The 123,372-nt window shown below is 51.5% G+C and overlaps 1 protein-coding gene across 1 annotated transcript; it reads right to left on the bottom strand.

Moving 5' to 3' along the window:
• Window positions 1–60,999: 60,999 nt before the first annotated feature.
• On the bottom strand, window positions 61,000–122,986 carry IL13RA1 (interleukin 13 receptor subunit alpha 1). The gene is made up of 11 exons (XM_081115035.1): window positions 122,683–122,986; window positions 116,514–116,653; window positions 106,785–106,923; window positions 102,555–102,675; window positions 94,405–94,592; window positions 91,991–92,142; window positions 83,881–83,928; window positions 83,460–83,592; window positions 80,424–80,520; window positions 77,157–77,241; window positions 61,000–62,766 (listed from the first exon to the last, which is right to left on the bottom strand). The coding sequence occupies exons 1-11, from the start codon at window positions 122,759–122,761 to the stop codon at window positions 62,674–62,676; spliced, it is 1,275 nt and encodes a 424-aa protein (XP_080971161.1). The 5' UTR covers window positions 122,762–122,986; the 3' UTR covers window positions 61,000–62,673.
• Between the last annotated feature and the right edge of the window lie 386 nt (window positions 122,987–123,372).

Here is a 123,372-nt window from a genome sequence, read left to right as displayed (position 1 = left end):
GCCTGCTCACCTGCTCCACCATCCCCCCCGTGGTCCCACTCTCGTCGGGGCCCATCGGAGCAGGCAGTGCCTCTACTGCTGCCCACTGCCAGTGCTGCATTGTCACCCCCTGGTGGTCAGTGCCTGTCATAGCGAGCAGTCAAATTCCCAGTAGAACAATTTGCATATTAGGCTTTTATTATATAGGACTAGTAGCCCGGTGACAAAATTCGTGCACTGGGGTGGGGGGGGAGGGGCCTCAGTCTGGCCTTCACCCTCTTCAATCAGAGACCCCTCAGGGAATGTCCAACTGCCTGTTTGTGCCCACACTTTGAACAGATAACAGCTCCATTGTTGTTTCTTTCTTATGCTTAAAACCATTGCAATTAGTAGGTATTCAAAGTGTGTATACATTTTGGGGGGACACCCTGTATATCTCTAGTCAGCAGTGAAAGAAACCAACAGCAGATTTGGAACCCCCAGACAGGGAACCTCGCTCACTCCCCACATGTCTCCCCACTTCACTTTCCACCTTCGTGGCAGCAGGAGAATCAACGTTTTCTCTCATTAATTCGGAAAAGCATGTCCTGTCACCCGCTGCCCGGCAGGAGTGCGCTAGGCCCCAAGCAAGCGAGGCTCAGTCAGGGCAGCCTTCGCTCATGGGTGCTGGCACCCAAAGTGCACATTCCTCCTTTACAGTCGCCCCGACTATCCCACTATTTCACTGAGACGACGGAATTCCTCTCCGCCTCTGGGTTCTTGATCTTGAACACTGACCGAAGGCACCTCAGCGAGGGCTGCCCGTGCCCACCAGGTGTGTCTGTCTGCACCTGCTCCCGCCTCAGCACCTGCATTAACCCCCCAGAGGAGATCACATAGCTGCACTGGCCTCCGTGGGAACAAGGCATCACTACTCCGCCCTCTCACTGTCATCTCACAGGCGCCCACCCTCAGCACCCAGAACACCCAGACACTCTCCAAAGGACGGGAGCGCATCAGCGGGGATGTGTGCACATCCTGTGGGGGTGTTAGGCATGCCGGGTTGATGGAAGTGCGATGGAGAGGCGGGGGGAACTTGTGCACACCTTGGTTTGCAACTGTTGCAGCCACGGGAGGGTGACAGTGTGCTGGGGGATGTTCGTATGCCAGGGGGGGATGTGCACACCAGAGGCATCTGGCTTTGCAGATCCGCAAACCCCCGTGGTGCGGCCAGGAGGATGTCAGTCTGGCCAGCCATGGTGGCTGTCCTTGCGATCTTGCACCTTCTGGGCCAGGAGGCGGATCTTGCGCAGCCACTCCTGGGCTCTGATGGCCTGCAGGCGCTACTTCAGCTCAGCCTGCAGGCTCCACTTGGAGAGCTCACAGCTGTCACCACCGCCATGTGGGGAGTACAGGCCGCCCTCCGCTGGCCTGCCTCCCCTGTCCAGAGGCTCTCAGCGCTGCTCAGCTGCCCAGAGTGACTGGGGCTGGGCAAAGCCAGGCGTCTTCCCCTGCCCAACCCCGGCTGATCCGACCATGTGCGAGCTGTGGACCCGCGGGGCAGGGTCACAGATTCGGGTCCCGAACCGCGGACAGCCTCAAGTGCTGTCCCCCGCCCAGAAGGGTCACATATCCGGGTCCTGGACCGCAGACAGCCTCAACCGCTGCCCCCCGGCCCAGGAGGGTCACTTATCCGGGTCCTGGACCGCAGACAGCCTCAAGCCATGCCCCCCACCCGGCAGGGTCACAGATCCGGGTCCTGGGACAGCAGACAGCCACAAGCGCTGCCCCCCCGCCCGGAAGGGTCACAGATCCGGGTCCCTGGACCGCAGACAGCCTCAAGCGCTGCCCCACACCTGGCAGGGTCACAGATCCGGGTCCCTGGACCGCGGACAGCCTCAAGCGCTGCCGCCCGCCTGGCAGGGTCACAGATCCGGGTCCCTGGACCGCGGACAGCCTCAAGCGCTGCCCCCCGCCTGGCAGGGTCACAGATCCGGGTCCCTGGACCGCGGACAGCCTCAAGCGCTGCCCCCCGCCTGGCAGGGTCAAAGATCCTGGTCCCGGACCATGGACAGCCTCAAGCACTGCCCCCCGCCCGGCAGGGTCACAGATCCTGGTCCAGGGACCACGGACAGCCTCAAGCGCTGCCCCCCGCCCGGCAGGGTCACAGATCCTGGTCCCGGGACCGCGGACAGCCTCAAGCGCTGCCCCCCGCCCGGCAGGGTCACAGATCCTGGTCCCGGGACCGCGGACAGCCTCAAGAACTGCCCCCCGCCCGGAAGGGTCACAGATCCTGGTCCCGGGACCGCGGACAGCCTCAAGCGCTGCCCACAGCCCCGCAAGTTCACAAATCCGGGTCCCGGGACGGCGGACAGCCTCAAGCCCTACCCCCCGCCCGGCAGGGTCACAGATCCGGGTCCCGGACCACGGACACACTCAAACGCTGCACCCCGCCCTGCAGGGTCACAGATCCGGGTCCCGGGACCAAATACACACTCAAACGCTGCCCCCCTCAAGGCAGGGCCACAGATCCGGGTCCCGGGACCTCGGACAGCCTCAAGCGCTGCTCCCCGCCTTGCAGGGACACAGATCCGGGTGCCGGACCGTGGACAGCCTCAAGCACTGCCCCCTCCCGGCAGGGTCACAGATCCCGGTCCCTGGACCGCGGACAGCCTCAAGCGCTGCCCCCCGCCTGGCAGGGTCACAGATCCGGGTCCCGCGACCGCGGACACACTCAAACGCTGCACCCCGCCCTGCAGGGTCACAGATCCGGGTCCCGGGACCGCGGACGGCCTCAAGCATTGCCCCTCGCCAAGCAGGGTCACAGATCCGGGTCCCGGGACCTCAGACAGCCTCAAGCACAGCCCCCCGCCCTGTAGGGTCACAGATCCATGTCCCGAGACCACGGACAGCTTCAAGCGCTGCTCGCCGCCCGGCAGGGTCACAGATCCGGGTCCCAGGAGCTCGGACAGCCTCAAGCGCTGCCCCAGCCCCGCAGGGTCACACATCCGGGTCCCGGGACTGCGGACAGCCACAAGTACTGCCCCATGCCCGGCAGGGTCACAAATCCGGATCCCGGACCGCTGACAGCCTCAAGTACTGCCCCCCGCCTGACAGGGAGACAGATCCTTATCCCGGCTCGTGGACAGCCTCAATCACTTCCCCCGCCCGGCAGGGACACAGATCCGGGTCCCGGGACCTCAGACAGCCTCATGCACAGCCCCCCGCCCTGTAGGGTCACAGATCTGAGTCCCGAGACCAAATACACACTCAAATGCTGCCCCCCGCCAGGCAGGGTCACAGATCCGGGTCCCGGGACCTCGGACAGCCTCAAGCGCTGCCCCCAGCACCGCAAGGTCAGAGATCCAGGTCCCGGACCGCGGACAGGCTCAAGCGCTGCTCCCCGACCTGCAGGGTCACAGATCACGATCCCGGGACCGCGGACAGCCTCAAGCATTGCCCCTCGCCAGGCAGGGTCACAGATCCGGGTCCCGGGACCTCAGACAGCCTCAAGCACAGCCTCCCGCCCTGTAGGGTCACAGATCCAGGTCCCGAGACCACGGACAGCTTCAAGCGCTGCTCGCCGCCCGGCAGGGTCACACATCCGGGTCCCGGGACCGCGGACAGCCTCAAGTACTGCCCCCCGCCTGGCAGGGTCACACATCCGGGTCCAGGGACTGCAGACAGCCTCAAGCCCTGCCCCCCGCCCGGCAGGGTCACAAATCCGGGTCCCGGGACCGTGTACAGCCTCAAGCACTGCCCCCCGCCTGTCAGGAACACAGATCCTGGTCCCGGACCGTGGACAGCCTCAAGCACTGCCCCCTGCCGGGCAGGGTCACAGATCCGGGTCCCGGGAACGCGGACAGCCTCATGCTGTGCCCCCAGCCCCACAGGGTCACAGATCCGGGTCCCGGGACCGCGGACACACTCAAACGCTGCCCCCCGCCCGGCAGGGTCACAGATCCAGGTCCCGGGACCGCGGACAGCCTCATGCTGTGCCCCCAGCCCCACAGGGTCACAGATCCGGGTCCCGGGACCGCGGACACACTCAAACGCTGCCCCCCGCCCGGCAGGGTCACAGATCCGGGTCCCGGGACCGCGGACAGCCTCACGCTGTGCCCCCAGCCCCACAGGGTCACAGATCCGGGTCCCGGGACCGCGGACACACTCAAACGCTGCCCCCCGCCCGGCAGGGTCACAGATCCGGGTCCCGGGACCGCGGACAGCCTCAAGCGGTGCCCCCAGCCCCACAGGGTCACAGATCCGGGTCCTGGGACCGCGAACAGCCTCAAGCACTGCCCCCCCACTCGCACGGTTACAGATTCGGGTCCCGAGAACGCGGACACACTCAAACGCTGCCCCCTGCCCGGCAGGGTCACAGATCCGGGTCCCGGGACCACGGAGAGCCTCAAGCGGTGCCCCCAGCCCCACAGGGTCACAGATCCGGGTCCTGGGACCGCGAACAGCCTCAAGCATTGCCCCCCGCCCGGCAGGGTCACAGATCCGGGTCCCGGGACCACGGACAGCCTCAAGTACTGCCCCCCGCCTGTCAGGGACACAGATCCTGGTCCCGGACCGCGGACAGCCTCAAGTACTGGCCCCCGCCCGGCAGGGTCACAGATCCGGGTCCCCGGACCATGAACAGCCTCAAGCACCGCCCCCCGCCTGGCAGGGTCACAGATCCGGGTCCAGGGACCGCGAACAGCCTCAAGCACTGCCCCCGGTCGGAAGGGTCACAGATCCGGTCCCGGGACCTCAGACAGCCTCATGCACAGCCCCCCGCCCTGTAGGGTCACAGGCCCGGGTCCCGAGACCGCAGGCCTCAAGCGCTGCTCGTTGCCCGGCAGGGTCACAAATCCGGGTCGCGGGACCGCGGACAGCCTCAAGCGCTGCCCCCAGCCCCGCAAGGTCCCGAGACCGCGGACACACTCAAACGCTGCACCCCGCCCTGCAGGGTAACAGATCCGGGTCCCGGGACCAAATACACACTCAAACGCTGCCCCCCGCCAGGCAGGGTCACAGATCCGGGTCCTGGGACCTCGGACAGCCTCAAGTACTGCCCCCCGCCCGGCTGGGTCACAACTGCGGATCCCGGACCGCGGACAGCCTCAAGTACTGCCCCCCGCATGTCAGGGACACAGATCCTGGTCCCGGACCGTGGTCAGCCTCAAGCGCTGCCCCCCGCTTGGCAGGGTCACAGATCTGTGTCCCGCGACCGCGGACACACTCAAACGCTGCACCCCGCCCTGCAGGGTCACAGATCCCGCTCCCGGGACCGCGGACAGCCTCAAGCACTGCCCCCCGCCAGGCAGGGAAACAGATCCGGGTCCCGGACCGTAGACAGCCTCAAGCGCTGCCCCAGCCCCGCAGGGTCACACATCCGGGTCCTGGGACCTCGGACAGCCTCAAGTACTGCCCCCCGCCCGGCAGGGTCACACATCCGGGTCCAGGGACTGCAGACAGCCTCAAGCGCTGCTCGCCGCCCGGCAGGGTCACAGATCCCGGTCCCGGACCGTGGACAGCCTCAAGCACTGCCCCCCGCCTGGCAGGGTCACAGATCTGGGTCCCGCGACCGCGGACACACTCAAACGCTGCACCCCGCCCTGCAGGGTCACAGATCCCGGTCCCGGGACCGCGGACAGCCTCAAGCGCTGCCCCCAGACCCCGCAAGGTCACAATTCCGGGTCCCGGGACCGCGGACAGCCATAAGCGCTGCCCCCAGCCCCGCAAGGTCACAAATCCGGGTCCCGGGACCGCGGACAGCCTCAAGCCCTGACCCCGCCCGGCAGGGTCACAGATCCGGGTCCGGACCGCGGACAGCCTCAAGCGCTGCCCCCCGCCTTACAGGGACACAGATCCGGGTCCCGGGACCTCGGACAGCCTCAAGTGCTGCCCCCAGCCCCGCAGGGTCACAATTCCGGATCCCGGACAGCGGACAGCCTCAAGCACTGCCTCCCGCCCTGTAGGGTCACAGATCCGGTCCCTGGACCGCGGACAGCCTCAAGCGCTGCCCCCCGCCTGGCAGGGTCACAAATCCGGGTCCCGGGACCGCGGACAGCCATAAGCGCTGCCCCCAGCCCCGCAAGGTCACAAATCCGGGTCCCGGGACCGCGGACAGCCTCAAGCCCTGACCCCGCCCGGCAGGGTCACAGATCCGGGTCCGGACCGCGGACAGCCTCAAGCGCTGCCCCCCGCCTTACAGGGACACAGATCCGGGTCCCGGGACCGCGGACAGCCTCAAGCACTGGCCCCCTCCCGGCAGGGTCACAGATCCCGGTCCTGGGAACGCGAACAGCCTCAAGCACTGCCCCCTGCCCGGCAGGGTCACAGATCCGGGTCCCGGGACCGCGAACAGCCTCAAGCACTGCCCCCTGCCAGGCAGGGTCACAAATCAGGGTCCAGGACCGTGGACAGCCTCAAGCACTGCCCCCTGCCCGGCAGGATCACAGATCCGGGTCCCGGTACCGCGGACACACTCAAACGCTGCCCCTCGCCAGGCAGGGTCACAGATCCGGGTCCCGCGACCGCGGACACACTCAAACGGTGCACCCCGCCCTGCAGGGTCACAGATCCGGGTCCCGGGAACGCGGACAGCCTCAAGCGCTGCCCCCAGTCCCCCAGGGTCACAAATCCGGGTCCCGGGACCGCAGACAGCCTCAAGTACTGCCCCCCGCATGTCAGGGACACAGATCCTGGTCCCGGACCGTGGTCAGCCTCAAGCGCTGCCCCCCGCTTGGCAGGGTCACAGATCTGTGTCCCGCGACCGCGGACACACTCAAACGCTGCACCCCGCCCTGCAGGGTCACAGATCCCGCTCCCGGGACCGCGGACAGCCTCAAGCACTGCCCCCCGCCAGGCAGGGAAACAGATCCGGGTCCCGGACCATAGACAGCCTCAAGCGCTGCCCCAGCCCCGCAGGGTCACACATCCGGGTCCTGGGACCTCGGACAGCCTCAAGTACTGCCCCCCGCCCGGCAGGGTCACACATCCGGGTCCAGGGACTGCAGACAGCCTCAAGCGCTGCTCGCCGCCCGGCAGGGTCACAGATCCGGGTCCCGGACCGCGGACAGCCTCAAGCGCTGCCCCCAGGCCCCGCAAGGTCACAAATCCGGGTCCGGGACCGCGGACAGCCTCAAGCCCTGACCCCGCCCGGTAGGGTCACAGATCCGGGTCCGGACCGCGGACAGCCTCAAGCGCTGCCCCCCGCCTTACAGGGACACAGATCCGGGTCCCGGGACCTCGGACAGCCTCAAGCACTGGCCCCCTCCCGGCAGGGTCACAGATCCCGGTCCTGGGAACGCGAACAGCCTCAAGCACTGCCCCCTGCCCGGCAGGGTCACAGATCCGGGTCCCGGGAACGCGGACAGCCTCAAGCGCTGCCCCCAGTCCCCCAGGGTCACAAATCCGGGTCCCGGGACCGCAGACAGCCTCAAGTACTGCCCCCCGCCTTGCAGGGACGCAGATCCTGGTCCCGGACCCTGGACAGTCTCAAGCACGGCCCCCCGCCCAGCAGGGTCACAGAACCGGGTCCCGGGACCTCAGACAGCCTCAAGCACAGCCCCCGCCCTGTAGGGTCACAGATCTGGGTCCCGAGACCAAATACACACTAAAACGCTGCCCCCGCCAGGCAGGGTCACACATCCGGGTCCCGGGACCGCGGACAGCCTCAAGTACTGCCCCCTGCCCGGCAGGGTCACAAATCCGGGTCCCGGGACCGCGGACAGCCTCAATCGCTGCGCCAGCCCCGCAGGGTCACACATCCGGGTGCCGGGACCACGAACAGCCTCAAGCGTTGCCCCCCGCCCGGCAGGGTCACAGATCCGGGTCCCGGACCGCGGACAGCCTCAAGCGCTGCCCCCCAGCCCCGCAGGGTCACTATTCCGGATCCCGGACAGCGGACAGCCTCAAGCACTGCCTCCCGCCCTGTAGGGTCACAGATCCAGGTCCCGAGACCACGGACAGCTTCAAGTGCTGCTCGAAGCCCGGCAGGGTCACAGATCCGGGTCCCGGGAGCTCGGACAGCCTCAAGCGCTGCCCCAGCCCCGCAGGGTACACATCCGGGTCCCGGGACCGCGGACAGCTTCAAGTACTGCCCCCTGCCCGGCAGGGTCACACATCCGGGTCCAGGGACTGCAGACAGCCTCAAGCACTGCCCCCCGCCCGGCAGGGTCACAGATCCGGGTCCCGGACTGCAGAAAGCCTCAAGCGCTGCCCCCCGCCCGGCAGGGTCACAGATCTGGGTCCCGCGAACGCGGACACACTCAAACGCTGCACACCGCCCTGCAGGGTCACAGATCCAGGTCCAGGGACCAAATACACAAACGCTGCCCCCCGCCAGGCAGGGTCACAGATCCGGGTCCCGGGACATCGGACAGCCTCAAGTACTGCCCCCCACCTGTCAGAAATACAGATCCTGGTCCCGGACCGTGGACAGCCTCAAGCACTGCCCCCCGCCCGGCAGGGTCACAGATCCTGGTCCCGGGACCTCAGACAGCCTCATGCACAGCCCCCCGCCCTGTAGGGTCACAGATCCGGGTCCCGGAACATGGACAGCTTCAAGCGCTGCCCCCCGGCAGGGAAGGTCACAGAACCGGGTTCTGGGAGCGCGGACAGCCTCAAGCACTGCCCCCCGCCCTGAAGGATCACAGATCCGGGTCCCGGAACGTGGACAGCTTCAAGTGCTTCCCCGTGCCCGGCAGGGTCACAGATCTGGGTCCTGGAACCGCGAACAGCCTCAAGCACTGCCACCCGCCCTGCAAGGTCACGGATCCGGGTCCCGGGACCAAATACACACTCAAACGCTGCCCCCTGCCCGGCAGGGTCACAGATCCGGGTCCCGGGACCGCGAACAGCCTCAAGCACTGCCCCCTGCCAGGCAGGGTCACAAATCAGGGTCCAGGACCGTGGACAGCCTCAAGCACTGCCCCCTGCCCGGCAGGATCACAGATCCGGGTCCCGGTACCGAGGACACACTCAAACGCTGCCCCTCGCCAGGCAGGGTTACAGATCCGGGTCCCGCGACCGCGGACACAATCAAACGGTGCACCCCGCCCTGCAGGGTCACAGATCCGGGTCCCGGGAACGCGGACAGCCTCAAGCGCTGCCCCCAGTCCCCCAGGGTCACAAATCCGGGTCCCGGGACCGCAGACAGCCTCAAGTACTGCCCCCCGCATGTCAGGGACACAGATCCTGGTCCCGGACCGTGGTCAGCCTCAAGCGCTGCCCCCCGCTTGGCAGGGTCACAGATCTGTGTCCCGCGACCGCGGACACACTCAAACGCTGCACCCCGCCCTGCAGGGTCACAGATCCCGCTCCCGGGACCGCGGACAGCCTCAAGCACTGCCCCCCGCCAGGCAGGGAAACAGATCCGGGTCCCGGACCATAGACAGCCTCAAGCGCTGCCCCAGCCCCGCAGGGTCACACATCCGGGTCCTGGGACCTCGGACAGCCTCAAGTACTGCCCCCCGCCCGGCAGGGTCACACATCCGGGTCCAGGGACTGCAGACAGCCTCAAGCGCTGCTCGCCGCCCGGCAGGGTCACAGATCCGGGTCCCGGACCGCGGACAGCCTCAAGCGCTGCCCCCAGGCCCCGCAAGGTCACAAATCCGGGTCCCGGGACCGCGGACAGCCTCAAGCCCTGACCCCGCCCGGTAGGGTCACAGATCCGGGTCCGGACCGCGGACAGCCTCAAGCGCTGCCCCCCGCCTTACAGGGACACAGATCCGGGTCCCGGGACCGCGGACAGCCTCAAGCACTGGCCCCCTCCCGGCAGGGTCACAGATCCCGGTCCTGGGAACGCGAACAGCCTCAAGCACTGCCCCCTGCCCGGCAGGGTCACAGATCCGGGTCCCGGGAACGCGGACAGCCTCAAGCGCTGCCCCCAGTCCCCCAGGGTCACAAATCCGGGTCCCGGGACCGCAGACAGCCTCAAGTACTGCCCCCCGCCTTGCAGGGACACAGATCCTGGTCCCGGACCCTGGACAGTCTCAAGCATGGCCCCCCGCCCAGCAGGGTCACAGAACCGGGTCCCGGGACCTCAGACAGCCTCAAGCACAGCCCCCGCCCTGTAGGGTCACAGATCTGGGTCCCGAGACCAAATACACACTAAAACGCTGCCCCCGCCAGGCAGGGTCACACATCCGGGTCCCGGGACCGCGGACAGCCTCAAGTACTGCCCCCTGCCCGGCAGGGTCACAAATCCGGGTCCCGGGACCGCGGACAGCCTCAATCGCTGCGCCAGCCCCGCAGGGTCACACATCCGGGTGCCGGGACCACGAACAGCCTCAAGCGTTGCCCCCCGCCCGGCAGGGTCACAGATCCGGGTCCCGGACCGCGGACAGCCTCAAGCGCTGCCCCCCAGCCCCGCAGGGTCACTATTCCGGATCCCGGACAGCGGACAGCCTCAAGCACTGCCTCCCGCCCTGTAGGGTCACAGATCCAGGTCCCGAGACCACGGACAGCTTCAAGTGCTGCTCGAAGCCCGGCAGGGTCACAGATCCGGGTCCCGGGAGCTCGGACAGCCTCAAGCGCTGCCCCAGCCCCGCAGGGTACACATCCGGGTCCCGGGACCGCGGACAGCTTCAAGTACTGCCCCCCGCCCGGCAGGGTCACACATCCGGGTCCAGGGACTGCAGACAGCCTCAAGCACTGCCCCCCGCCCGGCAGGGTCACAGATCCGGGTCCCGGACTGCGGAAAGCCTCAAGCGCTGCCCCCCGCCCGGCAGGGTCACAGATCTGGGTCCCGCGAACGCGGACACACTCAAACGCTGCACACCGCCCTGCAGGGTCACAGATCCAGGTCCAGGGACCAAATACACAAACGCTGCCCCCCGCCAGGCAGGGTCACAGATCCGGGTCCCGGGACCTCGGACAGCCTCAAGTGCTGCCCCCAGCCCCGCAGGGTCACAATTCCGGATCCCGGACAGCGGACAGCCTCAAGCACTGCCTCCCGCCCTGTAGGGTCACAGATCCGGTCCCTGGACCGCGGACAGCCTCAAGCGCTGCCCCCAGCCGCGCAAGGTCACAGATCCGGGTCCCCGAACCGCGGACAGCCTCAAGCGCTGCCCCCCGCCTGGCAGGGTCACAAATCCGGGTCCCGGGACCTCAGACAGCCTCAAGCACAGCCCCCCGCCCTGTAGGGTCACAGATCCAGGTCCCGAGACCACGGACAGCTTCAAGCGCTGCTCGTCGCCCGGCAGGGTCACACATCCGGGTCCCGGGACCGCGGACAGCCTCAAGTGCTGTCCCCCGCCCAGAAGGGTCACATATCCGGGTCCCGGACCATGGACAGCCTCAAGCGCTGCCCCCCCGCCCGGCAGGGTCACAGATCCGGGTCCCGGACTGCAGAAAGCCTCAAGCGCTGCCCCCCGCCCGGCAGGGTCACAGATCTGGGTCCCGCGAACGCGGACACACTCAAACGCTGCACACCGCCCTGCAGGGTCACAGATCCAGGTCCAGGGACCAAATACACAAACGCTGCCCCCCGCCAGGCAGGGTCACAGATCCGGGTCCCGGGACATCGGACAGCCTCAAGTACTGCCCCCCACCTGTCAGAAATACAGATCCTGGTCCCGGACCGTGGACAGCCTCAAGCACTGCCCCCCGCCCGGCAGGGTCACAGATCCTGGTCCCGGGACCTCAGACAGCCTCATGCACAGCCCCCCGCCCTGTAGGGTCACAGATCCGGGTCCCGGAACATGGACAGCTTCAAGCGCTGCCCCCCGGCAGGGAAGGTCACAGAACCGGGTTCTGGGAGCGCGGACAGCCTCAAGCACTGCCCCCCGCCCTGAAGGATCACAGATCCGGGTCCCGGAACGTGGACAGCTTCAAGTGCTTCCCCGTGCCCGGCAGGGTCACAGATCTGGGTCCTGGAACCGCGAACAGCCTCAAGCACTGCCACCCGCCCTGCAAGGTCACGGATCCGGGTCCCGGGACCAAATACACACTCAAACGCTGCCCCCTGCCCGGCAGGGTCACAGATCCGGGTCCCGGGACCGCGAACAGCCTCAAGCACTGCCCCCTGCCAGGCAGGGTCACAAATCAGGGTCCAGGACCGTGGACAGCCTCAAGCACTGCCCCCTGCCCGGCAGGATCACAGATCCGGGTCCCGGTACCGAGGACACACTCAAACGCTGCCCCTCGCCAGGCAGGGTTACAGATCCGGGTCCCGCGACCGCGGACACAATCAAACGGTGCACCCCGCCCTGCAGGGTCACAGATCCGGGTCCCGGGAACGCGGACAGCCTCAAGCGCTGCCCCCAGTCCCCCAGGGTCACAAATCCGGGTCCCGGGACCGCAGACAGCCTCAAGTACTGCCCCCCGCATGTCAGGGACACAGATCCTGGTCCCGGACCGTGGTCAGCCTCAAGCGCTGCCCCCCGCTTGGCAGGGTCACAGATCTGTGTCCCGCGACCGCGGACACACTCAAACGCTGCACCCCGCCCTGCAGGGTCACAGATCCCGCTCCCGGGACCGCGGACAGCCTCAAGCACTGCCCCCCGCCAGGCAGGGAAACAGATCCGGGTCCCGGACCATAGACAGCCTCAAGCGCTGCCCCAGCCCCGCAGGGTCACACATCCGGGTCCTGGGACCTCGGACAGCCTCAAGTACTGCCCCCCGCCCGGCAGGGTCACACATCCGGGTCCAGGGACTGCAGACAGCCTCAAGCGCTGCTCGCCGCCCGGCAGGGTCACAGATCCGGGTCCCGGACCGCGGACAGCCTCAAGCGCTGCCCCCAGGCCCCGCAAGGTCACAAATCCGGGTCCCGGGACCGCGGACAGCCTCAAGCCCTGACCCCGCCCGGTAGGGTCACAGATCCGGGTCCGGACCGCGGACAGCCTCAAGCGCTGCCCCCCGCCTTACAGGGACACAGATCCGGGTCCCGGGACCGCGGACAGCCTCAAGCACTGGCCCCCTCCCGGCAGGGTCACAGATCCCGGTCCTGGGAACGCGAACAGCCTCAAGCACTGCCCCCTGCCCGGCAGGGTCACAGATCCGGGTCCCGGGAACGCGGACAGCCTCAAGCGCTGCCCCCAGTCCCCCAGGGTCACAAATCCGGGTCCCGGGACCGCAGACAGCCTCAAGTACTGCCCCCCGCCTTGCAGGGACACAGATCCTGGTCCCGGACCCTGGACAGTCTCAAGCATGGCCCCCCGCCCAGCAGGGTCACAGAACCGGGTCCCGGGACCTCAGACAGCCTCAAGCACAGCCCCCGCCCTGTAGGGTCACAGATCTGGGTCCCGAGACCAAATACACACTAAAACGCTGCCCCCGCCAGGCAGGGTCACACATCCGGGTCCCGGGACCGCGGACAGCCTCAAGTACTGCCCCCTGCCCGGCAGGGTCACAAATCCGGGTCCCGGGACCGCGGACAGCCTCAATCGCTGCGCCAGCCCCGCAGGGTCACACATCCGGGTGCCGGGACCACGAACAGCCTCAAGCGTTGCCCCCCGCCCGGCAGGGTCACAGATCCGGGTCCCGGACCGCGGACAGCCTCAAGCGCTGCCCCCCAGCCCCGCAGGGTCACTATTCCGGATCCCGGACAGCGGACAGCCTCAAGCACTGCCTCCCGCCCTGTAGGGTCACAGATCCAGGTCCCGAGACCACGGACAGCTTCAAGTGCTGCTCGAAGCCCGGCAGGGTCACAGATCCGGGTCCCGGGAGCTCGGACAGCCTCAAGCGCTGCCCCAGCCCCGCAGGGTACACATCCGGGTCCCGGGACCGCGGACAGCTTCAAGTACTGCCCCCCGCCCGGCAGGGTCACACATCCGGGTCCAGGGACTGCAGACAGCCTCAAGCACTGCCCCCCGCCCGGCAGGGTCACAGATCCGGGTCCCGGACTGCGGAAAGCCTCAAGCGCTGCCCCCCGCCCGGCAGGGTCACAGATCTGGGTCCCGCGAACGCGGACACACTCAAACGCTGCACACCGCCCTGCAGGGTCACAGATCCAGGTCCAGGGACCAAATACACAAACGCTGCCCCCCGCCAGGCAGGGTCACAGATCCGGGTCCCGGGACCTCGGACAGCCTCAAGTGCTGCCCCCAGCCCCGCAGGGTCACAATTCCGGATCCCGGACAGCGGACAGCCTCAAGCACTGCCTCCCGCCCTGTAGGGTCACAGATCCGGTCCCTGGACCGCGGACAGCCTCAAGCGCTGCCCCCAGCCGCGCAAGGTCACAGATCCGGGTCCCCGAACCGCGGACAGCCTCAAGCGCTGCCCCCCGCCTGGCAGGGTCACAAATCCGGGTCCCGGGACCTCAGACAGCCTCAAGCACAGCCCCCCGCCCTGTAGGGTCACAGATCCAGGTCCCGAGACCACGGACAGCTTCAAGCGCTGCTCGTCGCCCGGCAGGGTCACACATCCGGGTCCCGGGACCGCGGACAGCCTCAAGTGCTGTCCCCCGCCCAGAAGGGTCACATATCCGGGTCCCGGACCATGGACAGCCTCAAGCGCTGCCCCCCCGCCAGACAGGGAGACAGATCCGGGTCCCGGACCGCGGAAAGCCTCAACCGCTGCCCCCCGGCCCAGGAGGGTCACTTATCCGGGTCCTGGACCGCAGACAGCCTCAAGCCATGACCCCCGCCCGGCAGGGTCACAGATCCGTGTCCTGGGACAGCAGACAGCCTAAAGCGCTGTCCCCTGCCTGGCAGGGTCACAGATCCGGGTCCCTGGACCGCGGACAGCCTCAAGCGCTGCCCCCCGCCTGGCAGGGTCACAGATCCGGGTCCCTGGAGGACAGCCTCAAGTACTGCCCCCCGCCTGTCAGGGACACAGATCCTGGTCCCGGCCCGTGGACAGCCTCAAGCACTGCCCCCTGCCCGGCAGGGTCACAGATCCGGGTCCCGGGACAGCGGAAACACTCAAACGCTGCCCCCCGCCCGGCAGGGTCACAGATCCGGGTCCCGGGACCGCGGACAGCCTCAAGCGGTGCCCCCAGCCCCACAGGGTCACAGATCCGGGTCCTGGGACCGCGAACAGCCTCAAGCATTGCCCCCCGCCCGGCAGGGTCACAAATCCGGGTCCCGGGACCGCGAACAGCCTCAAGCACTGCCCCGTGCCCGGCAGGGTCAGAGATCCGGGTCCCGGGACCACGGACAGCCTCAAGTACTGCCCCCCGCCTGTCAGGGACACAGATCCTGGTCCCGGACCGTGGACAGCCTCAAGCACTGCCCCCTGCCCGGCAGGGTCACAGATCCGGGTCCCGGGACAGCGGACACACTCAAACGCTGCCCCCCGCCCGGCAGGGTCACAGATCCGGGTCCCGGGACCGCGGACAGCCTCAAGCGGTGCCCACAGCCCCACAGGGTCACAGATCCGGGTCCTGGGACCGCGAACAGCCTCAAGCATTGCCCCCCGCCCGGCAGGGTCACAAATCCGGGTCCCGGGACCGCGAACAGCCTCAAGCACTGCCCCGTGCCCGGCAGGGTCAGAGATCCGGGTCCCGGGACCACGGACAGCCTCAAGTACTGCCCCCCGCCTGTCAGGGACACAGATCCTGGTCCCGGACCGTGGACAGCCTCAAGCACTGCCCCCTGCCCGGCAGGGTCACAGATCCGGGTCCCGGGACAGCGGACACACTCAAACGCTGCCCCCCGCCCGGCAGGGTCACAGATCCGGGTCTCGGGACCTCGGACAGCCTCAAGCGCTGCCCCAGCCCCGCAGGGTCACACATCCGGGTCCCGGGACCGCGAACAGCCTCAAGCGCTGCCCCCCGCACGGCAGGGTCACAGATCCGGGTCCCCGGACCACGAACAGTCTCAAGCACCGCCCCCCTCCTGGCAGGGTCACAGATCCGGGTCCCGAACCGCGGACAGCCTCAAGTGCTGTCCCCCGCCCAGAAGGGTCACATATCCGGGTCCCGGACCATGGACAGCCTCAAGCGCTGCCCCCCCGCCAGACAGGGAGACAGATCCGGGTCCCGGACCGCGGAAAGCCTCAACCGCTGCCCCCCGGCCCAGGAGGGTCACTTATCCGGGTCCTGGACCGCAGACAGCCTCAAGCCATGACCCCCGCCCGGCAGGCTCACAGATCTGGGTCCCGGGACCGCGAACAGCCTCAAGCACTGCCCCCCGCCCATCAGGGTCACAGATCCCGGTCCCGGGAACCGCAGACACACTCAAACGCTGCACCTCGCCAGGCAGGGTCACAGATCCGGGTCCCGGGACCGCGGACAGCCTCAAGTACTGCCCCCCGCCCGGCACGGTCACAAATCCGGATCCCGGACCACGGACAGCCTCAAGTACTGCCCCCCGCCTGTCAGGAACACAGATCCTGGTCCCGGACCGTGTACAGCCTCAAGCACTGCCCCCCGCCCGGCAGGGTCACAGATCCGGGTCCCAGGACCTCAGACAGCCTCATGCACAGCCCCCCGCCCTGTAGGGTCACAGATCCGAGTCCCGAGACCGCGGACAGCCTCAAGCGCCGCTCTCCGCCCGGCAGGGTCACAGATCCGGGTCCCGGGACCACGGACAGCCTCAAGCGGTGCCCCCAGCCCCACAGGGTCACAGATCCGGGTCCTGGGACCGCGAACAGCCTCAAGCATTGCCCCCCGCCCGGCAGGGTCACAGATCCGGTTCCCGGGACCACGGACAGCCTCAAGTACTGCCCCCCGCCTGTCAGGGACACAGATCCTGGTCCCGGACCTTGGACAGCCTCAAGTACTGCCCCCCGCCGGGCAGGGTCACAGATCCGGGTCCCCGGACCATGAACAGCCTCAAGCACCGCCCCCCGCCTGGCAGGGTCACAGATCCGGGTCCAGGGACCGCGAACAGCCTCAAGCACTGCCCCCGGCCGGAAGGGTCACAGATCCGGTCCCGGGACCTCAGAGAGCCTCATGCACAGCCCCCCGCCCTGTAGGGTCACAGGCCCGGGTCCCGAGACCGCAGGCCTCAAGCGCTGCTCGTTGCCCGGCAGGGTCACAAATCCGGGTCGCGGGACCGCAGACAGCCTCAAGCGCTGCCCCCAGCCCCGCAAGGTCCCGAGACCGCGGACACACTCAAACGCTGCACCCCGCCCTGCAGGGTAACAGATCCGGGTCCCGGGACCAAATACACACTCAAACGCTGCACCCCGCCCTGCAGGGTAACAGATCCGGGTCCCGGGACCAAATACACACTCAAACGCTGCCCCCCGCCAGGCAGGGTCACAGATCCGGGTCCTGGGACCTCGGACAGCCTCAAGTACTGCCCCCCGCCCGGCTGGGTCACAACTCCGGATCCCGGACCGCGGACAGCCTCAAGTACTGCCCCCCGCATGTCAGGGACACAGATCCTGGTCCCGGACCATGGTCAGCCTCAAGCGCTGCCCCCCGCTTGGCAGGGTCACAGATCTGTGTCCCGCGACCGCGGACACACTCAAACGCTGCACCCCGCCCTGCAGGGTCACAGATCCCGCTCCCGGGACCGCGGACAGCCTCAAGCACTGCCCCCCGCCAGGCAGGGAAACAGATCCGGGTCCCGGACCATAGACAGCCTCAAGCGCTGCCCCAGCCCCGCAGGGTCACACATCCGGGTCCTGGGACCTCGGACAGCCTCAAGTACTGCCCCCCGCCCGGCAGGGTCACACATCCGGGTCCAGGGACTGCAGACAGCCTCAAGCGCTGCTCGCCGCCCGGCAGGGTCACAGATCCCGGTCCCGGACCGTGGACAGCCTCAAGCACTGCCCCCTGCCTGGCAGGGTCACAGATCTGGGTCCCGCGACCGCGGACACACTCAAACGCTGCACCCCGCCCTGCAGGGTCACAGATCCGGGTCCCGGGACCGCGGACAGCCTCAAGCGCTGCCCCCAGACCCCGCAAGGTCACAATTCCGGGTCCCGGGACCGCGGACAGCCATAAGCGCTGCCCCCAGCCCCGCAAGGTCACAAATCCGGGTCCCGGGACCGCGGACAGCCATAAGCGCTGCCCCCAGGCCCCGCAAGGTCACAAATCCGGGTCCCGGAACAACGGACAGCCTCAAGCCCTGACCCCGCCCGGCAGGGTCACAGATCCGGGTCCGGACCGCGGACAGCCTCAAGCGCTGCCCCCCGCCTTACAGGGACACAGATCCGGGTCCCGGGACCGCGGACAGCCTCAAGCACTGGCCCCCTCCCGGCAGGGTTACAGATCCCGGTCCTGGGAACGCGAACAGCCTCAAGCACTGCCCCCTGCCCGGCAGGTTCACAGATCCGGATCCCGGGACCTCAGACAGCCTCATGCACAGCCCCCCGACCTGTAGGGTCACAGATCCGGGTCCCGGAACATGGACAGCTTCAAGCGCTGCCCCCCGGCAGGGAAGGTCACAGAACCGGGTTCTGGGAGCGCGGACAGCCTCAAGCACTGCCCCCCGCCCTGAAGGATCACAGATCCGGGTCTCGGAACGTGGACAGCTTCAAGTGCTTCCCCGTGCCCGGCAGGGTCACAGATCCGGGTCCGGGGACCGCGAACAGCCTCAAGCACTGCCGCTCGCCCTGCAAGGTCACGGATCCGGGTCCCGGGACCAAATACACACTCAAACGCTGCCCTCCGCCAGGCAGGGTCACAAATCCGGATCCCGGAAAGCGGACAGCCTCAAGCGCTGCCCCCCGCCTTGCTGGGACACAGATCCGGGTCCCGGACCGTGGACAGCCTCAAGCACTGCCCCCCTCCCGGCAGGGTCACAGATCCTGGTCCCGTGACCGCGGACACACTCAAACGCTGCACCCCGCCCTGCAGGGTCACAGATCACGGTCCCGGGACCGCGGACAGCCTCAAGCATTGCCCCTCGCCAGGCAGGGTCACAGATCCGGGTCCCGGGACCTCAGACAGCCTCAAGCACAGCCTCCCGCCCTGTAGGGTCACAGATCCAGGTCCCGAGACCACGGACAGCTTCAAGCGCTGCTCGCCGCCCGGCAGGGTCACACATCCGGGTCCCGGGACCGCGGACAGCCTCAAGTACTGCCCCCCGCCCGGCAGGGTCACAAATCCGGGTCCCGGGACCGTGTACAGCCTCAAGTACTGCCCCCTGCACGGCAGGGTCACACATCCGGGTCCCCCGACCACGAACAGCCTCAAGCACCGCACCCCGCCTGGCAGGGTCACAGATCCCCGTCCCGGGAACCACGGACACACTCAAACGCTGCCCCTCGCCAGGCAGGGTCACAGATCCGGGTCCCGGGACATCGGACAGCCTCAAGTACTGCCCCCCACCTGTCAGAAATACAGATCCTGGTCCCGGACCGTGGACAGCCTCAAGCACTGCCCCCCGCCCGGCAGGGTCACAGATCCTGGTCCCGGGACCTCAGACAGCCTCATGCACAGCCCCCCGCCCTGTAGGGTCACAGATCCGGGTCCCGGAACATGGACAGCTTCAAGCGCTGCCCCCCGGCAGGGAAGGTCACAGAACCGGGTTCTGGGAGCGCGGACAGCCTCAAGCACTGCCCCCCGCCCTGAAGGATCACAGATCCGGGTCCCGGAACGTGGACAGCTTCAAGTGCTTCCCCGTGCCCGGCAGGGTCACAGATCCGGGTCCTGGAACCGCGAACAGCCTCAAGCACTGCCACCCGCCCTGCAAGGTCACGGATCCGGGTCCCGGGACCAAATACACACTCAAACGCTGCCCCCCGCCAGGCAGGGTCACAAATCCGGATCCCGGACAGCGGACAGCCTCAAGCACTGCCCCCTGCCCCGCAGGGTCACAGATCCGGTCCCGGGAACAAATACACACTCAAACGCTGGCCCCCGCCAGGCAGGGTCACAGATCCGGGTCTCGGGACCTCGGACAGCCTCAAGCGCTGCCCCAGCCCCGCAGGGTCACACATCCGGGTCCCGGGACCGCGAACAGCCTCAAGCGCTGCCCCCCGCACGGCAGGGTCACAGATCCGGGTCCCCGGACCACGAACAGTCTCAAGCACCGCCCCCCTCCTGGCAGGGTCACAGATCCGGGTCCCGAACCGCGGACAGCCTCAAGTGCTGTCCCCCGCCCAGAAGGGTCACATATCCGGGTCCCGGACCATGGACAGCCTCAAGCGCTGCCCCCCCGCCAGACAGGGAGACAGATCCGGGTCCCGGACCGCGGAAAGCCTCAACCGCTGCCCCCCGGCCCAGGAGGGTCACTTATCCGGGTCCTGGACCGCAGACAGCCTCAAGCCATGACCCCCGCCCGGCAGGGTCACAGATCCGTGTCCTGGGACAGCAGACAGCCTAAAGCGCTGTCCCCTGCCTGGCAGGGTCACAGATCCGGGTCCCTGGACCGCGGACAGCCTCAAGCGCTGCCCCCCGCCTGGCAGGGTCACAGATCCGGGTCCCTGGAGGACAGCCTCAAGTACTGCCCCCCGCCTGTCAGGGACACAGATCCTGGTCCCGGCCCGTGGACAGCCTCAAGCACTGCCCCCTGCCCGGCAGGGTCACAGATCCGGGTCCCGGGACAGCGGACACACTCAAACGCTGCCCCCGGCCCGGCAGGGTCACAAATCCGGGTCCCGGGACCGCGGACAGCCTCAAGCGGTGCCCCCAGCCCCACAGGGTCACAGATCCGGGTCCTGGGACCGCGAACAGCCTCAAGCATTGCCCCCCGCCAGGCAGGGTCACAAATCCGGGTCCCGGGACCGCGAACAGCCTCAAGCACTGCCCCGTGCCCGGCAGGGTCAGAGATCCGGGTCCCGGGACCACGGACAGCCTCAAGTACTGCCCCCCGCCTGTCAGGGACACAGATCCTGGTCCCGGACCGTGGACAGCCTCAAGCACTGCCCCCTGCCCGGCAGGGTCACAGATCCGGGTCCCGGGACAGCGGACACACTCAAACGCTGCCCCCCGCCCGGCAGGGTCACAGATCCGGGTCCCGGGACCGCGGACAGCCTCAAGCGGTGCCCACAGCCCCACAGGGTCACAGATCCGGGTCCTGGGACCGCGAACAGCCTCAAGCATTGCCCCCCGCCAGGCAGGGTCACAAATCCGGGTCCCGGGACCGCGAACAGCCTCAAGCCCTGACCCCGCCCGGCAGGGTCACAGATCCGGGTCCGGACCGCGGACAGCCTCAAGCGCTGCCCCCCGCCTTACAGGGACACAGATCCGGGTCCCGGGACCTCGGACAGCCTCAAGTGCTGCCCCCAGCCCCGCAGGGTCACAATTCCGGATCCCGGACAGCGGACAGCCTCAAGCACTGCCTCCCGCCCTGTAGGGTCACAGATCCGGTCCCTGGACCGCGGACAGCCTCAAGCGCTGCCCCCCGCCTGGCAGGGTCACAAATCCGGGTCCCGGGACCGCGGACAGCCATAAGCGCTGCCCCCAGCCCCGCAAGGTCACAAATCCGGGTCCCGGGACCGCGGACAGCCTCAAGCCCTGACCCCGCCCGGCAGGGTCACAGATCCGGGTCCGGACCGCGGACAGCCTTAAGCGCTGCCCCCCGCCTTACAGGGACACAGATCCGGGTCCCGGGACCGCGGACAGCCTCAAGCACTGGCCCCCTCCCGGCAGGGTCACAGATCCCGGTCCTGGGAACGCGAACAGCCTCAAGCACTGCCCCCTGCCCGGCAGGGTCACAGATCCGGGTCCCGGGACCGCGAACAGCCTCAAGCACTGCCCCCTGCCAGGCAGGGTCACAAATCAGGGTCCAGGACCGTGGACAGCCTCAAGCACTGCCCCCTGCCCGGCAGGATCACAGATCCGGGTCCCGGTACCGCGGACACACTCAAACGCTGCCCCTCGCCAGGCAGGGTTACAGATCCGGGTCCCGCGACCGCGGACACAATCAAACGGTGCACCCCGCCCTGCAGGGTCACAGATCCGGGTCCCGGGAACGCGGACAGCCTCAAGCGCTGCCCCCAGTCCCCCAGGGTCACAAATCCGGGTCCCGGGACCGCAGACAGCCTCAAGTACTGCCCCCCGCATGTCAGGGACACAGATCCTGGTCCCGGACCGTGGTCAGCCTCAAGCGCTGCCCCCCGCTTGGCAGGGTCACAGATCTGTGTCCCGCGACCGCGGACACACTCAAACGCTGCACCCCGCCCTGCAGGGTCACAGATCCCGCTCCCGGGACCGCGGACAGCCTCAAGCACTGCCCCCCGCCAGGCAGGGAAACAGATCCAGGTCCCGGACCATAGACAGCCTCAAGCGCTGCCCCAGCCCCGCAGGGTCACACATCCGGGTCCTGGGACCTCGGACAGCCTCAAGTACTGCCCCCCGCCCGGCAGGGTCACACATCCGGGTCCAGGGACTGCAGACAGCCTCAAGCGCTGCTCGCCGCCCGGCAGGGTCACAGATCCGGGTCCCGGACCGCGGACAGCCTCAAGCGCTGCCCCCAGGCCCCGCAAGGTCACAAATCCGGGTCCCGGGACCGCGGACAGCCTCAAGCCCTGACCCCGCCCGGTAGGGTCACAGATCCGGGTCCGGACCGCGGACAGCCTCAAGCGCTGCCCCCCGCCTTACAGGGACACAGATCCGGGTCCCGGGACCGCGGACAGCCTCAAGCACTGGCCCCCTCCCGGCAGGGTCACAGATCCCGGTCCTGGGAACGCGAACAGCCTCAAGCACTGCCCCCTGCCCGGCAGGGTCACAGATCCGGGTCCCGGGAACGCGGACAGCCTCAAGCGCTGCCCCCAGTCCCCCAGGGTCACAAATCCGGGTCCCGGGACCGCAGACAGCCTCAAGTACTGCCCCCCGCCTTGCAGGGACACAGATCCTGGTCCCGGACCCTGGACAGTCTCAAGCACGGCCCCCCGCCCAGCAGGGTCACAGAACCCGGTCCCGGGACCTCAGACAGCCTCAAGCACAGCCCCCGCCCTGTAGGGTCACAGATCTGGGTCCCGAGACCAAATACACACTAAAACGCTGCCCCCGCCAGGCAGGGTCACACATCCGGGTCCCGGGACCGCGGACAGCCTCAAGTACTGCCCCCTGCCCGGCAGGGTCACAAATCCGGGTCCCGGGACCGCGGACAGCCTCAATCGCTGCGCCAGCCCCGCAGGGTCACACATCCGGGTGCCGGGACCACGAACAGCCTCAAGCGTTGCCCCCCGCCCGGCAGGGTCACAGATCCGGGTCCCGGACCGCGGACAGCCTCAAGCGCTGCCCCCCAGCCCCGCAGGGTCACTATTCCGGATCCCGGACAGCGGACAGCCTCAAGCACTGCCTCCCGCCCTGTAGGGTCACAGATCCAGGTCCCGAGACCACGGACAGCTTCAAGTGCTGCTCGAAGCCCGGCAGGGTCACAGATCCGGGTCCCGGGAGCTCGGACAGCCTCAAGCGCTGCCCCAGCCCCGCAGGGTACACATCCGGGTCCCGGGACCGCGGACAGCTTCAAGTACTGCCCCCCGCCCGGCAGGGTCACACATCCGGGTCCAGGGACTGCAGACAGCCTCAAGCACTGCCCCCCGCCCGGCAGGGTCACAGATCCGGGTCCCGGACTGCGGAAAGCCTCAAGCGCTGCCCCCCGCCCGGCAGGGTCACAGATCTGGGTCCCGCGAACTCGGACACACTCAAACGCTGCACACCGCCCTGCAGGGTCACAGATCCAGGTCCAGGGACCAAATACACAAACGCTGCCCCCCGCCAGGCAGGGTCACAGATCCGGGTCCCGGGACCTCGGACAGCCTCAAGTGCTGCCCCCAGCCCCGCAGGGTCACAATTCCGGATCCCGGACAGCGGACAGCCTCAAGCACTGCCTCCCGCCCTGTAGGGTCACAGATCCGGTCCCTGGACCGCGGACAGCCTCAAGCGCTGCCCCCAGCCGCGCAAGGTCACAGATCCGGGTCCCCGAACCGCGGACAGCCTCAAGCGCTGCCCCCCGCCTGGCAGGGTCACAAATCCGGGTCCCGGGACCTCAGACAGCCTCAAGCACAGCCCCCCGCCCTGTAGGGTCACAGATCCAGGTCCCGAGACCACGGACAGCTTCAAGCGCTGCTCGTCGCCCGGCAGGGTCACACATCCGGGTCCCGGGACCGCGGACAGCCTCAAGTGCTGTCCCCCGCCCAGAAGGGTCACATATCCGGGTCCCGGACCATGGACAGCCTCAAGCGCTGCCCCCCCGCCAGACAGGGAGACAGATCCGGGTCCCGGACCGCGGAAAGCCTCAACCGCTGCCCCCCGGCCCAGGAGGGTCACTTATCCGGGTCCTGGACCGCAGACAGCCTCAAGCCATGACCCCCGCCCGGCAGGGTCACAGATCCGTGTCCTGGGACAGCAGACAGCCTAAAGCGCTGTCCCCTGCCTGGCAGGGTCACAGATCCGGGTCCCTGGACCGCGGACAGCCTCAAGCGCTGCCCCCCGCCTGGCAGGGTCACAGATCCGGGTCCCTGGAGGACAGCCTCAAGTACTGCCCCCCGCCTGTCAGGGACACAGATCCTGGTCCCGGCCCGTGGACAGCCTCAAGCACTGCCCCCTGCCCGGCAGGGTCACAGATCCGGGTCCCGGGACAGCGGAAACACTCAAACGCTGCCCCCCGCCCGGCAGGGTCACAGATCCGGGTCCCGGGACCGCGGACAGCCTCAAGCGGTGCCCCCAGCCCCACAGGGTCACAGATCCGGGTCCTGGGACCGCGAACAGCCTCAAGCATTGCCCCCCGCCCGGCAGGGTCACAAATCCGGGTCCCGGGACCGCGAACAGCCTCAAGCACTGCCCCGTGCCCGGCAGGGTCAGAGATCCGGGTCCCGGGACCACGGACAGCCTCAAGTACTGCCCCCCGCCTGTCAGGGACACAGATCCTGGTCCCGGACCGTGGACAGCCTCAAGCACTGCCCCCTGCCCGGCAGGGTCACAGATCCGGGTCCCGGGACAGCGGACACACTCAAACGCTGCCCCCCGCCCGGCAGGGTCACAGATCCGGGTCCCGGGACCGCGGACAGCCTCAAGCGGTGCCCACAGCCCCACAGGGTCACAGATCCGGGTCCTGGGACCGCGAACAGCCTCAAGCATTGCCCCCCGCCCGGCAGGGTCACAAATCCGGGTCCCGGGACCGCGAACAGCCTCAAGCACTGCCCCGTGCCCGGCAGGGTCAGAGATCCGGGTCCCGGGACCACGGACAGCCTCAAGTACTGCCCCCCGCCTGTCAGGGACACAGATCCTGGTCCCGGACCGTGGACAGCCTCAAGCACTGCCCCCTGCCCGGCAGGGTCACAGATCCGGGTCCCGGGACAGCGGACACACTCAAACGCTGCCCCCCGCCCGGCAGGGTCACAGATCCGGGTCTCGGGACCTCGGACAGCCTCAAGCGCTGCCCCAGCCCCGCAGGGTCACACATCCGGGTCCCGGGACCGCGAACAGCCTCAAGCGCTGCCCCCCGCACGGCAGGGTCACAGATCCGGGTCCCCGGACCACGAACAGTCTCAAGCACCGCCCCCCTCCTGGCAGGGTCACAGATCCGGGTCCCGAACCGCGGACAGCCTCAAGTGCTGTCCCCCGCCCAGAAGGGTCACATATCCGGGTCCCGGACCATGGACAGCCTCAAGCGCTGCCCCCCCGCCAGACAGGGAGACAGATCCGGGTCCCGGACCGCGGAAAGCCTCAACCGCTGCCCCCCGGCCCAGGAGGGTCACTTATCCGGGTCCTGGACCGCAGACAGCCTCAAGCCATGACCCCCGCCCGGCAGGCTCACAGATCTGGGTCCCGGGACCGCGAACAGCCTCAAGCACTGCCCCCCGCCCATCAGGGTCACAGATCCCGGTCCCGGGAACCGCAGACACACTCAAACGCTGCACCTCGCCAGGCAGGGTCACAGATCCGGGTCCCGGGACCGCGGACAGCCTCAAGTACTGCCCCCCGCCCGGCACGGTCACAAATCCGGATCCCGGACCACGGACAGCCTCAAGTACTGCCCCCCGCCTGTCAGGAACACAGATCCTGGTCCCGGACCGTGTACAGCCTCAAGCACTGCCCCCCGCCCGGCAGGGTCACAGATCCGGGTCCCAGGACCTCAGACAGCCTCATGCACAGCCCCCCGCCCTGTAGGGTCACAGATCCGAGTCCCGAGACCGCGGACAGCCTCAAGCGCCGCTCTCCGCCCGGCAGGGTCACAGATCCGGGTCCCGGGACCACGGACAGCCTCAAGCGGTGCCCCCAGCCCCACAGGGTCACAGATCCGGGTCCTGGGACCGCGAACAGCCTCAAGCATTGCCCCCCGCCCGGCAGGGTCACAGATCCGGTTCCCGGGACCACGGACAGCCTCAAGTACTGCCCCCCGCCTGTCAGGGACACAGATCCTGGTCCCGGACCTTGGACAGCCTCAAGTACTGCCCCCCGCCGGGCAGGGTCACAGATCCGGGTCCCCGGACCATGAACAGCCTCAAGCACCGCCCCCCGCCTGGCAGGGTCACAGATCCGGGTCCAGGGACCGCGAACAGCCTCAAGCACTGCCCCCGGCCGGAAGGGTCACAGATCCGGTCCCGGGACCTCAGAGAGCCTCATGCACAGCCCCCCGCCCTGTAGGGTCACAGGCCCGGGTCCCGAGACCGCAGGCCTCAAGCGCTGCTCGTTGCCCGGCAGGGTCACAAATCCGGGTCGCGGGACCGCAGACAGCCTCAAGCGCTGCCCCCAGCCCCGCAAGGTCCCGAGACCGCGGACACACTCAAACGCTGCACCCCGCCCTGCAGGGTAACAGATCCGGGTCCCGGGACCAAATACACACTCAAACGCTGCACCCCGCCCTGCAGGGTAACAGATCCGGGTCCCGGGACCAAATACACACTCAAACGCTGCCCCCCGCCAGGCAGGGTCACAGATCCGGGTCCTGGGACCTCGGACAGCCTCAAGTACTGCCCCCCGCCCGGCTGGGTCACAACTCCGGATCCCGGACCGCGGACAGCCTCAAGTACTGCCCCCCGCATGTCAGGGACACAGATCCTGGTCCCGGACCATGGTCAGCCTCAAGCGCTGCCCCCCGCTTGGCAGGGTCACAGATCTGTGTCCCGCGACCGCGGACACACTCAAACGCTGCACCCCGCCCTGCAGGGTCACAGATCCCGCTCCCGGGACCGCGGACAGCCTCAAGCACTGCCCCCCGCCAGGCAGGGAAACAGATCCGGGTCCCGGACCATAGACAGCCTCAAGCGCTGCCCCAGCCCCGCAGGGTCACACATCCGGGTCCTGGGACCTCGGACAGCCTCAAGTACTGCCCCCCGCCCGGCAGGGTCACACATCCGGGTCCAGGGACTGCAGACAGCCTCAAGCGCTGCTCGCCGCCCGGCAGGGTCACAGATCCCGGTCCCGGACCGTGGACAGCCTCAAGCACTGCCCCCTGCCTGGCAGGGTCACAGATCTGGGTCCCGCGACCGCGGACACACTCAAACGCTGCACCCCGCCCTGCAGGGTCACAGATCCGGGTCCCGGGACCGCGGACAGCCTCAAGCGCTGCCCCCAGACCCCGCAAGGTCACAATTCCGGGTCCCGGGACCGCGGACAGCCATAAGCGCTGCCCCCAGCCCCGCAAGGTCACAAATCCGGGTCCCGGGACCGCGGACAGCCATAAGCGCTGCCCCCAGGCCCCGCAAGGTCACAAATCCGGGTCCCGGAACAACGGACAGCCTCAAGCCCTGACCCCGCCCGGCAGGGTCACAGATCCGGGTCCGGACCGCGGACAGCCTCAAGCGCTGCCCCCCGCCTTACAGGGACACAGATCCGGGTCCCGGGACCGCGGACAGCCTCAAGCACTGGCCCCCTCCCGGCAGGGTTACAGATCCCGGTCCTGGGAACGCGAACAGCCTCAAGCACTGCCCCCTGCCCGGCAGGTTCACAGATCCGGATCCCGGGACCTCAGACAGCCTCATGCACAGCCCCCCGACCTGTAGGGTCACAGATCCGGGTCCCGGAACATGGACAGCTTCAAGCGCTGCCCCCCGGCAGGGAAGGTCACAGAACCGGGTTCTGGGAGCGCGGACAGCCTCAAGCACTGCCCCCCGCCCTGAAGGATCACAGATCCGGGTCTCGGAACGTGGACAGCTTCAAGTGCTTCCCCGTGCCCGGCAGGGTCACAGATCCGGGTCCGGGGACCGCGAACAGCCTCAAGCACTGCCGCTCGCCCTGCAAGGTCACGGATCCGGGTCCCGGGACCAAATACACACTCAAACGCTGCCCTCCGCCAGGCAGGGTCACAAATCCGGATCCCGGAAAGCGGACAGCCTCAAGCGCTGCCCCCCGCCTTGCTGGGACACAGATCCGGGTCCCGGACCGTGGACAGCCTCAAGCACTGCCCCCCTCCCGGCAGGGTCACAGATCCTGGTCCCGTGACCGCGGACACACTCAAACGCTGCACCCCGCCCTGCAGGGTCACAGATCACGGTCCCGGGACCGCGGACAGCCTCAAGCATTGCCCCTCGCCAGGCAGGGTCACAGATCCGGGTCCCGGGACCTCAGACAGCCTCAAGCACAGCCTCCCGCCCTGTAGGGTCACAGATCCAGGTCCCGAGACCACGGACAGCTTCAAGCGCTGCTCGCCGCCCGGCAGGGTCACACATCCGGGTCCCGGGACCGCGGACAGCCTCAAGTACTGCCCCCCGCCCGGCAGGGTCACAAATCCGGGTCCCGGGACCGTGTACAGCCTCAAGTACTGCCCCCTGCACGGCAGGGTCACACATCCGGGTCCCCCGACCACGAACAGCCTCAAGCACCGCACCCCGCCTGGCAGGGTCACAGATCCCCGTCCCGGGAACCACGGACACACTCAAACGCTGCCCCTCGCCAGGCAGGGTCACAGATCCGGGTCCCGGGACATCGGACAGCCTCAAGTACTGCCCCCCACCTGTCAGAAATACAGATCCTGGTCCCGGACCGTGGACAGCCTCAAGCACTGCCCCCCGCCCGGCAGGGTCACAGATCCTGGTCCCGGGACCTCAGACAGCCTCATGCACAGCCCCCCGCCCTGTAGGGTCACAGATCCGGGTCCCGGAACATGGACAGCTTCAAGCGCTGCCCCCCGGCAGGGAAGGTCACAGAACCGGGTTCTGGGAGCGCGGACAGCCTCAAGCACTGCCCCCCGCCCTGAAGGATCACAGATCCGGGTCCCGGAACGTGGACAGCTTCAAGTGCTTCCCCGTGCCCGGCAGGGTCACAGATCCGGGTCCTGGAACCGCGAACAGCCTCAAGCACTGCCACCCGCCCTGCAAGGTCACGGATCCGGGTCCCGGGACCAAATACACACTCAAACGCTGCCCCCCGCCAGGCAGGGTCACAAATCCGGATCCCGGACAGCGGACAGCCTCAAGCACTGCCCCCCGCCTTGCTGGGACACAGATCCGGGTCCCGGACCGTGGACAGCCTCAAGCACTGCCCCCTGCCCCGCAGGGTCACAGATCCGGTCCCGGGAACAAATACACACTCAAACGCTGGCCCCCGCCAGGCAGGGTCACAGATCCGGGTCTCGGGACCTCGGACAGCCTCAAGCGCTGCCCCAGCCCCGCAGGGTCACACATCCGGGTCCCGGGACCGCGAACAGCCTCAAGCGCTGCCCCCCGCACGGCAGGGTCACAGATCCGGGTCCCCGGACCACGAACAGTCTCAAGCACCGCCCCCCTCCTGGCAGGGTCACAGATCCGGGTCCCGAACCGCGGACAGCCTCAAGTGCTGTCCCCCGCCCAGAAGGGTCACATATCCGGGTCCCGGACCATGGACAGCCTCAAGCGCTGCCCCCCCGCCAGACAGGGAGACAGATCCGGGTCCCGGACCGCGGAAAGCCTCAACCGCTGCCCCCCGGCCCAGGAGGGTCACTTATCCGGGTCCTGGACCGCAGACAGCCTCAAGCCATGACCCCCGCCCGGCAGGGTCACAGATCCGTGTCCTGGGACAGCAGACAGCCTAAAGCGCTGTCCCCTGCCTGGCAGGGTCACAGATCCGGGTCCCTGGACCGCGGACAGCCTCAAGCGCTGCCCCCCGCCTGGCAGGGTCACAGATCCAGGTCCCTGGAGGACAGCCTCAAGTACTGCCCCCCGCCTGTCAGGGACACAGATCCTGGTCCCGGCCCGTGGACAGCCTCAAGCACTGCCCCCTGCCCGGCAGGGTCACAGATCCGGGTCCCGGGACAGCGGACACACTCAAACGCTGCCCCCGGCCCGGCAGGGTCACAAATCCGGGTCCCGGGACCGCGGACAGCCTCAAGCGGTGCCCCCAGCCCCACAGGGTCACAGATCCGGGTCCTGGGACCGCGAACAGCCTCAAGCATTGCCCCCCGCCAGGCAGGGTCACAAATCCGGGTCCCGGGACCGCGAACAGCCTCAAGCACTGCCCCGTGCCCGGCAGGGTCAGAGATCCGGGTCCCGGGACCACGGACAGCCTCAAGTACTGCCCCCCGCCTGTCAGGGACACAGATCCTGGTCCCGGACCGTGGACAGCCTCAAGTGCTGCCCCCAGCCCCGCAGGGTCACAATTCCGGATCCCGGACAGCGGACAGCCTCAAGCACTGCCTCCCGCCCTGTAGGGTCACAGATCCGGTCCCTGGACCGCGGACAGCCTCAAGCGCTGCCCCCCGCCTGGCAGGGTCACAAATCCGGGTCCCGGGACCGCGGACAGCCATAAGCGCTGCCCCCAGCCCCGCAAGGTCACAAATCCGGGTCCCGGGACCGCGGACAGCCTCAAGCCCTGACCCCGCCCGGCAGGGTCACAGATCCGGGTCCGGACCGCGGACAGCCTTAAGCGCTGCCCCCCGCCTTACAGGGACACAGATCCGGGTCCCGGGACCGCGGACAGCCTCAAGCACTGGCCCCCTCCCGGCAGGGTCACAGATCCCGGTCCTGGGAACGCGAACAGCCTCAAGCACTGCCCCCTGCCCGGCAGGGTCACAGATCCGGGTCCCGGGACCGCGAACAGCCTCAAGCACTGCCCCCTGCCAGGCAGGGTCACAAATCAGGGTCCAGGACCGTGGACAGCCTCAAGCACTGCCCCCTGCCCGGCAGGATCACAGATCCGGGTCCCGGTACCGCGGACACACTCAAACGCTGCCCCTCGCCAGGCAGGGTTACAGATCCGGGTCCCGCGACCGCGGACACAATCAAACGGTGCACCCCGCCCTGCAGGGTCACAGATCCGGGTCCCGGGAACGCGGACAGCCTCAAGCGCTGCCCCCAGTCCCCCAGGGTCACAAATCCGGGTCCCGGGACCGCAGACAGCCTCAAGTACTGCCCCCCGCATGTCAGGGACACAGATCCTGGTCCCGGACCGTGGTCAGCCTCAAGCGCTGCCCCCCGCTTGGCAGGGTCACAGATCTGTGTCCCGCGACCGCGGACACACTCAAACGCTGCACCCCGCCCTGCAGGGTCACAGATCCCGCTCCCGGGACCGCGGACAGCCTCAAGCACTGCCCCCCGCCAGGCAGGGAAACAGATCCAGGTCCCGGACCATAGACAGCCTCAAGCGCTGCCCCAGCCCCGCAGGGTCACACATCCGGGTCCTGGGACCTCGGACAGCCTCAAGTACTGCCCCCCGCCCGGCAGGGTCACACATCCGGGTCCAGGGACTGCAGACAGCCTCAAGCGCTGCTCGCCGCCCGGCAGGGTCACAGATCCGGGTCCCGGACCGCGGACAGCCTCAAGCGCTGCCCCCAGGCCCCGCAAGGTCACAAATCCGGGTCCCGGGACCGCGGACAGCCTCAAGCCCTGACCCCGCCCGGTAGGGTCACAGATCCGGGTCCGGACCGCGGACAGCCTCAAGCGCTGCCCCCCGCCTTACAGGGACACAGATCCGGGTCCCGGGACCGCGGACAGCCTCAAGCACTGGCCCCCTCCCGGCAGGGTCACAGATCCCGGTCCTGGGAACGCGAACAGCCTCAAGCACTGCCCCCTGCCCGGCAGGGTCACAGATCCGGGTCCCGGGAACGCGGACAGCCTCAAGCGCTGCCCCCAGTCCCCCAGGGTCACAAATCCGGGTCCCGGGACCGCAGACAGCCTCAAGTACTGCCCCCCGCCTTGCAGGGACACAGATCCTGGTCCCGGACCCTGGACAGTCTCAAGCACGGCCCCCCGCCCAGCAGGGTCACAGAACCCGGTCCCGGGACCTCAGACAGCCTCAAGCACAGCCCCCGCCCTGTAGGGTCACAGATCTGGGTCCCGAGACCAAATACACACTAAAACGCTGCCCCCGCCAGGCAGGGTCACACATCCGGGTCCCGGGACCGCGGACAGCCTCAAGTACTGCCCCCTGCCCGGCAGGGTCACAAATCCGGGTCCCGGGACCGCGGACAGCCTCAATCGCTGCGCCAGCCCCGCAGGGTCACACATCCGGGTGCCGGGACCACGAACAGCCTCAAGCGTTGCCCCCCGCCCGGCAGGGTCACAGATCCGGGTCCCGGACCGCGGACAGCCTCAAGCGCTGCCCCCCAGCCCCGCAGGGTCACTATTCCGGATCCCGGACAGCGGACAGCCTCAAGCACTGCCTCCCGCCCTGTAGGGTCACAGATCCAGGTCCCGAGACCACGGACAGCTTCAAGTGCTGCTCGAAGCCCGGCAGGGTCACAGATCCGGGTCCCGGGAGCTCGGACAGCCTCAAGCGCTGCCCCAGCCCCGCAGGGTACACATCCGGGTCCCGGGACCGCGGACAGCTTCAAGTACTGCCCCCCGCCCGGCAGGGTCACACATCCGGGTCCAGGGACTGCAGACAGCCTCAAGCACTGCCCCCCGCCCGGCAGGGTCACAGATCCGGGTCCCGGACTGCGGAAAGCCTCAAGCGCTGCCCCCCGCCCGGCAGGGTCACAGATCTGGGTCCCGCGAACGCGGACACACTCAAACGCTGCACACCGCCCTGCAGGGTCACAGATCCAGGTCCAGGGACCAAATACACAAACGCTGCCCCCCGCCAGGCAGGGTCACAGATCCGGGTCCCGGGACCTCGGACAGCCTCAAGTGCTGCCCCCAGCCCCGCAGGGTCACAATTCCGGATCCCGGACAGCGGACAGCCTCAAGCACTGCCTCCCGCCCTGTAGGGTCACAGATCCGGTCCCTGGACCGCGGACAGCCTCAAGCGCTGCCCCCAGCCGCGCAAGGTCACAGATCCGGGTCCCCGAACCGCGGACAGCCTCAAGCGCTGCCCCCCGCCTGGCAGGGTCACAAATCCGGGTCCCGGGACCTCAGACAGCCTCAAGCACAGCCCCCCGCCCTGTAGGGTCACAGATCCAGGTCCCGAGACCACGGACAGCTTCAAGCGCTGCTCGTCGCCCGGCAGGGTCACACATCCGGGTCCCGGGACCGCGGACAGCCTCAAGTGCTGTCCCCCGCCCAGAAGGGTCACATATCCGGGTCCCGGACCATGGACAGCCTCAAGCGCTGCCCCCCCGCCAGACAGGGAGACAGATCCGGGTCCCGGACCGCGGAAAGCCTCAACCGCTGCCCCCCGGCCCAGGAGGGTCACTTATCCGGGTCCTGGACCGCAGACAGCCTCAAGCCATGACCCCCGCCCGGCAGGGTCACAGATCCGTGTCCTGGGACAGCAGACAGCCTAAAGCGCTGTCCCCTGCCTGGCAGGGTCACAGATCCGGGTCCCTGGACCGCGGACAGCCTCAAGCGCTGCCCCCCGCCTGGCAGGGTCACAGATCCGGGTCCCTGGAGGACAGCCTCAAGTACTGCCCCCCGCCTGTCAGGGACACAGATCCTGGTCCCGGCCCGTGGACAGCCTCAAGCACTGCCCCCTGCCCGGCAGGGTCACAGATCCGGGTCCCGGGACAGCGGACACACTCAAACGCTGCCCCCCGCCCGGCAGGGTCACAGATCCGGGTCCCGGGACCGCGGACAGCCTCAAGCGGTGCCCCCAGCCCCACAGGGTCACAGATCCGGGTCCTGGGACCGCGAACAGCCTCAAGCATTGCCCCCCGCCCGGCAGGGTCACAAATCCGGGTCCCGGGACCGCGAACAGCCTCAAGCACTGCCCCGTGCCCGGCAGGGTCAGAGATCCGGGTCCCGGGACCACGGACAGCCTCAAGTACTGCCCCCCGCCTGTCAGGGACACAGATCCTGGTCCCGGACCGTGGACAGCCTCAAGCACTGCCCCCTGCCCGGCAGGGTCACAGATCCGGGTCCCGGGACAGCGGACACACTCAAACGCTGCCCCCCGCCCGGCAGGGTCACAGATCCGGGTCCCGGGACCGCGGACAGCCTCAAGCGGTGCCCACAGCCCCACAGGGTCACAGATCCGGGTCCTGGGACCGCGAACAGCCTCAAGCATTGCCCCCCGCCCGGCAGGGTCACAAATCCGGGTCCCGGGACCGCGAACAGCCTCAAGCACTGCCCCGTGCCCGGCAGGGTCAGAGATCCGGGTCCCGGGACCACGGACAGCCTCAAGTACTGCCCCCCGCCTGTCAGGGACACAGATCCTGGTCCCGGACCGTGGACAGCCTCAAGCACTGCCCCCTGCCCGGCAGGGTCACAGATCCGGGTCCCGGGACAGCGGACACACTCAAACGCTGCCCCCCGCCCGGCAGGGTCACAGATCCGGGTCTCGGGACCTCGGACAGCCTCAAGCGCTGCCCCAGCCCCGCAGGGTCACACATCCGGGTCCCGGGACCGCGAACAGCCTCAAGCGCTGCCCCCCGCACGGCAGGGTCACAGATCCGGGTCCCCGGACCACGAACAGTCTCAAGCACCGCCCCCCTCCTGGCAGGGTCACAGATCCGGGTCCCGAACCGCGGACAGCCTCAAGTGCTGTCCCCCGCCCAGAAGGGTCACATATCCGGGTCCCGGACCATGGACAGCCTCAAGCGCTGCCCCCCCGCCAGACAGGGAGACAGATCCGGGTCCCGGACCGCGGAAAGCCTCAACCGCTGCCCCCCGGCCCAGGAGGGTCACTTATCCGGGTCCTGGACCGCAGACAGCCTCAAGCCATGACCCCCGCCCGGCAGGCTCACAGATCTGGGTCCCGGGACCGCGAACAGCCTCAAGCACTGCCCCCGCCCATCAGGGTCACAGATCCCGGTCCCGGGAACCGCGGACACACTCAAACGCTGCACCTCGCCAGGCAGGGTCACAGATCCGGGTCCCGGGACCGCGGACAGCCTCAAGTACTGCCCCCCGCCCGGCACGGTCACAAATCCGGATCCCGGACCACGGACAGCCTCAAGTACTGCCCCCCGCCTGTCAGGAACACAGATCCTGGTCCCGGACCGTGTACAGCCTCAAGCACTGCCCCCCGCCCGGCAGGGTCACAGATCCGGGTCCCAGGACCTCAGACAGCCTCATGCACAGCCCCCCGCCCTGTAGGGTCACAGATCCGAGTCCCGAGACCGCGGACAGCCTCAAGCGCCGCTCTCCGCCCGGCAGGGTCACAGATCCGGGTCCCGGGACCGCGGACAGCCTCAAGCGCTGCCCCAGCCCGCAAGGTCACAAATCCGGGTCCCGGGACCGCGGACAGCCTCAAGCCCTGCCCCCCGCCCGGCAGGGTCACAGATCCGGGTCCCGGACCTCGGACAGCCTCAAGCGGTGCCCCCCGCCTTGCAGGGTCACAGATCCGGTTCCCGGACCGTGGACAGCCTCAATCACTGCCCCCTGCCCAGCAGGGTCACAGATCCGGTCCCCGGACCACGAACAGCCCTCAAGCACCGCACCCCGCCTGGCAGGGTCACAGATCCGGGTCCCGGGACCGCGGACAACCTCAAGTACTGCCCCCCGCCCGGCAGGGTCACACATCCGGGTCCAGGGACTGCAGACAGCCTCAAGGCCTGCCCCCCGCCCGGCAGGGTCACAAATCCGGGTCCCGGGACCGCGGACAGCCTCAAGCACTGCCCCCCGCCTCGCCCGGTTACAGATTCGGGTCCCGAGACCGCGGACACACTCAAACGCTGCCCCCCGCCCGGCAGGGTCACAGATCCGGGTCCCGGGACCGCGGACAGCCTCAAGCGGTGCCCCCAGCCCCACAGGGTCACAGATCCGTGTCCTGGGACCGCGGACACACTCAAACGCTGCCCCCCGCCCGGCAGGGTCACAGATCCGGGTCCTGGGACCGCGAACAGCCTCAAGCATTGCCCCACGCCCGGCAGGGTCACAGATCCGGGTCCCGGGAACGCGCACAGCCTCAAGCACTGCCCCGTGCCCAGCAGGGTCACAGATCCGGGTCCCGGGACCACGGACAGCCTCAAGTACTGACCCCCGCCTGTCAAGGACACAGATCCTGGTCCCGGACCGTGGACAGCCTCAAGTACTGCCCCCCGCCTGTCAGGGACACAGATCCTGGTCCGGGGACCGCGGACAGCCTCAAGTCCTGCCCCCCGCCCGGCAGGGTCACAGATCCGGGTCCCCGGACCATGAACAGCCTCAAGCACCGCCCCCTGCCTGGCAGGGTCACAGATCCGGGTCCCCGGACCATGAACAGCCTCAAGCGCTGCCCCCCGCCCGGCAGGGTCACAAATCCGGAATCCGGACCACGGAAAGCCTCAAGTACTGCCCCCCGCCTGTCAGGAACAGAGATCCTGGTCCAGGACCGTGGACAGCCTCAAGCACTGCCCCCGGCCGGAAGGGTCACAGATCCGGTCCCGGGACCTCAGACAGCCTCATGCACAGCCCCCTGCCCTGTAGGGTCACAGGCCCGGGTACCGAGACCGCAGGCCTCAAGCGCTGCTCGCTTCCAGGCAGGGTCACAGATCCGGGTCCCGGGACCGCCGACAGCCTCAAGCGCTGCCCCCAGCCCCGCAAGGTCCCGAGACCGCGGACACACTCAAACGCTGCACCCCGCCCTGCAGGGTCACAAATCCGGATCCCGGACCACGGACAGCCTCAAGTACTGCCCCCCGCATGTCAGGGACACAGATCCTGGTCCCGGACCATGTACAGCCTCAAGCACTGCCCCCCGCCCGGCAGGGTCACAGATCCGGGTCCCAGGACCTCAGACAGCCTCCTGCACAGCCCCCTGCCCTGTAGGGTCACAGATCCGGGTCCCGAGACCGCGGACAGCCTCAAGCGCTGCTCTCGGCCCGGCAGGGTCACAGATCCGGGTCCCGGGACCGCGGACAGCCTCAAGCCCTGCTCCCCGCCGGGCAGGGTCACAGATCCGGGTCCCGGACCTCGGACAGCCTCAAGCGCTGCCCCCCGCCTTGCAGGGACACAGATCCGGTAACCGGACCGTGGACAGCCTCAAGCACTGTCCCCTGCCCGGCAGGGTCACAGATCCGGGTCCCTGGACCGCGGACAGCCTCAAGCACTGTCCCCCTCCCGGCAGGGTCACAGATCCGGGTCCCCGGACCACGAACAGCCTCAAGCACTGTCCCCCTCCCGGCAGGGTCACAGATCCATGTCCCGGGACCGCGAACAGCCTCAAGCACAGCCCCCCGCCCAGTAGGGTCACAGATCCAGGTCCCGAGACCACGGATAGCCTCAAGCGCTGCTCGCCGCCCGCAGGGTCACAGATCCGGGTCCCGGGACTTCGGACAGCCTCAAGTACTGCCCCCCGCCCGGCAGGGTCACACATCCGGGTCCAGGGACTGCAGACAGCCTCAAGCCCTGCCCCCCGCCCGGCAAGGTCACAGATCCGGGTCCCGGGACCGCGAACAGCCTCAAGCACTGCCCCCCGCCCAGTACGGTCACAGATCCAGGTCCCGAGACCACGGACAGCCTCAAGCGCTGCTCGCCGCCCGCAGGGTCACAGATCCGGGTCCCGGGACCGCGGACAGCCTCAAGTACTGCCCCCCGCCCGGCAGGGTCACACATCCGGGTCCAGGGACTGCAGACAGCCTCAAGCCCTGCCCCCCGCCCGGCAGGGTCACAAATCCGGGTCCCGGGACCGCGAACAGCCTCAAGCACTGCCCCCCGCACGGCAGGGTCACACATCCGGGTCCAGGGACTGCAGACAGCCTCAAGCACTGCCCCCCGCCTGTCAGGAACACAGATCCTGGTCCCGGACCGTGGACAGCCTCAAGCACTGCCCCCCGCCCGGCAGGGTCACACATCAGGGTCCAGGGACTGCAGACAGCCTCAAGCCCTGCCCCCCGCCCGGCAGGGTCACAAATCCGGGTCCCGGGACCGTGTACAGCCTCAAGTACTGCCCCCCGCACGGCAGGGTCACACATACGGGTCCAGGGACTGCAGACAGCCTCAAGCACTGCCCCCCGCCTGTCAGGAACACAGATCCTTGTCCCGGACCGTGGACAGCCTCAAGCACTGCCCCCTGCCCGGCAGGGTCACAGATCCGGGTCCCGGGACAGCGGACACACTCAAACGCTGCCCCCCACCCGGCAGGGTCACAGATCCGGGTCCCGGGACCACGGACAGCCTCAAGCGGTGCCCCCAGCCCTACAGGGTCACAGATCCGGGTCCTGGGACCGCGAACAGCCTCAAGCACTGCCCCCCGCCTCGCACGGTTACAGATTCGGGTCCCGAGACCACGGACACACTCAAACGCTGCCCCCCGCCAGGCAGGGTCACAGTTCCGGGTCCCGGGACCGCGGACAGCCTCAAGTACTGCCCCCCGCCCGGCAGGGTCACACATCCGGGTCCAGGGACTGCAGACAGCCTCAAGCCCTGCCCCCCGCCCGGCAAAGTCACAGATCCGGGTCCCAGGACAGCGAACAGCCTCAAGTACTGCCCCCCGCCCTGTAGGGTCACAGATCCGAGTCCCGAGACCGCGGACAGCCTCAAGCGCCGCTCTCCGCCCGGCAGGGTCACAGATCCGGGTCCCGGGACCGCGGACAGCCTCAAGCGCTGCCCCAGCCCCGCAGGGTCACAGATCCGGGTGCCGGACCTCGGACAGCCTCAAGCCCTGCCCCCCGCCCGGCAGGGTCACAGATCCGGGTGCCGGACCTCGGACAGCCTCAAGCCCTGCCCCCCGCTCGGCAAGGTCACAGATCCGGGTCCCGGGACCGCGGACACACTCAAACGCTGCCCCCCGCCCGGCAGGGTCACAGATCCGGGTCTCGGGACCTCGGACAGCCTCAAGCGCTGCCCCAGCCCCGCAGGGTCACACATCCGGGTCCCGGGACCGCGAACAGCCTCAAGCGCTGCCCCCCGCACGGCAGGGTCACAGATCCGGGTCCCCGGACCACGAACAGTCTCAAGCACCGCCCCCCTCCTGGCAGGGTCACAGATCCGGGTCCCGAACCGCGGACAGCCTCAAGTGCTGTCCCCCGCCCAGAAGGGTCACATATCCGGGTCCCGGACCATGGACAGCCTCAAGCGCTGCCCCCCCGCCAGACAGGGAGACAGATCCGGGTCCCGGACCGCGGAAAGCCTCAACCGCTGCCCCCCGGCCCAGGAGGGTCACTTATCCGGGTCCTGGACCGCAGACAGCCTCAAGCCATGACCCCCGCCCGGCAGGCTCACAGATCTGGGTCCCGGGACCGCGAACAGCCTCAAGCACTGCCCCCCGCCCATCAGGGTCACAGATCCCGGTCCCGGGAACCGCGGACACACTCAAACGCTGCACCTCGCCAGGCAGGGTCACAGATCCGGGTCCCGGGACCGCGGACAGCCTCAAGTACTGCCCCCCGCCCGGCACGGTCACAAATCCGGATCCCGGACCACGGACAGCCTCAAGTACTGCCCCCCGCCTGTCAGGAACACAGATCCTGGTCCCGGACCGTGTACAGCCTCAAGCACTGCCCCCCGCCCGGCAGGGTCACAGATCCGGGTCCCAGGACCTCAGACAGCCTCATGCACAGCCCCCCGCCCTGTAGGGTCACAGATCCGAGTCCCGAGACCGCGGACAGCCTCAAGCGCCGCTCTCCGCCCGGCAGGGTCACAGATCCGGGTCCCGGGACCGCGGACAGCCTCAAGCGCTGCCCCAGCCCGCAAGGTCACAAATCCGGGTCCCGGGACCGCGGACAGCCTCAAGCCCTGCCCCCCGCCCGGCAGGGTCACAGATCCGGGTCCCGGACCTCGGACAGCCTCAAGCGGTGCCCCCCGCCTTGCAGGGTCACAGATCCGGTTCCCGGACCGTGGACAGCCTCAATCACTGCCCCCTGCCCAGCAGGGTCACAGATCCGGTCCCCGGACCACGAACAGCCCTCAAGCACCGCACCCCGCCTGGCAGGGTCACAGATCCGGGTCCCGGGACCGCGGACAACCTCAAGTACTGCCCCCCGCCCGGCAGGGTCACACATCCGGGTCCAGGGACTGCAGACAGCCTCAAGGCCTGCCCCCCGCCCGGCAGGGTCACAAATCCGGGTCCCGGGACCGCGGACAGCCTCAAGCACTGCCCCCCGCCTCGCCCGGTTACAGATTCGGGTCCCGAGACCGCGGACACACTCAAACGCTGCCCCCCGCCCGGCAGGGTCACAGATCCGGGTCCCGGGACCGCGGACAGCCTCAAGCGGTGCCCCCAGCCCCACAGGGTCACAGATCCGTGTCCTGGGACCGCGGACACACTCAAACGCTGCCCCCCGCCCGGCAGGGTCACAGATCCGGGTCCTGGGACCGCGAACAGCCTCAAGCATTGCCCCACGCCCGGCAGGGTCACAGATCCGGGTCCCGGGAACGCGCACAGCCTCAAGCACTGCCCCGTGCCCAGCAGGGTCACAGATCCGGGTCCCGGGACCACGGACAGCCTCAAGTACTGACCCCCGCCTGTCAAGGACACAGATCCTGGTCCCGGACCGTGGACAGCCTCAAGTACTGCCCCCCGCCTGTCAGGGACACAGATCCTGGTCCGGGGACCGCGGACAGCCTCAAGTCCTGCCCCCCGCCCGGCAGGGTCACAGATCCGGGTCCCCGGACCATGAACAGCCTCAAGCACCGCCCCCTGCCTGGCAGGGTCACAGATCCGGGTCCCCGGACCATGAACAGCCTCAAGCGCTGCCCCCCGCCCGGCAGGGTCACAAATCCGGAATCCGGACCACGGAAAGCCTCAAGTACTGCCCCCCGCCTGTCAGGAACAGAGATCCTGGTCCAGGACCGTGGACAGCCTCAAGCACTGCCCCCGGCCGGAAGGGTCACAGATCCGGTCCCGGGACCTCAGACAGCCTCATGCACAGCCCCCTGCCCTGTAGGGTCACAGGCCCGGGTACCGAGACCGCAGGCCTCAAGCGCTGCTCGCTTCCAGGCAGGGTCACAGATCCGGGTCCCGGGACCGCCGACAGCCTCAAGCGCTGCCCCCAGCCCCGCAAGGTCCCGAGACCGCGGACACACTCAAACGCTGCACCCCGCCCTGCAGGGTCACAAATCCGGATCCCGGACCACGGACAGCCTCAAGTACTGCCCCCCGCATGTCAGGGACACAGATCCTGGTCCCGGACCATGTACAGCCTCAAGCACTGCCCCCCGCCCGGCAGGGTCACAGATCCGGGTCCCAGGACCTCAGACAGCCTCCTGCACAGCCCCCTGCCCTGTAGGGTCACAGATCCGGGTCCCGAGACCGCGGACAGCCTCAAGCGCTGCTCTCGGCCCGGCAGGGTCACAGATCCGGGTCCCGGGACCGCGGACAGCCTCAAGCCCTGCTCCCCGCCGGGCAGGGTCACAGATCCGGGTCCCGGACCTCGGACAGCCTCAAGCGCTGCCCCCCGCCTTGCAGGGACACAGATCCGGTAACCGGACCGTGGACAGCCTCAAGCACTGTCCCCTGCCCGGCAGGGTCACAGATCCGGGTCCCCGGACCACGAACAGCCTCAAGCACTGTCCCCCTCCCGGCAGGGTCACAGATCCGGGTCCCCGGACCACGAACAGCCTCAAGCACTGTCCCCCTCCCGGCAGGGTCACAGATCCATGTCCCGGGACCGCGAACAGCCTCAAGCACAGCCCCCCGCCCAGTAGGGTCACAGATCCAGGTCCCGAGACCACGGATAGCCTCAAGCGCTGCTCGCCGCCCGCAGGGTCACAGATCCGGGTCCCGGGACTTCGGACAGCCTCAAGTACTGCCCCCCGCCCGGCAGGGTCACACATCCGGGTCCAGGGACTGCAGACAGCCTCAAGCCCTGCCCCCCGCCCGGCAAGGTCACAGATCCGGGTCCCGGGACCGCGAACAGCCTCAAGCCCTGCCCCCCGCCCGGCAGGGTCACAAATCCGGGTCCCGGGACCGCGAACAGCCTCAAGCACTGCCCCCCGCACGGCAGGGTCACACATCAGGGTCCAGGGACTGCAGACAGCCTCAAGCCCTGCCCCCCGCCCGGCAGGGTCACAAATCCGGGTCCCGGGACCGTGTACAGCCTCAAGTACTGCCCCCCGCACGGCAGGGTCACACATACGGGTCCAGGGACTGCAGACAGCCTCAAGCACTGCCCCCCGCCTGTCAGGAACACAGATCCTTGTCCCGGACCGTGGACAGCCTCAAGCACTGCCCCCTGCCCGGCAGGGTCACAGATCCGGGTCCCGGGACAGCGGACACACTCAAACGCTGCCCCCCACCCGGCAGGGTCACAGATCCGGGTCCCGGGACCACGGACAGCCTCAAGCGGTGCCCCCAGCCCTACAGGGTCACAGATCCGGGTCCTGGGACCGCGAACAGCCTCAAGCACTGCCCCCCGCCTCGCACGGTTACAGATTCGGGTCCCGAGACCACGGACACACTCAAACGCTGCCCCCCGCCAGGCAGGGTCACAGTTCCGGGTCCCGGGACCGCGGACAGCCTCAAGTACTGCCCCCCGCCCGGCAGGGTCACACATCCGGGTCCAGGGACTGCAGACAGCCTCAAGCCCTGCCCCCCGCCCGGCAAAGTCACAGATCCGGGTCCCAGGACAGCGAACAGCCTCAAGTACTGCCCCCCGCCCTGTAGGGTCACAGATCCGAGTCCCGAGACCGCGGACAGCCTCAAGCGCCGCTCTCCGCCCGGCAGGGTCACAGATCCGGGTCCCGGGACCGCGGACAGCCTCAAGCGCTGCCCCAGCCCGCAAGGTCACAAATCCGGGTCCCGGGACCGCGGACAGCCTCAAGCCCTGCCCCCCGCCCGGCAGGGTCACAGATCCGGGTGCCGGACCTCGGACAGCCTCAAGCCCTGCCCCCCGCCCGGCAGGGACACAGATCCGGTTCCCGGACCGTGGACAGCCTCAAGCACTGCCCCCCGCTCGGCAAGGTCACAGATCCGGGTCCCGGGACCGCGACAGCCTCAAGTACTGCCCCTCACCCGGCAGGGTCACACATCCGGGTCCCGGGACCGCGGACTGCCTCAAGTACTGCCCCCCGCCCGGCAGGGTCACAGATCCGGGTCCCGGGACCGTGAACAGCCTCAAGCACAGCCCCCCGACCAGTAGGGTCACAGATCCGGGTCCCGGGACCGTGAACAGCCTCAAGCACAGCCCCCCGACCAGTAGGGTCACAGATCCGGGTCCCGAGACCACGGACAGCCTCAAGCACAGCTCGCCGCCCAGTAGGGTCACAGATCCGGGTCCCGGGACCGCGGACTGCCTCAAGTACTGCCCCTCACCCGGCAGGGTTACACATCCGGGTCCCGGGACCGCGGACTGCCTCAAGTACTGCTCCCCGCCCGGCAGGGTCACAGATCCGGGTCCCGGGACCGTGAACAGCCTCAAGCACAGCCCCCCGACCAGTAGGGTCACAGATCCGGGTCCCGGGACCGCGGACAGCCTCAAGTACTGCCCCCCGCCCGGCAGGGTCACACATCCGGGTCCCGGGACCGCGGACACACTCAAACGCTGCCCCCCGCCCGGCAGGGTCACAGATCCGGGTCCCGGGACCGCGGACAGCCTCAAGCACTGCCCCCCGCCAGGCAGGGAAACAGATCCGGGTCCCAGACCGTGGACAGCCTCAAGCGCTGCCCCAGCCCCGCAGGGTCACACATCCGGGTCCTGGGACCGCGGACAGCCTCAAGTACTGCCCCCCGCCCGGCAGGGTCACACATCCGGGTCCAGGGACTGCAGACAGCCTCAAGCGCTGCCCCCTGCCCCGCAGGGTCACAGATCCGGTTACCGGGACCAAATACACACTCAAAGGCTGCCCCCCGCCCTGCAGGGTCACAGATCCGGTTACCGGGACCAAATACACACTCAAACGCTGCACCCCGCCCTGCAGGGTCACAGATCCGGGTCCCGGGACCAAATACACACTCAAACGCTGCCCCCCGCCAGGCAGGGTCACAGATCCGGGTCTCGGGACCTCGGACAGCCTCAATGCTGCCCCCAGCCCCGCAGGGTCACAAATCCGGGTCCCGGACCGCGGACAGGCTCAAGTACTGCCCCCCTCCCGGCAGGGTAACAGATCCCGGTCCCGGGACCGAGGACAGCCTCAAGTACTTCCCCCCGCCTGTCAGGAACACAGATCCTGGTTCCGGACCGTGGACAGCCTCAAGCACTGCCCCCCGCCCGGAAGGGTCACAGATCCGGGTCCCGGGACCGCGCACAGCCTCATGCACAGGCCCCCGCCCTGTAGGGTCACAGGCCCGGGTCCTGAGACCGCGGACAGCCTCAAGCGCTGCCCACAGCCCCGCAGGGTCACAAATCAGGGTCCCGGACCGCGGACAGCCTCAAGTACTGCCCCCCGCCCGGCTGGGTCACAAATCCGGATCCCGGACCGCGGACAGCCTCAAGTACTGCCCCCCGCCTGTCAGGGACACAGATCCTGGTCCCGGACCGTGGACAGCCTTAAGCACTGCCCCCCTCCCGGCAGGGTCACAGATCCCAGTCCCGGGACCGCGGACAGCCTCAAGCGCTGCCCCCCGCCTGGCATGGTCACAGATCCAGGTCCCGGGACCGTGGACAGCCTCAAGCCCTGATCCCCGACCGGCAGAGTCAAAGATCCGGGTCCTGGGACCGCGGACAGCCTCAAGCGCTGCCCCCCGCCTTGCAGGGACACGGATCCGGGTCCCGGACCGTGGAAAGCCTCAAGCACTGCCCCCCTCCCAGCAGGGTTACAGATCCCGGTCCTCGGACCGCGAACAGCCTCAAGCACTGCCCCCTGCCCGGCAGGGTCACAGATCCGGGACCAGGGACCGCGAACAGCCTCAAGCACTGCCCCCTGCCAGGCAGGGTCACAAATCAGGGTCCCGGACCGTGGACAGCCTCAAGCGCTGCCCCCTACCCGGCAGGCTCACAGATCCGGGTCCCGGACCGCGGACAGCCTCACGCACTGCCCGCCGCCCTGTAGGGTCACAGATCCAGGTCCCGGAACCTCAGACAGCCTCATGCACAGCCCCCCGCCCTGTACGGTCACAGATCCGGGTCCCGAGACCGCGGACAGCCTCAAGCACTGCCTCCCGCCCGATAGGGTCACAAATCCGGATCCCGGACAGCGGACAGCCTCAAGCACTGCCCCCTGCCCGGCAGGGTCACAGATCCGGGTCCCGGGAACGCGGACAGCCTCAAGCGCTGCCCCCAGTCCCGCAGGGATACAAATCCGCATCCCGGGAACCGCGGACATCCTCAAGTACTGCCCCCCGCCTTGCAGGGACACAGATCCTGGTCCCGGACCGTGGACAGCCTCAAGCACGGCCCCCCGCCCGGCAGGTTCACAGATCCGGGTCCCGGGACCTCAGACAGCCTCAAGCACAGCCCCCGCCCTGTAGGGTCACAGATCTGGGTCCCGAGACCAAATACACACTAAAACGCTGCCCCCCGCCAGGCAGGGTCACACATCCGGGTCCCGGGACCGCGGACAGCCTCAAGTACTGCCCCCTGCCCGGCAGGGTCACACATCCGGGTCCCGGGACCGCGGACAGCCTCAAGTACTGCTCCCCGCTCGGCAGGGTCACAAATCCGGGTCCCGGGACCGCGGACAGCCTCAATCGCTGCCCCAGCCCCGCAGGGTCACACATCTGGGTCCCGGGACCACGAACAGCCTCAAGCGTTGCCCCCCGCCCGGCAGGGTCACAGATCCGGGTCCCGGGACCGCGAACAGCCTCAAGCGTTGCCCCCCGCCCGGCAGGGTCACAGATCCGGGTCCCGGGACCGCGGACAGCCTCAAGCCCGGCCCCCCGCCCGGCAGGGTCACAGATCTGGGTCCAGGACCGGGGACAGCCTCAAGCGCTGCCCCCCGCCCGGCAGGGACACAGATCCTGGTCCCGGACCGTGGACAGCCTCAAGCACTGCCCCCTGCCCGGCAGGGTCACAGATCCGGGTCCCGGGAACGCGGACAGCCTCATGCACAGCCCCCCAGCCCCGCAGGGTCACAATTCCGGATCCCGGACAGCGGACAGCCTCAAGCACTGCCTCCCGCCCTGTAGGGTCAAAGATCCGGGTCCCGGGACCGCGGACAGCCTCAAGCGCTGCCCCCAGCCCCGCAAGGTCACAGATCCGGGTCCCGGACCGCGGACAGCCTCAAGCCCTGCCCCCTGCCCGGCAGGGTCACAGATCCGGGTCCTGGGACCTCGGACACACTCAAACGCTTCCCCCCGCCCGGCAGGGTCACAGATCCGGGTCTCGGGACCTCGGACAGCCTCAAGCGCTGCCCCAGCCCCGCAGGGTCACACATCCGGGTCCTGGGACCGCGGACACACTCAAACGCTGCACCCTGCCCTGCAGGGTCACAGATCCGGGTCCTGGGACCTCGGACACACTCAAACGCTTCCCCCCGCCCGGCAGGGTCACAGATCCGGGTCCCGGGACCGCGAACAGCCTCAAACACTGCCCCCTGCCCGGCAAGGTCACAGATCCGGGTCCCGGGACCGCGGACAGCCTCAAACACTGCCCCCCGCCCGACAGTGTTTCTGATCCGTTTCCCGGGAACATGGACAGCCTCAAACACTGCCTCCCGACCAGCTGTGTCACAGATCCGGGTCCTAGGACGGCGGATAGCCTAAAGCACTGCCCCCCGACCTGTAGGGTCACAGATCCTGGTCCCGGGACCGCGGACAGCCTCAGGCACTGCCCCCAGCCCGGCAGGTTCACAGATCCTTTTCTTGGTCCCAAGGACTGCCTCAGAGCAGGCCGATTTTTGGAGTTCGGCGTTGCCCCCTGTCATACACGGACCAGGGCGGATGGGGAGGTTGCGATACCACCCTCAGTCACGCTCAGGGTAGGGACGATTGGGGGGTTGGTGCACCGCCCCCTGTCACACTCAAGGCAGGGTGGATGGGGAGGTTGCGGCGCCACCCCCTGTCACGCACAGAGCAGGGCCAATCTGGGGGTTGGGGCACTGCTCCTGTCACTCACGGAGCTGGGCCCATCACGGGGGTTGGGTCTCCTTAACCTCTCACGCACAGAGCAGGGTCAATCAGGGGGTTTGGGAAGCTCCCCCCTGACAAGCACAGAGAAGGGCCCATCAGGGAGTTGTGGAGCTCCCCCCGTCACTCACAGAGTAGGGCCGATAGGGGAGTTGGGGCACCGCCCCCTGTCACACACAGAGCAGGGAGGATCAGGGGGTTGGGGCACCACCCTCTATCACCCACAGAGCAGGGCCGATCAGGGGGTTGGGGCACCGCCCCCTGTCACACACAGAGCCGCAGGCCGATCAGGGGGTTTGGGCGCTGCCCCCTGTCACACTGGGGCACCCCAACCCCCTGATCGGCCCTGCTCTGTGGGTGATAGAGGGCGGCGCCCCAACCCCCCCCCCCTCCACGGTGCCGGGAGGCCTCGCGGCTCCGCTGATCCCGGTGCTGGGAGGCATATTACCCTTTTAGTATATAGGATAGAGGCCTGGTGCATGGGTGGGGGCTGGCTGGTTTGCCCTGAAGGGTGTCCTGGATCAGGGTGGGGTCCCCACTGGGGTGTCTGGCCAGCCTGGGTGAGGGGATGATGGCTGTTTGCAGCTGGTCACACACCCTTCAGGGTGGGGGTCCCCACTGGGGTGCCTGGCCAGTCTGGGTGAGGGGCTGAGGGCTGTTTTCAGGCTGGCGGGTGACAGAAGCTCCCAACTGCTCCTTTTTTTCTTTTTCTTTATTCTGTGCCAGCTTTAGCTCTGGCTCCAGCTCTGAGGCCTCTGCTGCTGAAAGCAGGTATCTCGTTTATTTGGGTTCTATAATCGAAACAATGTATAACTCCAGCTCTGAGATCCCAGCTCGCTGAAAGCAGGTTTCTGGGTTTATTTTTAGCTTCTATATTTGTAACTATGTTTCAAACTGCAAGCTCAGAGGTCAGCAAGGCAGGCGGGGAACGTTGGTTTCCTCCGTCACTGAAGCAAGCAAGCCTCATGTTAGCTTCAAGCTGCCTGGCTGCCATCCCCATCTTGGCTGGCAGTTAATTTGCATATTGCCCTGATTAGCCAATGGGAAGGGTAGCGGTCGTACGCTAATTACCATGTTTCTCTTTTATTAGATAGGATTACTGTGAATTTTTTAAAGAGTATTATGCTAAGTGAAACAAACCAGTCAGAGAAAGGCAAGCATCACATGATCTCACTCATATGTGGAATTTATTGAACAACATAAACTGATGAACAAAATAGACCCAGAGACATAGAAGCATGGAAGACTGTCAAATTTCAGAGGGAAGGCAGGGGAGGGTGGATGGGTGGGGAGATCAACCAAAGAACTTGTATGCATATATGTATAACCCATGGACACAGAAAATAGGGTGGTGAAGGCCTGGGGCCGGGGGGGGGGGGTGTGGAGGAGAGTGGGGGGCTAGAAGAGGACAATGGGGGGGAGGGGACATATGTAATACTTTCAACAATAAATATTAAAAATAAAATAAATAAAAGACAATAAACATTTTTCTAATCCTCAGACAAGGATATTTTTCCATTGATTTTTAGAGAAAATGGAACGGAGGGGGACAGACAGAGAGAGAAACATTGATATGAGAGAGACACATCAATTGGTTGCCTCTCACACATGTCCCAACCAAGTGTGAGGATTGAGTCTACAACCAAGGTATGAGATATGTGCCCTTGACCGGGAATCGAACCTGGGACCCAATGGCTATCCACTGAGCCAAACTGGGTAGGGCAAGATTTTTTTTAAAGTTTGATAAGGTATTGCAATTATCCTATCTAATAATAGACAAACATGGTAATTAACCGTAACTTCGCTACCCTTCCCATTGGCTAATCAGGGTGATATGTAAATTAACTGCCAACAAAGATGGCGGCTAATTTGCATACATAGGCATGGCTGCACCATGGGCACCTGGTGCAGCCTCAGGGTGCAGCCGTGCCTGTAGCCCTCTGATCTGCGATGCGAAGGGAGAACAGGGCCACAGGTATGGCAGCACCCTTGGCACCTGGTGCAGCCCCAGGGTGCAGCCATGCCTGCAGCCCCCTGATCTGCGATCGCTAAGGGAGGGCTGGGGGCGCAGGCATGGCAGCACCCCAGGCACCCCAGCACCTGACATGCAAAGGTCGGGGATGAAATGACTTTTCCCAACCACATCTGCAAATATCCTGGGCAAGGCATCACTAAAGAGTTCACAACAACTGTCTTACTTGGCAAGGAAGAAAACCGTTGGCAACGGAAACAATCCCTTACATTAAAGTTAAGGTCCCTCTGAGTAAAAAAGAGTATTTCCAATGTAAAGGAGGGAGCATGAAAAAATAATAGGTTCTCATGACTTCCACTGAAGATTGAGCATATGACAGAGTCAAAACAAACATACAAATTAAAACAGACAGTGGACGGACTTTCAAATGACCCAAATCAGCTGTCACTGTTTGTCCCAATAGCAGCAATGCTTATGTGAGAATATAGTTTAACAATCATACAAAACAAGTCACATGATAAGAGAGGTTCGGCTTCTAAAGTAAATTGAATATGTTCTTTAAAAATTCTCATGTCCTCCCCTCTGACTATAATTCTTAATTTTCCAATCAGAAAATTACCCCAGGTGATCCAGTAGCATGGAGAACTTCAGTAACCTAACTTACTTAAAAAAAAACAAATATCCCAACCATTTTTAAAATATTTAAATTGATATGTTAGGGTTAAAATTATAGAAGATATTTAGATCCAAATATATTTTCTGAATAGAAAATATTTCAGTTTTTGATTTAAAAAAATAAACATAAAAAAATATATAAGTGACACATTTTCCCAAGGAGCTCTGAATTAGTACCTTTCCCTCTAACTTTCTTCAAATTAAGAGAATCTATGGAGTTCCCTATACTGCACAAGTATTAATGAAAGAAAATAAGACTTTCTAAGAGCATCAAATACATGTTTTGTTATTTACAAACATATATACTCCTCTCTCTCTCTCTCTCTCTCTCTCTCTCTCTCTCTCTCTCTCTGTCTCAAATATATTCTTACTGATTCAGAGAGGAAGAGAGAGGGAGAGAGATAGAAGCATCAAGGATGATCCCTGGCTGATTTGGCTCAGTGGATGGAGCATCGGCCTGCGGACTGAAGGGTCCCAGGTTCGATTCCAGTCAAGGGCATGTACCTGGGTTGCAGGCACATCCCCAGTAGGAGGAGTGCAGGAGGCAGCTGATCAATGTTTCTCTCTCATCGATGTTTCTAACTCTCTGTCCCTCTCCCTTCCTCTCTGAAAAAAAACAATAAAATGTATTTTTTTTTTTTAAAAAAAAAGAAAGAAACATCAATGATGAGAGAGAATCATTGATCGGCTGCCTCCTACACGCCCCGTCCTGGGGATCAAGCCCACAACCCAGGCATGTGGCCTGACCAGGAATCAAACTGTGACTTCCTGGTTCATAGGTCGATGCTAAACCACTGAGTCACACCCGCCGGGCTCAATTCTAATTTATAAATTCATTCCAAGGACATATACAGCTTGAAAAGCTTTGGAAGTAATTTCAAAAAAACTAGCTTTTAAGTAACAAGAAAACAGTTATAGAAGAAAGTTTAAATTAAAAGAAAAAATTGTTTTTATTTATTCAGGAGTGGGAACATCCTCCATGAAAATGTGTGCCTTGACTGTGGATGGCTGGGTGGCCTTATCACACCTTAGGAATTCAAATGCTTTTTACAGTGACAAGAAAGAGAGTTTCATCTCATTTCTCTCCCAGGGTAGATGTCTGTCAACAGAAGGTGGACATCAATAAAAGGAGGGGCTTGCACAATCAACCCAGAAAGTCAGCAATCTATGAATAATCCAGAACCGAGTATTTATCTCCTCTGCCACACACCCTCCCTCCCAGCCAGTGAGCAAGATAATTACTCTCAAGTCAAGCTAAGTGCCCCCCAGTCACAGTGGCCCAATGCTGACATACAAAGCATACAAATACTTCTCACTCTGGCATAAAAGTGACAACTTTCTTGGAAGAAAAGCAATTACTGTAAATTTCCCAAAGTCTTCCTGAGACATTTTTTAAAGTAATTTTTACTTCTTTAGAAAAAGTGCCATGGGAAACCATCTGTAATAAAATGCCCATTCTATAAAATAATTCATCTTTACTAATAAAAGGGTAATATGCTAATGAGACTGAGAGGCCTTCCAGATGTTCTTCTGGACAAAGCCATGGTGGCGGGGCCAAGGTAGAGGCGGTTAGAGGCCAAGAGGGGAGGGCAGTTGTGGGTGATCAGGCTGGTGGGGTGCAGGGCCATTGGGGGTAAGCAGACCAGCAGGGGGGCCGGTTGGGGACAAGCAGGCCATCAGTGGGGGTCAATTGGAGCTGATCAGGACAGCAGGTGGGGGGCAGTTTGGAGTGAGCAGGCCAGCAGGGGAACAGTTGGGGATGAGCAGGCCAGTGGGGAGGGAAGGTAGGGGCAAGCAGGCCAGCAGGGGGGGCAGTTTGGGGTGATCAGGCTGGTGGGGGGGGCATTTGGGGGCAAGCAGGCCAGCAGCGGGTGGGGGGCAGTTGGGAGCGAGCAGACCGGCAGGCAGAGTGGTTAGAGGCAATCAGGCAGGCAGGCAGGCAGGCAGGTGAGTGGTTAGGAGCCAGCAGTCCTGGATTGCAAGAGGGATGTCCAACTGCCGGTTTAGGTCCGACCCCTGTAAACTGGCAGTAGAACATCCTTCGAGGGGTCCCAAATTGGAGAGGGTGCAGGCCAGGCTGAGGAACACACCCTCCCCCGTGAACGAATTTGGTGCACCAGGCCACTAGTCTATATATATAAAAGCTTAATATGCAAATTGTGCCCCTGGGAGTTCAACTGGGAGACAGGGAGTTCAATTGCTTGCTATGACATGCGCTGACCACCAGGGGGTGGTGCAGAACAAAGGAAGGCCCCGGCCAGTAGTCAGAAGGTCCTGATCAGCCCTGATCGCCAGCCAGGCCTAGAGACCCTACCCGTGCACGAACTTCATGCACCGGACATCTAGTATCCTATCTAATAAAGTGGTAATATGCTAATTGACCCTCATGCTGTCACAAAGATGGCAAGAGCCAATAAGGAGAGAATATGCTAATTGACTGCCCTGCCCGCAAAGATGGCAGTGCCCACAGCCAATAAGGTGGGAATATGCTAATTGATGTCATGCCCTCAAAGATGGTGGCGCCCACAGCCACAAGATGGTGGTGCCCAGTCCCCTCAGCCCCGCCAGGGCGTCAAGCGTGCGGCAAAGCCAGGCCTGGCCACTCTGCACATCTGCCTCTAGAGCCTCCCAGTTCCCTCAGCCCCCCAGCCACCCAGGGCCAGCCTGAGGCACAGACAAACCTCGGATGGTGGCTGCCTGGCCGCCCGAGGCTCAGGTAACCAGGGTCTGCTGAGGCTTGCCCTGCCGGCAGTGGCAGCAGCAGAGGTGCGATGAGGTGTTGCATTCCCCTGATCACCAGGTCACCTCCTGCCCCTGAGGGCTCCCGAACTCTGAGAGGGGGCAGGCTGGGCCCCCCTCCAGTGCATGAATTTTCATGCACCGGGCCTCTAGTTTTTTTTAATAAAAGGGGGTCCTTAGTTTTTACAAATGTTTATTGAAGTATTTACAGATAAAATGATATCTGGGATTTGCTTCAAAATCGTTCATTGGGAGATAAAGAATGGGTGGAGATATAAATGAAACAAGATTGAACATACTGATAATTGTTGAAGCTGGATGATGGGTATGTGGTCAGTCATTCACCGTAACAGTCTCTCTACTTTTATGTTTGAACTTTTCCATAATAAAAGATTTTCCAAAATCCATCATGAAATTGGTAGCATGGTTTGGGGGAGGCTCCTTATAATATGAACCTTATCCAGGAATAATAACCCACAAACATCTTAGCCTTCCTTGACCACATTAGCAAGGATAAACTGACCAAATGTATTATAAGGAGGCAGAGGCCAAAAGGAAGAAGAGATGAGTCAGAACAAGACTAAGAGTGGAAGTTCAGAAAGTCCTGGAACATGGACTCTTGCCAGAATGGACAAGTCACTTCCAGCCAGTGAAACTAGCTGCTAAAAGAATGTAGTAGATCAGGAAGGGGGAAGGCACCTTGTGTATGCATGTTTGTGGAGTTACCAGGATGCAGCTTGAATTACAATGCTGTAAGACATCAAGGAGAGAAGACATTTATAATTCATTCTTAGTTCAATTCTCAAATTAAACCATAATTCATAAATCATTTTCTGTTTTTCCCCCATATTTTCAAATCTACAAGTTTTGGGTGAGTAGCTCTTTTTCTATATCTGTTTCCATTGTATTTCTAAAAACAAAACAAAAAATACTATTTGATTGTGAATGTTAGAACTGAAGGGGCCCTTGTAGAGCATGTACTCCTTTTCCACAAGTGAGAAAACTGAAACTAAGAGAAAGAAATGGACTCGCCCAGCATTGTACAGTGCAGGCCCAGGGTAGGCACTTAAGAAATACCTGTTGAATTCTGGATTGATACATACTAGTATGACCCCCACCAAGAAATTACAGCTAGCCTTAACCGGTTTGGCTCAGTGGATAGAGCGTCAGCCTTGGACTGAAAGGTCCCAGGTTCGATTCCGGTCAAGGGCATGTACCTTGGTTGCAGGCACATCCCCAGTAGGAGATGTGCAGGAGGCAGCTGATCGATGTTTCTCTCTCATCGATGTTTCTAACTCTCTATCCCTCTCCTTTCCTCTCTGTAAAACTCAATACAATATATTTTTAAAAAAAGAAATTACAGCTAACATCAGATCTGATTGGTTGGTGCCCGTGTTGTATAGTTTTAATATCACGCCTGGTTAGAAAAAAAAGTGAATAGTGCTCACTTTGGCATCACATATACTAAAATATGAACAAATAAATAAATAGCCTCAGTGGCCCTAGGTACTGCTCAGCCTTATTTTGGGCCACATGGCAGAATGTACATTAATCCTCATACATTAAAGGTGTGCACTGCTCTCCCATCCAGAGAAAATGGTTAGTTTGGGCTTCAAACTAGCTATCTTCCTGTAAAGAGCAGCTTTCCTGCATTATTTTTTCTAGTTTTTATCTACCCCGGGGCGGGGGGGGGGGGGGGAGTGAATCTTTTTTCCCTGAGAAATTTTTAAAAATGGAAGGGGAAAAACTACTTTTAGTTTTTTTATTTTAAGTTTTTAGATGCATAAATAAAAGTTGAGATTCAAATTCTAACATTCTAATATTGCTAACTAGATTTATACAATAGAATTTTCCCCCTAAAAACAGTGCAATTGGAAAATATCATTTCATTACAAATTCAAGACAAAGAAGGTTAATAGTATAATATTGTAAAAGGTAGATATATTGCTGCCACCAAGATTGTCATTTTCACAGAAGAAAGAAGGAATCGGTGCCAGAATAACAGTGTGCAATCACAGCTACCATTTATTGAAGTTCACTTTACATGGTTTATTTCAATGATATCATGTAATAACCCTATGAGGAAGGTCCTTTTATCACCATTTTACAGATGAGAACTGAGGCTCAAATTAAGGAAAATTAAGATCAAGATAAGGAAACCTCCCAAAAAGTAGAATCAAAAACAATTAAATGGAACATGAGAGAAAATATATGAAAATTAGAGAATCAGTCCAGGACATTCAATATCCAGCTAATAGGAGTATGAAAAATGAGAGAAAATAGAAAGGCTAATGTTATGTAAGAAATAATATACGATAATGTTTCAAAAATAAAAGATGAGTTTTTAAACTGAAAGGGCTCACAAAAGCTCAGCACAGTAAATGAAAGGAGATGCACAAGAAGACATATCACTGTTAGATTTTAAAACACTATAGAACAAAAGAAAACCTTTGAAGCTTGCAGAAGGAAAGAGTTACACACAGAAAACTGGAAATCAATAGGGAATCAGCCTTCTCAAAAAGCAACACTAGAAGCAAGAACATATTGGAATAATGTTTTCAAAATTCTGAAAGGAAATTGTTTCTAATTAGGAATTCTTCACCTAGTGAAAATGTTAACCACATGTGAAAATATATGTAGTCAGAGGGTTTTATTAAAATTACTTCCCATGCAATCTTTCTAAGGAAGTTAGTTCAGGGTGTTGTCCAGCAAAACTAGGACATTAAAACAAGAAAGAGGACAACCTGAGATCTAGGAAAGAGAATCTAACACAGAAGAGAAGCAAGGGGAATTCCCAGGATGACAGCCGAATGGCAAGTCTAGAGGGCAACCATTCCAGAATGGATCAGGAGGGTGAGGTTTGCCTCCAAAATAAAGAAATGGAATTCATAGATTACCTAATACATTTGACCATGCTGAGTGGAGTTTTATGATGATTCTGCTGGAAAGTTTGGGGCTGAACTCATGACAAATACATAGAAGAACAAATCAAACCAAAAAAGAGATAATTTGGGAAAAATAAAATAAATATAATTAATGGTCCTCTACATGAATCAACTGTGAGCAATAATTATATGGTATAATGCAAATATTGAATATTTTAACCAAGAGTTTTGTGTTTGTGGAAGAGAAGTGTGAGTTCATGTGGGGTGTGTGCATGTGTGTGTGTGTGTGTGTGTTGGATAAGAAAGCTAGTTCCTCATCTTTCATAGAAGAAATTTATAAATAGATCATTTCTAATCCTAAATAAAAATATCATTAGGCATAAGGATGTTATTGAGAAGTAAAGAGTAATATACTAAAAGAAACAGCTAAAAGGTTAAAAAGTAGTTTAAAATAACACAAATGTATTATCTCACACTTCTGTGCTGTCAGAAGTCTAGCACAATCCAAATTACATTTCTTTCCACACTAATAAAGTTGCTTTTGTAAATTATTCATTTCTCATTCTCTCACATTTCTTACCTATTAGGGATGTGGTCAAATCAAATACTATTTTCACTTTATAAAACCACACCAAATACTGCTTATTTGCTAAGATATTAAATATATATATAATTGTAGCCCGGCCGGTGTTGCTCAGTGGTTGAGTGTATGAACCAGGAGGTCACAGTTCAATACCTGGTCAGGGCATATGCCTGCATTGCTGGCTTGATCCCCAGAGTTGGATGTGTAGGAGGTAGCCAATCCATGATTCTCTCTCATCATTGATGTTTCTATCTCTCTCTCCCTCTCCCTTCCTCTCTGAAATCAATAAAAGTATATTTAAATATATATACTATTGCAGTCAATGCAAAAAAAACATTAAAATATTGAAGAATGTTAGTTTGTGCACATATTATATTTTACATGCTTTTTTTTTTAAAAAAAATAGATTTTATCTTCCCAATCTGGCCAATAACAATTCAATTAAGAAAAAAATAAATGACTGAATTTTCTGCTCAGGTTCTCATGTGGCCAAAACCAAGGGGTTGACAAGCCTGGGCTCCTACCTGGAGGCACTGGGACAGACTCTGCTTCCAGGCTCATTCTGGTTATTGGCAGGATCCGGTTCCTCTTAACACTTTTTTTTAGTTTTTTTTAAATTATTTATTGTTTAAAGTATTACATATGTCTCCTTTTTTTTCTACGTGGCCTTTTCAATCCTCAAGGCAGCAACAACACATTGAGTCCTTTCCGTACTTTAATTCCCCTCCCCCTTTTTATTGAAATTATTGGGTTGACAGTGGTTAATGAAATTACACAGGTTTCAGGTCCACAAGTCTAAAACACATCATCTATACCTTGTACTGTATGTTCCCCACCCCAAGGCAAAGTCTCCTCCTATCATCAATGAGTCTTTTAATACTTTGAATCTCTCATCCTCTTCTGCTTCCAGTCAGAGAAATTTCTCTACTTTTATGAGCTCAAGTGATTAAATCGGGCTCATAAAATAACCCAGGATAATCTCTCCATTTTAAGGTCTGCAATCTTAATCACACCTACAAGGTCCCATTTGTCATTAAAGTAACATTTCCACAGATCCTGGCGATTAGGGTGTGGACATCTTTTCTGGAATCAGAGATCAGGACTAAGGAGGGGTAGGGCAGGGGAATGCTGTTTTTTATTTAATTTAAGTATATTTTTATTGATTTCAGAGAAGAAAGGAGAGAGAAAGAGATAGAAACATCAATGATGACAGAGAATCACTGATCAGCTGCCTCCTGCATGCCCCACACTGGGGATTGAGCCTGCAACCTGGGCAGTGCCCTGACTGGGAATCAAACCATGACCTCCTGGTTCATAGGTTGACTCTCAACCATGGAGCTATGCTAGTCGCGCAGGACTGCTGTTTTGTTTTGTTTTTATAAACCCTGTGGTAATCTGACTTTTTAAATTATGTATGTTTTTGTTTTGATCAAATAAAAACCAGTAAACTAAATTCAATGACCAAATTTACAAGTATTGAAATCATATGGACTGTATTTTAGGTAATGTATCAAAGGTAGCCATTATACAAGCAATCTATATTATACAAAATCAATTTTTGTGTTTCTAGGTGAAATAACCTACTATCCACAAAGCTTGTTAAGAAATATTTGCTAGGCACAACCATGTCTGGGCTCTTGTGGAAATTCTGATTTGGATGGACCACAGCATTCATCCAATGTATCAAATACCTTTATAAAAGGACCTACTCTGCTTATTTTTTGCAGTTACTGCTAATAGATAGCTCTTTCATGCAGCAAGAGTAGGAGATGACTATATATGTTTTTTCTTGATATGTAAAACAGAAGTCACCTTAGTTTTTGCTGGATGTCAAAATAGAGCTAACCTAGTCCAACCTCATTTTCGACAGATGCCCCCGGAAAGAGGAAGGGACCTGCCCATTGTACAGCAAAGATCCTCACTTCTAAATAAGCTCTACAACTTATGGCCTCTGCATTTTATAGATGGGAAAGCAGATGCAGACAGGAAGAAATACCGTCCAAGGTCATTTGGAACTCCTAAATTCTAATCCCTAAACTAAGTAGCCCCCTCCTGACTAACCACCGGATGCTAAGCTAAATCTTATTCACTAAGTTCCTAGTACCTAGCACATTGCCTGGATCATAGAAGAATGAATGCGCAATCTTTTTTTTCTTTGTAATCTTTTTTTTTTAATTAAGAGGGTTTTGTTTTTATTTGCATAATTTTTAAAATATATATTTTTTTATTTATTTCAGAGAGGAAGGGAGAGAGAGAGAGAGAGAGAGAGAGAGAGAGAGAGAGAGAGAGAGAGAGATATCAATGATGGGAGATAGGGCTGTATTATATAAGCTCAAAATCTGGGCTGACATTTTCCAATTCTGTTTCAATCAGTTACTAGCTGTGTGATCTTGCACTCATACATCTATCAGTTTATGTCTGCTTCTTCATCTATAAAATGAAGATAATAATGCAATCTATCTCATGGAACTCACATGAGGGTTTAGTAAAATAATACATGTAACTTAGCACACAGCAGCCACTCAATAACTATTAATTTTCTTTTTATATAATGGTTTTCCTAGTGTGTAGTAAACTAGGAGTGTAATATGTTCCTATTGCTATTGCTAGTAAATGAAAAGAGTGGCCATTAGGAAAGGGGCCAAAGAACCTTTAGGAAGAAATCATTTTGGGGATTGATACAAAAAATAGCTAGCACAACCAAATGTCAGTAAAACTCCTCCCTTGAAGTGAAACCATGCCAAGATTTAGCTACAGTATTTACGAAAAAAAAATAGTTATTGCTGATATAATTATTAGGCTTTAAAAGGAAAGAGACTCTGGAAATCAATTTGCTTAGCTCATTCTGGCTCCTTTCCCCCTGAGATAAGGTGACTGTGTTTGTGGCTGGAGGAATTTGTTTCCATAGCTCTCATACATACAAGCATCTTTAGTTCAAAGTTTTCTGTCATAGTACTCAGCGTTTTGGTATACTAAGAATTAAAAGGAGGTTTGTTGTTAAAAACAAAGCTACACCAATCTGAAGCTAGATTTCCAGAATCTTCTTGGAGCATTCTAGATAACAGTACTAACTTGATCAAGATCAGCATCCCCTACACACATCCTTGGGTTTGGATTCTATGAAAATTCAGAGTAATTAACATATGTGGTCTGGCTCAAGACCCACCCCTAGAGCTTAACACAAATGAGAAAAAAAAAATCTTCTGTAACATTCAAACCATTTTGCTGTATGTATAGAAAATATGAAACTACATCACCATTTCTTAAGAACACAGTTATTGAGAACTGATTTTCTTAGTCTCAAATCTAACCTGCTAATGTGATTAATTTGTAACTATGGGATCCCCCTTCATGTGTATCATGACAGCTTCCTTAAGTATACTCCATTTTAAGCTTAATATTAGAAAGGACCAGTTTTCCATTTCCTTTAATTATCACAACCACCATTTGCAAAAGCTGTACTAATATTAAACTAAGTGCATGGCCTTATCAGAAAAATAGCCATACTGAGAACAGCAGGGAAGCTTATCTTATCTAATAAAGAGGGAATATGCAAATTGAACATCACACAGTAATGGTCAAAATGGCTGCTCCCACAGCAGAGGTGGAGGTTTCCGTAACACAAGATGGCTGCGTCCACAGCAGAGGCCGAGTTCCCATAATGAGCCTTAACAAGCAATCAGCAGGGACCTGAGGCTGTGTGGCCCTGGGCCAGGGCAGGGGACCTGAGGCTGTGCCCCTGCGCCTGGTGGGGCTTGACAGGGGACCTCAGGCCACGCCTCCCTCCCCAGCACCAGGCCAGGGGACCTGATGCTGCACCCCACACCTGGCAGGGCTTGACAAGGGACCTCAGGCCATGGCCCCTGCCTGCGGGGCTTGACAGGGAACCTCAAGGCATGCCCCCTGCCCTGGCCTGGGCCAGGGAACCTCAGGCTGTGCACCCTGCCCTGGGCCAGGGAACCTCAAGGTGCACCCCCCTGCCCGGGCTAGGGAACCTCAGGCTGTGCCTTCCGCCCCAGTGCAGGGCCAGGTGACCTGAAGCTGCACCCCCCCCCCACCCAGTGGGGCTTGACAGGGGTGGGACTGTCCTGGTCTGGATCTAACCCAATGGGAGTGGGGCAGGCCAGGTCTGGGTCTCACACGATTTCGAGGCACACATGGGTGGGTGGGGACTTGACTCTGGTTCCTGTGGCACATCCCAGACTCTGACAGGAGGAAGATTTTCATATACATTTTACTAATTTTCTTTCATCTCTGACACTTCTATTATAGAGAAAGGGCAAATAGCAATATTAAAATATTTCCTCTAATTAATTCCCTTTTAATGTGCACGAATTTTGTGCACCAGGTCACTAATGATAAATGATTGTAAGATAAAATAGCTGAGAAAATTTCACATTTATTCATTTAACTCCATTCTTTTCTGCCACCCACTATTCATAATACTTTCCCCAAAATAATACCAAAGGAAAACATTTGAGTGACATATAAAAAGACAATATTTATTTTATTCAAGCTTTTCTATAAGAAGTTAGACACAATGACCCCTAGTTGAAGGCATTACAAAAAATGTTAACATTGTTTCACATATCCCTTTAGTGCCCAGATGAAGAAAACACTTATCAGAATGAAAGAATAAGAATGGACATTCTTACAGTAGGTTTACTTAGGTATGCGGGGGGAAAAAATCCATATAGGTCAGACATAAAACAGTAATGAACCTACTAGTTTCCTACAGTGATGAGAATCCCACTAATGTACAGGATGGGGCAAAAGTACATTTACAGTTATGAGTACACAAAACACAGTTTATTTTTTGTATTATTATTGTATTATTTTTCATATGAACAACTGTAAACCTACTTTTGCCCCACCCTGTATTAAAGTCTCCAAGAGCTCCCAAGTCCTGGGGATCATTCTTCAACAATTAAAAAACAGCCACAGCTAGCTAATCCCATAACTCACTGTCCCCTTTTCCCTCAACTATTTTACTACCCCCCAAAATACTATTTTACTGCTAAAAAAGGAGGATGAAAAAAAAATACAATTTCCCCACTCCCAGGATGCATGACTATCAGCATCAGTAGCTCCTTGGGTAATAAGAATATCACAGCACACCCTCACTGCATTGCCATCTAAATAGGGTAAGAGGAAAAATGGCTTTGGGTGAGGCATTTCAGTGTTCTGCTTCCCAGAATTATAAAAGGCCTGGCTAGGAAATAATCTCATTCCTACAAGGGAAAACCAAGTTTTGTTTGTTTGTTTTTTGTTTTTTTGTGTGTGTTTTTTGTGTTTTGTTTTGTTTTTTAGAAAACAGTAGAACAAAGTGGAACATCCATGCCTGTCTTCCAGGCTCAATCTGACCTCAAAAATAAAAGCACAGGGAGGCAACAGCTTGGCATCTACCCTTGCTTTGAACCCCAATTTTCTCAGAAAAGCTGGGGACACAGTGCTCCTCTTCTGCAGTGCAAGCAGGTTGCTACTTTTCCCCAAACCTGTGAGGAGCGGGGATCTCTGATCTTCCTTCCCCTAACAGCAGGAATTACAAGTAGCACCATCTGGTTAATACAAATGGTTGAACGTTTGGAGAATTGGTGATACAAATTTCTCAAGTTGCTACTAGTAATCTAAGTCTATCTTTGTAAGGAGAGAAACACTAGGAGGGCAATATCATTTCCATACTTCTTTAAATTTGGAGGAAGTGGGGATAGGGGGAATATGTGCTGTGGGGATGGGTGAGAATGTAACCCTAACATATGCAAAAAAATTCATACAAACATTGGAACCTTGATGCTGGCTAGCTATACAAGACAAAACCTAATAACTATTTGTGACAGTAGGGAAAAGAGGGAAACACAACTATTCTTTTTATCAAGCAAATAGCAAAGTTCTAAGTGAAGATAATATCTCCTTTCTATTTAGAAACTATGTAGAGAAATAGTAAATGCTGAAAACCTTCAAATAAATGTAGACCCACACAGAACTTAAAAAATATGCAAGAACTTGTCATTGTTTCTCAGTCAACTCACACTACCTGAGATACAAATCACTCCCTGCTCCTCTAGGTATCTGAGCAGATTTATATTCTCATATCCCTTGAAAGGGGAAATCAGGTGTGGGGACTAGGCAATTAAAAGGTCTGAAAAAGGACTGGTGGAGAAAAAGAAAGTGGTAAGAACTGAGGAGTGGCAGCCAGGTTGTCACCCTTAGATAGAGGTGCCTCACCCCTGGGAGCCTAGCACAATCTGGACACATAGTAAATACTTGATTTGAGCAGTAGAGGTGAAGAAAAACCAGATATCATTGGAGAATGCAGTGGTTCAAATACTAATACCCAGCAAGTCATTCTGCCTCTGCTGCCCTTAAAAGCCTGCAATGGCTCTGAAAGGTATTGGTAAAAGAAGCTGCCACTGTTTTTTCTGTGGTTGTCATCATCGTGGTCAACACTAATGTCTGGGCCTTTCAAAGTAGAGGAAAATGCTGCTGAAGGGATAATGATTCCGGACCCTTACAATTTGATAGTCACAAACATTACTGAATGGGATCCCAAACAACAAATAACAGATTTTTTTTTTCAATTTTGTTTGCTAAATGGTCTCTGTGACTCAAGTTTGGCATTAGCATTTGCACCCCAAAATGAGTATCCCCACAAATAAAATTTGTTGGTATTGTTTGACAAAACGAATACAAAGCAGGCATAGATCCTTAAGAAAGTTGTCACAACTCTTGATAAGATTAATTCTATTGGCATCATTGCTTTTTGCTTTGTCCCCTAGTTTGAAAACTTCACAAAAGATGCCTGCTTTTACAATTCAATGAGAATAACTCCCCTCCCTTCTCCAAGAAGCCCATTATTTTTAGTTTTTCGGTGAGTGACTCAACACAAAAGCCTTTGGCTCTTATGAGCTGCCTGTTTTTAAATGGTCCAGTAGTTTCAGTTTCCATTTAACAAGTTCTCAGATTGAATGTTAAATGATCCCCATCACTGAGAGGTTCTCTTCAGGTTTTCTATCAGCACGACAGAATCGGTTTCTTCTTTGATTTGCTTCTCATAGATGTCATACTTCTTCCAGTGCTGGAAGAAAGGAAAAAACACAGACACGATGACTTTTCTAAATAATGTTCTTTCCCTGAGTACTCACAGCCAATGCTTATTTTTAACTTTACATGCATAGAACCACGAGTGTGTATTTCCTGTTATGTGTTGCTGTTTTCTTTTTTGACCTAAGAATCTCCATATATTTGACCAATTAATGAAACAAAACAATCAGGAATTAACCTTAAAGAGAGAGAAAAAAAGCATAGGGTTGTTACGTGATATTGAATGGCCATCTTAAAAGAGAAACAAATTTAGACATATCCAAAATTAAAAACAAAGTCTTTTAAAGAAGAATAAAAGGGTGGTATACCTTTATTACTTCAAGTGTTTTAACCTTTGTTTTCTTACCACTCAAATTTGACCATTGCTCCAGAGACATATTGGGTTCAAAAAGTCAACTAGCATTTTAGTAAATGACAATGTTAAATGTACCAAAAGTTTCAGTGCAGTTAAAACTTTTGAAAGACCTTGTATTAACAGTTCCACGTAACACCATTTGCTAGAGTAGGGAATTATGCATAAGTTAAGCTCATCTTGAACTCAATTTAAGTGTGTCTCCTATGGTGAAAACCAATATCCTGGTCCTTGCCATCTTTACATATAAATCAAGGAAAAGGGTAAAACCTAAGCTCAGTACCCTCATCTGTAAAAGAAAGTTGTTAGACTAAACCAAGGCTCAGCAAACTATGGACTAAGAGCCAAAGCCAGTAGGCCACCTGTTTTATTAAATTTTATTGGAACATAGCCACACCTACTTTTTTCTGTATTATCTATGTCTGCTTTCATGCTACAACAGCAGAGTTGAGTTGCTGTGACAGACACAAAATGGCTTGCTAAGCCCAAAATATTTTACTCAACCCTCTTTATCCACAGGTTTCACATCCACAGATTTAACCAACACAGGATCAAAAACAGTATTTTCAACACAAGGTTGATAATCCATGCATGTGCAGGGCCAATGCAATGTTCTACGCCATCTTCTATAAGGGACTTGTGCATCCCAGAGTTTGGTATCTGTGGGGGGCCCTGGAACCAATCCTCCATGGGCAACTGTACTACCTGGTCCTTTAAAGAAATAGTTTGCCACCCATCTTCCTAGATTATTTCTAGGCTCCTTTTCTGGTTTTATGTTTTATGGTTCTACAAGCCTCAGAAAGAAAATGGAAAGAAGAAAAACAGAAACAAGAGTAACAGTGGCCATTTAGCTGCCTCAGGTTGAGCAATTGGGGATGGACTGAGCAAGTAAAAACCATCCAGTCATAGAAAGCCTATGGAGGGATAAGTTGGGAAACAGTGCTTAAAACATCCAAATTAGTCTAAACAAATTATTTAACCCTGATGCTCCTGAAATAAGAAAAATATTGACAATTCCAAGTGCTGACAAGGATCCGGGATAACTGAATCTTTTATACATTGTTGGTGGAAATGTAAAATAGTACAGCCACTATGGAAAACAGTCTGAATGTTTCTTATAAAGCAAAACACATGCTTTTACTGCATGACTCAGAAATCTCAACCCCTAGTGTCTAACCAAGAGAAATATGTCCACACAAAGACCTATACATAAATGTTTATAGCAGCTTTATTAATAAAAGCTAAAAACGGAAGACAACCCCAAATGTCCCTGAATAAATGAATGGTTAAATAAACTGTGGTACAGCCATATCATGGAATACTGCTCAGTAATAAAAAGAAATAAACTATTGCTACACACAACAACGTGGATGTCTCTTAAGTGCATTATGCTAATTAAAAAGGCAGACTCAAAAACTATGCACTGCATGATTTCATTTATATCACATTCTGAAAAAGATTAGTAATTGCAAGAGTATAGGAGGGTCAGGGACTGAGGATTGACTGTAAAGGGGCAAAAGGGAAGTTCTGGGGGGATGATGGAAATATCCTATATCTTGATTAGAGTTGTGGTTATAAAACTATATATTTTCTAAAACTCTTCCAACTATAAACTTTTAAAAAGTAAGTTTTATTGTATGTAAATCAACAAACCTGATTTTTTAAAATGAGAAATACACAGCTTTCTAATAAAAATCTGAAAAAAATATATAACCTTGCAATAATGGCTTATTTAATAAATGGCATGAAGGCAACTGGCTAAGCATTTGAAAAATAAAGTTAAATCCTACCTCACAGCCTACATGGATAAATTCCCTATGGATCAAGATTGAAATATAAAAATCAAGTAAGTAGCCGAAACCGGTTTGGCTCAGTGGATAGAGCGTCGGCCTGCGGACTGAAAGGTCCCAGGTTCGATTCCGGTCAAGGGCATGTACCTGGGTTGCGGGCATATCCCCAGTAGGAGATGTGCAGAAGGCAGCTGATCGATGTTTCTCTCTCATCGATGTTTCTAACTCTCTATCTCTCTCCCTTCCTCTCTGTAAAAAATCAATAAAATATATTTTTTAAAAAATCAAGTAAGTAATAGAAAAATATATTGGACAACAATTATATAAATCTGAGGTAGGAAAGGGATTTCTACACATAAAAAATAAAGGAAAATTTGATTGCATAAAAAAGAAAGAAATTTGTACATCATTAATGAGAAAAGCGGACACAGATGACAGGCTAAAGGATTCATATCTGATATATAAAAAAAGCTTTACAAATCATCAAAGAAAAGATGAATATTTCAGGGAAAATGTACAATGAACAAGAATTGTACAAAAGAATCAATTCAAGCTAAATAACATGAAAAAATATAAAAATTGATATGTAAAATTAAAACAAGATACCCTTTCCTCAGCTATCAAATTGGCAAGATTTTTAAAAAAATTATATTCAGGCAAAAGCATGGCAAAACAATCATTCAGACATACCACTGGTAGGTATATAAATTAGTACAACCTAGTTGTAATCTATAAATTAAATTTATGAAAAGTTTAAATGTGTGTATTCTAGTTCCCCCATTTCTTTACTATGAAGGAATCACTCCCTACATACATAACCAGAGTGTCTAATAGCATATATTATATATTTTTATACATCAGTAAAATAGATTCACCTCATCTTCTTTAATCTCTGGATGACAATTTGTCAATATCAATCAAAGGGTTTGAAGGCATATAATCTTCCTTGATCTAGCAATCTTACTTGTAACAATATATTCCAAGAATGTGATAGAATATATATGCTAATATTAGCTGTGGAATGATGCCTATAATAATGAAATTTAGAATTCATCTTAAAGCCCAATAATAGAAACTTGGTTAAGTACATTATAATATATTCACACAATAGAATGCTATTTAGCCATTGAAGAGTATAATATAGGACCAGGGTTGGCAAACTTTTTCTGTAAATGGCCAGATAATAAATATTTTCAGATTTGAAGGCCATATAGTCTCTGTCCCAGTAACTCAACTCTGCTGTCGTAGTATGGACACAGTCATAGGTAACATATAAATGAATAGGCGTGACTGTGTTCCAACAAAACTTTATTTATACACATTGAAATTTTCAATTTTATATCATTTTCAAGTATCATGATAGGATTCTTTTTTAGATTTTTTCTCAAATATTTAAAAGTATAAATAGCATTCTTAGTTTGCAGGCTGTACACAAATAAGTGGCAGGCAGCATTTGGCCTGTGGTATATCATTTAGAGAGAAATCCTCGAATAAAAGTGTTGGTTGGCAGGGTGTGTGTTTTTTTTAATATTTTTATTGATTTCAGATACAGGAAGGGAGAAGGAGAGAGAAAGATAGAAACATCAATGATGAGAGAGGATCATTGAACGGCTGCCTCCTGCACGTCCCACACTGGGGAATGTGCCCTGACTGGGAATTGAACCATGACCTCCTGGCTCATGGTTCATTGCTCAATTGCTGAGTCACTCCAGCCAGGCAGCAGGGTTTTTTAATCTCTCTAAATGCCACCATAAAAATCGCAAGTAAAAAAGTTAAGTAGGAAAGCAAAACCGAAATCCATGTACATAATCTACAACAAAATCAGATGAAAATTATTCCCCCGTGAACCCCGAAATATGAGTAGATGGGGACAAATTAGAGATAGCTACAAGAGCAAAATGGTATCAGTTATGGAAGAGTTTGCAGCAAGAATCAGCAGGGCATGTGATAGACATGAGAACTGTAAAATAACTCACTCAAACCTCAGCAAGCTAATTTATGAACAACAACTAAGACTGACAGGGATCTGTACCTTTAGATCCCTGATATTATTTTATCAGGGATCTGATAAAGAGTGACTGAGTGCAAGCAGTCCATGGTACAGCCAGGAGTTGCCTGGGCCCCATGAACTCTCAAAGCCATCTAAAACCCCCTTTCAAGGCAAAGTCCTATTCTGAGAAGAAAATGGTGGGAATAGACTTCACATGTGCCAGGAAAGGGACAAGAGAGATAAAATAGAAAATCCAGATAAAAGTAGAAGAGGCAGAAAGGAATTAGCTATAATTTTGAACAATTCTTAAAAATAATAGAAGATTGCCTGTACAGCATGGCTCAGTGGTTGAGCGTCGACCTATGAACCAAGAGGTCATGGTTTGATTCCTGGTCAGGGCATATGCCTAGGTTGCAGGCTCGATCCCCAGTGTGGGGTGTGCAGGAGGCAGCTGATCAATGATTCTCTCTCATCTCTGATGTTTCTATCTCTCTCTCCCTCTCCCTTCCTCTCTGAAATCACTAAAAACATATTTAAAAATAACACAATAAAAGATGGAACTCTGTAGCCATACAATTAGAAAAAAAGCCCACTATTCTAAATCAAGCCTCCTAAAACTTCAGGGAAATCTATTTCATGTAAAAATAAGCAACAGAATAATATTCTTACAGAATTAAAACGTGTCAGAAAGATATATCCACTAAAAATAATGAAAATTAAAATCTAATGTTTCAAAACTACATAAAACATATTAAGAAAAAGTTATATGATATGAAAGCATATATATAATATGGAAGAATATAAAAATTCAGAGTAAGAACTCAGACATGACATGATAAAATGCAGGAAAGAACAGCAAAATAATATCATTTCAGAAATGAAGACTAAGCTAGAAGAAACACAGGAGCAAATAAACACAACAGATAATATCTTAAAATAATCAGAAGATAAAAAGGGGAACTTTTAAAAATAACAATAAATAAAAAGAAATGAAGGTGCCCTGGCCAGGATGGCTCAGATGGTTGGAACATTATCCCACGCACTGGAAGGTTGCAGGTTCGATTCCTGGTCAGGGCACATGCCTAGGTGTGGGTTCGGTCCCCGGTTGGGACACCTAGGAAAACCTGGTCAGGGCACATATGAGAGGCAACTGATCAATGTTTCTCTCTCACATTGATGTTTCTCTCTCTCTCTCTAAAATGAAATATATCCTCAGGTAAGGATTTAAAAAAAAAGGAAGGAAGATGATAAAAATTATTCAAAGGATGTGGCAAATATCCAAGATGGGCAAAGAAAACAAGGGAACAGAATAACTAAAGTCTCTAAGTGAAGAAATTTTTACTGAAATTTTAAAAATCTGAAACTACATACTGAAAGGGCACACCAAATGCCTTGAAAAATTAACCCAAAATGACCAACAACATCAAGTCATATTTTGGTAAAATTATTGGATTTTGAAGAAAAAAATCTTTTGACAACTAGACAAAAAACACCAAGTGTTTTAATACAGAAAGAAAATTATACTGTCAGCAGACTTCGGCAACATTTTATGCCAGAAGAAAATGTATGACACATTTAAGATACCCAAGGCAAGAATGTATGAGCAATAGATTTTATATCTAGCTAAAATTATTTTCAATTATTAATGCAGCAAACTCCATCAATGTGTAAATATTTTAGGGAAATGCTGGTCCTATGAATCCTTCCTGAGAAAACTTTAGAGCTTTAAACAAGCAAAACGACTGGAGAGACATAAAGACTGGTAGTGAGTATCAAATACATAACCACACAGATGAGGGCTATAAGAGCCACAATCCTATATAATAAAAGCATAATATGCAAATCAACTGAATGGCGGAATGACCGGTCACTATGATACACACTGACCACCAGGGGGCAGACACTCAAAGGAGCTGCCCTCTGGTGGTCAGTGTGCTCCCACAGGGGGAGCACCGCTCAGCCAGAAGCCAGGCTCATGGCTAGCAAGCGCAGCAGCAGTGGTGGGAGCCTCTCGTGCCTCTGTGGTTGCGCTAAGGACCCCTCAGGGGATGTCCGCCTGCCGGCTTAGGCCCGCTCCCCAGGAACATCCCCCATGGGATCCCAGACTGCAAGAGGGTGGAGACCAGGCTGTCGCCCCCCCGCCCCCCCGCCCAGTGCACAAATGTCATGCATCAGGCCTCTAGTATCTATCTCTCTATCTATCCATCTATCCTATATAATAAAAGGGTAATATGTAAATTGACCCTAACAGCAGAACAACTGGGAATGACTGGTCAGTATGACACACACTGACCACCAGGGGGCAGATGCTCAATGCAGGAGCTGCCCCGTGGTAGACAGTGCGCTCCCACAGGGGGAGCTCTGCTCAGCCACAAGCCAGGCTGAAGGCTGCCAGTACAGTGGTGGTGGTGGGAGCCTCAACTGCCTCCTCAGAAGTGCTAAGGATGTCCGACTGCACCTGAGGCCTGCTCCCCGCTGGCAGGGGAGTGGTTAGGGGGTGATCAGGCTGGCAGGGGAGTGGTTAGGGGGTGATCAGGCTGGCAGGCAGAAACGGTTAGGGGCAGTCAGGCAGGCAGGCAGGCGAGTGGTTGGGAACCAGCAGTCCCGGATTGTGAGAGGGATGTCCGACTGCTGAGGAGTCCCAGATTGGAGAGGGTGCAGGCTGGGCTGAGGGACACCCCCCCTCAGTGCATGAATTTCACGCACTAGGCCTCTAGTAGTATGTAGTGGCCTTACACATTGTCAATGTAGATACTGGACAACTTTGAAAATGGGGAGAGAATGGGGAGAACATGGAAAAATTGCTCTTTTCAATAATCATTAAAAATTATTGTCAAAAGTTCAGAAATTCCTTTAGCTTCACCTATTTCTTTCCCATCTGTAAATTCAAATAAAATGAAATATGAGCACTTTATTAAAACATATTATATGATTAGTTAAAAGTGTGGAGTGGAATATCAGGATGTCTGGGTTCAAATCAGATACTCATTGGTTAAATTTGGATCCTATCTCTGCTGTGTACTAGCAGTATAACCTTGAGCAAGTTACACATAATACCCCTGGTGCCTCATTTTCGTCACCTGTATAACGGAGATAATAGGTATTGTAGATGAGGATAAATTAATGAGTGAAGTACCTCAAGAAGTGTCTGATACACAGTAAAAGTACTATAAGTATGAACTATTACTATTGTTGGTATTGCCATTTCTCTATGTTGTTCACATAACATTAAATTCAGTTATGTATGGGTGGTAGGATTAAGAGTGACTTTATTTTTCTCTTTTGATAATCTATATTTCTAATTTCTCTATAATAAATATATATTGTTTTAAAAGAAATCATTTTAATTTTTTTAAATGTACCCTGAACATTATACTTTGATTGGTTTCTGGACACAAGACCCAATGCTTCGCTGTATTGGACAGGAATAAAGCAATCTGTTCCAGTGAGGTGAACAATGCAGCAGAAAAGGCTTCTAAGGATCCACTCATTTTTTCAATTGCCTGTTCTCATTTCTGAAACTTGGGTACTCTAATTTTCACTGACCATTAGCATCATGGCCTTTTCCTGAGCAGCGTTTCTATGACTATGGCCATGTACAGTAAAAGGAACAAAGGGACAGGCTCTGACCTATTCTTCAATTTTGTAAATTATGTCAGTCTAATTTTAAAATTAACTGGGGAATTTACATGCATATATACATGGCCCATGGACACAGACAGTGCTATGGTGAAGGCCTGGGAAGGGCGGGTGCGGGGTGTAGGGGGGTCAATGGGGAAAAAAACAAAGTGGATATCTGTAACAATTTCAACAGTAAAGATAAATGCTAAAAATTACCTGTAGAAAAAAATAAGTCCACAAAATTACCAGTTCATAATTCAATTCTCACACTGCTGATTTTTTAAAACAAGGTAATCAACAATGGCCAAAGGTGAAAAACAGCATACATGAAAAAAAAAAACAGTATTTAGGAGGCTAACACAACTGACTTTTAGTTGTAAGTCATCTAATCCCAGAAAAAATAGTGTTATAGAGGCTTTTATATTTTAAAGTAATAAATACATTTCATAGGATACTGGAACATCAACTCTCAATTTAGGAGTACTTTCAAGATCTGTTTATTTCCCACAGTGAATTTTCCATAGAAATGAAGTGGGTTTCACGCACCTAAGCATCATGCCAAACACAGGCCTTTTGTATACAAGTCAAGCAATTACATGCCCCAGTCTTCTTTGGATCAACATTCACAATAGAAAGTTGTACAATATGAACTGTAGGTTCCCATGCCTTAAAACCATTGCAGCTTCAAAAAGAACTGTGGAACCATTTGAGGTGGCTAATAATCCAACCCCTCACTTTAAAAATTGATAGTTAAAAGGAAGAATTAAACATGTATCCTGCCTTTCGAGCAGCAACTAAATTTCAGAACAACCAAAGAGTCCAGTTGATGACTGAAATCAGTGCTTTATAGAAATGTACCATCTTACAAATGTAGATTAAATAACTGATGAAGAAAAGCATTATTTCACAACCCTAATGAAATTAGTGATTCAAGCAAGGATATCAACTGGCATAAAAAGCATTAGCTGCAGAGTTAACGGGGTGCAAGCATACTACCACACAGACTATCTTCAGTTGGCATTGGGGGGGGGGGGAGGGATAAGTGTAGATGGCAGGAGGGGACATGGTGTTGTCTTAAATGCAGTGGTCAATCTTAGCTTCACTAATAGTGGGACAACTGAATATTAATTATCTGCCTCTTGACAATTGGGACAGTTGGAAATTTTTAAAATTGGACTGAATATTAGATGATATTGAGAAATAAATAATGCTTAGCCCTAGCTGGTTTGGCTCAGTGGATGGAGCATCGGCCTGCAAACTAAAGGGTCCCAGGTTCGATTCCAATCAAGGGCACATGCCTGGGTTGTGGACTCGATCCCCATTAGGGGGTGTGTAGGAGACAGCCAACCAATGATTTTCACTCATCATTGATGTTTCTCTCTCTCTCTCTCCCTACCCCTTCCTCTCTGAAATCAATTAAAAAATATATAATAAAAAAGAAAGAATTCTTAAAGTGTGATCATGCTATTTTTCATCATCCTATATAATAAAAGGCTAATATGCAAATTGACCAAACAGCAGAATGACCCGTTGCTATGATGCACACTGACCACCAGGGGGCAGACACTCAATGCAGGAGCTTCCCCCTGGTGGTCAGTGCGCTCCCACAGGGGGAGCGCCACTCAGCCAGAAGTCAGACTCACGGCTGGCGAGTGTAGCAGCGGATTCCGCAGCAGCGCTAAGGATGTCTGACTGCCTGCCAGCTTGGGCCCACTCCCTACAGGAACATCCCCTGAGGGTTCCCGGACTGCAAGAAGGTGCAGGCTGGGCTGAGGGACCCCACCCACCCTGAGTGCACAAATTTTGTGCATCGGGCCTCTAGTACAGGATAATATTCTTAGCTTTTAAAGATATCTACTGAGGTTAAAAAAAATCAGCAATATTTCAAAGTCAATTCCCAGTTGAAAAGCTGCTTTCCAATTAGGAATGCAAAATTGGCACAATATTGAAAACATCATTGGTTTCCAAGAAGTAGAGGAAGAATAGATAATTTTTGTGGATGAAAAAGACGCAAAGGAGAAGCAATCAATCCCCTGTGTGTATCCCCACAATATGGCCAACAGCCCAATTAGTCACAGAGAAAAGACAAACAGCAATGAACAGGAAGAAATGCTGTTGGCCAAAATGTTACTAAGGTGATGAACAAAACATTATCAAAACACCATAAACCTTAAGGAAAATGACACAAATTTAATTTATTTGTGGCCACACCTAAATGATTTTTTAAAAAATAAACTAACATCAGCAATATTGTTTTTTTAAAAATATATTTTTATTGATTTCAGAGAGAAAGGGAGAGGGAGAGAGATATATAAACATCAATGGCGACAGAATCATTGATCGGCTGCCTCCTGCACGCCCCCTACCGGGGATCAAGCCCACAACCCAGGCATGTGCCATGACTGGAATCAAACCTGGGACCCTTCAGTCCACGGCTGATGCTCTATCCACTGAGCCAAACCAGCTAGGGCCTAAATGACTTTTTAAAAGAACTATTGATGGTGTAGTGTGGAAGAAAAACATATTTAGAAAGGGCATGGAATATTTCTTTGGATTATGAATCAGTAATTTAGGTTATAATGGCTTCTCATTCAGGTTCTGTAATTATCTATGGACTAATCCTTAGAAATGTATCTGTATCTCCCAATGTCCCCATCTATCAAGTGAAGGGGTAGGACTAGAATCTAGAGTTTTAAAATTTTATAATTAAAGAAATATAATTAACCATGTAAACATCCAACTCATTAGGTGACCTCTAGGGCCACATTCATTCTAGAATTTGATGATTCTGGAAATAAAAAGATTAGTATTTCTGTTAGATACGCAGTCCATTTTGGGAAGATTACTGCCATGTAAAGAAAGAAAATTGTTCATTTGGTTAAAAAGGAAACATGAAAATTTGTTCTTTACCCTATCCCCAGTCTGGCATTTTTATTAGTTTTAAATATGTATTTTATTTAATGGTCTGCAACCATCACAAACAAAAAACATCATATGCTTTAAGTAGTCCATCTTGTCCGTGCATCCGCTTCACTAAATTATAGCATTATCTGACTCATTGGGACAACATATTATCCTCTAGACAGCAAATTGAAAAAACACAATTTCCCATTTCTGAGAAAGATAATTGATCTGATTTTGTTGTCAATGTTATCATCATTCACTCTACCACCCAGGCTTGAGATCTTGAAATTATTTTTTACTCTCTCCCGTCTTTCATCACCCACACAGAGTCACCAAGTCTAATGAGTTTCCTTTAATGTCTCTTGCATCAATTTCCTGGGCTACCACCCTGGCTCTAGTCCCTATTATCTCTCAGACCTGGATGACTACAGTACTCTCTGTTGCCTTAATAACTTATACAGGGTTTCTTTTTATCATAAAAGTAATACATGTTCATTACAGGCAATTTGAAAATTTCAGAAAGGTAGAGGGAATGATATCCACAGTCCCTTTGCCAGAGTTGATCATTCTGACCCATTTCCCACCACTCATCGCTCTATGTACATATTCATTCATTTTTAAAAATTAGGATTATAATACAGTACACATTTATAATGTTTCTTACTTTTATATCATAAACATTTTACTATGACATTAAATGCTTTGAAAACTTAACTTCTAAAAAACTAATTTCACTGCTGATGTTTTATTCGTTTCTAATTTTTCATGTTAGAAACAAATGCTGCATTGACACTCCTTGGCCATTGCTGGATTATTTCCTTATAATGGATTCTTAAAAGTATAATTACAAGATCAAAGATTCTTGTTACAATTTACCAAGTTGTTCTCCAGCAGGAATATATACTATTTTACAGGATCCCCAGCAGTGAATTAAAAGTCCATTTCCCCACCCTCTTGTTAACACTGGCTATTATCACTTTTTAGAAATTTCTTAGGCTGTAAATTTATATCTCATCTATGCTTTGGTTGGCATAACTTGTGTGTATTAGTGAGTCCAAACATGTTTTCACAGATATTGGGCATTGGTGTTATGGCACTTTGACTGGTCTTCATTTGATAACAGGGGTAGCAAACTCAAATGCATTTTAAGGATTTGGCATGTTAGGTTATCGTGTGGAAACCACAGTGGGAATTAGGAATGGTAGGGCCCAAGATAAATTGGAGTGTGTGTGCCCTGCTTAAGATTCCAATTTGAAAAAATTTAAATACATCACACTGACCAAATAAAACATCTATGGGGCAAATTCAGGACTAGGTTCCCATGCTAGTGCCTCCCCTCTTTAATCCATTCTCTCCTGACTATTGTCAGAATGACATTCCTAATACCTTCCCATATAAGGCCCGCCATAATGGGACTCTACATCTTTTTCTCAGTACTCCCCTATTGCAACCTTCTACTTCTATCATAGAGAACTCTTTGAAGAGGGTGATGTTCTTGAGGACAAGCATTCTATCTTACAAGAGGCAATGCAGCACAGTGGAAAGAGAGAACTCTGGAATGAAATAGTCCTGGGTCAAATCCCACCTAACCTTTACCTACTAGCTGTGTGACCTCAGTAAAGTTACTTAACCTTGCTGAGGCTCCATTTCCTCATCTGTAAAATGGTATTAACAGCACCTATACCACAGGGTGGTTATGAGCATTCAATAAGGGAATGTAAGCAAAGCACTTAGTACACTACCTGGCACATAATAAATGGTAACAGTGATTTTCAGAGTCTAGCCCACAGACTATCTTGCCAGGATAGGAATCATCTGTGGGCTCCTATCAAATATACAAACTCCTGGGCCCCATCCCAGACCTGCTGAATCAGAATTTATAGAGCCAGGGCCCAGGATTCTATGTTGTTACTAGTTCTGGTTGATTGGGACCCAACTAAGGTTGAAGAACCACTGGTTTCCATATTCACCTCAATTACAGTGTACAATCTCCTTCTCAGGTAGCTAACTCTGGACCTACCTGCGGTGCTCTACCCTCCAGGGCCTGGCAGAGTTACCCACTATCTATGACCATAACTTGGTGGAAAAGTGATCCAAATGAATTGTCCTCGGCTAGCATGTCAGCCTTCCTGACCTTCTTTCCCTAGCCACATATCTTCACTGCCACTGTGAATCACTCATTATTACAAAAGTTTGTTTGGGGGCTAAAGATAAATGCAAAGTATTATGAAAATATTATCACTAATACTTACTAAGCATCTATAATGTGTCAGACACACTTAGTGATCTTTATGTATTAAATTAATTTAATCCACATAACGCCATGAGGCAGGTGTTATCATTACCTCCTGTTTATAAATGGAAAAACGGAGGCACAGGGAGGTTAAGGAAGTTATCTAAGGTCAAGTAGACAGTAAATGCCACAACAGAGATTTGAATCCAGACAATCTGACTCCAGAGCCCAGGCTATTATCTACTATGCTGAACTGCTTCCCTAAATTAACTGCTTTATCCCTGATATTACTAATTTAAGATACACATGATAATATAATATTGATATTTATTTCATTTAATGTCTTCATTATTTTATTTGGGTGAATGTATTTATCAGAGGAACTTTAAACCCCTTTGATCCCATAAGGTCTTATGTTTTCTAGCCACAAATGCTAACATGAGAGTTTGCAGCAAACTAACTATAACAGTTGGGGTGGTTTGCTTTATTTCCATGCATTCAGAGGCCAGTTTTCCAGACAACAGCATGAGCAACATCTATTTCAATTGTTTACCCTATTTTTCTATTTCCACAAATCAAGCTGTAAAAATTATCCAGGAGTCAGAGCCTTGCCTATTAGGCTAGTTTCATAACAGAGGCTCTCCCCCCAACCCCCACCGGTTTGAATCAAATCTGTCCCCTATCCCAGAGAGAGAATGAAGCCAAATGATATGAGACGGACAGAGTATTCTCGGGACTTCTTAAATGCTATGTGTGGACTGAGATACATTTTCGATAAGCTCTTCATTAATATTTTAAACAAAATGTAATTTCAAATAACCAGTTTTGAAGTGTAACTCTAGCCCAGCTGGTGTGGCTCACTGGTTGAGCATTGACCCATGAACCAAGAGGTTGCTGGTTTGATTCCCGGTCAGGGCATATGCCCGGGTTTCGAATTTGGTCCCCAGTGGGGGGCGTGCAGGAGGCAGCCAATCAATGATGTTTCTTTCTAATCAATGCTTCTATCTCTCTATCCCTTTCCCTTCCTCTCTAAAAAGCAATAAAAATATATTTTTAAAAAGGAAATGTAATTCTGAAACATGCTACAACATGGATGCACCTTGAAAACATTATGCTAAGTGGAAGAAGCCAGACACAAAAGGGCACATAATGAAGGATTCCGCTTATATGAGGTACCTAGAATAGGCAAATTCAGAAACACAGAAAGTAGAATAGAGGTTACTAGGACGGGCTGGGGGGAATGGGGAGTTATGGTTTAATGGGCACAGTTTCTGTTTGGGATGATGAAAAGTTCTGGAAATAGTGATGATGGTTGCACATTATAAATGTACTTAATGCCATTGAATTGTACACGTAAAAATAGTTAAAATCATAAATTTTATTGTATACATATCATATATATATCAAAGTTAAGACAAATCCCACAGCCTCCCCCCCAAAAAACAATTTTGAATCTCATGGAGTCAGAGCTTACCAGGGTGTCATCATTTTGGTCTCCAAACATTTCTTTAAAAATCTTGCCAGGATCAGGAATTGGAGGGAATATAATGATCTTGAGCCTTTAAGAAAACAGAGACATTTTTTACCAAATCCTTCACCCCATAGGAACATCATACTTAAATACAGCATATTAAAAGAAGGCTTGGACAGCCTGGCTGGTGTGGCTCAATGGTTGAGTGTCAACCCATTAATCAGGAGGTCATGGTTCCATCCCCATCAGGGTACATGCCCGGGTTGCATGTTCAGACCCCAGCAGGGGGCGTGCAGGAGGCAGCCGATCAATGATTCTCTCTCACCATTGATGTTTCTATCCCTCTCTCCTTCTCCCTTCCTCTCTCTGAAATCAGTAAAAACATATTTTTTTAAAAAAAAAGAAAGAAGAAGGCTTGGACTGAAGACATGGTATGCAAATGATCTATAGTGATAGAGCAGTTGTGAAGAAATTTCTAAAACAAGCTGAGAAATCAATGTCTAAATAGGATCAAGTATGGGTGGAGAAAGGAGACTTTCAGGATAGGCAGACTTACTTATACCTTACCATTTAAAAATTTTTACAGCTTTATTGAGATATACTTGACAAATAATTGTATATATTTGAGGTGTATATACAATGCGATGCTTTGATATATGTATATATTGTGAAATGAGCACCACAATCAATCTAGCTAACATTCATCACCTCACATAATTATGATTGTGTGTGTGATACCCTATCATTTAATAATAATAATGCTTTAGTTTTCATAGATCAGATGGAAGCTTGCTATTAATAATTTTGGAAAATATAATATTGTATTCCTAAAACAGGGTAAATTACTCCTTTTCTGTCTTTTTCTTACTTCTCCGCTCTATTTTTACATGGAGATGGTGGATTGCCTTATCTCTGAGGTCTCTACACATTGGTGTGCCCCAGGGGTCAGCCTTTTGTCCTCTTTATCTCCCTCACTTTATGAGCACTTTCTTTTCTTTTTTTTTTCTTTTTTGGTCATTTTTTTTATTGTTTAAAATATTACAAATAGTAGTACTTTAAACAATAAAGTACATACATCTCCTTTTTTTCCAATTGAACTTCCCCATGCACTCACCATGCACTTCCCAGTGTCTTGTGTCCATTGGTTATGCTCATATGCATGAGCACTTTCTTTACATCTTAGTGCTTTAAATCCATTCACATGCCAAGGACTCCCAAAATTCTAACTCCAGCCCAGACCTCTCTTAAACTCCAGATTCATGTATACAGCTACCTATTTAACATCTCTACTGGGATATCTAATAGGCATCTCAAACTTAAGTTCAAAACTGAAGTTCTCACCTTTCCGTTAAAGCCAGCTCTCCTCACAAATTTCTCTATCATGTACACAGTAAATGGATCCAGCATTCACTTAGTTGGCTGAAGCCAAAAATCTCGAGTTATGCTTGAATTTTCAATTTCCCCCACATCTCCACAGAGAAGCATCCATCAGCTAGTGCTATCAATTCTATCTTCAAAATATATCTCACATCAGACCAGTTCTTACTACTTCCATTGCCAACACCTAGCCTAGGCTACCCTCACCTTTCCCTTCAGACCCTGCAATATCTTCTAATCTGCTGCTTCTATGCTTGCCCATTCTTCACTCAGCAACTATAGTGATCTTTTGTGACAGTAAATCACACTCTCCAATGTTTCCCCCTTATGCTTAAGATAAAATCTAATTTCTTGCCATGGCCTACGTGATCTAGCCCTGCCACCTCTCCAGCCTCATCTCCTATCACTCTCTCCCTTGCACACTTTACTCCAATAAGACACACAAAGATCATCCCAGCCTTGGGAGCCTTTGCACTTACTGTTCCCTTGGCCTGGAATACTCTTTCTCTGAATATCTAGCCCAGGGGTCCTCAAACTTTTTAAACAGGGGGCTAGTTCACTGTCCCTCAGACCGTAGGAGGGCCACACTATAGTTTAAAAAAAAAACTATGAACAAATTCCTATGCACACTGCACATATCTTATTTTGAAGTAAAAAAACAAAATGGGAACAAATATTTGTATTTGCATGTGGCCCACGGGCCGTAGTTTGAGGACCCCTGGTCTAGCCTTTCTCCACATCACCCCATAACTTTACTACTCACTATGTGAAGTCATACTATTTGTGACTTGTTATCTATCTATATCTATATCTATATCTATATCTATATCTATATCTAATTTAATTTGTTTTATATATACAGGGTATTCCCCCAAAATGTATACATACTTTACCAGCTGATAGCTCATGTTTGAAAATGAAATGTATTTTAATAAACACTGCCTTTATAACTGTTTAAAGTGTGTGTATACATTTTTGGGACTATATATATATTCATCCCCCTAGAACAGGGGTGGGCAAACTTTTTGACTCGAGGGCCACAATGGGGTCTTAAACTGGACCGGAGGGCCGGAACAAAAGCATGGATGGAGTGTTTGTGTGAACTAATATAAATTCAAAGTAAACATCATTACATAAAAGGGTATGGTTTTTTTTTTTTTAGTTTTATTCATTTCAAACGGGCCGGATCCGGCCCACAGGCCGTAGTTTGCCCACGGCTGCCCTAGAATGTAGATAGGGACTTTGTCCTGTTCACTGCTGTAATGCCAGCAATGAGGACAGTGACTGGCACATAAATAGGCACTCAATAAATGTATGTTGAATAACTATTGACATAATGATAAAATATTGGTTTAGACCCAGCTTAATAACCTTATTTCAACCATAGGTATTTACTGAAAGAGCAAATGATGGCACCAGACTAGTCCCTATAGTGAAATAGAGAAGGGAAAACATTCTCAAGGAATGAATACTGTATATTACATTCAACATGGTGAAGCTCTTTCCTACAGCATTAAGTAGCAACATGCTTTGCATTCATACCAGACAAGTCATTTAATGAACAATAGTTTCCATTTTTAAAACCTCATTCCAACAGCTACCAATGTCAATAAATTAGACATCTGAAAGGGTAGAGTGAACGTAAGTCCTAGCAACAATTCTAAACACATGCCAAGAAAGTAGTGCCTGAGCAGAGCCTGGAAAGCTCAACTAACACTTCCCTCACCATAAAATGGGCATAATGATACCTCTTTGCCATGCCATACTATCAAAAGTCAGTTATAACCCAAATGCTTTTAATACACTTGGCAAACATCAAACACCCACACAGAGTAATAACCATAGCAACCAGGCTAGCAGAATCTGTCAAGCCTGCCTGGGCAGCTGCCTTACCTTTTTAGATAAAGCAGAAGGACTATGATTGCACCTGCAACAATGATTGGAATGATGAGTAACATGGTGGTATAGAGTGTTGGATTGGTCTTCTTACCTGGAAAATGGAAAGCAAACAGAAAGATATGAGATAAAATTCTTTTAGAAATAAACCAAGCAACAGCTCTATTAGAGTAGTGAGGTCACAGATATTTCTGCCTCTGCCCCAAACTATTTTCCAAAACCCTTCAATTAACTTATCCTCTGTTATCTTAAGAGTGGGGGGAGGTCTTGCTCTAGTGCCCAAAATTCCATGAATGAATAAACACCTTAAAAATTATCTGAAACCAAGATATTGCAACAGGTTTCAGACACTATTAACAAAGATGTTATATCTGTTAAACACATCATCTCATTAACAGTGACTATCTTTTCTTATTGGTTACTTAATACTATTAGAACACCTAAAATAATCCTAACAACAACTAGCACTACTACTATTCTTAATTTAGCACCTACTATATGTGTGATACCATACTAGGTGCTTCTACATGTGTATATCTATGCTACAGAAATAGATAATACTGTCTCCCATTTATACAGATGAGAAGGGCAAGGCTCAGAGCAGTTTACTAGCTTGTCCCTAAGGGTTTAGTAAGTGATGGAGTCAAGCCTCAAATTCAGCACTATCCAAATTCAAAGTCTTGAATTTAATGCCTTGTTACACCTAACACGTGAACTATATGTCTATTTATTTGCTTATCTTTTCCACTAGGACATGAACATTTAGAAAGCATCATCAAGGCATAGCATCATTGTTTTAGGCAGCCTCTTAGATGGCCCCAAATGATCCCTGCCTCCTTATATTCACACCCTTATATAACCTCCTGCCCTTGAGGGTGGGCTAGACTAATTGACTCATTTGTAAAGAACTGAACAGCAACAGTGATGGAATATCATTTCCAAGATCAGGTTATAAAAGACTGTGGTTTCCATACTGGGTGTTCTTTTATATATTCTTTCTTTCTTGGATCACTCACTAGGGGAAGCCAGCTGCTGCTGTGTCACTAGGTAGTCCTAGGGGGAGATCCATATGGCGAGGAACTGAGGGATGCCTCTGTATTAATATCCTAGAATTGCTGTAACAAATCACTACACACTGGTTGGCTTAAAACAACAGAAACATATTCTCTCACAGTTCTTGAGACTAAAAGTCCAAAATGAAGGTATCAACAAGGACATGCTCCCTCTGAAGGCTCTAGAGAATAATTCCTCATTGCCTGTTCCTAGATTCTGGTGGCTCCCAGAATCCTTGGCATTTCTTGGTTTGTAGCTGCAGCACTCCAATCTCTGCCTCCATGTACACATGGTCTTTGCTATGTATGTATCTCTGTGTTTCTATGTATCCTCTCTTCTATTTATAAGAATGGTAGTCATTGGTTTTAGGGCTTACTCTAATCCAGTATGATCTCATTTCAATTTGAATACATCTGCAAATCTCTATTTCCCAATAAGGTCACACTCATAGGTAACAGGAGTTGAAATTGAAACACATCTTTTTTAGGGAGGGATATAATTTAATCTGCTATAACCCCCCCTCCAGCAGCCAGAGAGGAATTGAGGCTCTCCAATGACCACATTAGTAGTGATCTTGGAAGTGGACTCTCTAGCCCCAGTCAAGCCTTCAGATGAGGCTCTAGTCCACACTGATAGTTTGACTGTAACCTCATGAGAGAACTTGAGCCAGAGTTACCTAGCTAACCTGTGCCCAGAATCCTGACACACAGAAAGAAACTGAATTAGTAAATATGTGTTTTTTAAGCCACTACATTTTGGCATAATTTTTTACGCAACAATAGATAACTAATACAACCATGTCTGACACATAGCTTGTTCAATTTCTCAATAGGAAATTGACTACCTTAACAACTTGTCTCTCTGTTAGATAGCTGTTAGAAAGTCCTGAAGTTGGTCCTCTTTTGCCCCAAAGGAGCCACAAAAAAGATAGTCTATTCCCTCTTCCACCTGAAAATACCTAAAATGTTAGAATTCATTAATCATGACTCTCCAAAGCTTACTTCATCAAGTGTTTCTCCCTAAATTTTGAGATTCTTCAACACCCTGATTACCCTCTTTCAAGAATAGGTTGTAGTCTGCTGATGCACCTCCTAGAACAGGGGTGGGCAAACTTTTTGACTCGAGGGCCACAATGGGTTCTTAAACTGGACCAGAGGGCCGGAACAAAAGCATGGATGGAGTGTTTGTGTGAACTAATATAAATTCAAAGTAAACATCATTACATAAAAGGGTACGGTCTTTTTTTTTCAATAGTTTTATTCATTTCAAACAGGCCGGATCTGGCCCGCGGGCCGTAGTTTGCCCACGGCTGTCCTAGAATGTGGTGCCCAGAATGAATACAGCACATTTGATGTGCACAGGATACTGTGCCCCACCCTCCCACGTTCCTTTGTTTTAGGTGCTGCACTGTCACTGCTGCCTATGACTGCATGTGCCTTTAGGAATACTTAAGGATCCAATGTTGAGTCACTTTGAGTTTACAAAGTCAAACAAAACCCTATACGCATCCTACAACATACACATTCATAAAGCACAGGTCTTTTCAATCCTATACTTGAGCCTGGCAAATAGCTTGTTCAGCCTCTCAATTAATAAATGAAACTGATCTTTTCAAACCTAGATACAGGTTTATCTCTATTAAATGCCATCTAGGGTCACTGTTCTATTCTTGATTCTATCACCAACACATAAGCTAAGTCCTCTAGCATTGTATAATCTGTAGAATTAATCATGCCTACCTTCTAAAGATGGAGACAGGACAGAAGAGAAGAGAATACCATTTGCATTATGGATTTTCAAAGCGCTGCATATTACAAATTGGGTGATTTGACAGTAATTAAACAGAAAATACATTTCAATTGTAATACTCACTGGCTGACATTAAGAATATAGAATGTCCCTTTTCCCATCCTATCTTCTGCTTCAGCTTAGTTTCCATACATCAATGGTTTAAATTTGAATGAAATCCTGTTCCCTTACCTATACTCATCGCTGGACTCCAATTACTCCACAGTTTGTCATCTTCATAGCATAACTTATTTGTTTTTACTCTCATTCTGACTGTGTTCAAAGTATCACGAAGAACACCAGGAACCCGGAAACAAATTGTGCCCTTAAAATTAAACACACACACACACACACACACACACACACACACACACGTAATATTAATAGTTTATTCTCTTTCTCTGCTTCTGAATCTTAAATATAATTATCGACCAAATTCTGTATATGTTTAAGACTTGAATTGTACTCCAAATTATCTGACTTTAACTCCTGGATAAAAATGGACAATAATACACAGAACAAAGCAGTTCAAATTTAGGCTATGCTCACCAGGCCCTATCCCCAACTACTCTTATGTGTTTAAGCCCAAATAGCTAAAGTTGAATTTACTGACCTCCAGGTTTTCCTCAAACTCTGAACTATCACATGTGGGCTCTTCAACCTTGAAAATATAAAATAATGAATCAATTGAAAATATTTTTAAAAATCACATTTTACAAGATTTAACCATTTCTAACAAGGTTTCCTTTATTCCATTAAAACAGTACCAGCCCTTGGCTGGTATCGCTCAGTTGGTTGGGTATCATCTCATGTACTGTAGAGTTGATGATTCTCTCTCATTATTGATATTTCTATCTCTCTCTCCCTCTCCCTTCCTTTCTGAAATCAGTAAAAAATATTTTTTTTAAAATTTTCTTAAATAGGATAAAAAATATTAACCATAAAGAAAACATTTTTTATAAAGCCATCTATATTAAAATTAAAAATGTATCCTATTAAGGAAATAAAAAGATAAGGCATAGAGTGAGAGAAGATATTTGCAATTTCTGACAAAGGACTTGCATATATGTATTATATAATATATATTTACATTTATACATAATACACACATATGTACATATATTCCACAAATTAATAAGGAAAAGACAGATAACCCAATGAAAAAACTGGCCAAAGACTTGAACACGCATTTCACAAGACGATATTCAAATTGCCAGTAAACATGAAAAACTACTCAATTTCATTAATCATCAGGGAAATGCAAATTAAATATACAAGATAACAATACACACACCTACCAGACAATAAATACCAAGTGTTGGTGAGCAGCAGTTGCCAACCAGTGGTCTGCGGACCACTGGTCCGTGAAGTCCGAAAAGTTGGTGACTGCTGCTGGTGAGGATATGAAGGCTCTAGCACTCTCAATTTCTGCTCTTAGTAGTGTAAATTAGCAAAACCACTTGGGAAAACTGATACTATTTACTAGAATCAGATGTAATCCTACGACCCATATATGCCCAACCAAAATGTACGCATGTGTACACCAAGAAATATTGGCATAATGGAATGAATACAATGAGTATGAATCATCTACAACTACAGGCAAGAATATCAGTCAATCTCATAAACATAACACAATGAAAGAAGGCACACACACACACAAAAGTAAATTCACTATAATTAGTTTATATAAAGTTTAAAAAGAGTCAACAAAACTAATCTCTGAGATTAGAAGTCAGGATAATAGTTGCTCTTTGGGAGGGTAGTGACCAAAAGGGGTCATGATGTGGCTTCTGGGGTGCTGGTTATGTAAGTGAAAAATTATTTGCAAAATCACTTGTGAAAAATCATTGAACTGCATATAATGACTTGTGTAATTTTTCTCCTACATCAATTACAAATTAAAATAAGAAAAAGAAATCATTCTCCCTTGTGGAGAGTATAATATATGAAAAAGAACTAGGTTACAGAAAATATAATGTAAAATTTTACTCCACACAATTTAAGTCACTTGCTGTCTGATGTAAAAAAAACCCAATCAGTTCCTAAAATACAAATATTTCAAAACTGAGTAAAACACCACACATGAAAATCTGTCTATTTCTGGCCAACAGGTACATGAAAAAAATGTTCAATATCACTAATCATTGGGAAATACAAAACAAAACCACAATGAGATACCATCTCATACCTATTAGAAGGGCTATTATTAAAAAATCAACAAATAACAAGTGTTGTCAAGGATGTAGAGAAAAGAGGACCCTTGTGCACTATTGGTGAGAATGTAAACTGGTGTAGCCACTATGGAATACAATATTACATATTCATATGGGGGAGGGGGGAGAATCTTTTTTCTTTTTGAATGGAGGTTCCTCAAAAAAATTAAAAATATGGGGGGAAAATTATCTTTTTTTGTATGGAGGTTACTCAAAAAATTAAAAATAGAACTACCATATGATCCAGCAATCCTATTTCTATGAATATATCCAAAGGAAATGAAATCAGGACCTCAAAGGAAAACAAATCAGGATCTTGAAGAGATATCTGCACTCCATGTTCACTGCAGCATTATTCACCATAGCCAAGATGTGGAAACAACCTAAGTATCATCAATGGGTGGATAAAGAAGAGGTGGCACCTAGGAATATTATTCAGACATGAGAAAGAAAAAAATCCTGCCATTTGTGATAACTTCGAGGAAACTTGAGGGGATTATGCTAAGTGGAATAAGACAGAGAAATATAAATATTATATGCTCTCACTTATATGTGGGATCTAAAAAAGTCAAATTCATAGAAGCAGAGAATAGAGTAGTAGTTGCCAGAGGCTAGGGGATATGAAAAATGGGAAGATGTTCATCAAAGGGTGTAAAATTTCAGTTATAAGTTCTGAAGATCTAATGGATAGCACAGTGATTATAGTTAATAATACTGTATTGTATACTTGAAATTTGCTGTGAGAGTAGATTTTAAGTGTTCTCACCACACCAAAAAAAAAAAGGTAACTGTGTGAGGTGATGGATGTTAGTTTGATTGTGGATATCATTTCACAAAGTGCATGTATATTAAATCATCATGTTGTACACCTTGAAAATAATCACACTGTACACCCTAAATATATATATATATATATTTTTACATGTTAATTATATCTCAGTAAGGGTGGAAAAATGTCTTTTTTTAAAAATATTTTTTTTTATTTTTCAATTACAGTTGACATACATTATATTAGTTTCAGGTGTATAACATAGTGATTAGACATTTATATAAAAAACTAGAGGCCGGGTGCACTACATTTGTGCACAGGGGCCAGGTCCCCTCAGCCCAGCCTGCACCCTCTCCAATCCAGGACCCCTTGGGGGATGTCCGACATCCCTCTCACAATCCTGGACTGCTGGCTCCTAATCACTCACCTGCCTTCCTGCCTGGTCACCCCTAACTGGCCCCCATGCTGGCCTGATTGCCCCTCACTGCCTATGTGTGCCAGCCTGATTGCCCCTAACTGCCTCCCCTGCCGGCCTGGTTGCCCCTAACTGCCCCCTGCTGCCAGCCAGGTAGCCCTCAATTGCCCCCCTCTGCTGGCCTGGTCGCCCCCAACTGCCCCCCCACTGGCCTTGTTGCCCCTTACTGGTCCCCCTGTCAGCCTAATTGCCCCCAACTGCCCCCCCACAAGCCTGGTCATCCCCACTGCACCACCCTGCCTGCCTGGTCATCCCTAACTGCCCACCTGCTGGCCTGATTGCCCCCAACTGCCCCCCCCTGCCGGCCTAGTTGCCCCATGCAGCCTGCGTGTTCAGTCATTTGGTCATCCCTCACTACCCCCCCCCTGCCAGCCTGGTTGTAGGCAGCCATCTTGTGAGGGTGTGAGGGTCAATTTGCATATTGCCACTTTATTATATATGATAATTCAACTTTTATGCCCTCACCAGTGTGGCTCAGTTAGTTGGAGCATCATCCTGTGCACCAAAAGTTTGCAGGTTCAATTCCTGGTCAGGACACATACTCAAGGTTGCGGGTTCCATCCGAGCTGGGGTGCATATAGGAGGTAGCCAATTGATGTTTCTCTCTCTTTTCCCTCTCCCACTAAAATCAATAAAAACATATCCTCAGGTGAGAAATGAGTATACACACACACACACACACACACACACACACACACACACACTAGTGGCCCGGTGCACAAAAATTTGTGCACTCGGGTGGGTCCCTCAGCCCGGCCTGTGCCCTCTCTCACTCTGGGGCCCCTCGGGGGCCCCTTCCCCTGGCTGCTGGCACCAGTTTTCCTCCGGCGCCCAGAACCCAGGCCTTCGCTCTTCGCCAGGAGGGGCCGGCGCAGCAGGCTTCACTCTTCGCTGCTTGGGCCCAGGGGGTGGGGCCGGCATGGCGGGCTTAGCTCTTCGCTTGCCACACCAGCCTTCGCTCACTGCTCCTCCCGGGGGCCAGCGGGGTTTGCTCCATCGCTTGGCGCCTACATATGCAAATTAGCCGCCATCTCTGTTGGCGGTTAATTTGCATATCATGCTGATTAGCCAATGGGGGGCGTAGTGAAGGTATGGTTAATTACCATGTTTGTCTATTATTAGATAGGATATATATATATATATATATATATGTATTCAACTTCTATCAGAGATATTTAAACATGGGACAAAGAACAGAACATATATAGCTATAATTTTTGGCATTCAATGTCATTCACTAAATGGTTCCTATCAGTATTTGTTAAGAGCTGAAAGGCCAGCTGAATGATGAAGGGTCATCCTTTCAATACCTCATATAGGTGCAGAGAAAAAGCTACTCAGGGACTACTGTACCCCACTGCTGGTCATATGGAATTAGAGGCCTACTGGGGAATCCCAAGTGTCAACTACCACTTGAGGGATCAGGTTGCAGGCTGATGTCCTCCCTCCCTTGGACCATCTCCCAGATAGGTAGATAGATAGATAGATAGATAGATAGATAGATAGATAGATAGATTCCAAAGTCAGTAAATTATTGTGTAAATTAAAGGCCTTGGGCTCTTGTTCAAATGTAAATCCTCTTGTGTTATTTATCAGCTGCTCAGATACCTCTATGAGAAAAGGAAAACAAAGGCACAGAGAACCAAGTAGACAGTTTGCAGGGATGGGGGTGGCCAAAAACAAGTCATTCTTACTTTGTGATTCTGTCATGAGCTACCTCTGTCTGACCACAGCCCTCATGTGATGGCACAGTTCATGTTCCAGCCTACTTCCCTCTCTTAACTGGAACACCAGGCAAAATAATTCCTCAAAAAGTCTTGCAAAAAGAAAAAAAGAAAAAAAGGTTTAACCAGCAGAACTCAAGAGAGCACACAAAAGCTGATGACATTCTAGGAGAGGAAGCAGCTGCTGACCATCTGCTAGGAGAGAGTACATTACACTCAAGTGTATAAATAGAATTAACTCCACATAGGCTATAGTTCTGATTTAGATTAATAAGTTCCATATATGTGTGTTCTCTTCTGTTCAGAAGTTCATAAAAAATAAAGTAATTTAATTCAACAAAAATGTGTTAAGTGATGACTACACAAATGGTGTTATACCAAGTATTCTTTGTCAAGGTTTAATACGTGGAGACCAACTTTTGAAGTCATACTTATTAGCTGTATGGTCCGTAATAAGTTACTTAACCTCTCTGAGCCTTAGTTTCTCTATAAAATGTAAACTACTTCATGAATTATTATAAACCACCGTATGAGAAGTACACAGAAGAGGATATTTGTAGCATATCATAAACACTTAATAATTGATGGCTGTTAGTATTAAGAGGAAGTATTGATGTGCTCCACAGTGTTTAAGAACAAAATCATTGAACTTGGACTTTTGCTGAAATTTTGACTCTACCACTTTCTAGAAATGTGATCTTAGGAGTATTCTCTGAGACTGAGTTTTCTCATCTGTAAAATGGGGAGGGGGACAGCACCTAGATCAGGGGTGGGCAAACTTTTTGACTCGAGGGCCACAATGGGTTCTTAAACTGGACCGGAGGGCCAGAACAAAAGCATGGATGGAGTGTTTGTGTGAACTAATATAAATTCAAAGTAAACATCATTACATAAAAGGGTACGGTCTTTTTTTTTTTTTTTTTTTTTTTAGTATTATTCATTTCAAATGGGCCGGATCCGGCCCGCGGGCAGTAGTTTGCCCATGGCTGGGATAGAGCATTGGGGTTACTGTGAGGACTTAATGAGACAATTCAGATCAAGTGCTTATTAAAATACCTAGTGCATACTAATTTCTCAATACATGTTAGCTGCTATTAATAGCAGGAACAGCACAAAGTAAACACCACCTAACTCCTCCCTACAGCAGCTTATATTTTTAGTGGAGAGAACAGGCCAAAACAGGTGATCAGAGTAACTAGCAGGACATAATTCAGTGCCAAATGAGTAATACAAGCAGCATATGTATTCGGGATTTGACATGAGAGCAATAAAGGCTGGAGAAAGCAAGTATATTTCAGTTTTCTGATAGCTCACTTAGTTGGAAATGCAAGTTGCACCCACTCCCCACTTGGAAGCCCTTTGCCTTTTCCCTTTGCAGTATTGTATGGGGACATCGGTTTCTGTTCTAGATCATGGTTACTCTATTTCAGAAGTAGATTGATCTGCAAATGCCCAGAAGAGCTCTGATCAGCTGTGGACCTGGTCGCTTCCTTTGGAGTTATTAAACTGTCAACACTGGCTTATTTTAGTAAGTAGAGATGCTCCTCAACTTATGATGGCGTTGCATCCCAATAAACACCTCATATGTTGAAAATATCCGAAGTCGAAAATGCATTTAATACACCTAACCTACTGAACATCATAGCTTAGCCTAGCCTATATTAAACATTCTCAGAACACTTACATGACCTAAAGTGGGGCAAAATAATCTAATAAGGGTAATATGCAAATTGACCAAATGGCGGAACGACCAGAACGCCCACAGCCGCTCGCCCCGGCTGGCCCCACCCCTGAGCGGGCACCCCGACCCTGATCAGAGGTGGTGGGGGCAGCCAGCAAACCACCCACAGCCCCTAGCCCCGGCCGGCCCTGCTCATGGCCCCTTGCCCCAGCCGCCCACCCCCGATGGCCCCCATCAGGGCAGGCTGGCTGGACCCCACTAGTGCACAAATTCATGCACTGGGCCTCTAGCTGTATAATAAAGTGTTGAATATCGCATATAATTTATTGAATACTGTACCAAAAGTGAAAAACAATGGATAGTCATCACTAATGTACACAGTTAAAAGCACAGTGGGCCTGAAGAATGTTTGAAGCATTGCTAAAATTAATTACACATGAGAGTGTATCATACTGCATAGCACTAGTCCAGGAAAAGATCAAAATTCAAACTTCAAAGTACAGTTTCTAGCAAATGTGTATCGTTTTTTGTGCCATCGTAAGTCAAACCATGATAAGTCTGTATTTTGAAACTCCCTTGAGTAGCTAAAGCAATTGAACCAAGGAATTTGCCCACGTGTGCTGGGCTCCTTTAAAAGCCAATACAAAACACTTGGTTTCGAACCTCTAAAACTCAAATGCACAGGGCCGGGGCAGGTGGCACACAACTGAGTGGCACAGTCCCTGTGGTCTTGAGGTGCCACCTTATGGAAACTACACTCTTCGGGTACCACAGTTTTAAATCTAGGTAAAAATTTCAAATTAAAAAGACAAACAAAACTCCAGTTTGTGGCCCAAACAAAAATGTCTGAGGCCCAGTTTGTGACCTCTACTCTAAAGTCTATCAATGAGACTGATGCCCTGAGGTTATGCTGCATGATGTTATGCCCAGTGTCCCACAGGGACCTCTAATTAGCATATTTTGTACTAGATTCGGAATAATAAAACTGTATATAATCCAACCAATACTAACTACTCAAATTTGAATACTTTAGTTGCCACAAACTCTAAGAAAACTGAATGGCCATACCAGAGCCTTCAAGTATCTACCTGATCTGACTCTAGAGTTCATTCTGTTTTTCACACATGCCACACTCATTCCTTCCAAGGCTTTGTACTTGCTGTCCTCTTCAACCCCAGATCTTCACATGGCTAGCTCCTGCTCATCATTCTGGTCTCATCTCTGGTCACCACTTTGGATGATTACCCTACCTACTATTCCCTCAGGCCTTCCCATCACTGTACTATATCACCCCATTTAATTTTCTTCATAGCATCCATTCCCTAAAATTAGCTTATTCATTTATATATTTATCTTCTTATTTATATTTATATAGTGCATGGCACATGGTAGTCACATAATAAAATTTTTTTGAAATATGTTTTTATTGATTTTTTTAGAGAGCAAGGAAGGAAGAGGGAGAGAAAAACATTGATGTGAGAGAAACGTTGATCAGCTGCCTCCTGCACACACCCCAACAAGGGTTCAAGCCTACAACCTGGGCATGTGCCCTGGCCAGGAATGGAACCAGTGATGTTTCAATGCACAGGACGATTTTCAACCAACTGAGCCACAAGAACCAGGTCTAATAAAATTTTTTTGAGCAAATGAATTAATATATGGCTTAAATCTTGCAGTCAATGCTATCATAAACCCTCAAACCTTTCACCAACCTATTTCAGACAAGGAATTATCATCATCATAATTATGTGACAAATCTAAGAGCTAAATTTCATTGATATTTCAATGTGTTATACTATAAGAAATTCAAGTGAAAGAAAAACGTCCAAATAAAGACAACAATCTAAGAAACACTTACAGATAAAATATAATGCGTCTCAGTTTGGCTGTTATTGACTTCTACTTGATAAGATAAGCAAGTGCTAATAAAATTCTGTGGATTCTTCCCTAGCACGTATAAGTCACCATGTTGAAAGAAGAGCCTTTTAATATGTGGAGGATCAGGTTGCACTGAAAGAGAAATAGAAGAATACAAATTAGCTTCCAGAGTTTATTTTGATGAGATACATATGTGGGAACAGATAACAAAAGTCACAAAGTTAAATCAAAATAGGGCTGATACTTTTAATGGCCTTCCATGATCAGGCATACAGTTCTAGATTTCTGATTAGCCATGGTTAATGAAGGAAGCTTATGTTAAATTGCCTAGTAATGGATTTAAGGAACATCTTTAGGTGTCTGGAAAATGGCATGAACTCTGATATGCATCTGGTTAGAACATGGCCAGTGTACAATCAAGACATCCAGCTGCATCATAAAGAAAAGAAGTGTCTGGTCCAGATGTGCCTCCACCTAAATGGGTAACAGGGGGCACCAAGTGCAAGGGGTTTCCCCAGCTGTTACCCATTTTGCCAATCAAAGACCACAATTTAAACATTAGCCTAGTCTCTGACACATGCTACAACGATGATGAACCTCAAGGACATTATGCTAAGTGAAATAAGCCCATCACAAAAGGACAACTACTATATGATTCCATTTATGAAGTTTCCAAAGTAGTCAAAATCATAGCAACAGAAAGAAGGTGGTTACCAAGAGCAGGGGGGAGGGATGAGAGGTAATTAGTGTTTTGGGCCATTAAGTTTCAGTTTTACAAGATAAAAAGTTCTTGAGATCTGATGCACAACAATGTGAATATATTTAGCTGCTGAACAGTACATTTAGAAATGGTTAAGATGATAAATTTAATGTTATGTGATTATAACCACAATGTAAAATAAAGTAAAAAAAAAAATTAGTCAATTTAGTTTTTTTGGGAGTCAGCTATGTGTAAGACCGCGCAACAGAAGAGAATGAATAATTAACAAAAAATCTGAAGATGTCACCTTCTAGCTGAGAAGTATCTCCCTTTATGTCACCACTAATCTCTAGGAAGAAAATTAGCAAAATGAGCTTCAAAAGGTCCATCGAGGACAACCTGCCAAGCAAGGAAGAGGACAAAGAAGGGCTTTGCTTCAGATTATCCCACTTGGCATGTTACCGCAACTTCACTCCCTGGACCTACAAACTAAGCTCCCTTTGGTTCACTATTAGAATTCACTTCCCTGAGTATCTGAAAGAGCAAATAGTGTTCTGCTCACAGACTTGGGAACTTTTGTTAATTCATGGTTATTTGCCTATACATTTTCTGTATACCATTTAGCCAGTATCTGAGCTCCTTGTCGGGGTATTGCAACATATAAACAAACACAATGCTTACAGTAGTCTGCTTCAGAGATTTACAAAACACTTTTATACACCTCACATCATTTGAACCTTCTACAGTTGACCCTTGAACAACAGAGGGTTAAGGGAGTCACTGCCACCCCTAGTCAAAAATCTGCATATAAATTTGACTCCCTAACCACTTAACAACTAATAACTTACTACTAACCAGAAGCCTTCCCGATAATACAAACAGTTGATTGATGCATATGTATTTTTATACGTATTATATACTGTATTCTTATAATAAAGTAAGCTAGAGAAAATGTTAAGAAAATCATATGAAAAATACATTTACAGCACTGTACAGATTGAAAAAAATACATGTATAAGTGGACCCACACAGTTCAAACCCATGCTGTTCAAGGGTTAAATGTACAATCCTTTGAGATCAAGAGGGACCATGCACCCCATTTTATAGATGAGGAAACAAAGAGAATGTATATAGCTTTTCCAAAGTGAAGAAGCTAGCACCTCAAGCAGATATTTTATTTTCAAGTGGGAGGCTCTTCCTAATAGGCTGATACTCAGCTGCACTGGTTGTTCTCACTGATCAGTGCCTGGACCACTCAGAATGTTAGACAATTTGAATATCACCCCTGATCATTCTACCTCCAGTTTAAGCTTTTTAAAAATAAACTATAACATAGATTGTTCAGGAACTATATTCAATCACAGTTATTCTGAAGCACCATCCTGTCAAGTATTATAAGTAAAAGAGAACAGATCTTAAAAGTCAGAGAGCCTGGGTTCCAATCTTGGTTCTATAACTAACTGCTTGCTGTCTCAGTGTACTCATAAGTTAACAAGGAGAAAACATGTGCATAGGTACTAAATAAAATAATTTCTAAACTTGCTTCTTTAAAAAAGATCAAATAAAGATATATAAACATAGTCTTTTTTCTGGTAAGATCTTGAAAACAAAATCTGTTTCTATTGTATGTATTGATTTTTCAAAAGACATTAACACTTTTATCCGCGCTGTCATAGAGGACTTTGAAAACTTACCACGAGAAGTTAAAGGCACTATATGAAAGGATGGTCTAATTTTTCCTGCATTATCCTTGACCATCACTTGAACACTCTGTGGGTCGACACTGGAATTATTTACTTTAGTCAGAGTAAAAGAACAAGTAATGCGTTGACCTTCTCTAGAGATGTTTTCACACTGGTGAATTTTCCCCAGGCTGCTGTGCCTACAAGGTAAAATGAGACAATCTTCTGCATTATTTTTAACAAGAAACTCAAGAAACAAAGGCAGACATTGTTGGGTTGGGTTTTGTTTTATTTTGTTTTGTTTTGAATGACCTAAGATGTCCATGAAAAGCAATATTTGCAAGATAGATTTTTCTAAAACGATACTTTACATGGTTCCATTTTATACTCTAAGAGAAACAAATGTTCCTATAGCCATGGAAACTATAGGAGTACTGGTTCTTTTCCTTCTTCTGAATATGAAGTGTTATGAGGGCAGGTTGAGAAGTTTTATGCTTCTTGAAAATATTCCATCTGCTGAATTCCATGGTTCTCCTCTGGTCCCGCTTTCTGCTCCTTCCTTGTTTTCTTGTCTTGTTCCACTCCCTTCTCCTCTTCTCAGAGGGTTTCCATCCAGTCAATAGCCTTCTGCACATCTCTCTGTATTTCTTAGTCCCACATCTGTTCAGCCCCAGCCTACAATTTCCATCCTTTGATTAGAATTTCTATGCTAGGGATGCCTAGTCCTAACCTCTCACCTTGGATCCAATCCCAGATTTCCAAATGCTCCATTCTAGTGTTCCACTCTTGCCTCAAATTCAATGACCAAAACATATGTCCCCTTTTCCCTGACAAATTGCCTTTCCTTCTAATGTTCCAAATTTCCACCAGTCTGAGCTCATTTCCTCTGGGCTCCTCAATTTCAGTCTTTGAAATTACATTTTCCCCTTCCTTTCCCTATATTCTATCACTAAATTCTGTTATTTCTTTCTTTGCAAAGCTTCTTGAATTCTCTCCTGTGATATTTCCATTGGTCTCACCCAGTTTTATGTCCTAATCACTTCGGATTTCATGTCTTCTCCAGACTGACCTCTGGGACCTTCAGTATTAGTTCCCTCCAATCACTGCCAGATCTATGTTCCAGAATACACTGGCTTTCTAAGGGTCTTACTTCACCATGTGGTTTTAACTGTCTTCCATAACCAGTACTGCTAGTGTATTACTTCCCATTTCGAAAACCTTTGCATATACCTTTCCTCAATGATCATCAGCACCTAGCACAGTGCAAGCACAGAGAATGTGCTCGCTACACTTTTTTGTCTATGCTATCAAAGGGTTCTGTTTTGTAGTAAGTGGCGGAAGAGTCAAGCTTTACATTATCAGCCACAATGGGAGCTGTGCAAAGGGAAACAGTTTAAATAATGGACTAAGAGTAAAGAGTTCAAAACCCTTGACCTGTTATCGCAGAATCATCTATAGTCATTTAAAATGTAGATTCCTCAAACCCTCTCCCAGAGGATCCTATTTAGAAGGCCTAGGGATCAGCATTTTAACAGCAATTCTCCAGCGGATTCTACTGCAAATCAGGATTTATAAAACTTAGATCTACTCCCATAAATACAGTCAACTGATCTTTAACAAAGGAGCAAAGGCAATACCAAGGAGCAAAGATAGTCTTTTCAACAAATGGTGCCAGAACAGCTAGACGTCCACATGCAAACAATAAATCTAGTCACAGACCTTACACCCTTCACAAAACTAAACTCACAATGGGTCACAGACTTAAATGTAAAATGTACAATTATAAATCTTCTATGTAATAACATAGAATAAAACCTAGATGAACTTAGGTATGATAATGACTTTTTTAGACACAACACCAAAGGTACGATCTATAAAAGAAATAATAAGCTAGACTTCATTAAAATTAAAAACTTCTGCTCTGCAAGACAATATCAAGAAAATAAGAAAACAAGCCACAGAATGCAAGAAAATATTTGCAAAAGACACATCTGCTAAAGGGCTAATATCCAAAAAATACACAAAGAACTCTAAAAACTCAACAAGAAAACAAACAACCCAACTAAAAAATGGGCCAAAGACCCTCACAGACACCTCACCAAAGATAGATAGATGGTAAGTAAGCACATGAAAAGATGTTCCACAACAGAGAAATGCAAATTAAAGCAACAATATAACACTAAACACCTATCAAAATGGCCAAAATCCAGAATGCTGATGATACCAAATGCTGGTAAGTATGTGGAACAACAGGAACTTTCATTCATTACTGGTGGGAATGCAAAATGGTCACTGTGGAAGACAATTTGGAAGTTTCTTTAAAAAGTGAACATATTCTTACCATACAATCCAGCAATCATACTCTAGTACTTACTTAAAGGAGTTAAAAACTTATGTCCACATAAAATCCTGCATATACCATTCATAGCCAGAGTTGGAAAGCAACCAATATGTCCTTTAGTCCTTCAGGTTGCAGGCTCAATCCCTGGTAGGGGCCTGCAGGAGGCAGCGATCGATGTTTCTCTCTCTCTCTCTCCCTCTCCCTTCATCTCTCTGAAATCAATGAAAACTTATGTCCACACAAATCCTGCATATACCATTCATTGTTAGAGTTTGAAAGCAACCAAAATGTCCTTCAGTAGGTGAATGGATAAAATAAACTGTGGTACACCCAGAAAATGGAACATTATTTAGCCCTAAAAAGAAATGAGCTATCAAGCCATGAAAAGACATGGAAGAACCTTAAATTCATATTACTAAGTAAAAGAAGCCAGTTTGAAAAGGCTAGATACTATATGATTCCAACTATATGACATTCTGGGAAAAGGCAAAACTATAGAGACCGTAAAAGGATCAGTGTTTGTCAGGGGTTGGGGGAAGAGATGAAAAGGCAGAGAATAAAGAATTTTAGGGCAAGGAAAATACTCTGCATGATACTATAATCGTGGATACATGTTATTATACACGCATCCAAACACATAAAATATTTAACAGCAAGTGTGACCCCTAAGATAAACTATGGACTTTGGGTGATAATGATGTGTCAAAGTAGGTTCACCATTGGTAACAAATGTACCATTCTGGTGGGGGATGTTGATAATAGGGGAGTCTGTGCATGTGTGGGGATAGGGGTTATGTGGGAAATTTCTGTATCTTCCTCTCAATTTTGTTGTAAACCTAAAACTGCTCCAAGAAAATAAGGTATTAAAAAAAAGAAAAGTTCAGATCTAATATATTTAATCCTTCAAAGGCTGTGCAAAGAAATTCTTCAATATAACAAAATGCTCTTGTCCCTTAAGAAACAGTACATAAGGCTTTGTTCCTAATTGTAGGCCCCAGTGGTTCATGAAGGAAAACAGTCTTTTAAAAACTCACTTCCTTGGCTAGTTTTTAGAACAGACAGGCCTGGAATGTTTTCCACAGACAGCCAGAAACAGAAACCAAGATACTGATGACATTTCTGTTACATAACTAAAGAAAACTACGTAGAAAGTTAATTTTTTTTTTGTTTCAAATAATGAAAGGAACTCTTCTAATGGGAATCGAGATTCCTTTTTCAGTTTTGTCCCTGAGTATGTCACATATTTTCATGGACCCCAGATATAAAATTTATTTTTTGTTGTAATTTAGAAAAAATAAGAAAAAGTGAACTAATGTTTCTTAAAATGTTTTTTGTTGATTTTAGAGAGAGAGGGAGAAGGATAGATAGAAACATCAATGAGAGAGAAACATCAAGAAAAACATCGATTGGCTGCCTCCTGCACTCTTCCTACTGGGAACTGAACCCGAAACCCGGGCATGCGCCCCAACCGGGAAGACTCAGTGATCTCTTGATTCATGGGTCAATGCTCAACCACTGAGCCACGCTGGCTGGGAAATATTGGTTTTGAATAGACAATTTGGGGGGACTTCCTGTGAAAGATTAGATGATAAGCTAAGACAGAAGGCATTTAGCTGCTTCGTGTTAAAAATTCACACACTGGCCCAGCCTGTGTGGCACAGTTGGTTGAACATCATCCCCTGCACCAGGAGGTTGCAGGCCAATCCTCAGTAGGGGGCATGAAGGAGGAAGTGATCAATGTATCTCTCTCACTGATATTTCTATCTCTCTCTCCCTCTCCCTTCCTCTCTCTGAAATCAATAAAAACATATTTTTAAAAATCTTTAAAATTCACACACTGAAATCCTCCACAGACTCAAACTGCAAACATACAGAGGGAATGGACAAATAAAAGACTATTTCCTCAACTCTGAAGATGATTAATGTGGCAAGAAATTCCCTAAAACTCACTGACATGGCTAGTCGGGAGCTACTAAGGTCAGGCTCCTTCAATGCCAGACTGTCCCTCCAGAGCCACAAGTCACAACCCTGGGGCTTCAAAATGACACTACATTTTTGGATTGGGGATTAGGGAAACAGTCTGAGAGCTTTACATGATTTAAACTGATACCTAAATCAATTTCAAATGCTTGGTAAGGAATGAGCCATATGTCTCTCCTTCTTTTGTGATTCTGATTGTAAAGAATCTCTCTAGGGGAGAGCAGAAGAGCTGGAAGTATGGGCTAGGTGCTATTCCTTCAAGATAGGAGAAGAGGCCAGCAATGTGTACTGGCTATATCTGCAAGGGAGTGGGATGAATAATATAAAACAATATAGCTATCATGTATGGAGTGCTTACTCTATACATGTTAGTGGTCAGACATGGCTCTAAACACTTTTCATACAACAGCGGCCCTTACAACAACCTGAAGTAGTACTACTATTACTATTTCCATTTTACAGTTTACAAAACTGAGGCTCAAAGAGAAGGCACTTGACCCAAATTACACTTGCTAGTAAGAAAGAGAGCCAAGATTTGAACCTAGGGAGTGTGGCTCCAGAAAAGAATAAGTTATGGGATGGTGAGGGCAGAAAATATAGAATCTATATCAGCACAGGCCAACAAAATTTTCTGGGGTTATGGAAATATTCGATATCTGTGCTATCTAATACAAGAGCCACTAGCCACATGTGAAACTGTCTAGTAAGACTTGAACAATGAAGTTTTAATTCGCTTTAATTTTAATTAACTTAAATTAAAATGTAAATAATCACATGTTGGCTAGTGGCTCCTGTGTTGGACAGTGCAGGTTTTTATTATAACAAGAGTCTATGCTAATGACCAACTCCAGGAATGTGTATGACAAGAAGTGCTACTCCTAATCCCTGCCCCATTGAGTGCAAGGAACCATCACTCTCTTGGGATGACTTCTTGAGCCACATCCAATGATGGTAGATTTTGGTTTGCAGGCTGAAAGGCAATCCAGGCACTGTCTGTTATCAGCTTTGGCAGGACAATGCATCAACCTGAAAGAAGATTGGTTGTTCCAGTCTTGTGTAATTTATTCACCCAGGAGGGCAATCATTTCACAACTTGCTTTAAGACTTGGTTGTGCTAGTATATTGCCCAAGACACTTCCCTATTTTTCTTGTAAGAAATCCAAGGGCTACATCACCATCTACATCACCCCAATTCCTATATCTGGGTTACTTTCCTGGGTAGTCTTGCTATGGAATAACAAAGTTTCGAGGCAGGTCCGTTTCCTTTCCCTGCCCCCTCTATAGACACAGACTCTTTAAAGATCTTCCCTGTGATTATACCAATACTGATTCCAGGGAAAGCAAAAGGAGTTAATAGCGCAATAAACAAAGGATGTTACTAACTCTTAAGAGCTCTTAAAAGCCTGTAATAACAGCTCTCTCCAGACTTCACTGCAACATCAACAGAGCCAGGCTATTCCTTTTAAGACTTAGTTCTATAGCCCTTTCACTAGCAATTCTTTAGGGCAGTAATGGCGAACCTATGACACGCGTGTCAGAGGTGACACGCAAACTCATTTTTTTGGTTGATTTTTCTTTGTTAAATGGCATTTAAATATATAAAATAAATATCAAAAATATACATCTTTGTTTTACTATGGTTGCAAATATTAAAAAATTTCTATATGTGACACGGCACCAGAGTTAAGTTAAGGTTTTAAAAATGCTGACACCCGAGCTCAAAAGGTTCACCATCACTGCTTTAGGGAGTCAAATCTACTCAATCCTCCTCTTTTTAGCCCTGAACCATAATGTTCCTGAGTTGTTTATCCCTCCTAAATTATTACCCCAGTTCCGAATGTTCTTTCGCTTTAATTCCTACCAAACATTCAAACTCATATATGGAGCCTGCACCTACCATGTGTCAGGCACAGGGGAAAACAAGACACAGTCCCTGCTCTCAAGGGAGACCGCAGTCTGGGGAGGGCTACCACAAAGTAAACAGGAAACGACAACACAATGTGCTGAGTACTATTGCATGGGAAAGTGCAAGGTTCCGTGGGATACAACTATGATGGGGCACACAAAGCTAGACTTCAGAGGTCAAGAAAGGCTTTCTGGAGAGGAAGTAATGTTTGAGTTAAGATAAGAAAAAAGAAGAGGAATCCAAGTGATCGGGCCTACCTCTCTGCATTTTAAGCTGTAGGAGCAAAGAGGCATGTATCTTACCTCAGCTGCCCATTCAGTGCTTTACCCGCAATGTGTACTAATTAAAGCTTTACTGAATTGAATTGATTAACCTGGTCCTTTCTTCCTTGTCCTGTTGCTAATAATTCTAGCGGCTAGAATCTAGCCTCTAAAGCAGTGGTTCTCAACCTTGGCTGCACATTAGAATCACCTGGGAATCTTTTTAAAATCCTGGGCCTCATCAAGAGTTTAAAAAGATTCCCAGGTGATTCTAATGTGCAGCCAAGGTTTGGAGGATGAAGCCCAGAAATCAGGATTTTAAAAAGATTGAAACCACTGCTCTAAAGGAAAGGAAATGATTAAAGATGAATTTAGAAATTTAACAGGTTTTATAGCTGTAGTCATAAATATCAAATATGTTATTTTGTGGAGAGCTAAATTACTTTGTAAATCTGGGCATGATATAATTTTCCCTTTTAAAGGTAGACACCAAAGATTCATACATTACTGGTAGGAATGGAAAATGGTACAGCCCTTCTAGAAAATAGTTTGGCAGTTTGTTATAAATCTAAATATGCAATTACCATAGGACCTAATAACTGTATTCTTGGTCATTTATTCCAGAGAATGGATATATGTTCACAAATATTCACAGCAGCTCATCCATAAGCAAAAAATTAGAAACAATCAAGATATCCTCCAATAAATAAATGCTTAAACCAACTGGTACATCCATATCATGGACTACTACTCAGCAATAAAAAGGAATACATGAACTATTAATACACACAACACACAACAACTTGGATACTATACAGAGGTGGGGGTTTTTTTAGTCAGCCTCTAACAGTTAATATGCTGTATGATTCCATTCCAGTAACATTCTTAAAATGACAAAATTATAGAGATGAACAGATTAGTGGTTGTCAGAGTTTAGAAACTTGGGGGAAAGGAGTAGAGGGAGAGGAGGTGCTGAAGGGAGGTGGATATGGCTATAAAAGGGAAACTTAAGGAATCCTTGTGGTAATGGAACCATTCTATATCAATACATGTGATAAAACTGCATAGAGCAGGGGTCCTCAAACTTTTTAAACAGGGGGCCAGTTCACTGTCCCTCAGACCGTTGGAGGGCCGGATTATAGTTTTAAAAAAAAACAACCTATGAACAAATTCCTATGCACACTGCACATATCTTATTTTGAAGTAAAAAAACAAAACGGGAACAAATACAATATTTGTACTTGCATGTGGCCCGCGGGCCATAATTTGAGGACCCCTGGCATAGAATTACACACACACACACTCAGATGAGTGCATTTAATACTGGTAAACATTGGATGAGTTGAGTGGACTGTACCAATGCCAATTTTCTGGTTTTGATTTTGTACTCTAGTTACACAGGATGTTACCATTGGGAGAAGCTGGGTGAAGGGTATGCAGGATCTCCTTGTGCATTTTTGCAACATCCTGTGGATCTATAATTATTTTTGAAAGTTTTTTCAAAGTAGCCACCAAAATCAAATGCATTTTTCACTAAAGCAAACTGCCCATCTCCTGGGGTGTTCCGAAAAGAATTAGATGTTCTTTAAAAAAAAAAAAATACTAAGTTAGATCCAAAGGCTCCCAACACCATCACAATCAGTCATTTATCTATAAGTCTCTTGTCCATACTTACCAGTAGGAGAGAGTATAGTTAGTGTCAGGACTTGTGTTTCTTCCCGGGAGCCAAGTGCACTTCATGTAGCTCAGGTTGTGCGAAACACATTGTAGCTCAGTCACAGCCGACTCAGGATCACCTAGAATACCGAGCCAAGAGTTTAGGACAGGGGTGGGCAAACTATGGCCTGCGGGCCGTATCCGGCCCGTTTGAAATGAATAAAACAAAACAAAAAAAAGACCGTACCCTTTTATGTAACGATGTTTACTTTGAATTTATATTAGTTCACACAAACATTCCATCCATGCTTTTGTTCCGGCCCTCCGGTCCAGTTTAAGAACCCATTGTGGCCCTCGAGTCAAAAAGTTTGCCCACCCCTGGTTTAGGACCTTCCTTTCCTTATAAGGCAGACAGGCAGACTAGCCAATCACTCTGCGGCATGGGAATGGTGGGGGTGCTGCATGCTGCTTTACCCAAATCTAAAATGCTCACAACTTTCTCTCTCACCTCCCAAAATTAAGAAAATACCTTTATTATCATTGCGGGGGCCCTCTTATATCCCTAACTGGAGAGTTGAAAGGTCAAATAATATTTTCGTAATAAGAAATGACTACAGAATTCCTAAATTAATGAGAAAATATAAACAACCTATCTACATTCTTTACTTTTTGAACAAAATTGCTTAATTTCATTATATAACTTATTTATCACACTTGAATCCAAAATTAAATGTTTACTTCTTATAAACAGTTTCATTTTTTTAAAAAACAATGAGTTTCTTTGAAATTATTCAAAGGAATATATTATCTATTCTGAAGATAAATTCCAAAAAAGAGTATCAAAAATATATTTATCTTGGCAGCATCCATTAGAATATTTTTTATTGTCATGAATTTGTGTGTCATCCTTGTGCAGGAACCATGTTAATCTTCTCTGTATCATTCCAATTTTAGTACACGTGCTGCCAAAGCACTATCTATCTTTAAAAACAAACAAGTTTAGCTCAGCCGGCATGGTTCAGTGGTTGAGCATTGACCTATGAACCAGGAGGTGACGGTTCGATTCTGGGTTGTGGGCTCAAATCAATGATTCTCTCTCATTGATGTTTCTATCTCTCTTTCACTCTCCCTTCCCCTTTGAAATCAATAAAAATATATTAAAAAACAAACAAACAAGTTTAGCCCTGGCTGGTGTGCCCCGGCTGGTTAGAGTGTTGGCCTATACACCAAAGGGACTCAGATTTGGTTCCTGGTCAAAGGCATACACCTGAGTTGCAAGTTTGATACCCAATCCCAGTTGGGATGTATGTGGGAGGCAACAAACGATGTGCCTCTCTCACATCAATGTTCCTGTCTTTCTCTCTCCTCTCCCCCATTCCCTCTCTGCCTTCCACTCTCTTTAAAAATCAATAATTGAAAAATATCCTTGGGTGAGGATTAACAAAAATAAAGTTTACTAGGTTATAATTTACCTCATCTTTTGATTAATACTGACACATCTTGTTTTAAAAACTAAACATTCTTCTTGAACAAATTCGGGGAAAGGTATGCATAACATAATTCTTAGTAGCTGCCTATTGTGTGTTATGACTTTAGGAGCTTTAAAATCTTTATGATATTAAATTTCTCCTCTTAACATATTTTTTAGTTGAAGCATCAAGTCTTTATATTAAACTAGAGGCCCAGTGCATGAAATTCGTGCATGGGGGGTGGGAATCAGCCCAGCCTGCACCCTCTCCAATCTGGGACCCCTCAGGGGATGTCTGACTGCCTCTCGCAATCTGGGACCGCTGGCTCCTAAATGCTTGCCTGCCTGCCTGCCTGATAGCCCCTAACCCCTCTGCCTGCCTGCCTGATCGCCCCTAACCACCTTTGCCTGCCTAACTGATCGCCTCTAACTGCTCCCCTGCTGGCCTAACTGCCCCTAACTGCCTCTGCCTCACCCCACACCCGGGACTCAGGGCTTCCCTCCCTCCGGCCAGCCGCAGGCACCCAGGACCTGGGCCAGCTTCGCCCAGGCCGGCCACAGCCGCAGGAGACCACGGGCGGGCGGCTTCACCTGGGTGGAAGCCACAGGGGACCGTGGGCGGGTGGCTTGTCCCTCTCCCGGGCCACAGCCGCAGGCACAGCCACTGGCGCCCATGACCACAAAGCAGACAGCTTGTCCCTCTCCCGGGCTGCAGCCCCAGCTGCTGGAGCCTGGGACCATGGAGTGGGTGGCTTGTCCCTTTCCCAGGCCACAGGTGCAGCCACTGACACCCGGGGCCACAGGGCAGGCAGCTTGTCCCTCTCCCGGGTGGCAGCCTGGCTGGTCCCCATTCCTCTCTAGCAAGCTCATTTGTGCCTGGCTGCTCCCCATTCCTCTCTCCCCAGCTCATTTGTGCCTGTCTGGTCCCCATTCCTCTTTCCACAGTGTTGTGTCTTAGCAGTTCTGGCGTGAGGGCATGATGACCATTTGCATATTAGCTCCTTATTACATAGAATATCTCTGTTTAAAATGCAAACCTCTTATCCCTCAGATTTCTTGAAGCGGTACTGTACTAAGCTATCATCAACCATTTTACTGCCAAAATACAATTTAAGTTTTCTTCAGATTATTTATTAAACTCCTAAAGAAATGAGAATATGGGAGGTAAGCTGTTTTAAACCATGCTCCCAGCCTCCTAGCAGTACCAAACTTTAATTTTATAAATAGTGTTTCATATATTTTTTGTTAATCCTATCTCGAGGATATTTTTACATTGATTTTTAGAGTGCAAGGGAGGGGGAGAGACAGAAACATTGATGTGAGAGAGACACATCGATTGGCTGCCTCCCACATGCACCTGGACCAGGGCCAGGGCCAGAGTCTACAACTGAGGTATGTGCCCTTGACCCAGAATCAAACCCTGGACCCTTCAGTCCACAGGCCAATGCTCTATGCACTGAGCCAATAGCTAGGGCTATTTCATACACTTTTGATCAGTGCAAGGCAGGTAGACAGCATGGTCTGGAGCAGTGGTCACCAACTGGTGGTCCATGGACCACTGGTAGTCCATGAGGTTTGAAAGGTTGGCGACCGCTAATCTGGAGAACATGCCATGCAGTGCTAATGTTTGGAGGTAATAGTTGTGCCCTGCACAGGCAAGGGGCAACATAACATTAATAGGTAATATGTACAGAGCATTTACTCTTTGCCAGGTACTAGTCTATGTGCCTCACATATATGGACTTAGGTAATCCTTTCAACAGTCCTGGTAAGTAGGTACTATCATCATCTCCATTTTACAGATGAGGAAACTTAATGAAGGAAGGGCTTAGTGATCTGTCTATGGTCACACAACCAGAAACGAGCAGAACTAAGTAGTAAACTTGGACATTTTGGCTCTAGCAGCTCTGCTCTTAAGCAGTATATACTAGTATGTACTCCCTGCCTGCAACATAAAGGCCAAAAGGATACTGGGTGATGGGTACGAAGGCAGGTGGGGGACAATCTGACTACTTGACAGCTTTTCCTATGGCTAATCGTGAATTGGAGCCAGGGCAGCAGTTCGTTTGCCTTTTTAACATCTTTGGCCAAATATATCCTGTATATCAAACTAATCTCTCTATATAATGAGGAAGGTAGTACATATTTTGTGTGTTTTTAAAGCACTGGATCTGGAATCTAAAGACCTACAGCAACTCACTCAGGTCCCTCATAAAATGAAAAGGATAATAATAATAATATGTGCCTAGCTTACTTCACAAGACAAGCTTATGAGGTTTGATGAAAAGTGTGTGTGTGGCCCTCACTGGTTTGGCTCAGTGGATAGAGCGTCGGCCTGCAGACTGAAGGGTACCAGGTTTGATTCTGGTGAAGGGCACCTGCCTGGATTACGGGCTCGATCCCCAGTGTTGGGAGTGCAGGAGGCAGTCGATCAATGATTCTCTCTCATCATTGATGTTTTGCTCTCTCTCTCTCCCTTTCCCTTCCTCTCTGAAATCAATAAAAATATATTTTAATAAAAGAAAAGTGTGTGTGTAATTTTCCAAATTATTAAGTACTACATAACTCTTGAGCATTGTTATTCAAGGTGTTGGTGAGCACCTCAAAGGCAGGGACGTCCTCATATTGATCACTGTGTTGCTAGTACCTAGTAAAAGTGCTTGGAACTTATTACATTCAGCAAATGTTTGTAACTGAATGAATTAATGGACACTGAAAATAAGCATATGGATAATTTGGATTATTCTCTATATACCAAGAGAAACTGCTTTCAGTTGTTACCTTCAGGGGGTGAGGTGCACTTTTCCACCAAAATGCTAGGATTGTCACTTTCATTGGTGCTACACTGGGACCCCACTTGCAGACAAATCCTCTCGTTCAGGGCCACTTCTTTTGAACGATGAGTTTCTGGAGCAATTTTCTAAGGTTAGGAAATAAAAATAGGCAGTGCTACAGCAAACATACAGAAATACACTTACATAATAAAACATTAGCATGCCCAGATGTATAAAAAAATGGAAAGTTATCCAATGGTATAGATAAGTCATCTCGACTTGGGGTGATTTTCTCCATCCCCCTAACCCCGGGTGGCCTTTGGAATTGTCTAAGAACACTTTCAGTTGTCATGACTTGAAGGGACTTGCTACTGGAATTTAGTGGGTAGAGGCCAAGGATACTGCTAAACATCCCACAATGCACTGGACAGCCTTCCCTTCCCCCTATAACAAGAATTATCCTGGGCCAAATGTTAGTGGTGTTGGCATTAAGAAACCCTGTTATAGATAAAAGACAATTTCCCATGTTTTAAATGTATAAACATTATGACATTTACCTATAAATCCTACCATACTAAAACATCAACTGTCTAAAAACAATTCTATGGAAAATGCAATAATATTATCAAAATTCCATTCCAAGCAGATGCAGTATGCCATCAAGATCAAGGTAAAAAGGATTTCTTAGTCATCCTGGTCACATCTGAGGAGAAGAAGTAAAGAAAGGGGGCCTCAGGGCCAAAGAGAGATTTTTCATTAAACATCTTTCTATACTGTTTGACCATTTTTACTATCTTACATACCCATAGAAATTTTAACAGTTGATATATGCACTGAGTATACCACACTCTTATTCTAAAAAGTAGATAAGTTTTGTGAAACCACAGAAAGCCAACTTAAAGATAGCATACAGACATAAATCACAAATCTAGCTATTATCATTTAGAATAATGAGATTAAAGGGTTCCTCAGGAAAATATCTCCCAAGGTGACGGAGTTAGAATTATTAAAAATGGAGTTGCTTTGAATCAGAGCTGCAAGGAGTTTCCTGTTTTGCAATAGTTTCTGACTCAAGTTGAAGATAGCATTTCCTTGTATATACGTGCTGACGGCCACGGAGGGGGAAACGGATCACAGCTGACTCTATTTTCCACCCTAAGGCTCTACTCTTCCATTTCACATGCCTGCTGCCAAGTGAACATGAGGGCAAATATGAGATACTCCCAAAACCAGGACATAAAGGATGCCATCTGAGAGGTAGCTAACAAATCAAGAATTCATGAATAGCAAAGACAAAAGAAAATCAATTTATAGAGACTGAACAGCTTTTACGCCCGGGCAAGACAGCCCTCTGAAAAGGGAGTTAGTTGGTCAGCCCTGGAAGAAAATAAAAAGAAATGTCTGTTAGCAAAATTCTGGCTCGGAGACAAGAAAGGGTGAGTTAGCTCCATGGACATTGAGTATTTCTGTTCTACCAGCAAAGCTATGCCTACCCTCAGTGGGGCCTCCTGTTATTCTTCGTGAAGTAAATTTTCACAACTAATTCCTAGCCAAGAAGCCCACTTATCATTTGGCTTTCCATACAGTTGCTGACAACGGAGATGGAACACACCAGTGAGGCCAACAGAAGGCTTTCTAGAATATTTCACTTTTATAGTTTTCATGGCAAAGTAAGGAGATGGCCCTTGAGAGGTGAATGTGTGCTGAGGAAATGAAGTTTCTCAGCCTGTGAAGCAGAAAGCCAGCCCCAGAATGCTGGTAATGATGGTCGGAAAGGTCCAAATGCAAATTTCACCAAGCTCACAATTTTCATAAGCACAAGTCTTACACACTAAGTCCTCATTAATGCCATCAGTAGGTTCTGAGACTTTAAGTGAAACGACAATGATGTATAATGAAGCTAGTTTTACCACAAGCTAATTGATATAAAAGAGTTGAGTTCCTATGGCATCCTATCAATGTTATAACAAAAAGATGTTGAACAAAACAATATTATTCCAGGACCTCTTGTATAGCCCTGAAGGAGCCACCGTGACCCAAGGATCCTTGATAATTCTTATTTGGAAGCTGCATTTGCCCTTTGAAGACACCAGGGGAAAAATGTGCAGTCAAATGCCATAAATTAGAATCATCATGGGAAAATCTCAGTTCTCTTATTACATTAGATATTGTTTCAGGGAGAGGGCTGAGGAGTTTTATTACACAAATATTTTTATTATAATGAAATTTTTAATTGGAAAAATACTTTAGTACCTAAATTTAAACCTTATGTTTTGGGCATAGGAATAATAAAAGGACTTAGAAAAGAGATGGTGTGTGCGGGGGGATAGAATCATTTTTTAAAATATCTTTCAAAGCTCAAGGTAAATAATATTAGATTGGCATAAATAAAGTAGGAACCCACATTGTCAATGATCGCCAGATCAAGCACACTTCTTGGCAAGGAACTCAAGCCCTCCCAGCAGATCTGGATGAGGTATGTGAGATGGCTCCCATGTGACTTTCAGCTATGGTGACTCATTCCACTGGTAGCTAGCTGCTGTATGACATTATGCTCCACCCTTCAAATAATCTGGCCTTCTTTGAAAAATTTTATCAAAAATCAAGGCAAGAGTCCTGAACTGATCCCTCCCATTAGGACCAATGTCAAAAATTTGGCTGGGTCAAAACTTTGGCTGGGTCAAAACTTTCCCAGTTGCAGATTCCTTTCTAAGAACGAAAGGGATATCAGTTTCAGCTCTGCCTCTCTGGATGCCTGGACAGAACAACAATCTTTTAATTTATTCACCTGGTGAGACTTGTCTATCTCTTGGTGGTGAAAGATACTATCTAAAATCTGATGCCAGATCCTTCTTTCACTTGCCAGATTGGGAAACTATTAGATTGTTAAAACAGTGGTGGGGAGAGCCACTTAAGCTAATTTTTAAAAGAATCATTATAAACCCTTGATTCATCTTTTTTAAATATATATACTAGAGACCCGGTGCACAAAAATTTGTGCACTCGGGGGGGGGGGGAGGGTCCCCTCAGCCTGGCCTGCGCCCAGTCACAGTCCAGGACCCCTTGGGAGATGTCCACCTGTCAACTTAGGCCCACTCCCCGGCGGATCAGGCCTAACCTTGCAGTCAGACATCCTTCTGGCAGCCAGAGAGCCCTCAGGGGATGTCCAACTAAAGGCTTAGGCCCCCAAGGGATCAGGTCTAAACCGTTACTTGGACATTCTTAGTGCTGCCACAGAGGTGGGAGAGGCTCCTGCCACCACCACTGCGCTGGCCAGCCATGAGCCAGCTTCTGGCTGAGTGGCACTCCCCATATGGGTCTTCTGGGTCCCGCCCTGCCTTGCCTTTTTTTTTCTTCTAAGACATTTCACTTTATTTAAAAGAAGCCAACATACAGGATATAAAGGGTATGATATTTACAACAGTACAGTAAACAGGTTGGTTTCCGGGTAGGATCAGTAGTCTTTCAGTGAGTATAAACCCCCCTTCCCCTTGATGCTTGACCCAGCTGGCCGACAAACAGCAACAGTGGGGTGGGATGGGACTGCAGGATAGAAAGTCTCCCTGAAGGGATTAAAAATCACGTAGATGCTAAAATGTCCATGAAGGGGTCTTGGGGGTGAGGGGTGCCTCTGCCTCATTCCTTTGAGGGCTTGGCAGCAGGAATGCTGAGGGATTTGCCCCAAACTAACACACGGCCCACCCTGAGCCTGTAAATCTTTCACCCATGGAATATTCCCTTCCTGAGAGAATCAGCCCTAATCCCTCAGCCAGGGCCTGGAGGAGCCGCCCAGGCCGTGGGCACAGCCAGGACTGTGGACATTTCATGGCCTCTCCACCCCCACTCCAGCTGCCTAACAACTCTGCACTGCTCCCCTCACCCACCTCCCCCGTCACCCCATCAGGACGCCGTGCACAGGAGGGGACACTGGTTTTCCCATGCACATTGGGAACTGGCTGTTTCTGTTTTCTGGAGTAAAAAGGTTCCTGTGGGTCGGGTAAGGTCTCTGCTTGGCAAGAAGTTCTGTAACAGAGCCACTGACCACACCCACCTCCTCTGGGCATGGAGCAGCTCTGGCCCTCCAGCAGAACTGAAGGGAAGACCGTGTGTACCCTTCTGTCCCTCACCCTTCACATGCCCAGAACCATCAATGTCATACTTCCTAATTCCTATCACTGTATTTCATTAGTTCCATACTGTTTTACTAATCCTGAATCTAAACAGATTGGTTCAAAAGGAGATCCTTCTATTTTTAAAGTATTTAGTGATGTACCTGTGAGCTTTGCATGGATGAACTAAGCACATGACCCTTTCTTGTACATCAGAACCTGCACACACATGTAAAAACAGGACCTGTTTTTGACAGATGTGAAACCACCGTTTATTTGTAATAAATAATTACACAATCTAAAAAAAAAAAAAGAAGACCCGGCTTCCGCATGTTCTGGGTCCCTCCCTGCCTCGCTGCCGGGGATGCCATCGGGTCCCCGCAGCCAGGCAGGACGGCTTCCGTGTGTTCTGGGTCCCTCCCTGCCTCGTCGCCAGGGACATGATTGGGTCCCCCACAGCCAGGCAGGATGGCTTCCGCATGTTCTGGGTCCCTCCCTGCCTTGAGGGGTCATGGATCACCGCCGGGGTGGGGGGCAGGGAAGAGGCAGATGCTAGCAGCCTCTTCCCTGCCCTGCCTGGCTTCTCAGATCACCAGCTGGGGGGCAGGCCTTTGCCCCAGTTCTCAGATCCAGGGTGGGGGGCAGGGCAAAGGCGGCCCTGGGGGCCGCCTTTACCCTGCCACCTGGCTCTGGCCTTCCACCTGGGTTTCTGATCATGGTTCTTCCATCCTTCCCCTTTCGCCTCCCATCATTGAGCCTACCTATGCAAATTAACCACCATCTTTGTTGGCGTTAACCTCCACCTTTCTTGGCAGTTAATTTGCATATCGCCCTGATTAGCCAATGGGAAGCATAGCGGAGGTACAGTTAATTACCCTTTTTGTCTTTTATTAGATAGGGTTTTATTGATTTTTTTACAGAGAGAAAGGGAGAGGGATAGAGAGTTACAAACATCGATGAGAGAGAAACATCGATCAGCTGCCTCCTGCACACCTCCTACTGGGGATGTGCCCACAACCAAGGTACATGCCCTTGACTGGAATCAAACCCAGGACCCTTCAGTCCATAGGTCAACACTCTATCCCAAACTAACACACGGCCAAACTAGTTAGGGCCCCTTCATTCATCTTAATGGTCCTCCAATCTGAAGACTAAAAATGACCTCAAGGGTTTATCTCATTTAGCAATTTGAGAACTTTGGACAGTCACATCAGCCCCTTAACATGTACAAACTATCATAATACCACTTCTTCATTATGCTTCAAAGGATGTATGTACCCTAGTTTTGTCTGATAATGTTAATGCTGGGACCAAAGGACAGAAAGAGGAAAGGAAAATTACTCCCACCATTCATTCTCAGCCTCAAGACTGTAACCTTCAAAAGATCCAGACAGGAAATCCCCCAGCACTAACTGAAGACATAATCCATTTATCACAAATTTGGGATTGATAGCCACCAATGCTGTCAAATAGCTGAAATACATTACTTTATGCAGAGGTCACCCTTTATGGTCTCTATTTGGTCTCTTCAGGGGCAAAATGGGAGGAACAAGATCAAATACTAATATTAGGTTGCACCATAAAAGTGATAATTGCTTATGGTTCAACCTAACAATAGTAATAATGATAAAAGCTAACAATTACTGAGCACTAACTCTGTAGCCAGGTGCATTAAAAGCATCATCTTCTTTTCTTTTTTATTTATTTACTAGAGACCCGGTGCGTGAATTTGTGCACGGATGGGGTCCCTCGGCCTGGCTGGCAATTGGGGCCAATTGGGGCCATCTCGCCCAGTCCCTATCAGGGCCATCAGGGCCAGCCAGCTGGGGGAGAGACCGTGGGAGGTTAGCTGTGGGAACGCACTGACCATCAGGGGCAGCTCCTGCATTGAGCATCTGCCCCCTGGTAGTCAGTGTGTGTCATAGCCACTGGCCAACTGGTCGACTGGTCATTAACAGTCGCTTAGGCTTTTATATATATATACTAGAGGCCCAATGCACGAAATTCATGCAAGAGTAGGCCTTTCTTCCCCTGGCTGCCAGCACTGGCTTCCCTCCGGCCGCTGGCAGGCACCTGGGACCTGGGCTTCTCTCGCAGCCCCAGCTTCATCTGGAAGGTTGTCTGGAAGGACGTCCAGAAGGGTGTCTGGTCTAATTAGCATATTATGCTTTTATTATTATAGACTAGGGGCCTGATGCATAAAGACTCGTGCACTGGGGGTGGGTCCCTTAGCCCGACCTGCACCCTCTCCAATCTGGGAGCCCTCAGGGGAGCCCTCTCCAATCCGGGTGTTTCTGTTTGTCTTTGCAACCATATGAGCGAATTGTCTGAGACCCCCAACCCAGTTTGGTTTGTTGCTCACAGAATAAGAGAGGCATTTTTTTTCTTTGCTTCATTGGTGGAGATTTCCTGGAAGTTTTAGGATATCCTCCATTTAATTTTTCCTAGACACTCTGATTTTACTTATGTCTCTCACCTTTGCTTTCCCTCCATCCCCCACCGCAACAGTAACTTGCTCCAGGCTCACTTTGCTGCAGTGGTTCTCAACCTTCTGGCCCTTTGAATACAGTTCCTCATGTTGTGACCCAACCATAAAATTATTTTCGTTGCTACTTCATAACTGTAATGTTGCTACTGTTATGAATCATAATGTAAATATCTGATATGCAGGATGGTCTTAGGTGACCCCTGGGAAAGGGTCGTTCGACCACCAAAGGGGTCATGACCCACAGGTTGAGAACCATTGGTCTAGGAGATCCGTCTACCATCAGAACTACGATTTCCAGCATTCCTGGTGCTCCCCATGCTCTGGGCTTCTGCTTCTGGTCCTGGGGCTGCTACCAGAAGTACTATTCCCAAAATTCCCGGTGCTCCCCGTGCTCTAGGTTTCCCCTTCCTGCTGTGTCTCTGTTCCATGGCCTCCCACTCTGCCACATCCTCCCAAGCCTCCGGCTCTCCTGCTCTGCTCTCTGCCCAGCTGCTTGGGGGAGCAACCGAGGGAGCCACGTCCCCCCAAGCTGCCAGCTCTCCCGCTCTGCTCTCCACCTGGGGCCTGTGTATGCAAATTAACCTGCCATCTTTGTCAGGTTAATTTGCATATTCACTGATTGGCTGGTGAGTGTGGCAAAGGGATGGTCAATTTACATGTTTCTCTTTTATTATATAGGATAGATTGATTTGAGAGAGACAGGGAAGGGAGGGAGACATTGATCTGCTGCTCCACCCACTCATGCATTCACTGGTTGATTCCTGTATGTGACCTGACTGGGGATCAAACCCACAACCTTGGCACATCAGGACAATGCTCTAACCAACTGAGGTACCTTGCCAAGGCCCACAAATATCATCTCCTTTTAATACACATGCCCTTCATATGAAGTAGGTATAGTTGACCCTTGAACAACTTGGGGTGGGGTACCAACATCCCCTCTAGCAGTCTAAAATCCTCATAATCCTCACATAAATTCTGGTCTACAGTGGGCCCTTTGAATACACATATTCAACCAATCACAGGTTGAAACAGTATTTCTGATCTGAGGGTTGGGAAACAGCAGCTGGGAAACAGTGATTGGGAATGCAGAAATACTGTTTTTGATCCACAGTTGGTTGAACTCACAGATTCGAACCAGGTACATACTAAGTGTTGACTGTATTTATTTTTTAAAAATCTACATATAAGTGAACCTGTACAGTTCAAAATCATGTTGTTCAAGGGTCAACTGTACAATTATTAGCTCATTCCCCCACCAGCCTTTTACAAACAAGGAACTGGAGGCTCAGAGAGGTTAAGTGACTTGCCCAAGATCACACAGCTTGAAAGGGGAAAAGATAAAATTTCGAATCCAATTCTGATTCCACTGCCTCCTCAAGTTACTTTTAAGTTTAAATTCCTGTAAGTATACTAGGGATTAACCCCACCTGATCAATCTTTGAACATGGTTAACAGGCTAACGAGTAGGGAACAGTTAGAAAAAAAGTGACCTCTCAGGATTTCAATTAGATACTTAGGGGAGGCTTAGGGGTCTTTTCTGGAATTTCTCAAGATTGAACTACCAGAAATTGCTACAAAGACTCCCAATGCCTAAAGCCCCTCCTTAGGAACAAGAGGAAGCCAACATTGTGAAAAGCAGAACTCTACTCAAGTTTCACTGCTAGGAATATTACAGGCTTCCGCATTTAGAGGACCTCTTAGAAAATGCAAATACATTTGACTAGCCTCAATTAACACCTAAACCTTAACACCTCAGCAAGAAAAGGTTGAAGGAGGCAGATTAGCACATTTCCCTCCAGAGAAAGAACCTGTTACTTCCTCACTTTCTTAAGCCTTCACATACAATATTTTCCTTGTCCCAGCAAAACCAGGGAAGTGAGTAGAGCCACACTTTATACACAAAGAAACTGAGGCTCAGAGAGGCCTTTTAAATTTAAGTAATTTACCCCCAGGCCACTGAGCTCCTTAAAAGTGGCACATCAGCTAGCACCTAGCCTTGTCCTGCCACCTAACTGCTTGAACTGGTGATTTCACAATTCACAGCTCCAAAGTACTGTCACTAATAACAATTTCTCATTTGGCCTCAAAATCCTGGACAAAGTCAACCCTAAACATCCTCTCACACCCCCACTGAAAGAAGGTATAAAGATATAAAACAGCTTTGAACAGATGATATGACACTTTGAAGAACCTATCAATTAGAAGGGGCTACAAAGCAATAAAGCCCAAGAGAAAATTCCGCTGAATAAGATTATCATAAAGAACCAATCTTGTTAACAAAAATTCACTTGAGTCAGTCAACTACACCTGACTGGAAAGGCTGACAGTTCCCGTTTTCTTCAGACATCAGGAAACCTTCTGGTCAACCCTACCTGCCAGGGACATCTTATTTGTTTTTGCTTGCCATACAGCACTTTGCTTTGCATCACATAGTTCTTGCTTAACTATCCATGCATGTGATTAACAAGGTGGTGAATGTGCAAATTCCCTGAGAAATTGAAAGTATTATATAGATACAGACAGTCCTCAGGTTACGTCGGACTCGACGTACGTTATTTCGTGGTTACGTCACCATCTCCCATTTATTTATTAAAAAAAAAAGTTCCGTCATTTCGACATATGTACATATGTGCTTTATGTTTTTTATTATTTATTTACCACAAGTTAAGGTCAGGAATTGTTCTCTTTCTTTTAAATTTTTTTACTGTTTCACTTCATTACTGCTGTGTATGTGCTCCATGTGAGTGACGTAGGTGCTTATGTAGGTGGGTTCCAATTTACGGCGAAAATGAGTTACATCGTGTTGTAGGAACGGATCTCTGACGTAGTCCGAGGACCTACTGTACAAGGCTTTAGGCAGGAACCAATTTTAACATATTTATTTAGTGAGTGCCTAATAAAGATATCTACTATTTCCTATCAGAGAATCTCAATTGTATTTATCAAGTAATTAGCAAATCATTTCATACGTTCAATTTCCTCAACAGTTGTTTCTGTAATGTTATCAGTTAAAATTTAGACATAGCCCAAAATCAAATTCCCACCTTGAAGTAAGATTAGAATTGGGCTTATTCTTGGCTCCAATTCATAGTGTTCATTTTACCTCATTTAATGCCATATGTTCCAGAAAACTTACCTTATCCTGCTTGTTGCCGAAATGACTAAAATACCGCAGACTACAATTCGGGCTGGCTCCCTCCGGAGGATTCCATGTCCATTTTACTGTGCAGAGGTTTTCAATTGAAACACTCAAATTCGTCACTGGTGGCTGAGTTTCTGTTCAAATCAATCATAATAAATAAATTTATCAATATCAGCCACTGTTTGGGGTGATTCATTTAATTCATTCCTCCAAGTCCTAGAAGTCAAGAATAAGAAAAATGAGCAGAGCCCAGTGGTTGAGTATCAATCTATGAACCAGGAGTTCAAGGTTTAATTCCTGGTCAGGGCACATGCCCAAGTTGTGGGCTCCATCCTCAGGGTGGGGCATGCAGGAGGCAGCCAATCAATGACTTCTCCTCATCATTGATATTTCTATCTTTCTCTCCCTCTCTCTTTGAAATCAATAAAATTGTATTTTAAAAAGCTGAGTAGAAATATCTAACATTTATTGAGACCGGCACTGTTCTAAGTACTCTACGCATATTCACCCATTGAATCCTCACAACAACCTTATAAGAAAGACGGGGACTATCAGCCTGTTCTTAAAGATGAGGCAACTAAGGTGCAGAGAAGTTGAGTCACTTGTCTCATGTCCTAAGGCTAGTGAATGACAGAGCTGGGTGCAAACCCAGATGTTCATGTGGCTCCAAGGTCACGTTCTTAACTACTTGCTATACAGAGAAAAATATATTCTTAAATTTCTAAGTTTTCCTCCTGCAGGAATTTGGGGTTCCCCACACTTGGGATCCACGTCTCTCTCAATACAGTCACTTCCATCTCAGCAGTTCTACCAGTGAGCTTAAGCGTCTAGTCTGCTTGCTAACATGATCTGGCAATTATTTATAACTCTGCCAGAGAAGTACTGAGAGATTTAACAGCACTTGCTCTTCCCTTGAGTTCTGACACTAAACAGCTGGAACTGTACCTTTAGCTAATCTGAAGAGGGAATAAAAGAGGAGAAACTGTGAACCAGTAAAAGTATCTTAAAAATGTGTTTAATTTGGAGAAAGCCTCCACACCAAATATTTACTATTATTTTGGACGAAGCTCTACGACAGTGATGGCAAACCTATGACACGCGTGTCAGAGGTGACACGCAAACTCATTTTTTTGGTTGATTTTTCTTTGTTAAATGGCATTTAAATATATAAAATAAATATCAAAAATATAAGTCTTTGTTTTACTATGCTTGCAAATATCAAAAAATTTCTATATGTGACACGGCACCAGAGTTAAGTTAGGGTTTTTCAAAATGCTGACACGCCGAGCTCAAAAGGTTCGCCATCACTGCTCTAAGATGAGGGAAAGGAGTTTTACTACTTCTGCCAAATACAGGGAAATACATAGGGGCAGGAGTACATAATTTCAAACTTCCTTGAGAACTTTCCCTGAGGCCAGGACTACCAAAATCATCAGCCCAGATACTGGGTGAGGGGTGTACAGGAATGCTCTGTCGTACCTTCGCAACCTTTCTGTAAATCAAAAATTACTCCAAAATAAAGTTTATTAAACTCATTTTTAAAACAATCCCCCAAATTATCTCTAAAGTGGCAAATAATCATTAATTACTTAAGAACTACAGTTATATTAATTTATCAATCTATAGAGTTATATTTTATACCCTATGCTGACACTGTGGAGTGCACTGGGCCTCTTACATAATCTGCAATACTTATAGCATTACTTTTCTCTTTAAACTGAACAAAAAAATTCCATGTGTCCCAAAAATATCAACCCGACAGGCACTACGTAGTTGGGATTTCCCCCAACAGTCAGTTTAATACATCGCAGCCAAAAAGGCCCTTGACTCTCAATATTTATTCCCTCTTTCCTGACTCTACTACATTAAACTTTCAGCAAGGTAGACCAGAGGCCCAAATGTGGGGAGGAGCAGCCCACAGCAGGCTAGGCCTTGTGGAAACAGGGAATTCCTATTGCACTTCATTCTAACCCAGCTAGTGCCAGAGAGCACCAATGGCTCAAGCAACAGGATTTTAAGTGACTACAAGAGTGTACAGCTATTCCGTTTTGGCTCTTCTAACATCACATCAATGATGTTTGTTTGTTTTTACTTTTATTTCAGAAAGGGAATCATTAATCAGCTGCCTCCTGCACGCCCCCTACTGGGGATCAAGCCCACAACCTGGGCATGTGTCCTTGACCAGAATGAAACCCGGGACCCTTCCGTCTGCAGGCCAACGCTCTATCCACTGAGCCAAACCAGATAGGGCCAATGATGTTTTTGAAGACAAATCATTTGTCAGATATAGAGCCTCTAATAAAAACTTGCTCCTACTGAAGACTATAATCTACATTAGGATTATCTGTCTTATTTTCCAGGTTCCAGAACTAAACTGAAACAACCTTTCCACCTACCTCCCACTCCTACACAAAAATTGAAGCCCTGGTAATAATAACATTAGCTATTTATGGTTCAGTTACATTGGACAGCAATTTTCAAGTAATTTAAGACCTTTTAAAGTCTTTCTTTAACCTCAGTGTTTTAACAGAATAATATCCTGCACTATTTCCAATCTCACAAATGGATTTAATTCCTCCTCCACCTCCCCCCCCCACACACACACACACATCTGTTTTGAAGTGTCCTTTAGTCAGATCTCATTGTTTTTGCATTTTAGGCTATTTGTGAATATCTGCTATTATTTTTTCCCACTGATTCCTTCCTTTTTTTCTGAGATTTTTCTACTTCCTATACTTTAAAACACACACACACACACACACACAAATATACACACACCGAAACTTTAAATACAATCTCCAAATGTTTGGATATATATGAATACATGTGTATGTGTGTATAATACATCCAGACATCTACATAAATAAGTGCAGACCGTACTCTTGTAAAGGTCTCTAACAGCAGCTCACAGGTAATAGGACATAGAATTTCACTGGAGTGGAGTGACTAAGAACATGGGCTCTGGAGCCAGACTGAGTTCATATGCCTGCTCTGCTGCTTACCAACTGCCAAGTCACTTAACCTCTCTATGCCTCAGTTTTCTCATATATAACACGAGCATGGTCATAACCTAACAATTATTAGCAGGATCAAATGACTTAATACAGATAAAATGCCCTAACAGTGCCTGGCACAAAGCAAGCACTCAATAAATGTTAGCTAGCTGCTCTTTTTCTCCTTCAAGAGACAAAGAAGTTCTAAACAACTGTTTAGGTTTCCTCTGGAGGTGATATGTGCCCATGGTTTTTGAGACAGAACCTATCTCTCTTCTGCCTAATAAGCTTTCCTTAGGCAGCTAATGCATCCATTTCTTAGAGGCTGATCACTTACTTCAGAAAGCAAAGCGTGAAGGAGAGGAGAGAGGGACTTAATGTGATCAATGCTCTTTCTAATAAGGCATGTTGCTTAGCTGATGGTTTTGCATGCGTATTTGGGGAAAAGTTAAGGAAATCACAAGAATCACATATGAGACATCTATCTCCTTCCCTTACATCTATTCACTCATCAACTCAGTCTGTCCATTTTTTTCTTGCACCAACATCTCTCTGTGTCATTTCAATCACACTGGTTTGCTCTGATGGGCCCATGGTCCTGGACAGAAGGAGTCCACAACACAACTTTCTAGTGGTCACCTACAACCCAGTTAAGTCTCCCTGCTTGCTTCTCCTCCAGTGTAATTCTCCCACTTTGCTCCCCACTCAGGGCCTTCAAGGGCAAATGAAACTCTTCTGTTTGGACTGACTTTGCTGAAGCACCCTCCTGCCAAACCGGGCTCCTCCACTGAGCACAAAAAAAACACTCTCAACCTCTCACACCAGGGCATCTGCTCTTGCTATGCACCCCCCCCCACCCCCCGCAACGGGAATAATTTCTCCACCTATTCAAATTCCACTCATCCTGAAGGGCTAGCTCAAGTTTTACCTCTTCCATGAAACTACCAGCCCTCACAGTTTCCCCTCTTCTGAGTGCCTACAGTACTTATTGTTTGGAACACACCGCCTGGCAATTATAAAGCAAGTCTCCAAGCTACGAACATTCACTCTTTAACAAGTGGCCTGTATATACTTTCATGGGTCCCAACTAGTCCTGCCCTGCTACTCTGGGAGGCACCCTGCTCCTCTCCCAGCCAAGGACTCCCCTCACCTCTAAACAGAGAGGCACTGATACAGTGGTTAAGGCCTCTGAAATCAGGCTGTCGGGGTTGGAAGCCTGGCTCCACTCTACCAGCTGTTGTTCAAGCAAGGCTGGTAGGCTCACTGTGCCGCAGTTTCCTCAGATACAAAATGGGACTAATACCAGCACCTACAGTATAAGTTTTGTGTAAAGATTAAATGAAATAGTACAAGTGAAAAACTGAAAACACTGCCTGGCATAGAGCAAACACTATATAAATGCTAGTTGGTGTTATTAATTCATGCCACAATGTGGGCTACAATTCTAAACAAAATAAACTAAGCTGGTGACCTAATCATTCTCTAAACTCTCAAGGTTAGAGCTAAAAGAGCCCTTAAAACTATGGAGTTCACAGGGCATAAGGAAGGGGAAATGACTAGCCCAGAGTCCAACAGCTGGGAAATGTCAGACCACTAAAAGTCAAGTCCCCTGACTTTTTTTTCTTCTTCACCACTTTGTAATGCAATTCTATCAGTATTTCTAATGGGGAAAAAAATCTCTGTATTCTAAGTCATCAAGTTGCCAATGAACCCCTATGACAAAACTGATTAAGTTGGGGGGGGGGGGTGCTAGTATTGTCTAGAAGGCCAGCTGTTGTTTCAGGTGTGTGTGGGAGGGAGTCTGTAGGAGGGAGGGTGCTGGAGTAGCACTGTGAAAATCAGGAGACTAATGAGATGGGTGACCTTAAACAAGTCCCTTCCCTTCAATGGACATCAGTTTCCCCAAATAATTATGGAAACTGGATCTCCCCAAATGAACTAGCCGCACCTTGGGGGCAAGGCTGACGCTGTACACTCAGGTTCTAAGTGAATGTACAGCACCTGGCTGAGTACTAAAAAAGGCAGGCACTTGAATAATTACTGACTGACAAATTTCAAACCGCTCAGGTCTCTACTCAAATGCCACCTTTTCAATGAGGTCTTCCCACTCTGTCCTCTTTACAATGGCAAACGCTTTTGTTTTTCTACATAGCACTTAGCACCATCTGACATACCTTATACGCTCCCCCACCCCGACTCTTCCAATAGCAGATAAGCTCCACAGGGAGGGGACTTGATCTGTTTTGCTCATTGTTGACTGAATCGATTGAGGACTTCGAAGTTTCCTAATCAGCATTTCAACTTGGGTTTCAAAGCACAACACGTAGGTGAAAATACAATAAGCAAATTGTGGTGTTTGTGTCAATGTGATAATAAAATCTACCAAATTTGGAGCTACTGTTATCTTCCAAAATATCCAGAAGGCCACTCGTACCAGGAGCTGTCCCTGAGGAAGTCATTGGCCCCCAACTTTTCACAGTGATTCTGAAGGTTAAATAAAAGTTGCCACACAGCGTGAGGGGTATAGGCGAACTCTCTATACTTTCCCTGCAACTTTTCTGTAAATCAAAAATTATTCCAAAACATAAAGGTTATTAAAGAGAATAAAAAAGCATCCGCCTGGATGCTGCCCCGGGTTTCCCAATGGATTTCTTAGATTCCAGAGGAGGACGTGATTCCCACATCCTTTTTCTAAGAGACTAGGACCTTCAGAGGTTCCATTCACTCCCACCCCTTCACCGGACCGGGCTCGCCCGGATCTCGGACTCTGTTCTCGGACTCCAGGCCCCTCGACCCGTTCTGGACTCCCAGGCGACATTCCGGGTCCCGAACCGCCGCCCCACGACGCGAGAGTGTTTCGGTTCGGTGCCCAGGCGCCTGGCTCCTTTAGGCTCTTCGGCTCTTGCCGACGGCGCGAGGGAAGAGCGGCGGCGAGTCTTCGTCCTCCCGCTCCGCCGTCGCCGCCCGGGATTCGGAAAGCCCCGCCGCCCCTGGGTTCCCCACCTGGAAGCGGACGCCGGAGACAGCCGTCGCCCATCGCTGGGCGTCGAGTAACAGACCCCGGCGACCATTCCCGTCGCGGCCCTCGGCCGCGGAGCCCTTGCCCGCCTCTCGGCCGCTCCCCCCTCCGCCCCTCGGTCGCTGTCCCCGGCCCGGGGGGCCACACTCACCCGCGGGCACCGCGTCCCCGCCGCCGCCGGCGCAAAGGAGCAGCGCCCATAGCGCGCAGAGCCGCGCCGGCAGCTCCATGCAGCCCCTCGCCTCGGAGCCCGGCGGGCGGCGGCAGCCTCGCCAGTCTCCGCCTCCTTCGCTCCGGCTCCCACTTCCCGGCTCCGCCGCCCTGGAGGCTGGGGCCGGCGCAGACGGGAAGGGCCGCCCCGCCCACCGGCCGCAGGTAACCCGAGCCGCCAGCGCGGTGGGGGCGGGGCGGGGCGCAGCGGCTACAGGGTCAGCCGCCCAACACCTGGCCCAGCCGCGCTCAGAGCCTCCTGAGTCTCATCGCGGGCCAAACAGAGCCTCCTGGACCACATCGTCCCCCGCCCCCGCCAGCGCCTGCCGGTCCCCGACCCCCGCGCCCGGGCCCGGGTCTCCGCTGCGTGCCTACTTGCGGGGCCTTGGCCGTTCCAAGGACTGTGCCCTGCTGGGCACCAGGGCACGGCCATCTAGGGGAAAGAGCCTCGGCCTGGGAGCCTAGAGACGTGGCTTCTAATCCTTGGCCTCTGAGCCATTGTTTCCTAAACTGTGAGTCCAGGGCTAGTAATCCCAGCCCCACCTCACTAGGTGGACTTGGAAGACCACAGATTGGATTAGTCATGTGAAAATGACTAAAAGTCTATTTAGAATCTAATACATAATATTGA

Source organism: Myotis nattereri, assembly GCF_964212035.1.
Source record: "Myotis nattereri genome assembly, chromosome: X".
NCBI classification, from domain to species: domain Eukaryota; kingdom Metazoa; phylum Chordata; class Mammalia; order Chiroptera; family Vespertilionidae; genus Myotis; species Myotis nattereri.
Note: the sequence above shows the minus strand (reverse complement) of the source record. Positions and strands in the feature narration are given on the sequence as shown.

What these genes read in the sequence shown, in the direction of transcription:
- IL13RA1 (XM_081115035.1), bottom strand. Translation starts at nt 122,761, where the DNA reads ATGGAGCTGCCGGCGCGGCTCTGCGCGCTATGGGCGCTGCTCCTTTGC. An exon ending in TCGGCAACAAGCAGGATAAG is followed by an intron (nt 106,924 to 116,513) that starts GTAAGTTTTCTG and finishes TCCTAACCTTAG; the next exon opens with AAAATTGCTCCAGAAACTCA. An exon ending in AGTTTGAGGAAAACCTGGAG is followed by an intron (nt 83,593 to 83,880) that starts GTCAGTAAATTC and finishes TTTAATTTTAAG; the next exon opens with GGCACAATTTGTTTCCGGGT.